The 143,523-nt window shown below is 42.9% G+C and overlaps 6 protein-coding genes across 12 annotated transcripts; 3 read left to right on the forward strand and 3 right to left on the reverse strand.

Moving 5' to 3' along the window:
• The first annotated feature begins 10,500 nt into the window (after nt 1-10,500).
• ufm1 (ubiquitin-fold modifier 1) lies at nt 10,501-24,787 on the forward strand. The gene is made up of 6 exons (XM_084028086.1): nt 10,501-10,593; nt 10,696-10,752; nt 21,044-21,101; nt 22,193-22,232; nt 22,708-22,740; nt 24,236-24,787. Coding segments are annotated over exons 1-6 (264 nt in total). The 5' UTR covers nt 10,501-10,591; the 3' UTR covers nt 24,310-24,787.
• A 9,401-nt stretch (nt 24,788-34,188) lies between these two features.
• On the forward strand, nt 34,189-84,222 carry frem2a (FRAS1 related extracellular matrix 2a). Its single transcript, XM_084029056.1, is given in 25 exon segments — nt 34,189-36,733; nt 36,735-39,559; nt 42,234-42,323; nt 53,585-53,731; nt 60,837-61,067; nt 64,207-64,332; nt 65,328-65,579; nt 72,686-72,835; nt 72,917-73,126; nt 73,578-73,775; nt 74,068-74,232; nt 74,346-74,528; nt 75,428-75,558; nt 75,946-76,104; nt 76,836-77,139; nt 77,844-77,975; nt 78,367-78,698; nt 80,967-81,159; nt 81,275-81,400; nt 81,515-81,642; nt 81,739-81,873; nt 81,981-82,107; nt 82,450-82,637; nt 82,728-82,874; nt 83,232-84,222. Coding segments are annotated over 25 exon segments (9,396 nt in total). The 5' UTR covers nt 34,189-34,565; the 3' UTR covers nt 83,781-84,222.
• Nucleotides 84,223-86,521: 2,299 nt separating this feature from the next.
• trim47 (tripartite motif containing 47) lies at nt 86,522-92,472 on the forward strand. Its single transcript, XM_084029057.1, has 8 exons — nt 86,522-86,740; nt 87,113-87,324; nt 88,667-88,712; nt 88,896-88,991; nt 89,133-89,357; nt 89,588-89,610; nt 89,706-89,827; nt 90,261-92,472. Exons 1-8 carry the CDS (start codon nt 86,558-86,560, stop codon nt 90,788-90,790), a joined length of 1,437 nt encoding a protein of 478 aa, XP_083885183.1. The 5' UTR covers nt 86,522-86,557; the 3' UTR covers nt 90,791-92,472.
• Nucleotides 92,473-95,545: 3,073 nt separating this feature from the next.
• Nucleotides 95,546-104,418, reverse strand: trim3b (tripartite motif containing 3b). 2 transcript variants are annotated; one of them, XM_084029440.1, is made up of 16 exons: nt 104,243-104,418; nt 102,678-102,807; nt 102,137-102,247; nt 101,835-101,986; nt 101,564-101,744; nt 101,291-101,392; nt 101,109-101,207; nt 100,543-100,695; nt 99,963-100,341; nt 99,043-99,146; nt 98,778-98,945; nt 97,534-97,702; nt 97,093-97,134; nt 96,313-96,383; nt 96,061-96,201; nt 95,546-95,850 (listed from the first exon to the last, which is right to left on the reverse strand). In XM_084029440.1, exons 1-16 carry the CDS (start codon nt 104,374-104,376, stop codon nt 95,698-95,700), a joined length of 2,289 nt encoding a protein of 762 aa, XP_083885566.1. In that variant the 5' UTR covers nt 104,377-104,418; the 3' UTR covers nt 95,546-95,697. The 2 variants fall into 2 exon arrangements, with proteins under 2 accessions (XP_083885566.1, XP_083885567.1); XM_084029441.1 differs by lacking the exon at nt 97,093-97,134.
• A 15,038-nt stretch (nt 104,419-119,456) lies between these two features.
• Nucleotides 119,457-127,286, reverse strand: fhdc3 (FH2 domain containing 3). The gene is made up of 12 exons (XM_084028767.1): nt 127,217-127,286; nt 125,570-126,077; nt 125,190-125,251; nt 123,089-123,191; nt 122,207-122,292; nt 122,007-122,107; nt 121,834-121,904; nt 121,585-121,698; nt 121,394-121,464; nt 121,181-121,298; nt 120,924-121,088; nt 119,457-120,823 (listed from the first exon to the last, which is right to left on the reverse strand). Exons 2-12 carry the CDS (start codon nt 126,014-126,016, stop codon nt 119,771-119,773), a joined length of 2,391 nt encoding a protein of 796 aa, XP_083884893.1. The 5' UTR covers nt 126,017-126,077; nt 127,217-127,286; the 3' UTR covers nt 119,457-119,770.
• A 1,796-nt stretch (nt 127,287-129,082) lies between these two features.
• On the reverse strand, nt 129,083-142,574 carry arfip2b (ADP-ribosylation factor interacting protein 2b). 6 transcript variants are annotated; one of them, XM_084028081.1, is made up of 10 exons: nt 142,299-142,574; nt 140,065-140,175; nt 137,176-137,208; nt 135,575-135,683; nt 134,485-134,541; nt 132,999-133,114; nt 132,634-132,855; nt 132,327-132,484; nt 132,027-132,201; nt 129,083-131,945 (listed from the first exon to the last, which is right to left on the reverse strand). In XM_084028081.1, exons 2-10 carry the CDS (start codon nt 140,161-140,163, stop codon nt 131,790-131,792), a joined length of 1,125 nt encoding a protein of 374 aa, XP_083884207.1. In that variant the 5' UTR covers nt 140,164-140,175; nt 142,299-142,574; the 3' UTR covers nt 129,083-131,789. The 6 variants fall into 6 exon arrangements, with proteins under 6 accessions (XP_083884207.1, XP_083884206.1, XP_083884209.1 ...); XM_084028080.1 differs by having other exon boundaries at nt 137,152-137,208; XM_084028083.1 differs by lacking the exon at nt 137,176-137,208 and having other exon boundaries at nt 142,299-142,573.
• Between the last annotated feature and the right edge of the window lie 949 nt (nt 142,575-143,523).

Below are 143,523 nucleotides of genomic sequence, written 5' to 3' on the forward strand. Positions count from 1 at the left end.
TATGTAATACAATCGAACGTGTTTCCATATATATATATATATGGAAACATGTTCAAACAGGAAAGAGGAGAGGCACAAACATGATTTAAATAAACACTGAATAGCCTGTAAAAGTCAGTGGATTGAAATGATGGCATTACTGAATATTAACAGTCAAGTTGGTTGGGAAAACCCGCCGTAGCCCCGAGCATCATATACACCACCATATTGCTGAATATGCAGATGAAGACAAATTCATCAGCAACAGGCAGCTAGACTGGCAGGTATCTTGGCAGGTAGCCAGGTGTGTCGGACGGTAGCCACTTAGCCTAACAATCGGACAGTTGCAAACAATAGCCGTGACAGAAGCACACGGGTGGCTCTTTTATCTCTATGAACACACTATTGTGACTCATCGCTCCAGACAGACAGCTATAATCAGATCACAGGAATTTCCCATTGAGAATAAAACACCTCTTCTCTTTACTGTTTGATGATATAATTAAACTAATCCAATATTGATTCATTGTGAGACGTTTAGTACACCCTGTCTGTATATGACTAGGAACGCAAAACAGGAGGGTCAGAGGGTCGGTTGGTTTGAAAAATTGGGTTATAATAAAAGCTGTAGCGACTTTGCAAGTTATGGAACAAACATTTATTTTTTCATAGAATTGATCAATTGGGCTCATTTTAATTGCGTAAGCTTTAATCTAATGCTTATGAAGAAAACATTGCAATCCATAATACCGTCAACAGATACTAATTAGTAATATATCCAGCTATAACCATGCTTAAAAAGGTCCTATGGGCTCTACTGTTGTGCATCATTGGAGAGACACATGGAATTTGGCACCGTCATAGAAGTATCATTATGAGGACCAACAAATTGCTTAATTTCCTTCACTAAGACGCATTACCAGGGAACTCCCAAGTGGAACCTCGAACCATTGTGCCGGGTGAGCAGAAACACCTCAAACTAATATAAAACTTCTAAAAATGAAATAGGTTGGGGGTACATTTGTTCACTGCTCATAGGAGAACAGTTGCCCAGAGTAAATAATGGTTCATATTAGAGCCAAACAGATGCCGCGGTGCACCGGGGTGACAGCTTTGCTACAGAATTGGCAACAACAAGGTGCTGGCAGCCTCACTATTGTCACTTCATGCCTCATATGCAACATTGGTTCATAACAACAGTTCTACAGTTGACGCATTCACACACAGCCACATCTGGTCAGAATGAGTCATTGTTGTCTCGCTTGGAGCTATGTGGATATCCAATTTAAAAGCACTAACATACAGTATCATCAACATCGAGAGCTGGCAAGATTCAGAATGGGATCTGGTTAGACGTGCGTTAAGCTTGAGTCGTGAAAATGGTTGTCAACAGAAACGTGTGTACAACCAACATGCCACTTTGGCTGAGACGAATGGCGTCATCCACAATGCACTGCACAAAACGAACGCCCAGGTGTCTCTGAAAGATCACGTTGCCCTCCGGGGACCAAAGTCGTGACATCCCTATACCCCTCTACCTCTTCACACAGTGTGCCGGTGTGTGTGTGCCGGTGTGTGTGTGTGAGCCAGGCACATCCCTGAGTCAGACCTGCATCACTTCAATATAGCCCCTGCAGTTTCCTCATGCAGTTTCCAGTCATCCATTAAGCCTCTGATAGCTGAAGGAGGCCCTGGGTACGATCCGTGCTGACAACCTGGGGCCAAAAAACAGCTTCACTGCTTGAACTGCTTCTCATCCTAACTTCATCTTATTAACATAAATAAGTTTAAGCATAAGGATCTTATTATTCTTCTCCTGCATATGAGCACGCCTCGGTATGCACAGAACAAATGCATGAAAACCGACTGATGTTAAACGTGTTTTCTTAGCGCCAATAACGCACACAAGCTGAATTAGAGGCGTGAAATATTTAATTAAGAAGACACTGTTTGAGGATCGGTATTGGGAAATGTTGTTTTGCGGAACGAACTACAACTTGGACACGTCTTCAGTTGGTTTATGTGGTTTGTGAATAAAATAAACAGGTAAATTAATCCAAGTGCTATATAAACAAATACACTACAATAGAGATATAAGCTGATATAAAGTCATATTTACAGTGTGTCATTAAAGAATATACACACATCTCATCCCCTTGAGGTTGCATTGATCTACGCTGAAATCATTAAAGCAGGGATATGCAATGACCGGTTTAATTGCTTACTTAAAATCCCTGCTCCAGGAGTTGCTCTTGCCATACAGTAGCCTGACCTTTATCTTCGTCGTTCACACAGAATAACCAGAACCTGAATCTCCAGCCCCCACATTCTCTCCTCTTCCTCCTCTGATACTGAAATCCTGGGTTGCAATTAACAATAAAGGACCCCAAAGTCCTAATAGCTTCCATAGAACTAGTAAGGAACCAATCAGGAAACAACTGTTAAGACATCGATAGCTAACAAGCCAACAGCTGATTGCGAATAAACACGTTTCCGATTAATTGTTTACCTACTGCAGTTCCACTCATCGTCTGAATGTGAGCGTCAGCTATCTGCTATGAATGGAAACTGCTTTTAATCAGTCGAGGTGCAACATGGAGCAGTTTCGAGTCCGATGGACTTCAGGTGCGTTTTTTGTCATTTTCAGTAACAATTTGCACCATAATGATTTGATGTGCACTTTGCCCTGCATGCTTGCGCTGCCTCTCATCTCTTCCCACCTCTGTGTTAGCTCGAACAGAGGAGCTCTGCTTTCACGCGTTTCTAATTGTGTGTATTATAGAAAATGAATTGTACACAACACAACAGCTGACGTTCACAATGCAGAATTGACAATAAAGCAATTAACCTGTTGGGAGACAGGGTCCTTCCCCCTCCTCCTTGGGCCACATCTATCTAGATTATTAAATTATCTCTGACAGGACCCCAATTCAAGCTTTTCCTAACCACAACATCTATGTTAACTGCCCAGTTTCCCATTCTATGACAGCCTCGGACAATTCGGTGCTCGGTGTCCTACGAGAACCACATTAGCTCGAAATGTCAAACATGATAAATATGCAGTTTTTTACCTCGGTTGCATTCGTGCAGAAACATATCACCCAACCGCGTGGCATCACAGCACAAATTAAAAGAGAGAGAGAGAGGGGAGGACAAAACACACAGCGATTAAAGTTTATAATGGACATAATGGCTGCACATTATTCAGCATTTAATTTCTATGTGCTTTCAAGCGCCATGGCCACGTAATTAGGCTGCAGCCAAAGAGTAACAGACGGACTGAACAGAGGAACATCCAGGAAATTCATTATGAGGAAGACAGCAACATGGAGACATTTATCAAGCTGAGTGGTAGAAAAGCACGTGCCTATATGGTTGTGAACATGTGTGTATGTGTGTGCAATGACAGTGGCTGAGGATGGACAGATGTTTTTTCTTTTGTGTGTAACCTGTTTTAGGCATGTCAATCCTATTTCTTTGCTATCTCAGAGTTATATTCCAAACTAATATTTACTATTTTTGTGTGCTTGTCTATTTATAGTTTCTATGAGTTTCTTTGTAGCTGGACTCTAAATGCTGAACTTTCATTCAATACCATTTCCCCTCACAGCTATAATGTTTCAACAATAACATGCATGTCTGGAATGTCTGAAATGTTGAAAAAGAAACATTCATTAAGCCGTTAATCAATCCAGATTTACTTTTAAATGCCACAGACATCCTGCAGAGGAGACTGCCCTTCTCTGTGACTTTTAAATGCAGTTGTGTAATTAAATGTTATTTCATAGGGCATATTTGGCAGGTCCACACGCTGGCCACTTAACCATGCAGAACACAGCTTTCAGTGATTAGACAGAGCCTTCTTCAACACAATACTTGCAGCATTACAAATGATACCTACTAAACAGGTTTGTATTGATTTCGCAAAGGCTACCCACTCCCAAATTAATCTGTCAGGGCAAAAACAACAACAAACTAAGGCAAGAAATCTCCGTTTGTATGTGTGGATGTCCTTCACAAATCAAGAGAACAGTCCGAACGGCCACGGCCTGATTGGCCAAAGCACTAGTTTCACATAAAGCGACTGATCGAATGATCATCTGTGTAGGTGGAACCATTACAGGTGCCTGAAAACCTTTTACAGCTTTGGCTCAGGCAAAGCTGTAAATAACCCAAAATAACCTGTTAGGGATGCCAATCATGCAAATCCTGGACTGATCGTTGTACTTGGTTTTCTGGCAGAAACACTGATTTTTTTTTTTTGTCTAAATATAGTTGGCTATGTCTGGAAATGTGTGACAAAAGAAGGGGATTGGGCGGTAATCATAGGCGCTCTAATTAGTGCTTTGGGCTTCATCTTCTGTCGTGTAGGCAGCTGAGGCACAAATAGATGCACTGGTTGCTTTGCACTCACAAATACATTATATGCACATCAGTTTTGGGGAATATGAGGAGTAGGCAGCTGCAGTCTGCGTCTGAGAGCTATCTGCCCCACATAAGGGTCTCAGTTATCTGCATTAATTCTTTCATTTTTGGTGCTTCAGGCTAACCTTCTGTGAGCTTGAGAATAAGGAAACCCGCAGGTAAAGCCACCTTAATGCTATTAAGCCCGACTGTGATGGGAGGCTGCTTTAACTGTCAGGATGTTTGATTCCAATCTTTGAGGGAGGACAAAGGTGACAGAAAGATGGTAGATGACATATTAGATGCAGAGTTGTGAGGAGGAGCAGAGACGGCGGAGGAGAGTGGCGCTAAATCTGGAAAGCCATGGCAGCGCATCGGTGACATAAATAGGGAGTAAAGCAGGGGAGGGAGGGGGATGAGAAGCAAAACTTTCCATGAGAGAATCATATTTTGTAACTTGTGTTATACAACACAACACAATACAAACAATCTTAAAAAAACGTTTGTTTCAGCCTCTTCCCACTATGTTTTTACACAATATGAACAAAGATTGCTGCTAATTGTGTGATATGCTGATAATTCACCCACAATCTCTCCACAGTTTCGCCGCATGAGCTTCGCATTGTTCTCCATCCATCTCATCACTTTTGGCTATTCACGCGTCTTTTACCCCAATCGGTCGTGAGATCTTCTTAGCAACATCCGACCCATTCAGAGTGAAGCATGTAATTAAAATGGATGCTTGTCTGCTCTTGGCGGTTGCCCTTTAACGCGCTTCTATCCGACATCACACTGACAACCGTTTTCCTCGCCTTCTAGGTGAGCCGCCGTCTCGTCAGTAGAAATGATACGCTGTCGACTGCGAGATTATAAATACGCGCTGTGCGTGAGAAGTCAGGGACATGCTGGTAGACGAGCTCTACTTTTGTCTTTTTACAGAAACGAATTTCCAGCAATAAAAAAAAGAAAAAAAAAAAGCATGTCGTTTTCATTTCCTAAACCCATGGTACATACCTGACTAAATGATTCTGTCATGCATTTTGGTAACTGTGCGTGTGTGAGTTTTAATGATACGCCGTATAAATATAATAAAATATATATAAATAAATCTGTCTGTGGGCTCAGTATGCCACCAGGATAATGACTTGTTTCCTGAAGAGTGTTTGGGGAACGAATCACCACCAGGAAGGTTAAATACATCAGATTGTGGAGCAGCGCCGTATATATATGGGAGTTATTCACCGCACACAAACAAAACGTAAAGGTGCCATTGGAACTTTGCTTATCATGCCCTCTCCGTTGTAGCACAACTTTTTCCATCAGCTCGAAATTTAATTACAACTCAGTATGCCTGGGGATTATGTAAAGTAAGTAAACATGAAGAGTGACACAATGGGAGGAGGGGGGGGGGGGGGTTGTCTCCTGAGGGCTCTTTGCAATAGTTTTCACAGATGATTATTTATCATCATGTTGGATAATAAATTAAGGAGGACCAAAAGGTACTTGTTCAGGATATGAGAATGTTTTATGCTCAATTATGATATATGAGTATCAAGCTATAGACTAACACAGACTCAACAAAACACAGACCTTGACCCAGAGACTCAAAAACAACATGGGTGTCAGATTTAGAGGACTGGATGTTATTTTTTACTGTTAAATACATCAGATAATACCAAACCATGAAAACATTAACAATGGGATAACGGCAACAATGATACGATGATCTGCATTGGGTATGGTGACATAACCCTATCGTGTATGACAATATGTGTTAATAGCTCTGAGGTGTAATGTAATCTTTTTATTCTCAGAAACTGACAAATTAATTGTGGGGAGATTTTAGAGAGTTGTCAGTTTAACCTCAACGACCAAGTCGGCACGAGGAACAGAATAAATCCAGTATATTATGTATGTTTTCAGTAACAGTATGCATATTTGAGTGACATTTTTATCACATTGGCCATTTTTTGTGGTTTTTGCAAACATAACTGGAAAATGCATTTCAAATCAACTCTACAGTAGTTGCAGTATCATTTCAAATATTTTAAATACTTATTTTAATTATATTACAAAGCATTGTGGACAATTCAACACTGTAGGAGTAATACTTAATGCGACAGCATGTTTGACATGCACGTCCTCTCAACGTCAGAATGTTGGAGGTTTGCCAAAAACTTCAGTTCCTCAAATGGCCACTAGTGTGTTCAAACTTTACAGCAGAAATATTAATTAATATATGTTTACAGCCTGGTACAAAAAACTGTTTAAGTCTCTTTAAGTCATTTTCCCATTCATGACAACTTTACAGGGGGTCAATTTTATCCATTTAAAATGAGTTAAGCCGTGTCGTCGGACAGAATCACCCATCAAGCTTTACAAAGTCTCTGCAGAAACCGTCGTCATGGAGACAACATCCATATCTTATACAATCTATGGTTTGGAGTCCGGTGCTCCACCCTCTTTAGACTTCCATTTGGGCATTCTTGACTTGATTTCAACTTGTATTTTCAATTTCAATTTAAATATTAATTAGTAATAATTCAATTAAAATAAATAAATTAGTATTTGGCTAGCAAAACAAACACCTGACAGAATATTTTCCACCTGTAATACACCGCCCACCTCTAGAAGGACACACACACACACACACACACACACACACACACACACACACACACACACACACACACACACACACACACACACACTTGGGTAATACAGCATGAGATGAAAATGCTAAGGGCCATTAGGAAAGCCACTGGAAAGAAGCAATGATTGAGTCGGCATTTGGTTAAATTAAACGATTTTCATCCTATAGATATTATTTCTAGATATTTGTGAAATGGTTTGCTCTTTTGATGACCCTCATCTCCACGGCATGTAGTGTTTGATAAGCCAAGCCATGGGCTTTGAATCTGGCCTTAACTCCCCTGCTAAGAGGTCAGGGGCTTCTTATAAAGACATTAATTATGAACTACCTCCCTGTCTGGAGCCGCAGACTTTCCTGCAGGTCTGTATTTCAACTGAAGGAAAATCGAGTGTAGAGATGTCATTACAAATCAATACCTGGAGGTCAGGAAATATATGAAAGGAAGTTGACACTTTTCAGATGTCAGTATTGATATACCTCCTATAGGTCAACTATTCAACTGTAAAAGCTATCAACATGAGCCATGCTGGCTGATTGTGTGGCCAGCCGACACAGAAACATAAAAGCGCTGAATCAAAAGTCTAGGAACACGGAACTGAAATGGATTGAGGGGGTGATGCGGAGTAGTTGTTGCAGAATGTCCAACATATAAATAGAGAATGATATAAGGCACATAGTTCTAAAACACTGGCTGTAGACACAGGATTTCATTTACACACTGTACTTACCACTGACATTTTGTGTTTTCCTCCTGGGTCACCATGATGTCTCTGCCCTTTTTCCTGAGGGTGAGAATATTAAATTCTATCAATATTTCTGTTGATCCAGTGAGAAATAATGCAGATGAATCAACATCAGTGACATTTCTGGCCAGTAAAACGATGGATGTTGCATGCACACGAGGACATGTACACTATGCATGAATTATGCACCTACTGCATACGTGCATGCTTTGTTAGCTTGTGCACATGCTTGCATGAATAAGCAGCAGTACTAGCATTGATTGGGGTTATACTTCTGCAGGTAATTGACATTTTTCTCTCTCGACCCTGCTTTTGGTGTGTTAATCAGCTCCGTCAGTGGAGGCTGCTCACTGCGCTGAATGCAGCCATTGTAGTCTCAAGCCCGCTCCCAGAGGATGATGGACACCTGTAGTATTTTTGCTTCAAAGCAAATATGTCTTATTAACCACAATGATGGATTCAGACAGTGTAAAAAAATGTGTTTCCGTGTGGAACCTCTTCCTTAGTAATTCCCTCTATGATGAAGGAGATAAGATCAGGCAAGAAACTTCAATCTGACTACTTCATTAAAATGTTCTACTGTGTCCCGAATATGCTAAACTAAGTCACTATTTTCATGCCAATTGTAAAACGTGAAATAAAAAAAAAGGAATGCCCAAGGGATCTCATTGTCTAGAACTAAATGTCATCTATAAATATAATGCACTCCTTACAAGATTCTGTGAGATATTTTTACTCGTTAGCCAATATGACACAGCCCTCCACATTCTTTTATCGTTTTTCTATGTAAAAGTTGTCTTCCTTTCTTCTTTTTTTACAACAACACATCTCCCCCTGCATTTTGTTCTTTTTTTCAGGGGAAGACCCACCACTGAATCCCAGAGGTGCCGCACTGTAACACTGAGTCATCATAACAAGTCTGATCCCATTCTCTTTGCCGTTTGTCATTCCACTGCATCATCCCCCCTCTCCCTCCCACCTCTCTCCTCTCTCCCCTCTCTCCCTCTCTCCCTCCCACCTCTCTCCCACCTCTCTCCATCTCTCAGTTGACGGTGCAGCACCATGAGTTTAACATGGATTTCTGAAACCAGCACCTGTACTGTACATTTAAGCATGTGTGATTTTGTCATATTTGTTTGTATTAGCAAATTTGACAACAATCTCAGCTAAACGGTCCACTTACTGTCTTTCAGAGGCTTTGAGTGAATCTCAAGGTCTTTTTCAGCGAATGCCGCTGGCTGGAGCTGTGGAACTTCAGTCACAGTGGCGTTCTGGAACCTTCTCTGCCCGTCCACCGACTTTAATGACCTTTGACTTCCTTGCAGTGTCATGTCCAGGGTCCCAATCATTCACTCCTTAAAACAAATAGTGCAACAATAATACAATATATCATATATAGTATGTGTTTCTTAAATGATCATTCCATATGGGTCAGAGAACAATACCATAACCGCCACACCTTTATTAGACCAGCACAGTCAGACATCAAGAGATACCATTCAGACCTGCAATCATTCAAAGCCAGAATATAACTGAACGAGTCTGGCTCGTGATTTCCCTTTGGATTGATGAGAGCAGTGAACAGCTTGACGTGGCTACTGAGTGATACTCAGGATTTCCACTGATAAAAACGTTGCCTCTGAAACGGACACTGCAAAATGCTGCCACTGTGGCCCGACTATGCAGCCATAATTTAATCTACACTCCCTGCATTTAGTTCAGCATCAAACAGGCTTGAATACTTGGTTGTGGATTTGTATTATCCGTATGAACTAATCGTAGAAGACAATGTTTTTGCTGTAATTACCAACACAGTATATGGATAGACGTAATTATTAATCCCTTAAGGGAAATTAAATTGTCATAGCAGTTGAAAATAGACTGTCAAAAAAAGCCAGGTGCATTCTTGTGCTTATTGTCTACCAGCCAGTAATAACTAAATAACTAAAATACAACTTATACAACTCATAAAATTCAATGTGTTCTCTAACATTAGAATAGAATTGTAAATCCTACCTACATGCAGTTTATTCTCCCCACCCGATTTTTTCCAGACTGTGTTGAGTAAGTTACTAATTAGAGGAGGTTATTTAAGAGAGTCTCTGTAGGTCTACCGTTTGACTCTGATAAAGACGCACTTGAAATTGAAACGTTAGTCCTCTACATTAATAAAGTTGTCTTAAATTCGTTGGCTCCGGCATCTTTAAAGTATTTCCCGCTACAACATTGCTCTATTCCGAGAGCACCGGACAGACATGCACGAGCTCACGAGCTGCTGAGGCGCGTTTAAAATCACTCTTTAATTCAACACATTCTCAATGATTGTCTTTCTCCAGCAAGTTTCAAAACTCTGCAAGCAGATTTTTCACACGTCGGTGTACAGATAGTGCATGCCGTTTTTAGGGATGCACATCGCGTCGAAAATAAAAGCATCTCCTCCTGCAGGAAATTCTAAAAGTGTTACTTAAATTTTACCTGAGAAAGGTGCAATGTAGCCATCTCAATTGAAATCCACACGCGCCCAATAAAATATCAGTGCGCTTTATGTTGTCATTTACGGCAATTATTAGTAGTTTGATGTAAATGCCTGACGGTAAAGAGCACAAATAATACCTTATTTTTTTAGACGCATACCTCGATTTTGGTGAAGATACTTACAGTTTTGAAAAAAATACCAAGATATTTTTTTAAAAGGTTAAATTACTCAAATAAGTGTCAAATATAGAACTAAATAGATGACGTGTATCTAAGGGTCCTTTAGACTTCCGGGAGTGTGTAAACAGATCGCAAACGGAGTCGCTTCGCCCACAAGATGTAAGTTTCTGCCCTTTCTGTGCATTTTATTCCACAGAATATATCATAATTCATTAGCCAACACCGTGGTGCTAATAACGCTGTTGTTGTCCTCTGCATTAGGGCTAAAGTAACGTTTAAAATCACCCTGACGTCGGATCCCCGGCTTCCATACAAAGTGTGAGTAGCTCACCTGTCACGGCTTTAACGAAACATTCATTTACATTTCTTTCTCTTTTTAATCTTTTAATACGTTTGACGCACATATTGGTATTTCACGCTGTTGTAGAAATCTGAGCTGGTTTGTTTTATCTACAATGGACGTTGCCATTGAGACAAACATCTGTTCGTGTAAAGCTGCGATTCACATTCTGATATGACTGAATAAAAAGGTACACCAGCTCCGTTTACTCCCGTTTTAGACGTTTGATATACAGTACTGTACTCGCATTGCAGCATTTTGTGAGTTCTATTATGAATTAAATAGGCTTTGTTAATACGGATGATGTAACTTGTCATTGAGCTCATTATTTTCTGACAACTTTGAGTCCCGTGAGGAAAAAAAACAAAAAAGAGATGCCAGAAAGGAGGAGCAGCAGCATAAACAATCACAGGCATGGCTCATTTAACAGTAGAGTTTGGAAGATACTTTAGTCAGACTACAGTAAACAGTACATGTATTCTGTAAGTAACACGTTATTCCTGTGACATTCACTTGGCAGCATCAGACTAGTGGTAAAAACACAGACAGCTATAGACTCAGTGTGGGGTCATCCTCCTTATTAGACCCATTATTTCCAGGTGTTCCATACATGTCTGCTTTTTTTTATCTCACACAATCTCAAGCAATAACAATCATCCTCAATAATAATTTGTGTTTTCCACAGAGAAAGAGAAATCATAAAATGACATCTTCTTTGTCATTTGTCATTCCAGAATCCATGGATATGCAAAAATCATTGTTAATTCTAAACATTTAACTAACTCCTATTTTACTGTGAATACAGCTCACAGTGTGTGTGTCATCACTAAATCTTGTAACGTACATACAGATCTTAAATCAGATTTGAGGTGAGCACAGAAAAGTCTTCCTCACTCAGTAGATTAAAAGTAAAAGTAAAACTTTGCATATGTCAAAGAAGACATTTTTGAATGGATGAAGGTTTTATGCAGTTAATTTAACATACAATTTCATTATTGATTGCTGGAATTCTATTGCTGTCGCTCATAATATTTGAGAAGTGCATAGAAAGAAGTACTTCAAAGTTTTGGATTCACTCCAATTTACCACTAGAGCAGTATGTACATGATCCTGGGACGGGGAGCTCCTATTAAGTGCTACGTTTTGTGCAGTATGAGGTAACTGTTGCACCATGTTTTGCAATAATCTGTCCGTTACTATTTTCCATTATGTTTTTTTGGTGGAGGATGATTGTGGTTATAACAAATGTAGTAATTTGTAGTTAAGTGTTATTCAAGAGGGATTTGAGTTGCAGTCAATGGGACGTACAATCTGTCATAGCCACTGTACAACTTCAGAGCGGTATGATTTTCTTTACAAAAACACCAAAACATTTTCACCATGATTTACGTAGCAAATGACATGACGCTATGTGGTACTTTAAAACCTAGTTATTTTTTATTTTGTTGGAACTTATATATTTGCAATTCCTATGTTGTCTTGCATGTTAAAGATGTGCTGAATGAGTTGCGTTGTTCCCGAAGACAACTGGTCAAACCGGCAAACATTAGCTCCTTTTTTTCATAATTACTTTTCTTGCTTGAGCATTTGCAAATAAGTAGTTGAATAAACTGGGTCCAGGCTAGGGCTGCACGATTCTGGAAAAAATGTGAATCACGATTTTTTTGCTTAGAATTGAGATCACAATTCTCTTGCACGATTTTTTTCAACAAAATGTTTATTGCACTGATGAACTTTAACAAAACAAAAAAACTTGTTGCTTTGGCAGAGGCATAGTAGTAGTTCTATCATTGGAAGATAAGTCATTTTTTTTTTTTCCTCCGCTTTAACTCTCACTCACTCTTTCCAAACACTCAACTGCAGGCGGCTTCCTCCACTGAATCACGTGTTGTAAAGACGCTTTACCATAGGTTGAGGGAGGAGGCAACCGCAGTGCTGCGTTTGGGGGCGCTTCAAAAAATCCGGAAGGAAATAGGAGCATTTGTGATGCAGCTCGAGATATGAAATGCTTCAGAATCGCTGTGTGTAGAAATGAGATCACGTGTATGTGTGAATCGAGATCGCGATTTTTTTACGATTTTTTGTGCAGCCCTAATATATATATACACACACACATATATATATATACACATATATATATACACACATATATATACACACATATATATATATATATATATATACACATATATATGTACACACATATATATATATATATACATATATATGTACACACATATATACACATATATATATACACACATATATATATATTAGGGCTGTCAAAGTTAACGCGTTAATAACGCGTTAACGCAACATCCTCTTAACGCCGTTAATTTTTTTAACGCGCGATTAACGCTCGGTATTTAAAAAAAAAAAAAACGCGCATTGTATGATTTATGGCCGTCGGTGGCACCTGTAGTCTTGATCCAGAGGGAAGGTGCGTGTCCACAGGCTGCGGAGTTTCCCCGCGTCCCAGTCATTGTGTATGTGAAAAGCCGTGCAATGCATTCTGGTGGCGTTGCGGCGAATGTCGAGAGACGGCGCGCGAGTTGGCCGCTCCTCATTTGCCTAAAGTATAAGTCGAATCTACTTTATGCTAATCAGAGGCGCCGGGCTCGACTCGCCGCCTCGGGAACGCTCGCGAACGCTCGCAAAAAGTTGTTGTTTAAATGAGAGCGCCTGTCAATCATCCTCTAGTGGCAGCCCACCAAGCGTGCAATACTGGGAAGCGGCGCGTCCACACGCGTTTAAAATCGATTTGTGAACGGCAAATTCACCTTCAAAAGACAGCCGGATGGTTCAGTCGATAAGACCAAAGTCATCTGCGCGTACTGTGGGTATGAAATGAGCTACCATAGAAGCACGTCCAGTCTGAGATATCACTTGCAAGCCAATGCACTTATATCCTAACTGTACTTATCTCCTGTTACACTATCTCCTGTGACATGTTCACTTTAATTGTTTGTGATATATTCTTATAACCCTGTTTTGATCCCATGTTTTGGTAAGGGGATATTTGAAGTGTTAAATAAACATTTTCATAAATCAAGTATATTTGCCCTTATGTTGTTAAAAGTATTAAGAATATGAAAAAAATACATTAAGGTACATTTAGAAGAAGAAAAAAAAAAGTGCCAAAAAATGCGATTAATTTGCGATTAATCGCGAGTTAACTATGGACAAAATGCGATTAATCGCGATTAAAAAAATCAATCTTTTGACAGCCCTAATATATATATATATATATATATGTATATATATATATATATATAGTAAAAAAAACACAAAAGTCTGACAAAAACAAACCCAAATACAAGTTCAAAATGTGAATGAATGACATCATTCCACCCCCCTTTTCAGTCATGTCCATTCTGATGACATCAGTGTGATGTCACGCTGTGATGTGCATTATTGAAATGTTTTCCTTCATAGTCCATTCTGATGACATCACAGAGTGACATCACAGAGTGACATTAAAGGATTGAGGCAGTGGCTTGGATTCCAGAATCTGAACTCAAGGGATCAAAGGCAGTGGCTTTGATCCATGAGTCTACAGATTGTATAAATAGCAGGCGAGCACATCATTCGGTGTGGTGTTCTTGAGATACGATCTAGTGCAGATACGATCTATTACAGATACAATCTATTACGGATACGGTTTCATACAGGACCATTTACTACTGTAGGATTTCAATCGACAGCGATGCAGTCTATGTCAGAATCCAGTGTGCCCCAATCTGCTACAGCCTGTGCCATGGACGGAAGAACCCAGCAAGCAGACCAGCAAATATCTGCTGGCGGTCCAGGGGGCCGTCCAGCACCTGAGTATGGTCACAAACCTTCTGTCACTACGGCGATGCAGAAAATCCACTGCAAGGACGGAGAGGTTCAGGGACTGAAGCAGTTTGAGCATGAATACTGGACAGAAAGGACAAACTTCTGTCACATGATTCACAAGCGCAAAGTGCGTGTGAACCATCTGGAGAGTCTTATGGAGATCCGAGAGAAGCAGTTCGGAGATGAAATCAAGAAAAGCTACGAAACTGCAAAAACGCAGGAGTCTGAGATCTACAAGCTGAAGAGAAAGCTTCAGGTGCAGGAGGAGAAGACCGAAGCTGCAAACCTCCTCAGTCAACAGAGATTTGACGAGATGGTTGCAAGGTACGAGGCAGAAATAAAAAAGCTCTCGCACCAAAGCAACACTGAAGACCAGGAGAAGGTGACCCTTTTGGAAGAGCGGGTCTGCCAGGGGGACACCCAAAACCTGCAACTCAGGAAAGATAAGGAGGTTCTCTCTCAGCAGCTAGCAGAGACCACAAACCAGCTGCTGAGCAGAGAGACTGAACTCCTGGAGAGCAGCCAAGCGTTGCAGACACGATGCGACGCTCTAGAAGCTGAGCTTCAGAAAGAGCTGGCTGCAAAAGAACGTAGCCAGGAGACTAACGTCCAACTGATGGAAGAGAGAAAGGAACTAGTAGCCAAGTTCCAAAAGGACCTAGCCATGTCACAGCAGCGCTTGGAGACAAGCATCATTCTGCTGGAGACAAACGTCAACCAGCTTGAGGCTGAAAAGAAGGAAATGGACGACCAGCTCACAAAGGTTCTGGTAGAGAAACAAAGCCATGTCGCCCAAGTGGAAGCTTTGCAGACAGCCCAAATGGTTCTGGATGCAAAGTTCAAAACGGAGCTGGCCAAGAACGACAACTTGGCGACAAAGCTACGAGAGGTGGAGGACAACAACAAAGATCTGGCTGAGAAGCAAAAGAGCTTGGAGAAAGACCTCCAACAGGAGTGTGCTCTCGTCAAATCCATGGAGGAAGACCTGGCAAATGAAGCATATCGCTCTCAGGCCAAAGTCATAGAGGTCCAGGACGACAACAAGGACCTGGAGAAGCTCTGTCTGAAACTGAAGAAGAGGAAAGCAGTCTTCTCTCCCTTCAAGAAGAAGATCCAGGACCCGCAGGCAGAGCTGCAAAGGATGAAGGACAAGATGCACGAGAAGGAGATGAAGAAGAAAGCCAAGCAGGAGAAGAAGGAGAAAGAGCGGGAGGAGAAGCAAAGGAAGAGGGGTATGTCCAGCCACCAGGAAAACCGGTGTGGCAGCGACAGCAAGGTGGAGGAGGCTGCCAGTTGTTCAGCGGAGGCTGGACAACAGTAACTCCCCCCTTCCCCTCTCCAGGCTTCCCACCTTGCCCTCTCCACCCTTCACCCCTTCGACTCTCCATCCTTCTTCCCTCCCTCCTCCTCTACCTCCGTCACCTCCATCTACCTCACCACTCCTTCCACCCACTCCTCCTCCCCCCTCCCCCTCATTCAGCAGCACGGTTGCTCAGTGTTCAGCACTGCAGCCTCACAGAGACGCCGCCACCCGTCCCTCTGTGTGGAGTTTGCATATACTCCCTGTGTCTGCGTGGGTCTCCTGGTTACCAGGTTTCCCACTAAATCACAAAAATATGCACTTTAGGGTTTTCTCCTGGCGCTCAGGTTTTCCCACAATGTATACATATAAAAAAAAATATGTATGTATTAAAAAAAAACGCAATTCCATTCCATCCAACAAAAATGGTCATGTGACATCATTCCATCCCCCCCCAAATCAAGAAAAGCTACAAAACCCTTTTGAAAGAGCGGGTCTGCCAGGGGGACACCCAAATCCTGCAACTCAGGAAAGATAAGGAGGCTCTCTCTCAGCAGCTAGCAGAGACCACAAACCAGCTGCTGAGCAGAGAGACTGAACTCCTGAAGAGCAGCCAAGCGTTGCAGACACGATGCAACGCTCTAGAAGCTGAGCTTCAGAAAGAGCTGGCTGCGAAAGAACGTAGTCAGGAGACTAACGTCCGTCTGACGGAAGAGAGAAAGGAACTAGTAACCAAGTTCCAAAAGGACCTAGCCATTTCACAGCAGCGCTTGGAGACAAGCATCATTCTGCTGGAGACAAACGTCAACCAGCTTGAGGCTGAAAAGAAGGAAATGGACGACCAGCTCACAAAGGTTCTGGCAGAGAAACAAAGCCATGTCACCCAAGTGGAAGCTTTGCAGACAGCCCAAAAGGTTCTGGATGCAAAGTTCAAAAGGGAGCTGGCCAAGAACGACAACTTGGCGACAAAGCTATGAGAGGTGGAGGACAACAACAAAGATCTGACTGAGAAGCAAAAGAGCTTGGAGAAAGACCTCCAACAGGAGTGTGCTCTCGTCAAATCGATGGAGGAAGACCTGGCAAATGAAGCATATCGCTCTCAGGCCAAAGTCATAGAGGTCCAGGACGACAACAAGGACCTGGAGAAGCTCTGTCTGAAACTGAAGAAGAGGAAAGCAGTCTTCTCTCTCTTCACGAAGAAGATCCAGGACCCGCAGGCAGAGCTGCAAAGGATGAAGGACAAGATTCACGAGAAGGAGATGAAGAAGAAAGCCAAGCAGGAGAAGGAGGAGAAAGAGCGGGAGGAGAAGCAAAGGAAGAGGGGTATGTTCAGCCACCAGGAAAACCGGTGTGGCAGCGACAGCAAGGTGGAGGAGGCTGCCAGTTGTTCAGCGGAGGCTGGACAACAGTAACTCCCCCCTTCCCCTCTCCAGGCTTCCCACCTTGCCCTCTCCACCCTTCACCCCTTCGACTCTCCATCCTTCTTCCCTCCCTCCTCCTCTACCTCCATCACCTCCATCTACCTCACCACTCCTTCCACCCACTCCTCCTCCCCCCTCCCCCTCATTCAGCAGCACGGTTGCTCAGTGTTCAGCACTGCAGCCTCACAGAGACGCCGCCACCCGTCCCTCTGTGTGGAGTTTGCATATACTCCCTGTGTCTGCGTGGGTCTCCTGGCTACCAGGTTTCCCACTAAATCACAAAAATATGCACTTTAGGGTTTTCTCCTGGCGCTCAGGTTTTCCCACAATGTATACATATATAAAAAAAATATGTATGTATTAAAAAAAACACAATTCCATTCCATCCAACAAAAATGGTCATGTGACATCATTCCATCCCCCCCCCCAAATCAAGAAAAGCTACAAAACCCTTTTGAAAGAGCGGGTCTGCCAGAGGGACACCCAAATCCTGCAACTCAGGAAAGATAAGGAGGCTCTCTCTCAGCAGCTAGCAGAGACCACAAACCAGCTGCTGAGCAGAGAGACTGAACTCCTGAAGAGCAGCCAAGCGTTGCAGACACGATGCAACGCTCTAGAAGCTGAGCTTCAGAAAGAGCTGGCTGCGAAAGAACGTAGCCAGGAGACTAACGTCCGTCTGACGGAAGAGAGAAAGGAACTAGTAACCAAGTTCCAAAAGGACCTAGCCATTTCACAGCAGCGCTTGGAGACAAGCATCATTCTGCTGGAGACAAACGTCAACCAGCTTGAGGCTGAAAAGAAGGAAATGGACGACCAGCTCACAAAGGTTCTGGCAGAGAAACAAAGCCATGTCACCCAAGTGGAAGCTTTGCAGACAGCCCAAAAGGTTCTGGATGCAAAGTTCAAAAGGGAGCTGGCCAAGAACGACAACTTGGCGACAAAGCTATGAGAGGTGGAGGACAACAACAAAGATCTGACTGAGAAGCAAAAGAGCTTGGAGAAAGACCTCCAACAGGAGTGTGCTCTCATCAAATCGATGGAGGAAGACCTGGCAAATGAAGCATATCGCTCTCAGGCCAAAGTCATAGAGGTCCAGGACGACAACAAGGACCTGGAGAAGCTCTGTCTGAAACTGAAGAAGAGGAAAGCAGTCTTCTCTCTCTTCACGAAGAAGATCCAGGACCCGCAGGCAGAGCTGCAAAGGATGAAGGACAAGATGCACGAGAAGGAGATGAAGAAGAAAGCCAAGCAGGAGAAGGAGGATAAAGAGCGGGAGGAGAAGCAAAAGAAGAGGGGGTATGTTCAGCCACCAGGAAAACCGGTGTGGCAGCGACAGCAAGGTGGAGGAGGCTGCCGGTTGTTCAGCGGAGGCTGGACAACAGTAACTCCCCCCTTCCCCTCTCCAGGCTTCCCACCTTGCCCTCTCCACCCTTCACCCCTTCGACTCTCCATCCTTCCTCCCTCCCTCCTCCTCTACCTCCGTCACCTCCATCTACCTCACCACTCCTTCCACCCACTCCTCCTCCCCCCTCCCCCTCATTCAGCAGCACGGTTGCTCAGTGTTCAGCACTGCAGCCTCACAGAGACGCCGCCACCCGTCCCTCTGTGTGGAGTTTGCATATACTCCCTGTGTCTGCGTGGGTCTCCAGGTTACCAGGTTTCCCACTAAATCACAAAAATATGCACTTTCGGGTTTTCTCCTGTCACATGACAAAAATGGTCATGTGACATCATTCCATCCCCCCCCAAATCAAGAAAAGCTACAAAACCCTTTTGAAAGAGCGGGTCTGCCAGGGGGACACCCAAATCCTGCAACTCAGGAAAGATAAGGAGGCTCTCTTTCAGCAGCTAGCAGAGACCACAAACCAGCTGCTGAGCAGAGAGACTGAACTCCTGAAGAGCAGCCAAGCGTTGCAGACACGATGCAACGCTCTAGAAGCTGATCTTCAGAAAGAGCTTCTGCTCTGGTATGAGCGTAAAGAGCAATTTACAGGCACAAACATGAAGCTGTTTTGTTCATAGTGTGTGTGTGTGTGTGTGAGTGAGTGTGTGTGTGTGTGTGTGTGTGTGTGAGTGAGAGTGTGTGTGTGTGTGTGTGTGTGTGTGTGTGTGTGTGTGTGTGTCGGACACACAGGGTGCGTGTGAAGCGTCAGTGCAGTAGTACTGTGGTAGTAGTGCTTGTAGGTAGTGCATGTTGCATGTCGCTTCTACTTGCTTCTTTCTGCTTTCAGCTACGGCCACCGGCTAGCCTCCTTTGGGGGTGAAAAGAGGAGCAGAATTTGTCTCCTCCTGCCGGTACATAGCCTCTCCATCACCAAGACTCCTACAGTGCCTCCTCGCGGCCACACACGGTTAACTGGGTACCTCACAGTCCCAGGCTAAACTTTAGGAGATCGGCTGTAGATTGAAACCCACATTTGTATTTATTTTTGACGCATTTATTTCAATTTAAAACTTTGTGTATATAAATGATTATTTACAAACCTTGAAAACAAATTGGGTACAAAATGTGAAGTATGTCTTCTTAACGAAGGTAACAATTGTCATGTCCGTGATAAAAACGCCCTATCAGAATGTTCAGGGGTATTATGGGTAGGGCGGAGGAAGTGGTATTCTATTAAATTTGCATTCGGTAAACAACAGACATGTCTGTGTGTGGTCCATATTATTCGGATCAGGGCTGTTACAGTGTAATGGCCGTTAAACCAGAAACTTTTCATATATTTATAATAAAACATCATCATGTTTCATGTTCACCATCTACCTCACCACTCCTTCCATCCAATCCACCCTCCCCCTCATTCAGCAGCACGGTTGCTCAGTGTTCAGCACTGTGTATACTATATATATACTGTATATATATATATATATATATATATATATATATATATATATATATATGAAATGCTTCAGAATCGCTGTGTGTAGAAATGAGATCACGTGTATGTGTGAATCGAGATCGCGATTTTTTAACGATTTTTTGTGCAGCCCTAGTCCAGGCAGACTATTCTCTCCTTAAAATGTTGACAGGAATCCTCTAATTGAACAGAGAGGTCAGACTTTACCGGCTGCAGAGGTCAGACAAGGTCTCTCTGCAGCCGGTAAAGTCTTTCATGAATAGAGGGATATTAATAATAGGAAATGAGGCATCATATTAATTATGGCAGAGGACTGAACTTGAACACATCATCAACTTATCTTAATAATCACCAGTCACATTCAAAGTCACCGCTCACTCTCTGTTAAGGCAACATGGGGGTCTTAATAATATGACAAGCTTTCACTCTCCCTCACAATGCCGAGGCTGCTGCTTGTATTTTGCTCCTCTCTCGGCTACTTGCTGCTGTACAGACTTTGTCAAATGATTTGCCCTCCACCACCTCAGCTCCTTCTGTATTTTTCTTTACTTGGTGAATGCAATCTAGCGATTTTGGTTTGCTAGTTTTATCCCACATTTCAGAAAATATGTCTGTTGATTTCTGTTTCGTATCGCCTTCGGACATTGCAAAAGCAACCAACTGAAAGTGTATAGCTATTTATGACATAAATGCTCTTAAAAATCTCTGAAAGAAATTACTCTGTCGATCGAAACTCATGTCAATAGGTTGCAAGGTGATGTGTCTTCATGCTATTCAAATTAAATGGTGAAACAAGGCTGTATTTTATGGTCTTTTTTAAAATCCTGTTTACTGCATTGTTTTCTTACAGACTAAGTGTCCCAGACAGCACACCGTTCACAGCAGTTTTGAAGTTTGCAGCTGAGGAGGTAAGCTTACAGTTTCTGCTATACTACAAATATGTATTCCCTAACTGGGACTCGAGAGTGGTAAACTAGCCAGAGAAGGAAAACTTATGACAGTCATTTTCATGTGGGACTGCATTGCACTGCACAAGTTGCAGTAGTTAAATGTTGATGAAATCTTAGAAGGAAAAGGCAGGAAAAATACAATTGCTGACAAGGTAAAGAAAAACAACATATGTCCTAGTGGGCATCCTCTAAAGATAGAAGTACTTCCTCCTGCAGGAACTATCATACATAGAAAGATGCTAACATATTACCGGACTGTAATCTCTATATGGCCTACCAAGTTTACTTCTTGGGCAGATTTGGTATCAGAAATTATAAAAGACATTTACAAACTAAAACAAAGTCTTGGTATCTTTTGGCTGTCTGGTAAAACAGAATTTGCTTATGTATAGGTTAAAAACTGTATTTTTTTTCTCCAATTTCATGCTCCATGAGACAAAGCTCAACCTATTAATACCTGGTCACGTGTGATACTTGTGTTACCTGGCATGTAGTATGGTGGGCAGCACTTAGATAACCTTATCTCCCCAGTGACAGCCTGCCCCCTCCATCCTTTCACTGCAAATCTCACCAGCCCACATCTTCTTCTGTCCAACGCTGAAGTAGGACATGTTTTGTGACCATGCTGAGTGATTTTCTTCCAGAAATTTAAGCGTGGCTGTCTTCCCCCCCAGGCTCTCTCCTAACTGTTTGTCTGAGTGTCTGTGTGTGTGTGAAAATGCAAACACACATGCCTGTCAGGCGTAAAAGTTGGTAGACAAAAGACTGAAACACCCCCCCACACACACACACACTTCACACTTGTTTCTGAAGACATCTTAACAGCGTCATGTTGAAGTTGTCACCAAACAAAGTCAGTGAATCTCTGCCTCGGTGGATGAAGCTTTCCTTTTTGATGATTTATTCACTCTATGTCTTCAGGCCAAGTGGAATTAGACTACAACATGTCTCTGGTTATTTAACCAAAATGCATTTGTGCTGCTGAAATGTCTGAAATGTCAATGTTGTGAATTTCACTAATGGGGACTTTTCTCTGCATTCTTTTGTAGTTCAAAGTGCCATCAGCAACCAGTGCTATAATAACAAATGGTGAGTTTGGGGGGGAAAGTGACAGCTTGTCAGTAATTAGGGTCTTTCTTTCTTCTCACTCTATAGAAACTTTGTGTTTGGAAACTCAGATGAGTTTCCAAATTGGAGAATTTTCAGAGCAGTGTGATACTAGTGAATGAAACGCTGGTCAAATCAGATCTGTTTCAATGGGGAATATTGCTTCTGTTGTTTCAATCTAAACTCTCACAGGGACAAGCTACAAGTGACAGTGGGATGAATTTGACAGATGACTGTTGCCAAATAAGACCGAGATGAGATTTGTGTTCGAATGGCTTTGCCAAGTCAACGTTTTAGTTTTATCAGTGCACGATTAATGGTTGGTCTAATTGGCTGCTGCTAAGGCATAGGCAACATCATTATGGATAAACCTACAAATGATCTGCTTTTTCTTCATTTATTTGACTGACAATTTTTGGGGTTTACATTGTTTTTTTCTGTTATGGTCGCCTTGCAGATGGAATAGGAATCAACCCTGCCCAGACAGCAGGTGAGTGGTTGCATCTTTATTTCACAGAGAATATGAATAAACAAAAACCACACTTGATGTTGTTTTCACCTCCATTTAAATGTGTAAACGTGCTTGGAAGCATCATCAACCAGGGGTGCCACTCGTCAATGTGCTTTCATTAAAGCAGAACTTGAACGTTAAACATGATGAACGACAAAAACATGATATCAGCATTATATATCGGCCATCGGCCGCCCTGCTCTCTAAATATCGGCATCAGCCATTGAAAAACCCACATCGGTCGACCACTAGCTCTTAATGCATGTAAAAGCCAGTAATGTCTAAGTTCTGAGTATTTACCCAATGTGTCCCTAAACCAGAGGCAATATATTGAATGAAAACGCAAGGTTACATCCCTGCACTAAAACATCAAACAACATTTATTTTTGTGTGAATTAAGGTGGAGTTACTGAGATAATCCTAACTTAACTGACATGTTGGAACAGGCCTCATGCTTGTTTGCATGTGTTTACTCATGAATATAGATGCACCGCCTCCAGATGCAGTATTTAATGTTAAATTAAATTAAAAAAAAAAGGTGATCTCCTACTGGAGGCAAACTGGGTGCACTAAGCTGTTAGTCAGAATTTACTTGACTAGATTCCCACATTATTGCCAAGCCCTGGTGAATCACTTTTTCTTTTTCACTTTTTCTGTGTCAGCCTCCTTGGTTTTTTTTCCCTGAGGTTCATACTTACCATGTATAGCCACGTAATGGATGACTGGCTTTTCTGCATCGAGCAGAAAAAGCCAGTGTCTGCTTTGACCGAAGGCAACACTGGGTCTTTTCTGCTAAGAAAGGAAAGAGTGGTGGGCATTCACATCAGCTTTTCATCTGTGAAACGTTACTGCTGTCGAGAAAAGCCTCCGTTCAAACACTGACCAGATGGGCTTTTTTTTTTTCCCCCATCCACTGCAGCCAATCTGCCTCTTGTTCACATTGAGTTCACGGGGATGTGATGTTAATTTACAATCCCTTTTTTCTTCACGTGTCACGATAAGGCCAATGTCATACATATACTGCGTCATAGCAGGAATGAATTATACATATATGATCTCAGCGTGATAGCCGGTTGAATGAACACATTAGCAAATAAAATTGCTATCGGTGGTTCCGTCATGCAGGATTATAAATTACTCTAATGCGTGCTCGCTTGAATCCGCCTGGTTTGCGTATAGCTTTAAGTCCAAATGTCTGTGTAGCAACATACGTGAACTAATCTATGAATTTTAATTAAATTTTTCACTGCATTTCATTTTTTATTCATAAAGCCAGATACAGTTATACTAACCAAGTGAAATTGTGTTTTTTTTCATCAATATTGTAACAAACATAATTGCAGATTTTAGAAAAAGTCAGTTTTTCTCTCAGCGTGTGATTTGATATTTAATTTTGCAGTGTATCATATTCAGTGATGGTTACGCCCCGTATTACAGAGCGCAGATTATAAACCGTGATCTTTATGTGTTGCAGGAAATGTTTTTCTTAAACACGGCTCCGAGCTTCGCATCATTCCCCGAGACAGAGTGGGAGGACAAGAAGACTGATGCTGCTCTTCCTTGTCGACGGCATAATGACTCATCTGGCAGAATCCTAACACTTGAGACCAGGAAACACCTCGGTGTGTGTGTCATATTTATTTTTTGGCCCACGACTGACAGTGACTCACGAGAGAATATAAATACATTTGATGATGACATGCACACACACTTGCATGCTCCCTGCTTCTTTATTCCTTGTCATTTTCTTCTTCTTTTTTTCTGTTGGTGAAGCTGCATCAAAAAATTGAAGTGACATCAAGAGTCCTTAAAACACAAAAACACAGCAGCTTAATGCTTAAACAGTTCTTGCTTTTTACTTTTGTAAATGACCATAAACATGCAACAACATGTTTTCAAGGATCATTGTCGTTATATTAAAGTTGGCTGGCGATGCGCAGGTATAATTGTCTGGTCACATTAGATATTTTTTTGTCAGACTATTGTCAGTAATCCACAAATAAGATTAATAAACTTGCATCATGGATCTGTACTGTATCGTGGACTCTTTCCATACCTAGAGGGAAGTTAATGAAATAGATTAAAGCTGGTCTAAGGACATGTTCATCTGTCGGTGCAGGCACGTGGATCTTTGCTGCCCTCTGTCAGGTTACGTTTTAACATCAGTTTGTACTCACCGCTCTGTATTTCAAGTCCTGTCTTATCCCCCATCTTCGCACAATAAATATACATAGACTACATTGTGTAATACGAAATATGAGAGTGACTGGAGTCTCTGGTCCTGTGTTTTTTCTTATGGAAGGAACAGCTGGCAATGAAAATATCCCTTCATATTTAGCCTCCAGATTGTTCTCATCCGAGACAAAATCATGAGTAACGAGTGGACCAGTAGTTTGTTCTGAATTGTGCCTTATTGTTTCTCTGATTAATGAGGGAAAGAGGCTTAACAAACGCTTCACATTAATCACTTTAATCGGAGAAGGTTTGAGTCGGTTTTTTTCTGAATTTGTTCCTTTTTTGCATCCCGGACAAAAAAAACAAAACAGAAAGGCATACTTGGTAAAGAAAAATAGGCTAGAGAATAATGGAGCGTGCATGCCGTAATGCACCAGAGGAAGCACACCGTTGTGTCTCACCATCCATTAAGATGCAGACTCCAATGAGGGAGGGGAGGGGGGGGCGGCTGGAGTGCCATCACAAATGGATTTTCTCATTTATTTTAATCAAAGTCGCTGCTGGGCACATTCACCAGAAATGTACTTCTAAATGGGAAAAAACCCACAGAGTGCCCTGGATGCAGCAGATGTTATACTCTAGTGCTGTGTTGGCCTACACATGCTTAATTGTTGCTGTTTGTAAAAAGAAGAATACATATAAAAGATTGTCTTCAGGCCAGCAACGTTTGACATGTTTTACACACTGACTGAGTACAAAGAAAAAAAAAGATAACATTGATTCATTAAATTCATTTCATCACATCCTCGGATTCTGCGCTCTTTTAGGCATGAAATTAAAATGTCACACTTAAATCGGCTGCTGCAGTTTTAATCTTCATGGGCAGCGAGATAGAGAGATGCATTATAATCACATTTCAGGTTGAGCTGTCGGTACTGAGCCAAATTTAGGATGAACTGCTCTGCAGAGCTGGCTCCCAGTGTGTCCCCTGGATGAAGTCCTAACTGGGACTCGCACAGGAGGAGAATTTCTTTTGATCCGCCACCACATCGGCAGCACAACCGTTGCAGGCATGGCTCACGGGGAAACGTGTCTTCAGGCGCCCTCTAGACAGACGAATGATAAAAAGCAGTCTATCGCCTGCGCTGTGGAACAGATCCCGCAGGCGAAGGTCACATTATGGTCTGGCTGAGAGTGTCTGCAACATCTGGGGGAGTCCTTTAGTTGTGATGAGGCAATGAAAGTGAGGAGGGGACGTGTGTGTGGCCGTGGGTTGATTGAATATTTGTGGTTTGTTCGATGAAAACGGGTGTGACTGTGTTGCATTTAATGGAGCGTGGGCAGGTATGTCCTCCACCACTCTCTTCGAATGTGTCTCCATACTCAAAAAAACACTTTCTCCTTAATCTCCGTTGCAGCTTTCAAGCCATTCCATTTTGAACCGTTCCTCTCCGTTTGCTGTGTAAATCACCCGTCGGAACACTGGTTCATTTTTGAGCAAACTTGTGACACTGATCGATTAGACGGGTTTGAATTGTCAGGTATTGTTATTTTTTTAAGAGTTTGAAGAGGGCAGAGGAACAGGATGTTGACGCAGAGATGAGAGAAGTATTTACTGATTGCAGTGGCTGTGCATGAAGCTGTGTGTGTGTGTGTGTGTGTGTGTGTGTGTGTGTGTGAGAGAGAGAGACACAGGAAGAGATAGAGGATTCAAGACCCCCTTGCTCCAAAAACGGGTTTTCCCATTGACTCGCACGGCTTTATAAACGGCATGTTGAGCGTGCTTCTTGGCCTCCCATTAAAGGCAGCCAATCTAAAATGAGATCTGGTGGTCCTCGATAGACCCGGAGCAGATAAAAGCAGCTCCGTGACCACGGGTCAGTGAACCAGACAAGGAAATGGGGAACCAGGGAATAGAAACAGCCCCCGTCTCACAGCCCATTTTCAATTAATTCCCAAACACCTGTCACTCAAACACATGCAGTGTGTGTGTGTGTGTGTGTGTGTGTGTGTGTGTGTGTGTGTGTGGATCACATCCATCCATCCATCGTCTACTGCTTTATGTAGAGACAGACAACCATTCACACTCACATTCACACCTACAGGACATTTAAAGTCAATGAACCTATCCCCATCCTGCATGTCTTTGGACTGTGGGAGGAAGCCGGAGAACCCGGAGAGAACCCACGCTCACATGGGGAGAACATGCAAACTCCACACAGAAGGAAGCCGAACCTGACCCAGGAATCAAACCCTCGCTGTGAGGCGACAGTGCTACCCGCTACACCACCGTGCAGCCCTGTGGATCCCAAACAAGCTAAATCACCACATGAGGCCATGTGAAGATTATTTAATTATATGAATGACCTAATTCTGCCCCCTTCTGTCTTGAAATTAGTATGGCAGCTGGAGGGAAATCCCACGGAGGAGCACTACACTGTTATACCTCTCTGGTTCACGTTGGATCTCTTCCTCTCCAGAACATCAGTGAATTCGTCTCGATATGCTTTAGAGATATTTCGGCATCCAGCATATTTAGATATGCTGCAATTTTCTGTAACTCGGCAACGAGAGGTAAACAAACACATATCTCGCACATATCTCTGCCAAGAGGAAGATTCTTCTTTATCGAAGATCAGAGCCTCTGATATCCTTCAAGCTAAAGTGAGATGCGGCTTTAGGGCAGCATTTTAGAGGATCTCTTGATCTCAAAATACACCTAAACCTGGGTTTGTATCTTCCTCAGTGGTACATAACTGTATACAGATGCTGTACGTTGTTTCCCTTTGCTTGTGTCTTGAAATTCAAGATAATCCACTGAGACATATTATGCTATACTTTGCTCTCTCTCTGTTTTGACCAAGCTTCGTGGAAACAGCAAGAACAAACTAAAGTCGGCCTGTGGCTGTTGTGTCCTCAGACTACACTCTCCACGTGGTTTATTAATACTCCCACAAGCCCTTTAAACACATTGGTAGAGAAAGTTGGTGCGGAGAGAGAGAGAGAGAGACGAGATACAAAGAACGAGGGGATTATAAAAGATTAGCCCTAGGACTGCTCCAACAGATTTAGGAGACCACTTAACTCAGAGCAGAAAAACAGTTTAGTGAGGCGAATTTTCAAATAGTTTTACAACTTGTAAAGTTTCTCCTTTGCAACTATAGTATCGAGTCCTTGTAGCCCACACTTACAGAAATTAGAAGATGAAATAATGTTATGTAAAAAAAACTGTGACATTCAGCGTTTCAGACAAACAGCGATGAATGAAGGAGAGAGATGAGTCATCCTTTGGAGCAAATATGAGCATCCGAGGAGCATGTTTGTGAGCCCTGGTTTCACGAGGTGTGTGTTTTCCACGACTCCCTGGAAGAAGAGATCTTGTATCTCCGTGGGATCTTGCTTAAATAAAGGATAAATTAAGAATCAAACCAATCAAATAGTAATGAAGGCTTGATAAGTCTTTAAAAATGCTTTCCTCAGCATCATGATGGGGTCTTAATTGATGGTCTTAATTTAAATCCTAAACTCTGTAACAGTTTAAAGACTAGATATTTTGGGATTGGCATCAAACAGGCAGCATTAACATGAAATCATTAGAATGCCGATGAAATTAACTAATGAAGCAAATGATCCTCTTAAAGCACATTATCGCTTAATAAATAAAGACGACTGAAGTTATGTTTACTTGCAAATGAAGAGTTTAATACAGCCTCTGAACACAGTTGTATTATATTTTTTTCTGGATTCTGGAGGGAGTTCTCTTCACCCAAGGGTGTCATCGGGGTTATCTGGGCTTGGGCTTTAGAGTTGCATTTATAACAGGACGCTGCATTACAAATTGGAGCATAGGGTTTGAAATAAATGGGTTTTTAGGAGGCAGGGGGGGTCCTAATGAAAGATATAATTGCATTTTCACTATTAAATCTCTCTTGCAAGTCCAACTTTCTGTGAGTGTAGATTTCCTACACCACCATCCACCATTAGATGAGCCCCTCTGTGGGAGGCTTACTTTCCTGTCAGTGACTTTGAGGTTAAGTTAATGGTGCAATAGCTTTGTTTCTGCAGGATTGGCCATCTTGAGTCTTGAACCTTATTTGCAAGTGAAGAAAAGTTGATCCACAGAGTCGACCACATCGACTTAATGTATTTTCATCATCATCAATACATCTTAGAGCAGCTTAGCATTTCTATGATGTATTGACTGATGATCTTTGTGAATGTTTGTTTTCCTTCCTCAGCTCTTCTCACACTGCGGTTAAACTCATCCCAGTGCATCTCGACTGTAAAGCTACTTTCACAGAGTCTGTTTCTCACAGCCAACTCTAATGTTACCGCTGATAAGATAAAAGCATTGAAGTTCCTCCTTAGTAACTCACTGGTGCACTGATGCTAAATGTGTGTTTGTGTGTGTTTATGTGTGTGTGTGTGTGTGTGTGTGTGTGTGTGTGTGTGTGTGTGTGTGTGTGTGTGTGTGTGTGTGTACACTAGGTGTTAGTGGACAAGGAAGAGCTCATTCAACAGAGTTGGAGTAAAGGAAAAAAAAAGAGTGTAGGCTGTTAACCTTCAAAGTAGCCGCACTCTCTATTCAGACCGAGTTCAGCTGTGACGGCTGGGGATTTATTAGGCACTGAGACGCGCTCACTTTTGCTTTAGAGTCTTTAACGGTGCATCTTTCACACAGTTTCCCTGTCGTCCCTCCGCCTCTGTGGGACGGTCCAAAGCTCAGGGAGCAGATAGACACGCGTCAAGTCGGATGTCAGGGTGTATATATCCTCACCGGAGATTGAAATTCTTTTTTTTCGTGTCCTTCTGCAGTATATTTTTATTCACCCCTTGCATGCACAATGTGGTAACCCCTCTGATTCTGTTTACAGCGCTCAGCCTTGAGCCAGCAAGCTGTGTTATGATCTGTTGGGAATAAATCACAGGGGGACACACTAGCAGAGCAAATTCTGATGCTGAACAGGTTCTCATTTAGCCGTCAAAGCAACTTCACGTATGCCAAGGTGTCGACACCCGATGACCCCTTCGCACTTGACTCGTGAGCCGGTTCCTGGGGTGCTGCTGCTGCTCTTCGCCACCAGAGAGCAGTAGCCTGTTACTGTTAATAATAGCACCGTTTCTGTCCCTCACCGTGGAGATGGGAAATCGTGACTGCCGCCTTATTCAAATTCAGAGAAATGGAGGTGTTCCTTTTCTTTTTCTCACTTCTTGTTGTTATGCTGTCAAGACTGAACCATCTGCAAGATATCCTGTGAGCGTTGATACAGCCTTTAGTTGCATCTACTGCTACTAAAGGCTGGGTGGGTCTTTCCTCTTTTTCCCCTCCTTCTGTACTATTTGGTCTCAGGACAATGAACAGCTTAATTTGTTCTTCACTGGATGCCTTCTATTGTTATCTGCACTTATGCTCTTAAAGGTTTATATAAAACTAGAAAAAAAAACAATTAAAATGGAAGTCTTGAAAATATGCTTGGCCGTGTTTCATCGGTTTTGAACATTCTTCTCTTCTTCGTCACAGTAAAAGGAAAAAAGGACTGTACCAAATGTTCTCCTCCAACAAGCCACAAGAGCTGACAATGAGCTGCAAATTGACGCCGCCTGCAGGGCTGAGGGCTTTGTCTGATGTGTGATGGAGTGAGACAGACTTGTTCCTTATTACACTCATCACCTCTGTGAAATCACACAAAATAGAGAGAATACGCTCCGCGGGCGGCACGTCACAAAGCCAACCGGCCGGGAAAAAAGCAGTCATTAATGCCAACAGTTCAACATTTTAAGGTAAAAGTCCCACCAGTGAACGTCAACCTGGGAGGGCCAGGGGTTTCACAAATAACACAGTATCTGCTATATGGATGGTGCTTTTAAGGGGACAAAGTGGCCCATTGAAAACAGGTATTTTCTCACAACTTACAGTGCAATTAATGCCGAAAAAGATTCAGAAACAACAGCCACTTACCTAATTCCCCTCTAATTCATAATAATGACCTTGTGCCTCTAACTGAAAGGCAAAAGAGTTCAGCAGCACTGTCATCTGTGATGGAAATGAGTGTTTGAGACGCAGGAACAAACTGGCAGTAAATATAGCAGAATGGCACTTTGTGTAAACTCACACGGTCATTGTGTAGATGATTACAGAGCGGCGGCGGCGGCGGCGAAGATGTTTGGAGGAAAGCGTTCCCGATGCGTCCTCTGAATGCCTACTTTTTCACGACTGTAATAAGGGAACAAAGACGCACCAGATGTGAATCTTAAGGATTTGTTTGTCCTTGTGAATGTGCGATGGTGTAGGAGGAGGAGGAGGAGAAGGGGGGGGGGGGGGGGGGGGGGGGGGGCTTCCCATTACACTTTCAGCTGACCCAGGCAAAAACGTAATTGCAGGTTGGTTCTGCTGTGAAGTACAACCAGTGGTTTTGCATGTCGCACGGTTGGGCTTTCTCAAGAAGCAACAGGTTTCCGTGTGGTGATGGAGATAGCAGAGGTGCTGGACAGGTGGTGTTGAAAGCATGAGAGGAACAGCTGTGTGATGTGTATGCAGGAGGAAGTGCTGCAACATTTGAACCAAAATTGTGTTACTTTTACAACAGCAAAGGTACATCCGTTATGCGGAATAGCCCTTTTCAGAGTGTAATGTTTTAGCTAGTCAGGTAGAGGCTTATTTCAACCAGTGATTCCTTAAAAACGAATGCATTTGATCTTTGATCTATTGCATGTAAATTATTAATGTGCAAAATGACTATAGCTGTTAAAATATGCTGAGTAAAAATGTGATGTTTGAAAAAAAATCCTTAAATAATAAAATAATATCCTGTATACTGTCACGCTTTGACACAGCATCACAGATTAAAGCTCCTACTTGGTGATTCTGTTGGGACGGAGGCGTGTGGGCGGTGTGTGTGTGTCTACAAACAAAGCAAATTTTCTCAGCGGAGCGAAGTCACATTTTAGGGGACTCGTTCTTGCAGCAGGAATCGGCATTAAGTTTGCAGTTATTTCGGGACGTTTTTTTGAGGGGAGGGCTTGGTAACCAGACACAAACATTCACAGCAAAACAAGAATGACACAAATATATTGTAGCATTGATTTGGATGAATCTGCTCTGGTTTATGATGGAGCCGAATATTCATTCGCCTTTAAATGATGAATGTGGTCCTGCTCATCACACAAAAAAAAAGTATATTCAAATAACATAGCTTTCATGATAAGGGAGTGGTTTCCGTCGGTTGAGGCTTGCACGCCAAGATGTTATGCAAATGCAACAATTTGATGGGTGGCTAACCCTCATGCTGCCTCATTACCTGACGGTTTTGAATTTTTCCCATTCCCATGTAGGCTCAAACCCCAGAATCTCCATGTGTGGCCTTATCACAGCGGAGCAGCTGCTGGGTTGAAGGAACCCCACATCCGCCGCTGTATGAATATGTCATAAATCTGAAGCCGGACTTTTCCAAAAGTTTCAGCGTGCTTGGCGGGCGATGGAGATTGGGGCTGCAGGGGTGAGCCAAAGATTCAGTGATAATTAGTCAGATGGGAGCAGAAACAGGGAGTTTAAAATAATAAAGAGGTGCTCATCATATCATACGGTCTCCTTTATACGTTTTCCCATAGAAAATCATTTTGTGGGAAAAGAAAACGTTGTAGCTTCACGTTCCAGGTGAAAAAGTTCACTAGTCTCTAATTTTGTTGACTTAATAATGATCTTTACATCCCTGCTTTGTTCCCCATCACCCCCCGTCTGTCTCTCATCAGACTTCCAGTATAATCTGTCCAAATGCGCTCACTTCTCACAGCGAACATCTAACATCTGCTCGTCTGGATGGTTTCTCTAATGTAAAGTCACAAGAAGAATGTTTCTGGTACATATATATATATAAAAAAGTAAGACAGCTGGAAAAGCTGGGGGTACCGCATACTTTGAAATAACAAGGCACTAGAAACCCTCTAATCACCTGGAATTTTAAACGTGGGTGGTGTTGAGTCAAGAACAAAATGCAGTCACAAGCAGCACTTCTGAGGTTCAAGGCTTATGTGTGGGGATTTTGAAAAAGCTCAAGGCTGTCAGTCTGTGAGAACAGCGTGGAACTTTTCAAATATTCATGTTTAAAAAATTTTCTGAACCAGTTTCGTGGCGATAGAAATTTGAGCATCTTTTACGAATTTCCCTCATAATAGCAGGAGTGTGAATTGAATGCAATGTTGTACGTTACGCATCATACACGCTGCTGGTTCCCCGTCCCTACAGCTCATATAAGTACCTGAAAGGTACCATATTTCTCAGTAATCATCCAAATCTTTGCTCAAACTCCTGTGATTATTGGCAGCCATGCGTTTAATTGACTGCAACAGTTGCCAAAGCCGCGGCAGATCGCTCTCCATGTAAATGCGATCAAATCAGTAAACAATTTTTTTTTAAATGTCAGAGAATTGATCACCATAAAAGCCAGTTGACGGAGCAGAGGGAGAGAAATTGGTTTATTCTGTCATGATTTACAGTAGCCTTGACAGATAATCCAACTCGCAGTACAAATTTGCCCCTAGGACCAAACCACATAGATTTTTCCCAGTCTTAAGAAACTATTTTGCAGCAATTTTCGGACAGTGTCAGCCAAAGGTACATTTCGCATCAGGAAGCTGCTGCTTATGGCAGTATTTTTCTTTTTGACTGACAAGGACAGAGTCATTCTCGCTCCAGCCTACTGATGAAGAGGTACACAGTGTCTTTTTACTGCTTAAGGGAAGGTCAACATGTTTCAGAGGCCCCACTTTCAACTGCTTATTCTCCACAATTTAAACAGCAAAACAAAAAGAATGGATGCACGAATAACTAAACAACCTGGTCGTTAGCTTCTATCACCTTATTGACACATAAACTTTCTGCAGAAAGTGTCTGGTTAGATTATGAGTCCCTTTATTTAGGGAATAAAACCCAAATTGTCACATTTTAACTGTATTTTAGCCATGAATCGATCCATGATCACACTGGAAAGAGGGATGTTGCAGTAGCAATATTAGATGAGATTTATTTTCTGTAGATGTAAAACATAATAATGATAATATGAATGGACATTGTGATGGGCTAACCTGCTTGTACTTACATTATTAATGTACAATAAATACATCGTCTCAACCCTTTTTATTTCATATTAAATCTGCTTGACTTTCCCTTTCACACAGCATGGACATCATTGATCATAAGTGCATGCTCACAGTCTGGATGTCCACAGGTAACATTACCTCTAAACGCAATTGTTAGTGTATATCTGGCAGGAGAAACTCAGTAATTGCACAGTGTAATCCAGCTCATCTCCTCGTCCCCGCCTCCCTGTGAGTGACAGCTGCACTGCCCGTTGGAGACGCGGCTGAGGCATCAAGCCCTGCAAACCCTCCAATGCGCGCGGAGGTGGGCGGCGGCGCTCGTTCGCAGGCTCCCAAGTGTCTCAAGTTAAAACTCCTGCGCGCTATTCTCGCGGAGCATGTCGAGGGTCCGGACGGCCAGCTGCACGGGAGTCACCACCGCGGAGGCATCCAGCGGGCTCCGAACACTTTGAGGATTTTTTTTTTTTTACCTTTTCGAGTGAAACATTTTTTTTAAACATCACCTTTGCACAGCGACTGTTTCCCCCCCCTGGATGAGCTGGATGACATCCGTCGCCGCGATGTTTCCTCACAGACTTCTCCTGTGGTTTTCAGTAACAGGTATTGTCGTCGCGCAGCCCGACAGCTCTGGACTATTTTACGCGCTGAGGTCCGAACTGTCGGAGGACGCGATCGTGGTGGCCAACAACGGAGTGCGCGTGCCTTTCGGGAGATCCGTCTTCATCGATCCCATCAACGACTTGGTGATCCAGACGCAGCCGGGCGACCGGTGCAGCATCACCGTCCTGGACAACGACCCGCTCTCGCAGAGGCCGGGCCACCTCTCCCCCAAAAAGTTTCCGTGCGATTTCGGTCCCAACGACGTGTCGTACTCCCACTACGGCGCGAGGAGTCCGGCGAAGGACAGAGTGAGGCTGCAGCTCAGGTATGACGCGCAAACCGAGACCGTTATCATCCCGTTCATGATGGAGGTGGAGGTGGTGTTTACGCAGCTGGAATTACTCACCAAAAACATGCCTCTCACTGTCGACATCCTCAAAGCGACCAGCAACCCCATCGATAAGAAGATTCTAGAGTTCACTTATGACAGAGACTCGCACAAATGTGAGGTGACGTCCCTGTCGAGTGGCAGCACGCTGCCGAGATACGGGAGGCTCGTCGATGGGGGGAAACTTTCCACAATGATGAGCTGCGATGAATTCACGCAGGCTGACATCCGCTATGAGCACACGTTCGACCACAAGTCCCCCAACAGGGACTACGTCCCCATGGTGGTGGAGCTGCATGACAAGGAGGGCAACCTGGTGAAACAGGAGTATTTCCATCTCATGATTCGCATCAAAGAGGGGGAGGAAAACACTCCGCCCAAGCCCAGTTTCGTGTCCATGATGATGATGGAGATCAGCCAGTTTGTCATGACGGCCCTCACGCCCGACATGCTCGCCGCCGAGGACGCCGAGTCGGACCCGGACGAGCTCATCTTCAACATCACCTCCCCCTTATCTTATGAGGAGGGCTACATAGTCAGCACAGACGACAGAAACCTCCCCATCACCTCTTTCTACCAGAGAGACCTGCGTGATCTGAAAATAGCTTACAAGCCCCCCTCCCTGGACTCAGACACCGAGAGGATCTTCCAGCTGGAGTTCGAGGTGGTGGACACGGACGGGGCCGTCTCAGACCCCTTCGCCTTTATGATCGTCGTGAAGCCGATGAACTCTCTGGCCCCCGTCGTGACGCGCAACACGGGTCAGCTGCTCTACGAGGGCCAGTCCCGGCCTCTCTTCAGCGCCCAGAACTTGGAGATCAGCGACGAAGACAACCTGGACGTGGTCACGGTCACGGTGGTGGACGGGCTGCGCCACGGGGACCTCATGGTGCTGGGCTCCCACGGGAAACTCTTCACACCCGCTGACCTCACAACGGGGGCCGTCGTGTACCAGCACGACGGCAGCGACACGTACAGCGACAACATCGTCTTCAAGATGTCGGATGGGAAAAACGAAGTGGAGTTCCTTTTCCCCATCACGATTGTTCCCACTGATGACGAGCCACCCATTATCAACGCCAACACCGGCCTGGTGCTGTTTAAAAACCAGATGATGCCCGTATCGCCGCTCATGCTCAGTGCTGCCGATATCGACTCCGAGGACTCCACTATTAAATTCACCATTGTCCCCCCCTTTTCTACCATCGGCGCAGTGCTCTTGAGGCAGTCGGACGCCCCAGAGGACCCCTCCTCTTGGAAATTCAACGCCGAGGATGAAGTGTATGAGAAGGAGGTGACAGAGTGGCTGCAGAAAGACATCACTGACGGGAAGCTGTTTTACAAGCACACAGGCCCTCACAATACAGACACCGTCATGGATCAGTTCGTGTTCACGGTCCAGGATGACAACGACCCCCCTAACGAGTCAGGAGAGAGCACCTTCATAATCCGGGTGTTACCCATAGACGACGTGCCCCCCGAGCTGTTCCCCGGCACCACCCTGCAGATGACCGTCCAGGAGTACAAGCTCACTCACTTCAGCAAAGAGGTTCTGCGCTACACCGATTTGGATTCTGAGGACCGTGACCTCAAATACACGATAGTCCAGCCGCCGATGGACACTGATGAAAATAACGCAGTTGGGTTTGGGTCTTTGGTCGTGACGGACAGCCCCGACACTGAAGTCACAGAGTTCACACAAGCTAAAATCAACGATCTCCTACGGCCCCCCGGATATCGAGCTCGGCATCACAGCCCACGTTGTGCAGTTTCGTTACACCGTGGAGGACACGGCCGGGAACAGCGTAGAAGGAGCCTTCACTGTCTACCTCCAGCCGGTCAACAACAAACCGCCTCAAATTACAAACACGGGCTTCACCGTGTTTGAACGCGGCATGCACATCATCAGCATCGCAGAGCTGGACGCCGCAGACCTGGACACCGAGAGCAAGCATATCACCTTCGCCCTGAGCCAACCCGCCAAACACGGCCAGGTCCAGGTCGCGTTCGCCGATCTGGAGAAAAAAGGACTTTTCAGACTTGAGGATATCGCTGAGGGGAAGATATCATACACTCACGGTGGGGAGGAGACGGTGAGCGATGCGTTTCAGCTGGACGTCAGTGATGGGATTCACGTCGTAACCGTGACGGTCAAAGTTAACGTGAAGCCCGTCGACGATGAAACCCCGACCGTCAGCCTGGCTCCGGGAACAATCGGCTCTCATATTGACGTGCTGGAAAACGGAGCCACGGAAATCACAACTAATGTCATTCAGGGCCATGACGACGACACGGATGACCTCCTGCTGACCTTTATCGTGGAAGACCCTCCAGCTATGGGTGAGATATTGGTTAAGGGACTGCCTGCCACGAGGTTTACACAGGCGGACATTATTAATGGAGTAGTTGTGTACGCACACACCGGAGGTGAAATAGGTGTCAACTCTCAGCAGGATGGCTACAATTTGACGCTCTCAGACATGTCAGATGATTGGACAGTGGGTGGCAATAAGGTCAACGGGGTCCACGTCCGGGTCACCATCCTTCCTGTTGACAGCCAGGCCCCCGAGGTCGGAGTCGGGATTCAATTCAGTGTCATTGAAGGAGAGAAATATGCCATCGGCCCTCAGCACTTGGACGCTGATGATAATGACACTCCAACGGATGATATCCTTTGCACCATCATTGTGCAGCCCACTGCCGGCTATGTGGAAAATGTATCACCCGCCCCAGGCTCAGAAAAGTCCAGGTCAGGAACAGCTATCAGTGCTTTTACCATCAGAGACATCAGGGAGGGGAATATCTACTATGTGCAGAGCATTCACAAAGGGGTAGAGCCGTTGGAAGACAGGTTCGCGTTTAGGTGCTCTGATGGGATCAATTTCTCTGAGAATCATTTCTTCCCCATTGTCATCATCCCAGCAAACGATGAAAAGCCAGAGATTTATTTGAGGGAGATTGTGGTCATGGAGGGGATGAACATCGTCATCGACACGCCGATCCTGAATGGGGCCGATGCCGATATCCCACCTGAAGAGCTCGTGTTCATCATTTCCAAACCCCCCAAACACGGCGCCATTTTAAACCAGCTGTCCACGGGCTCGGTTTTGGTGACTAATTTCACTTTGGAGCAGATTAGGGAGGCTTCAAGTATTATTTATGAGCACGATGACTCAGAGACAACAGAGGACAGCTTTGATGTCACTCTGACTGATGGGAAGTACTCTGTGCAGAAAACGGCCACGGTCATGATCATGGCCGTTGACGACGAGACCCCCAGAATGCTCATCAACGACGGCCTGGAGGTGGATATCGGAGAGACCAAATTGATCGACAGCAAAGTGCTCAAAGCGAGCGATTTAGATTCCGATGACAGCACGCTCACATTTATCATCCGGTTTGGGCCTGGTCAGGGCCTCCTGCAGAGGAAAATCCCAGCCGGGCCTCTGGAGAACATCACGCTGGGCATGAATTTCACACAAGCTGAAATCGATGCAGGGCTTATACTTTACACGCACAGCGGTCAGGAGGGCATCCGAGACTTGGTTAAATTCGACGTCACGGATGGAATGAACCCGCTAATTGATCGTTACTTCTACATCACCGTGGGCGGTATTGACATGGTGTTCCCTGATGTGGTCAGTAAAGGCGTGTCTCTGAGGGAAGGCGGCAGAGTGACTTTGACCACAGATCTTCTTAGCACCACTGACCTCAACAGCCCTGATGAGAATCTAGTCTTCACCATCACACGGGCCCCTGTCCGAGGCCACTTGGAGTGTACGGATACCCCCGGGATGCCTATTGTGGCTTTCACTCAGCTGCAGCTGGCTGGCAGTAAGATTTACTACATCCACACCTCGGACGACGAGGTGAAAATGGACAGTTTTGAGTTTGAAGTTACCGACGGCTACAATCCCATTTTCAGAACATTCAGAGTTTCTATTGTGGACGTGGATAATAAGAAACCTGTCGTCACCGTTAATAGTTTAGTCGTCACAGAAGGGCAGATTAAGCTGATCACGCCTTTTGAGCTCACCGTAGAGGACCAGGACACTGAGGAGAAGCGGCTGAAATTCATCGTTACCCAGCTGCCTCTTCACGGCAAACTCCTCTACAACCGGTCCACGCCCGTCACCAGCTTCACCAAACACGACCTCAACGAAAACCTCATCAGCTACAAACACGACGGAACCGAGTCCTCGGAGGATTCCTTCTCCTTTACGGTGACGGACGGCTCGCACACTGACTTTTACGTTTTCCCCGACACCGTGTTCGAGACCCGGCGCCCCCAAACCATGAAGATCACCATCCTTGCGATTGACAACGGCGTCCCCCAGATCGTGGTGAATAAAGGCGCTCCCACCTTGAAGATCTTGTCCACGGGTCACCTGGGGTTCCCCATCAGCTCTAAAGCGCTGAGGGCAGAGGACAGAGACAGCAGCCCGGCCTCCCTGGTGTTCCACGTCACCACGCAGCCCGAACACGGCTACATCGTTAACCTGGCACAAGGGAACAACTCCATCAGCACATTCAGCCAAGGTAAACAAACGCCCACCGGTATTATGATGCATGACCTTTGTGTGAATATTGCATGTGGATGGCAAAATCAAATTTTGTTAAGTACTGTTCAGTGATTGAGTGATGTCTGAAAATGATTTGTGCTGGTAAATTAAATTTGCTTAAAGGTTATTCCGCTCTAATATACTAATATTGCAAATTATCATTTTAAAATTTGTTGAATATCATCGTGGTGCTTGTTTGGCAAATGGGAGCCGTTTTAAACATTTTGTAATTCAATAATTACAGTCCCTTGATATTATACTCATGTGATATTTAACTTAAGAGAAAAACATGTTAATGTAAAAAAAAATCCCTGCAAATCAAAAGTTTTGATTAATGTTTCACAAGATTTTAATTTATGGAGCAATAATTATTCATATGTGTGACAAATGCAGACTTGGGAATTTCAATAGTTAAATTTTTAAGGCCTGATTTAGATGTGCCTTCCTCATCAAATCATAATTAGCCGACCAAAGTTAGAGGCTGATGTTTGGCACAAATGTCTTGTAGACGGTTAGAGATGAATAATTTATTATTCCTGCATCTCCGGGGAAATGTTCACATCTGATGTTCTCTACAGTGGTTTGTTAAATGAAGCGGGGCAGAAGTAGAGGATCATGTGAAAAGGTCAGAGCAGATCTTTTAGTGAAAGGATGGCATTTGAGTTGCGGCACAATTTCCACGGTTTGACCGACTCGCTCGGTTCAAACCTGAAATCATTTATGGCAATTTGCGCGTCTTAAATATTCATATAGAAGCCCCCGAAACCTTCCAACAAATAACGCATCTCCGTACAGGGCGAGATGTGCCTCCTTGGTTGAATTGACTAAACATTCCTGCATGTGTGTTTATTGATACCATGCACAGAATCAAGGCAACAATGGCGCTGATTGGGGTTTAAAGCGATGCAATCAATGTGGTATTTCGAGTCGTGCTGAGGCAATTATGCGAACAAGTAAGAAAAATGCACCTGCTTGTGCCACAGCTCTTGGAAAAGCACAGACGGGCAAAACAGAGTGAAAAGAAGCTCCTCGGTCGACAGCAGACGGACACTTCTGACAACCGCTGTGTTCCTGCAGTCTTTGAAAAAGAGGAAAAGGGGAACAGATGAGAAGAGAGTGTGGCGAGAGCGAGAAAGTGGCAAAGGGGCAGGAGAGGGGGCAGAGGGAGCAAGTAAAGTGGAAGAGAGTGCAATGAAGGGGGGAGGTGTGGGTGGCATGAGAGAAATAAAGAATGAGGTAAGGGGTGTGAGAGAGAGCAAACAGGCTCGTCAGAGGAGTCAGTCAGGTGAAAGAGACAATCCTTCGCTCTTTATTTACTCCGACTATTTCCAGGGCACGTCCCGCGAGGCGTTCGTTTTAAATATTTGATGAACGATGTGCCCCCGCGGCTCACCGCGTTGACTTTACATTCACAAGGTCCTCGGGTTCAAGGCTTGCGCCGCAGCGCTCCGGAGAAGATGGCTTTGTCGTCGCCTCTCCCGTGCGGCCGGATCGATGCGCGCTGATCTGAAATCGGATGCACTCTCACTAAAAACTCAGGGTCATTTAACGGTCCGCGTTAGGAAGGAAGAAGGTAGAGGCGGCGATGACAGGAAGGAGGTTTAAGATGCATCCCAGCCGGGAGTCAGGGGTTTATACTTTTATGAACCTCCTTCCTCTGACATCTATTATTGAGGAGGTGGTTCGCAGAGGCCAAGCCCTTTCACAGTCCTGATGATTTTTTCTGCAATGTAATAGACGTTTCTGGAGAACAGTGGTGAAAAAAACAGGCAGAAACCCTGTAATTCAAGACGCTTGAAAAAAAAAAAACAGCTGTGTGGATGTTAACCGTTGGTGTCCGCCGCAATCCTGCTTTTAACATTCTTACCCTCGTCTGTCATTAAAAGATCCATTGTCACCTGTTTCTTTTTGGTTGTGTTGACACAGAGCGCTGGCAGGTTCAGGATTTAAACGTTTTCTGTTGGTTTAAGCTCAAGCTGTCTCGGATGCGAGGTTGCGGCCTTATCATCCTGGATTACGGATGCATGACTTTCAGAATGCTTTCTCCGGTCCAAAATTGCTCGTGCTGAGTGCTGATAAGGAGCCGAATCAGTGTGATACTAGAGACCTGCTGTTACTGTAGCTGATACGGCGCCGGAGCAGGACAGTTTCCATCTTTGAACAATTATCCGACAGAGAGGGGTGTTTGAACGAGCCAGAAAGCCGTAATGCAACTTCAAAGTGCGTTTGAGGCTATTTCTGTGTCGCCAGCGTGAAACTCCACATGAAGGTTTTTTAATTTTGTGTCTCAACATGCTAATTGTTTCATAAATACATATTTTTCATCGCGGCAAGGGTAAATCTCGTCTATATGCGATTTATAATTTGGCCATCACCTCGGTTTAAGTCAAGGTTAAAACTTTTTTATCGTGTTTCATCAACGTGACAGCGTGATCCCTCATTTAAAATGCACAACGCCGCTGTTCATTTGCATGCCGTTAATTACTTTTAAAACATTGGTTGCTGTCTGCTTGTCATTTTGATTTGTTGTTTGTCTTCCTTTGTTAGTTTCGAGGATGATATTTTTGTCTTGTGCTTCTTGCAGCCCTGATTTTTTATTTTTTTTTATCACCTGACACTCCTAACTCCCTAACTTTACTTTCCCATTCCAGCTGATATCGAAGACCTGAACATCTGCTATGTGTTACGAAATGATGAAAATGCGACTTCCGATCTCTTCCATTTCTCCGTAGAGGATAACGGTAAGATTTCACCTTTTTTATCTCTGTATTTGCATGTTTTAATTTTAGCCACTTCTTTCTGCACAGAGACTTTCCGCTGTATGAGCAGAAAGGTCCTGCATGTGTTGTCAAATGTCATTTCAACAAAAACGTTGACGGGCTCAGCTGAAGATCAAACCTGTCACATTTGGGGGCATGGTATGGTCTCTCTCACCTTTATACTCATCAGTAACTCTCCCAGTTTCTACTCAAGTTGTCAAGGTTACGAGGAATCACACTTGCATCACATTCCTCCTCACATCCAGTTTAATTTTGTAAATTGTACCTGGCACATTATTGCCAGTTCAGTAAAGAAAATGTTTGATATTTTCCGTCGTAATTACCGCTTCAGAAGCCTTCCCTCTATCTGCTTCATGATGCATGAGGCGACTGCTATTTGCAATGTCTTCATTGGATTCAGGATTTGCCTATAAAGCGATCTGCCACTCAAGAGCAGCGGTGCATCCGGGGGTCGGAATATCAATCTGAGACAAACCTGTGTTGGCCCTTTCTCTGTCCGTTGTCTTAACTGTACGATCGTATTAATTTATTGTTGAGCTGATGAGGCTCCCAGGCTCATCAAAGACAGGAAAGCAATTTTTGAGGTGTCGAAATGAACGCATATCACTTCAGAGTTTGGTGATTTAATGCGACGGCCTGTGTGATTTGTGAATATAGCTGCAGGATATGTCATTTAGTATGACTGTGTATTCTGTCTTGATCCGACGCTGATTAATTAGGGCTTCTTCTTTTTTTGTCAGCAAAGACAATCTTCAACAACAAGCTACCCGATACATATTGTGGATCAAATTGCTTGTGTCAATATTTCAACTGTTTGACTTGTATGAGAGGATTAGACGATTCTCATACATAAAGCAAAGAGCACGTTCACTCTGCACAACGCGCTTCCGTTCTTTTTACGTGTAAAATCGTCCTGTGACTAATTTGAGACGTTCACCTCCTCGTTCACGCAGGAAGTGATTGCCTCTTTAAATTCTGTACATTTCGTCGCATGTGTTCAAATGGCATTGAAATTAGACTCCGTTTACTCAGGGCAAGCAGCTAAGTTGCTGATTGCGAATAAAGATGCAATCAGCAACCGGGAGTTTCCTGTAGGATATTTCTGCAAGTGAAGTAGAGTTTAGGAGGCAGTTTTCATTTGTCTGAGATTGGCAATGGGCCCTAAGTGGGCCCTAACAACGAAACATATACATGAGGCAACGCATAAACATCAAGGGGAACGCACTCCAAAGGAAGAAATGCTGCACACAGGCACATGTATAGGTTGTTCAACAAACGGAATGACATAAAAAGTAATGCAAATGTCTAGATTTCACATTAAAGACCACCCACACTTTCATAAAAACGTCACTTTCTGGTTTAGCTTTACGTATCAAGATAACTCCCAGTCCACACTTATTTGTTTTTTTAAGGATTCTGTTGTTATTGGCTTCTCGTTTTCCTTTCTTATTTTTTACTCCCCGCGACCCTGAAAACAGGATAAGCGTTAGACGATGGATGGATGAGTCGCGCTCATACTTAATTACATTTTCTCATCTCCACCACAACCCTATGTGTGCAAACGTGCACCTTCTAACGTGTGAAAATTGCTTATTTCCACATACAGTATGCCACCTATTCGCTGTGCGGTCCTCCTGAACTTGAAAAAGAAGAGAGGTGTACATATGTACATATTTAATAATAGCACACATGTATTTAGGTACAGAATGCATTTGGAACAAGTTCTTTCAAGTCAGTCAATTTCCCACCTTTATGTTTGGATATGATGGTTCAGGCTTCTCGTTCACAGGACTCCCAGACTGTGTAACATAATGTCGAGATCATGGATGTGTGTTCTTCAGCTACAATGGCATATAGCAGTCCTGTTTCGATAGTGATTCTCTACTCAAGCTCAAAACTACTCCACTTAACATCCTTATTGGAGAAGAAGAAAACCACACATTGCACACTTTTTGTTTAAACTAATGGAAAGTGCTAATGTGTAGGGGAATAACAGTTCCTTTATGCACATGAAAGGAGAAACATTGACTAATTGATTGTCCATGCTCCTGTAAAGTTCTTTTCTTTCTTTTTTTCTCTTCTTGGCGACAGACTGGCTTAAACAGAATGGCTTTTAAAAGGAACTCTGTAAATGAGCTACAAGAGTTCGTATTATCCATCCACTTGGAGTTGGTGTGTCTTATCCTTTGTTAATACACTGTAAACACACTGTGTAATTGCAGCACTATAGTGGTTAAAAGCAGCAGGTACAACAAAGTGCAAAACATCTTTTTGATTGTCTTCCTTACCCAAAAACCCCCCAAATCTACAAGCCTGTGTTTTACAGGAAGTGAGCTTTATGAGTCACATTCATGGAAGCGGGTACACCCATCCAGATGTGCACCGGTAGACACTCACGCAAGTAATCCCACATATGCATGCGCAGCACAGAGAGGTAGCCGGAGGCTAAGAGGCCGTCGGGCCTCCAGCACAAAGAGGTGTTTGATATTTAAGAGCCCAGGCAGCATTGTGGGTAATGAGAGCCCTGGGCGTCTGAGCCGGGCAGAGCTCCGAGGCAGCTACTGGTAATTACGTGGCCCTATTACAGGCTCATCTACAGGGGAAGAGTGGCAGGAAGCACCTTCTGTCACAGGTTAACACCCGCTGGGAGAACTATAGTTAACAGTAATGGGCTGCAACATGGCCGCTTTCCCAGGCTTCTCTTTCACCCCGAGACGTTCGGATGACAGTTAGAACAGAGCAACACAAATGACAATGAAGCAAATTGGATCATCATGAAAAACAAAATGCTTACAAAATACTCACAATAGGAAAATTAGGTCTGCAACTGATGATGATTTTTACTACTGATTGGGCTGAAAATGTCAAAAATATCTTTACTGTATAATCAAACAAGCTGAGACTGGAGAATGTTAGATGTTTTTGCTTGAACGTCACCTACACAATCAATGATTTGAGGTGATTGACTGATTAATTAACTGAAGGTTTAGTTGCGTTTAAAGACCAATTCACTGAAATTACAAAAAACACACAGATTCAAACTTATCTCTAGTAGATAGTTTCTGTTTTATTTTTCCATGTGAGATATAGCAATGATTATGAAATCTTTTACAATGCAACAGAGAAACGCTTTTCTGAGACGGCTGAATAAGACCAGCCAGTCTTTTCTTTGTGTGCGTGTTTCTCCTCCCACTGCAACCGACGTTGATCGTTACAATAGAACCCTTTCATCTCATCCTCTCATCCTCCACATAACAATTCTTTTTTTTCTCCAAAGTTACCATATATACCCTTAAAACACACCCTGCAGCCTTCACACCCCACACTTGACCCCCCGTTTCACTGCACACAATACAACATTGCATTTTTTTTTTTTTGCTCTTCACAAATATCTCTCGAAGATGACAAAATACTATGTTTGTGTGGCTTTACCCTTCAAAAGGCCTTTCTGTTTCCCACTTCTCTGTTGAATGACCCGCGTAGCAAATTATTTATAAGTATTCCGCAGTCCATTATAAACTGTGTCTGTAATGTCTTTTAAACTCTCCAACTCGATCGTTAGAATGATAAAGTCTGATGATGTCTTCGCTCAGAACTTTGGAGTCATCGGGCGAACGCGCTGAATGGAAGTGGAAAGCGTGTCATCCGCTTTTAGACCGCCCGTCGTTCATTTGGAATTTCTGGAATTGGGGAAAAAGCTTTTGAAACTCATTGTGCTGCAACTTTTTTTTTTTTTTTTCGATGCTCTTTATTGAGACACCTGAACCGTTTTTGGAGGTCGATGTGAAACAACACACAAACAAACAATTACAGGCTTAAAGTGACTGTCGCCATGGTCACAAATGGAGATTAATGCTTTGACTTTCCTTATGGGGTTGTCAAGCTGTCCAGCTAAGTGTAGTGTTCAGGGTAAAATTGCAAGGTTTACAGTAGATCAGACACACACACACACACACACACACACACACACACACACACACACACACACACACACACACACACACACACACACACACACGTCGTCTGGTTTGAGGATAAATTTGCTTTATGTGTCTCCAGTCACTCTCTTCTCCAAGGACCAGACTCTCCTATCTTTATCCTCTTCATCTCTCCCACACTGTCAGTGTTCCACCTGGTCGGATGTGTTTTTATTCCGTCTTTTTACTCTGCAGCTCAGCACCCGTGTTCATGATATATTTTTTTGTTCTCTTCAGTGTTATTTCTGTCTGTCTCGCAGCCTATCAACGTCCTGTTTCCCTCCCGAGGTACGGCCTTAATGTTTTGCCCTCCTGTCTCGCCGAGCTTAATCTCCGAGTACGCGGCGGTTTTGTTGTGCAGAGTGACGACTCCATCTCATCAGGATTTTTGGTTTCCGCCTGTCACACCCTCGCCGTCTCTGGCTGCCGCCGCGGCGGTGTGTGTACCCGCCCGCCGTGTTTGTCTGTCAGCGTCGTTGCTGATGGATCTCTCTGTTGTAGGATTACAGCACATTCTGCCGCTTGTGAACGTCGCTCGCGATGATCTGCATCTCATTAGAGCGTCGGAGATGAGAGTGTGAGACTTGTTGGGGGGGGGGGGGAGATTTTTCATCACGTTAATCATCTTTGATTCTGCATCCCTCTACGCTTGACAGCCGACGCCCGACGTGTAAACACACAAGCGTGACCAAACACCCTAATCTCGAGAGTAAACATAAAGCTGGATCTTTTCAGCGTTTATTTTGCCACCGAAATGTTTCTGATTTACATTTTTGACTATGCGAATACATCCAAATGATTTCTTATCTTGACAGTTTGTTTTTTCCCCTCCCTGTGTAATTTTCACCCTGTCCTTCCCCCTTCTTGAATGATGCATGAGTTTCTCTATACAAAAATATAAACGTGGAAAGCTCACATAAAATCTCTTTACTCGTTTTACTGCCTTTAAACATTTTTACCATCATTGTTTCGTGCTGTTTTAATGGATCTCAACATTTATTTCATATTTAAATCACGAGACCATAACAATGTAAAGCGAGACTTTATTTGCATTTTTTCTGTTCACTTTGTAATATAAAAATACACAGCGCTGGGAAGCTGCTGTGTGCTCTGCTTTATTGTTTTTTTTTATTATTTTGACGCATTCTAATAAAAACCAAATATCTAAAAGGAAAGGGTTCAAGTAGAAAAATAAAATAGTTTAAAAAAGGAAGTAAGTGAGAAAAAAAAAAGTGGGAAGGAGAAAGCAGAGCTTTCCATAACTAGTTTATCATCTCTGTGCATAGACGCAGTTTGCTCTCAGGAGTGTCAGTAACCACCGTGAGATACATTAAACTCATCCCTCTGTTAAATATTATATTGGTGGCATGGGGAGACTTGTGCTGAAGCTGGAGTGATAGGCGTGCTGGATGTCTCTGTGATGAGCACAAAAAAAAAAAAATCCTGCCGGAGACATTCATCTGACACTCAGTATGCACGCATCCGTTTACACGCTGACGCGGCACATCGGCGCACACATGCACAATCGCCGACGCACGCGTTCGCCTCGCGGTTCCACCGTTTCTTTGTCCCCGAGCCGTCTTTCTTCAAGCGATGCCCAGGGTCGTGTACGGCTGTCTTTGTAGACATCAGTGGAGGAAAAAAAAGCTCACGGTTATTAAGTGTACCACAAGTACTTCAAAGGAGTGAGGATTCTCTGCCCCAGATGTCAGGTTCTTACGGTTTCATGTGCAAGGTCGCTCCAGGTGTTTCTGCACCGCAATCGTGCCTGATGGCTATTGAATGTAAGGGAGGAAACATTACTCTGTTGCATGCAACTTTTTCATCTCTTTTGACGGAGGGGGGGGGTGATGTATGTTCCCTTCACTTCCTGTTGCCCAGAGGCCCCACGCAGACACAATCACATGTGCCCCACATGCAATACAGATTCAGTTCCCTCTGTTTGGTTTGATGTCCTGTGAAGCTATCGATCAAACGCGGCGACTAATGGAGATAATGACCTACACGCATCTAAAGCAGCAGTCCGACAGTCAAAATGTACTTGATCCCGGTGCGTTGACAACAAAGAAAGCTCACAACGCACCGGCTTCGTCTTCGCCCTCCAGTTGAGCAGCATTTCAAATGCTGGTGTTTGCCCAGGGCCATGACTTCTGGGTCAGTTTACTGATATCTCACCGCTCCTCAGGAAACTTCCACCATCAGGCCGGTTGCCTTAGGCACAGTGTAAATAGAGTGGGGTACGCCGACAACACACACGGACACACACTGTGAATTGTAATCACCTGCTCTCAGTCTGATTAATTCATGGCCAAAATCTTCTATTGCGATGTAAGTCGGCATATCTCGGAAACAATTTACGTCCCGATATAGCATATTTTTTGGTAATTAATAATTGTCTAATAGTGTTGCACTAACAACTAATAATATATGGCCAACAGAAATTACATTTAAACCCCCAAAAACACGGTAGAAAAACACGTCAAATGTCGCCCAGGCAGATCAATAATCACACATAAATACATAAGCATTATAAAACAGGGGCGAATCTAAAAGTCATAGACAGAATATATGAAACCAAAATACAACATTGGCTCAAAAACAAGGATTGTCCTATTTTTTTATTGAGTAGTGTTATAGATTTTGGGGGAAAGAACGAGTTGGAATGTATGCTTGTTATTATCAATTTACACAATGTAATTGTATATCATGATTATCATATTGAACACACACACACACACACACACACACACACACACACACACACTTACATGCACACACTTGGTGTAGAAGAAAGAAACAAGAAACAGCTGAGAGCTGAACCAATCACAATCTCTGTGATTCTTACTCGTTACACACTCGCCAAAGCCCCCCGACGTTTTTACGGCGACTGCCACACATCCGTCAGGAAAAAATCACAGGCATTAAAACATCCCGAGGTGGAGAGAGATATTTGTATTTTGTCCACCGTCACAGTTTATCTAGAGAGATCCTCCTGTCAGGTGGATGGTGTGTGGGCCTCCTACTACCACCAAAAATATTACTGCCGGTCTATTTTAGCAGGAGTGCCGCAGCGCTTCACACGCTACGCGCTTTGTAGAAGGGGAACTCGCTGCCAACTGTATAAATAGCAGATTTAGCGATTCTTTCCTAGTCCAACGCTGCTCGAAAAAGTTTTCGCATGGTGAGAGAGATCATCGGGTTTGTTGGTTGCCAGTTGCAGTGGGAGATGGGGGACTCTTGTACAAAAGGAGTACAGATGGAGAAGTAACAGGGAGGGAAGGGCCGCACCACCAGCAGCAGAATAAATGTACTGAGCAGCAGACGGCATCGTCTCGCTGTGAGAAATGTCCTTTGATTTTTGGATGTGAAGTCTCAGACACACACACATAGAAAATTGAGACAGCCCTGATACTTTGAGACCGAAGCTTAATCTCACATTAGTTTGTAATAAAAAATAAAGCCCGGGAACAAAATCTACATTTATTCTTCTGGATTCGAAACTAAATGTCATTTGATAAGCACTGGCTGGGACTGTAGATGCTCCAGCAGCACTAAGAAAGGTGACCCCATACAGGATAGCACCCCCCTCCACACTTCACTACCAAACTCACACACTCATTTAACACTTGCGTCACACTTCGCCAAAACCAAACGAACGAAACCTCCACCTTCATCTGTGCGTGCCGCACATAAATGTGAGTTATGTTTATTGGATAATCGTGAGTCCGTGCTACAAAAAAAAGTCTGAAAAAGGTATCTCATCTGAAGATTTAATGTGGCAATTTTGAAAATTGCAGTCGCTGTCAGGTTGTGGAATAAATGCTCTTTCCATATTTGCCGAGCAAAGCGGCGGCCGTTGACTGTAAAATGTGCCGGTCTGATTACTTTCTCATACCAAGAAGGGATTTAATTGTGCGGCTGTGCTGCATGTAAAACATCAAGGTGACACTCTTCCCTTTGTGGCGTACGTCACCCAACCCGGGCTACAAATATGTGGTTGGTGTATTAACGGTGGTGCTTCGGTTCAGGAATTTGATTGACGAATTCTGTTTTAGAAAACTCTAAATTAACTTTCAACGTCAGTTTGACCCTTGACTTTGCTTAGCCTCGTTTCAGGACATGAATCATTTCCCTAAGCCTGAAGTTATTTTGATGTGCTTTTGAATGGCTGTAATTTTTATGGAAGTTCTCTTTTTGGGGGTCAATGATCTACATGTCTTTAGAAAGAGAAGGTCGAGGAGAAAATGTGTGGATTCCCTTCGGTGGAGAGCTTGCACTGGTAATCTTTGAATGAAAAGATTATTTATCAGGAAGTAGAAGAGGTACTTCCTCTGTTTTGCTTTTAAAACATTGAAGTTGATCCGCTATTTGCATGGCAGTGTTTCATTTTAGTTGCATACCAAAGCGTCCCTGTCAAAGCTAACGTCGTTGCAAACAACCTCCGAGCAGGCCAGCGCTAACATTAGCATTCACTTAGAGTTTCTGGCCACCTGAGGAATAATCCAATCCTCACTTTCCTCTTGGCTCCGGTCAGATCTCCACTAACTGATAGATTGGATGTTTAGTTCGCTCTTTGCTCAATTTGCACACCAGCCAACTGGTACACTGCCTGCTCAGCACGGTTTGGTGTTGGGCAGGTCGTATAAAGTGGTGCGCTCTTCTGGACAGATATTGTGGATGTTGTTCCTGGAGCCACTGTCCTGGTTAGGTTGGGGTTACAGCCCAGAGTACTGCATTACCACTCTTTACCCTTTACTTCCACATCTTTTCTAGCTCCTCTTTCAGCCCTAGGTATGTTTTGAGCTTCTCATGTTCCGTCTTCCTGATGTTGCTGTCTCTTGGGCTAGCTACATCTATCACTACTGCTGTCCTCTGTTGTTTGTCCACCACAACAATGTCTGGTTGGTTAGCCATCACCAGTGTATCAGTCTGGATCTGGAAGTCCCAGAGGATCTTAGCTTGGTCATTCTCAACCACCTTTGGAGGGGTCTTCCATTTTTACCCCGGGACTTCCAGGCCATAATACTCAGTATAGGTGTTCCTGATGCTTGACACCATCCATGCAGTCATCCATGTAGAGGAGGTGGCTGATGGTTACTCACTTTGGAACCAGTGTCCTTACCGATGAGGTTCAGGCCTATGCAGAACAGCAGCAGAGACAAAGCATCTTCTTGGTATCTGGTTCACTTGATAACGTATGCAGTTGGCTTTGATTTGTTAAATGCAGTCTTTTCAACCGCATTCACACATATGTATATACATAGTTTTCAGATATATGCTATAGAGTAGATGCTACTATAACTTAGATGTAAAATCAGCATCAAAACTGTAGCATCAAAGTTTTTCTCTGCAGATTTCTTATTATCCTCGTCTTTGAAATGTTCTGTGCGGAAACGGTGATCCCTAAAAAACAAACAAATGTGTTGAGTTTTTTGTGAGGAAAGCCTTTGAAAGAAGGTGCAAAATGTATGAAGCTTTATTGAGGCTGCTTTTTTGTATGGTCAGCACATGTGAGGGGACTTTTATCCTTCTGAAAAGGGCTGGAGGAATGAGCCAGTCTGAAGCTCTCTGACTCAGATCCTTATTGTCTGCCCCTTCGGTGGGAGGTCATACAGAAGGACTGGTGCACTCTCTATCACTCTCTCTCTCTCTCTGTCACACACACACACACACACACACACACACACACACACACACACACACACACACACACACACACACACAGATATCAGGCAGCTTATGCTGCATTTACTATCAGGGAGTTGGCATGAAAGCGAAGGTTGCAGTGAATTTGGAATTGAATGGTTTTGTGTGTGTGTGTGCGTGTGTGCGTGTGAGTGTGTGTGTGTGTGTGTGTGTGTGTGTGTGTGTGCGTGCGAGTTTGTATTCATACCTGCTGAAGTAAAGTCTGAACTAGGCCTACAGGCTTTTCGGAGTATACATGATCCCTGATTATATTAGCTGTCTCCTCACCTCAGCACCTCGTTGCTACGTCTGCCAAGCCGTAAAAGTGTTGAACTTTTCACCTTTGCTGCATTTCAGCACCACGTCGGCATACCGTGTTAGAGCTTTATTCTAACAGAGAGCTGAACCCCAACGTGCACTGTGTGGAGGTGGAGCATATCATCACCACTCTTTACAATGCTATTAATGATATCTTATTGATCGGGAAGGCAATCGGTGGAGGATTAGTAAGAGAGTAGCATCACAACAACTACGCTGCCCTGCTGCCTTTTTGTGACCTCCACAATGATGGAGGGTGAAGTGCTGTGTGTTTGTGCTTTTGACAGCCTCACTGCGCCAGCATTTAAGAGACACAAATGACTTGAAAGAACAAACAGCTTTGAAATGGTCCTCAATAGAACTAAATGAGATTCCCCTTCTGACAGCCTGCACATTCCGTTCACGCCAACCGTCCTCCACCTCGTTGCGTTTCCTCCTGCCAGTAAAAAAAAAACACACACAGACGTTTAGTTTAGCACTCGCAGGAATTCCACGCATATTTTGGCATTGTTTTCCATTACACAAAAGCAGTAAAAAAACATAAAGAAAAAGAGCCATCCTTTATTTCTGTTATTCAAGTTTTACAACACTATCTCATTATTTGCTTTTCGTCACTGCAGAAGTAAACACTTTACATCTGCAGGTGGGTAAATTAGCCGCATAAAGCAGCATCCTTCCTGTCTGCTTGTTCAAGTGGCAGCTATTGAGTAGTTCTATTAGCCTAGCACTAACATGGCCATTTACACGTGCACGAGCGAGGAGAAAATACCATTAAGCAAAGGGACATTTGAATTCAATTGTAAAGTGCATGAAATTATTGACTTGTAGATATGGAATGGTATAATGTTGTGTGGTTCTTTTTTTTCTTTTTTTTTTATGAATCTGCACAGATTCTGCAGCAGATGCGTTGGGAACACTCGGACCGCACTTTGAAAATAATTAAAACATTTCTTCTTCATTACAGTTTTACAGTAATTGCCCCCTTCGGTCACAGAATTTCCCCCCATTGTTTCCTTACGAGTTTGAACGGAATATTGAACTCAGCGCTTGGTAGTTAAAGAGGCACAGACCCAGCACAGTATTTCCATGGAGAGAGTAAGTTCTCACTCCCAAAGGTTTAGGGTTAGAAGATAAGACCAAAAAGCAACACATTCTGTCATTTCAGGGTGAGAAAGAAAAAAAGACAGAATGAAAAAGCATTTAAAATCAGGAGTAAAAGAACAAAAATATTTTCTTTTCCAGGTGGGAACAAGCTGAAGGGACAGCAGTTCCGTCTGGACTGGTCCTGGATCTCTCTGGGGAAAGAGTACTACGTGGTGGACGAGGAGGACACCTTCCTGGAGGTGACGCTCAGGCGGAGAGGCTACCTTGGAGAGACGTCTTTCATTGGTGAGTCTCTTTCTGTCTCTCTGATCCACGAGGGCGGGCTCTGTGTTATTAGCCAGGCTGGAGGGTCGACTCAGGGTCAATCTGTCAATATGTCCACCACATTGGTCTGAAATATCACAAATATCAACAACTTCTGGATGGTACAGACATTCGTTGCCTCCAGATGATACATCCTAAATGCTTTGGTAATCCTCCTCATCTCTTTTTAGTTTTAGGTGTAATGTCTCATTAACTATTTTATGGATCACCATTAAATATGATAAACGTAGTGATGTAAAGTGATTTAAAGCTCTATCATAGGCTTGCATTATGTTACTCTAAGCATAAGACCATTTTTTTGAGTTATTTTTTCCTATTTCTGTTTGTAACAAGTTTAAAAGAAAATGATCTCAAAATACTACCGACTTCAGGAAGTAACCCACCTCAACCTTATTTTTCTACTCATGATGGTTCCTATTCTGCTCAATTTTGTCATTTCCTTCGGTCGTATTACGAACCTCACCTCATCATTCACTCGGCGTTCTGCCTTCCAATACACACACACAGAACGAATATAATCCCTGACAGTTGAAGCCAAAAAGCAATTGCAACGCTTCCTTTCAACACACGCTGTAACCAGATTCATCCTCTAAGCCAAAATCATTTTGTGTGGCCTTGAGCCACTTTAGAGTTTGTGTAATGACTTTGAGGAGGCTAGATGAGGTCAACGTGTTGCCCGGTAATTTTTCTTTTTTTACCGGCCAATACGTGAAAACACAAGTTGCTATGTGACTGTTTGTGAAGCAGCACACCATCTCCCTTGACCTTCAAAGTTCAGCTTCACTTGCCTCAGTTGGGCAAGAAGTTTGGCCCAAATAATGGCGGGATATTGGAGGTCAGATCAAGTCACTGATGAAATCACATCACTGACACCAGAAGCATCACAATTTACGCAGCTGTCATTGCCTCGTCTGCATGTAAAGAAAGGCTGTATATATGAATGCATCTTGATCTACTACATTTCATTCTCACTCAAGCACACCAGCTAGTAGTTGGTCTTCGTTGGTCGTTGCGTGCTACGTTTAGGCCAATTTATGATAATAGACCGGAGGCAAAGCGAGCCAATGCCTCTGTCGACCTTTGTCAAGCTGCTTTATGTAGGTGGGTTTGATGCGTCACCGGCCCTGAACCGCAGTCTTAAAGAAGGAGTGGGAAAGAGATTGAGATGATGTTATGATCAGACCAAATACAAAAAGCCACTCTCACAATTTGACTTAGAAAACTGCCGTTTGCTGCATGTCCTCTGCGTGGTTTTACACGACTCTGCTTGACTCGTTCTCTTCGGCCGAGGTTCCAAGCCAAGAAGGTGGAGAAAGAAAATGAAAATGAAGCTACATTTTATTCCAAATTAGACCCGCCATGCTCTTACCAATCAGCTTATCATCGATCTACTGTTATCCATCTGCTGTAGGTGGCATCCTCTTGAACTTTGAGCTGTATTTTCTCCGATTGATTCCCGATTCAAAGTGAATCATCAGCACACTTAAAAGCAAATGAAGCGAAATGAGCATTATGCCGTCTGCAGCACTCATCGCCGCCATTCAAACCACAGAGTGGGCAGAGAACACGCCGCTGGCTCAAGTGCTGCTCCGATCTCCAAGCACAGCGACACATCAATGCCAAGTGTTCCGAATAAGCTTTCTCCACCGGCAGATGGAGGTGATTTGATGTCGGAAACAACAGCCCAGCATTGCTTTTGTGCTTGTGTCTGAGTTTTTTTGTGTGGATTGGAAGGTTAAAAAGATGATGGTGGTTTTGTCCCTGAACGCCCCTCTCATCCCAGACTCTGTCGTGCTGTAGCTCGGTCGCTCTGGGAGAAGCAGCAGCAGTAAGCAGCTTTTTACTGTCTCCCACCTCTCATCATCACTCTGATCCCTTTTAATCGTGGGGTCAGGTGTTAGCATCACAGCCTGGTGGTTTATGTAAGCTTTAATACTTACCCACCTGTATGTATGCGTGTGTGCACGTGTGTGTACACGACATGATTCCTCTCGGGAGGGTTTTTGAACGCATCTCTTTGGCACACATGAAAACTCGCGTCCTGACTCATCTCCTCGCGCTGTTGGTGCGCGAGCAGCTGGTTATCTCCGGCCGCACACACAGCACGCGCACGTTCATTCCACTTTTGAATGACTAAGCGCTAAAATGCATCAATGAGAAAAGTGCTCTCCTTCCAGGCCGACGTAGTTGAGACATTTTCATGCGTGGCTTGAAGGCAGATTAGAAAAGAGGGGATGTTTGAAAGTGCATCTTACCCCACGGCACATACAAAGTCACCCACCAGCACTTCAAATACAAAGTGCATGTATCTCTACGTGTTTTTTTCCGTGTGCCCGGCGTGGCTTTGTCCGTACACTGATGGTGAAATACGATCTCGTTTAGGGGCGACGCGGAATGAAAAACAGAAAGTGATCGAAGTCTAATAACTTTCATAGATTTCAATTTGCTGCCCTGGTGAACAGAAGAATGAAGCGAATGAACCGTTAACGGGGTGGAGACATACACTGGTGGACAAAATAGCGGGAACACCATGCAATCCTGCCACAGTGACGGTACGGTCTATGTTTCATTTAACGCCATTATAAGGCTACATAGTGTGTTGCTGTTTGGTAGATATCTCATCAATGGTCAGTGTTGTTGAGGCTCTACTTGGGTTCCTCGTTGCTCATTTAGTTTCATGTGTTTGGCTCGAGTCTTAATGATCTTTGCGTTTTCTCGCCGTGGTACATATGTTTCCTGGCATTCAGGAAGGTTACGCTTGACTGGCCTCATTTTGCCTTGATGTTCCTGTTGTTGATGGTACCCAAGTTGTAATGGGATTCACTGCCTTTGTATAATTTGGATATACAGGTAATTGTATGATATTAACTTTTTCCAGAATCAAAGCTATAAAATAGCAACTTCAAAAATTGTATCGCAAACACATGAATACCTGGTTATATTTATTTTATGTACCTTCATGGTTTATATTAATTTGCATTCATTGTCACGAGACACTTTAGAATCAGGTGAATTATTAAGCCAGTTAAAACAGTTTTATTATACAACTTCACTTTTAGGATGCTGTTACATTGTCCAAGAATTTGTCCCAAAAGAATTTTGCCCAAGATGACATAACTCAGACCGGCTGAAAGCAGGACTTGAGGCAGGCAGGTTGTCAGAGAGACCAAGACAGGAAGTAAAACCAAGTAATAGTAATTTAAAATACAAAACAGGAATAAACCAGGAAAAAACAATCCTTTAAACGCCACCATCCTGGCAAACTCTTCCGGAAGATGGCAAGGACCTCAGGGAAACAGGAAACCTGGGTCGTGACTGAAAAACACCTCCTTTGAGACTCCAAAATCAGCCGAAGAAAAGGGATGGGATGGTGTGAGTCAGAGCCCTTTGGGGACATATTTGGTCAGGTCGTGCTGTTACAGGTGTCAGTTCAAAGGAGGACCCACATGCAGGACTCGGGAAGGAAGGTTGAATTGAACACGAGGTGAGCTTTTATAATATATAAAAAAAAAAAGGAATTCCTGGTACGATGTCAAAGTATCCATATCTACAGATAACATCCGATTAGACGGGCTGTGTGTCAGGGATTGAACAGAGGGGAGGAACACGATGGGGAGAAGCTTGCTAGGTTTAAAGAGAGAGATAAGAGATATGAGAGATCTAGGTTCAAGCAAAGCAGAGCTCAGGCAGAGCAGGGTCGGACAGGAGCAAGGGGATCAGATCGGATTCTTTTCAAGCTTCTCACTTTCTCACTTCTTATGAAAAAAAACAAACAAAAATGCTAAGAAATCAGCTTATTTCTTCATGGTTGCTTGCTCTCCTCCTCACCTCCTGTGTCTAAATGAGTCCGGTCATCTTTCCCTGCCTCCCGTGACTCTGACGTGTCCACCCACTTAACCCGTCTCTTCTTTTCATCCCTAATCTCTCCTCACCTCATCTCACCGCGGAGAGCGTTTGGTCCTTTTTTCTTGCTTCTAACCTGTTTTTTTCTCATCAAAGACACCGTGTCTCCTTTCCCTCTCCCCCTTACTGCCTATAGCCCTGGGTCTTTGCCATAGGCTGTCTTATATTCTTCCACCCACTCCCCCCCTTTGTCATTCATCTTGTATCTACCTTCTTCTCTCTCACTCCAGCGCAGCTCTGTCTTCTATTTTCCCTCATCCTTCTGTGGTTGTTACCCATTGTGTACTCCGCTGGTTCTTCTCCATCTTCGTCTTTTTTTTTTTTTTGCTCTGTTTCCTTCGTGGAAAAAAAAGAATCATCATCCTCTCCACATCTTTCCTCTCTCTTTTTTCCCCTGCTTTCCGGTCTCTCCTTCTCTGGCCTGTCCTTTCTCTGAAAGATAAATGGAGGCTTGTTAACAAGGTGTTCATTTCCCAGGTTAATCATCTCCTGTGGGGTATATTCCAGCCTCATTATTGTAGGCAAGCGGGGTGGATGGAGAAATAATTTAATTTCACTCGGAGAGAATCGAAAGTATTGCTCTCCTGAACCTCTGTTCCACAGATCCCCACCTCAGTTGCATTGATGTGAAACTGACCTTTATTGTATAATGAGGATGGAGTTACCTGCAATCATACGGTTTTTGCAGTCGTTGCTTTCAGTGAAACAAACCGTAATGCAATACAAAAGAAAGGTTTGTAGCTATACACAGATCGTGTGTGTTTGTGAGCAACTCCGTGTGTGTGTGTTACTGAGAGACAACACATGGAGCAACAGCATCATAGGGATCAAAAGCCCTCGGGTGCGTATAACTCCACCTGCTGAGAAGGAACCCCAGTGCGACCTCAAGGCAACCTGTCTCTCCCCCCCAGGGAGTCCAGCCAAGGTGCCTCAATAAGGCTCATCCCTTTTAAGATCAACACTACCTCTCTCTTGGATGCAGGTTTGTGTGTGTGTGTGTGTGTGTGTGTGTGTGTGTGTGTGTGTTTTGATGGGCTGATCTCCAGGACAGAAAGATGAGAAAGACAAGATCGATAGAAATCAACCGTTACGTGGACACTTTGTCGAGTCATCTGTAATTGCCTCTCTGTGTTGTAGTCTTCATTGTTCGTGGTGGAGTCCATCATTAGAGGCCACATCTCTCAGCCCCACGGTTCGTTGTGTGCTGTAAAAAGACACACTTGTTGAATTTCTGACAAGAGCGGCTGCACAAGATGAGTTTTACGGCCACGGACGGTCGACACACCCTTCACATCGGATGTCATTTTAGGTTCTGTGTTATTAAAATGAATGCCTGAATTTCCAAATAGGTTGAGCATTTAAATGATTTAGTTATTGGACAGTCCAGACCCCTCAGAGGTGTTTCTTTCCCTTAGCCTAAAGATGGAAATGATTCTTGGTTATAATATCCAAGCAGAACTATCGTCCAAAGCCAGATATCGAAACAATTTCTCCACAAATTGCCATGAAATTTTGCTCTCGACGGTTCTGGTATTGATCCGTCTCTCGGTTACTCTGCTGACCTGTTCTCCAGCACCCCGGGTAAGCTGAGGATTATCTCTTTGAAAGAGAAATCCGAGAACTCGTGTATGTTTCTCAGAGGATAGATTTCTGGGAATCAGAACTTGGATGGTGTGGTTCATCATAAAAGAGTCTTGGTGTCCATTTATTTGGATAAAAATCCACATAAACAGCTTGACCCAGGTTAACCTGATACAGTAAGGGGCACTCAGCGAGTGAACTGAGTTGTTGATTGATTGAACGTCCATTAGTCATGTCTTAGAGCTCCCAGGAACATTTCCGACAGCCCCCAGAGAAGTGGATGTGTTGTGTTGAGTTAGTGCCGCCGCGGTGAGCAATAGAACATTTCCATTGCAAAACATGACCTTCTCCCGTTGAGAAAAAGCAGAGAGAAGAAAAAAAAAAAAAGAAAGTTGAGCGATAACAATGCCTTGCTGAATATGATACATATGTAATTTATTTTTTTATGATTGTGCTGTGGTAACCATCAAAGGAAAATCGTGATTTCTCTGCACTTGAACAATGAGAGACGTATATGCTGTATCAGCGGTAATTTGGTGTATGCGATGCACAAACGCACTCATGTACTCCACATACTTTGCAGTACAGTCGGTCAGTCAAACCAAATGCATGCAACCAGAAAAGCAACCCTCGAACACCACAAGCCTTTGTCATAATCCGAGGCTTTGGTTTTCCACATCGGGGGCTTGTAAACGAATGTAATCACCGACGGTCCTCACAGGTACGGCAACTGTGTCAAAGTGTGTATCCCCGCGCGTGCGATTGTTCTCGGATTTAACATATTTTGCATACAATACTCGGATCTCACCGCGTGTCCCATCTAATGTATCCCGTCTCATCTGCATGCGTTTGTCACCTCCTTTCTCCTCTCTGTGTCTGCGAAAGGGGGAAAAACAAATCCCTTTTATGTGCAGGCACATGCGCCGGCCCGCCACGGCTCCGCTCACCTTGTTCTCGCGAGCCACTTTGAATGTAGATAAAGGACTGCGAACGCCGTCTTTCCAAAATGTAATACCGTATCGCGTGGCTTATGCCACCTGGATTTCCTTGATGTGCATTTGATGCAAAAACCCAGTGGCACCAATAAGCTGCGTTGGTTTGAAGAAGGACGTAGTGATGAGTGCGAAACGTCAGATGGATCGTGTAGTGGGTTCACATGAAAGCCCTATTATACATGAAATAAGACACATTTGAAGAGAAAAGGAGACGCACACACACACATATACACACACACTTGCATGCGTACCTAACCCTTGGGAAATGATCGCGGTAGCTAATCCATTTCAGCGAGGAAGATGCTTATTTAAACGCTTCAGTCACAAATTCATTTCACACATTCCCGAGGCTCTGTAAGTGATCGGTGGAGAAAAATAGCCGCAACACACTTTTTTTTCACACCGCTCTCCGAACAACATTAAAGGGTGCGAATGTCTAATCTGTTTTTCATCTGTTTCCCTCTCTCCCCGCCTGTCACCCTTTAATGGTCGCTTCCCTTTGTTTTGGATTCTCGTGTCGCTCCTCTGACCTGCTCTCTCCTTTTTTTTTCTCTCCTTTCTCACGTCGGACCACGTCTGTCTTTCAGGCATCGGCACCCAGGACGGCAGCGCAAAGAAGGACGAGGATTTCAAGGGCAAGTCACAGAGGCAGGTCCAGTTCAACCCGGGACAGACCAGGGCCACGTGGCGGGTTCGGATACTCACCGATGGGAGGTACGAGCAGGCGGAGACCTTCCAGATCTTGCTCTCGGAGCCGGTGATGGGGGTGATGGAGTTCCCCGCCACAGCCACGGTGGAGATCCTGGATCCCAGCGACGGTCAGTCCTTTGTGTCATCATTTAGGGATAGACAATTGGATATTCTTTGGCGGCGATGATGTCGAATCTGTCCAGAGGGAAGGAGGAGATACATAACAGCCAGTGGGGGTTTATTGTAGGGATGGTGATTGTGTTGTGTTTGTGTATTTATCGGAAAAATACAAAAAAGCAGTATGATTACAGCTACTTTTGTATTCATTTGCTATTACCATCAGGCCAAATCAACAGTTGCCAGCCAAATGTGATATTGCCGTTCAGCGATTGGTAAAAGTGTTTCCCGTATACAACTTCAGTCTTTTCACTCTCTCCCTCCTAAAGTTTGTAATCTGCCACTTTCACTTTGTGTGGCTTTGCCTGCAGAGTGAAATGATAATGAAGTGTTAGTGGTAGTGCGACTAACTGGCTTCCCAGCTCCATCAAGGTCAGACTTACTCTTCTGCAGCTTTTACAGTCGGGTTTATCCTATGCCTCTCTGTTCGGCGCAACTTTTAAGTAATTATAGATGTGCAACAAAGATGGAAACACTGAAGCTTCCATTACAGTGTCACCCAACAGCTGCACTCATCACTCCCTCTCCCTCTCTCGTTTGCCTTCTCGTTCGCTCTCTTTCACTGTGTCGTTATCTCCCTCCCCAATCTATCCTCCCCTGTGGGTTAATTATGTTGTGTGTGGAGGGCAGGGGCTGGTTGGTTTTCTGGCATCTCCGGGGATTGTCTAATGTGACAGAGATGTGCCACTCTGTACACTAATGGGCCAGTGAAGCTCTAGCTGTGCCTGTGGCGTTAGCTCGTCTCCGGCTTCTCTCTCTAATGATGAAAACTAGCTTTGTCTGGTCTTCTGGTTAGTTGGCGACCCCCCCGAGGATATATCAGCTAGGCTAATGGCTTTTAGAGGAGGAGAGAGGATCGCTACGCTTTAACCAAAAGTGTTTCAAAATTAAGGAAATCTTAACGATCTGGTTTTCGTTCCAACAGCACGGACAGTCTCGGCTCTTCATCGTTTTTCATCTTTGTTTTAGTTGTTAAAACCCTTCTGTATCAGCCTGTTGCCCCTTTGATTAATAACGAGGAGTGGGCTCGGCCTGTACCGCGGTTGCTTTCCCCGTGCTGCGGCAGACGGCAACCCTGTGTAATTACAGGCTATGATAGCGTAGCTTTCCTCCTGCAAATCCTTGGGACTTTTCTTCATATATAATCCATGCACACTGCCGAGTGAAGATGAAGGTGGCAGCAGGCTGTTTGACTGTTTGCTGCAAGCAGCACCGGCATCCAGCCACACATTTCTCTTGCTATAGCGGGATGCTATATATCAGCTGTTATACCAACGCTGCATCTCGCACCAAGGTCATTCCACTAAATGATGAACGGTTTCCTGCTTTGCAGTTTGTTTGTGTTTTTCCGTCCGAGATGGCGAGGCCAGCTGCAGTCAAGCACGCCCTTGTAATTATGAGAGCTTTGTCTCAGTTAGGATGCTAAATCTCTTCGCTACTGTCAAACATCAAACCGCGGATTGCATTTTTTGTGAGTTTGCTGCTGCTTTTGAACGGTGCCAGTTACGGAGCGCTCTCAACTCGGTCCCCTGAGGGCTGTTTTGCTTTACATTAACACTGAGAGTTTAGGCATTTAGCGTATGAGCATGAACAGTTTTGCAAACCGGTGAAGAGTATAATGCAACAACTATCACACACGAAACAAAGAAAATATCCCTGCATCCATAGAATATTCATGAAATTATTAATTCATGGAGAAGTTCGAGGCATAGAAATAAAACACAAACAGATTTTTTTTTTAAGCAAGATCAGGTGTGAGTGTTCACTATTTTTATACCCTCTATGAAAGCATGTGTCCCCCCCCCCCACCAATGAATGTTTTAAAATGACTGTGGGTTTTCCCCCAGGAGGTGAACTTGACCCACTTGGCTGAAAATTAGCTTTTTCTAATTCTTTGGTGGATTTAGAGAAGAGCAAAGTGTGACTTGAAACAATGTGAAACAACTGCGAGGAGAGGAGATGCGCAGTGTGTGTGTGTGTGTGTGTGGCGAGAGAGAGAAGAAGAAGAAAAACAGTGTAGCCGTGTGTGTGTGTGTGTGTGATAGGTAAGCAGTGGACCTTAATCCCCTGCTAGGCGTCCCACGACCCCCCTGGGGAGTGACAGATTGTGGGCAGCAACAGAAAGGAGAAACAGAGGAGAGCGGAGACGATTGAGAGGAGAGAGAGAACGATTTAGGGAGCGTTACGGCGAGAGGAGATAGATGTTTGACTCCCCTGCGGTGCGTGAGATTGTCTTATGTTGATGACTTTGTCCCGAAGAGTCGTCTCAGGTCTCGATCTCTTACGCTGGCCGTCGAAACAAACAAATCCGTTTTTACCGCTGATTTTCTCCAGACATTTTTAATGCGAGTCTTCGTTTTACAAGCAATACCCCAAGTGTCTCGAAGCCATCATTCATTCACTCATTCATTCACACACTCATCGAGGGAGGGGGGGAGTCGCAAGAAGATCTGGGACGAAGCTCCGTCCACTCTGCTCGCATTTTTATTGGTCCCCGTGCGTCCGTGGAAAGTAGCTCCAACATTTATTGTTTCTGTAATGCTAGTAAGTCCTTTGCTTTGATAGATGATGCTTTCACTGGCTCTAAGTCTCTCCCTCCATCACAAGCTCCTCTCCGAGACGGGGAGAGGAGTCGGAGAACGGGAGAGAAAGGAATGAAACAGATGCTGACCCCTCGGTGTGTCGAGGAGTTGATGTGTCAAAACTCCCGGCTGATTCCCCCTCTGTGGGATGAATTGAGAAGCTTGCATGTGTAATTGTCTGTGACACGCCAGGCAGTAAGAAAAACTTCCCGAGGGGTCTCTTTGAAGAGCACCTCTGGTTGCATCAAACCGAAAACCTGTGATGGAGAGTTATTTTTGAATATGAATAAGCACACCGCAGGACCCCCACTTCAATAGATCTGAATAAAAAAAAATGTCAGCTGCGGCTCACTAATGCAGAGCCAGAACAAAAGCCTGTACCGGTCCTTGATGGCCCTAATGTACTGTAGATCTTTGCAGATAGTTATACATATCATTACCTTTCTTCCTTTTATTTTTTCTCTCTCTTCTGACTCCGTCCACCCGTTCTCATTTCTCCTCCAAACAGAGTCGACGGTGTTCTTCCCTGAACAGATTCACTCGGTGGAGGAAGGTGTTGGAGAGCTTTTCATCCCGGTGCACCGCAGTGGAGACATCAGCCAGGAGCTCATGGTGGTCTGCTACACACAGCAGGGTATAGACTAGCCTTTTTTCATCTCATCCAACCCGTTTCCCCTCAGTGTACCTCGCCTGCCTGCCTGCCTGCCTGCCTGCAGGCTCGCTGGTCAGACTGGTCATTTAAGATGGTGAATGTTATTATATAAGGCTCAATACATATTTTATGTATACACATCCTGCGTTAAAATTCAAGGTATAACCTAATAACTCAAATTTAATTGGGATACTGGACACATTTAACAATAACAGTTTCAGAATGATAGTTGTAGTTTCAATCTTGTTTACAGCTTCATCACAGATCGTGCCTTTAAATGGTAAACGAAATGGTAAATGTGGCATCCAAATGGTTTTAACGTGATGGTAATGTCCCCGTGTGCACAGGCAAAGTGTGCACCTGTCGCTCCTTTCCCATTTGACGGAGCCAATGAAATGTGTTGAAAACACAGCCAACTGGCAGAGTTGCAGTTCACACAACACATTTGCATTCTCACAAATAGAAAGTAGCAGCATAAGCACAGCAGTGCTGCAAGACGGTGCCTTTTTCCAAGTTTTACAGCAGTTTATTCAAATAACAGGCTTCGGTATAACGTAATTGTAATCATTCTAAAGACGTTCAGGTCACTATTATCAAATATTTATTTTACGAAAAGGTAAATCTTGTAGCCTGTGTGTTCTCCCCATGCGTCAAATCTCATGAAATACATTTAGACAAATAACGCATACCTAATGAAGACGTTAATGTCAAATATCGAAAGGTTACACCACAGGCTTGATTTAGAGAAACCTTCCTATTGTGTTCTGGCATTAAAGCAAATACACTCAGTGACACGATGGGCTTGCTGTTGTTAATTCCATTCTATTAAAGCAGGAAGAATGAACCTGGATGCTCAGCATTACTAAGATAAGAGGTCTCCTCTGCAGTTTGTACCAGGGGCTCAAGATATCTGATGTTTTTTACAAAACCATAAAATCCTGTCACTGATAACTCTCCTTTCGCTGGTCCCTCGGAAGGTTCCGCCACAGGGACGATCCCCACCACCGTCTTGTCCTACTCGGACTACATCTCCCGTCCGGAGGAGCACGCCAGCGTCCTGCGCTTCGACAAGGGTGAGCGGGAGAAGCAGTGTCGCGTGGTGATTATCGACGACTCCCTGTACGAGGGAGAAGAGAGCTTCAACGCCACTCTGTCGCTGCCGGTCGGGGGGCGTCTCGGGAAGCACTACCCCACCACCAAAGTCAACATCTTGGAAGACATGGACGACGGTAAGGCTGCGTAAATGATCATAACTCTGAGAACTCCGGTGAGAGACTGTGGTGAACTTTGCAAAAAGACGTTTGTATCAAAAGAAAAATAATTACATGTCTTTCCGCCTGGTGTGTGTGGGAAGGGTTTAAGGTTAAAGAACACATGCAGATGGGACACATTGATACGCGTTAATTTGACACATACAGGCGTTTGTAATAACAGTGCGTGGGTAGCCGCAGTCCTAGACGTTCTGATGAATTGTCATCTGAGCCACACAATGACAGAAGTTCACTTAATTAGGCTTGTTTACAGACTCGCGAGCTGTCGAGGCATGTTGGAAACACCCCGGCAGAGACTCTTCACCCGCAGCCGACACATGGAATCAAACACCTGTCTGTCATTCAGACGATTTTTTTAATTAAAGTCGAGACTCATACAGGAGTCCACTGGGACTGCATTATGAAGACTCGTCCGTGGTCTGCTTTCATCCTGCTGCAACATTGTATGGACAAAGTAGATTAGATTTTCTGACAGGCAGAGAAATGTGAGCCGGATTTATCTGGGGAGGGACGAGCCTGCTGGGAAATACTTATTCCAATCGACAGGCGTTCTCACTGTTCTGCATTGATTTACTTGAGAGACTTGGAAAGATTGAATGTCTGTTTTTTTTTTGTTAAATGCCATGGTATAGATTGTCATACTTCTTTTTCCTAGACGGGGGAGTGCTGGTGTAATAAATGTGAGTAAAATCCTAGTAAGCCAATATTTAAAGATCAGTTTTGAGGAAAACGGATCAACAAAGGAATACGATCTAAATGACCTACATCTCGTCAAACTGAGTGTAAATACCTTGTTTGGCAACAGTTATCTACAAACATGGCCGTGCCCTGAATTCATTTTTTACCATCTTTCCTATATTTGAGTCCTCTGCTACCTTGTTATGTAGACACTGTACTTAAATTGTGTCATTCTGTTGGGGGAAATGAGTGTCTACATTTAGCTGCAGGCCAAAATAACAAGACGGGAAATAAGAGAAAAACCTTTCCTTGAACTACTTTAGCCCTCGCACCGTTATCACTTCTACTGCAGTGCCCATCCCTGGACAGCAGTGCTGATTAGACTGAGCTATTAATAAGCCCAAGTTCAAATAATTTGAGTATACAGCTATTAAAACAACTAGAGAGTGAGACTTAAATGTTCACAAAGCATCTTAATTATGTCATAAACTTGGCTCTAGGTTATGCCAAAACAAAAAAAGACACAAAGAAAATCAATCGAAAATGATTATGACAATAAAAACAGTTCATATTAAATGGGCATAGCCTAGCATGCCCATGTCAATCATGAACCCTTCAAAGGTGGTTAATTCCAAATTCAGAGCATATGAATAAGGGATTACCTCCACACAGCTCTCACAACTCGGATTACAACACACACAGGCTTCATCCTCAGCTCAGGACACCATTACTCAACTACAGTTACACTGCAAATACGTTGATTTATTTATTTTGTATTGCTCTGAATTTCAGCAAAATGAGAAATGGGCAAACATTTCCAAAAACCAACACCAAGAAATTGGTTCATGCCGTTAGTTCAGCCGGTGCATGAATCACAGACATGGTAAACATCCTGCATTGCGCATTCGTAAGTTGGCAGAGATACTTTTACTTCCGTTAAAGGCGTATTAAAAGCGTATTTAGAATTTTAGAAGAACAAATGTAGGCTAAGGCTGAGCTTAATATTAGAGGCTAGGTCCCTCGGGAACTGCATGCCACAAACAGCTGTTTCAACTCCGCCTCCAATGCTTTTTTAAATGATCTTCCTGAGCGCTCTAATAAAAAATAATCTTTAAATAGCCTTATGTTGTTATTTAGTCTTTCTGAGGACATTGCACATTCATCCTGGTGCTGGGTCTGTATTTATCAGGACTGTGCACCACGGGAGAGCCATACAGGGAGCTATTCAGCACAGAGGGTGCACGAGTAAAGCCCTTCCCTCTGTTATATGGAATGCCATTCTTTAGCAGTTCCATGTGATGTAAATGTACCGAAATTGGTTCAAGTGGGTTTTTATTTTCTCTATCTCATGTCACATTAATGGGCTTCTATCCTGTCGTTAGGGGGTGATGTCACACCCACCACACCCCCCGCTCCCAACGTCTCTGAATGCATCACATAACAAGGTAACAGATAATAGAGGATCTGGTTGTCATCAATTCAAGATTCTCAAGTCTTCCTTTTAGTTCGTCCTAAATTGTTTGTATCAGAAATAATAGCATCGGAGGGGGCTTGTCATGCCTCCGACTGTGAAAACGACTTACAACCGAGAACTTATTTAGGGATACAAACAGCCAAATTGAATGTGTGTGTGTGCGTGTGCACGGAGGCTAGTTAACAAGAAACATGACACACCGTCTGATTGTTGGTATATTGTCAGAAGACTTCAGTCGTGGCGCCGAGTTCAAAGGAATGGGAGATGTGTTTGTGAAAGCCCAACTCCAGTGAGAGATGATGTGTCATTTTTAGCCTCCCAGAGGATAATACACTGTCTGACAATGCTCTAATACCTGCACCCAGGCAGTCAAACTGCACCCTGCTTCACGTTAACACAACCTAAACTCACCAAGAAGACAAAAAACAAACTGCTAAGAACGCTCTGTTTAATTGCATGTGTCGGCTGTGCATGCATGTGTGTGTGTGTGTGTGTGTGTGTGTTAGAGCTCGAGTTCTGCATCAAAGGCAAGTGGTGAGAAAAGCACTTGTAAAACTCCAAGTGTGACTGTCGGTGCTCACTCCAGCCACATTTTTCCTCCCCCCAGGTCAAAGTCAAGTTCGGTCCTTCCATCTTTTTCCCAGCTACAACCACACACTCAGTGGGACCAGGGGGTGTCTGCTAGATTTAGAGCTTTATCAGATTAAACTCTACAGTTACCTGCCTCCCTGAGTGTGGCTCGCTCCACATGGCTGCACACTCTCACTCAAAAGTGAGTGTTGTCATTTCCTCGCACCCCGCCGAGGAGAGAGGAACCTCAAACTCCCTCAGTCGGGTTCATGTGGCCGCGGCTGAAGTTTGTAGAATTGTAGATTAGCTCAGAGTATTTCCTTGGAAACCCTGTCCTTCATTTCAATATTAGGACAGCCTCGCTGTTGGTCACAGTCACCAAGCAGCGGAATTGCTCACTCATTGGTCGTTTGTACATTTTGCCCGTACTGCGGATAAGAAGTGTGTGTGGGAGGAGGGAATTAGACCTGGGGGGATTTTGTTTCACTGGTTGTCATTATATGGCAACACATTCCGTTCTTGAAGCAAATTATTTTAATTATAAATGTTTTAATCGTACATATTTAAGGAAACAAACACACACACACACACACACACACACACACACACACACACACACACACACACACACACACACACACACACATCTAGTAGAATTAAAATGAGATAGATCTGCACACCAAGAAGCTCCCATGAGGAGGATGTTTAATGCTATGTTACATCATGAGCACCAGTGGTATGTCAGCTGTGCTTGTATATGCATTATGGGTATTTAAGAGCTATCTGTTTTCATTTTGCTAGTTAAACATATTTGCCATCTGCCACCACAAATCAATTAACATACAAGCAGCAAATTGTGATAAGAAAGTCTTTCAATCTTTCTTCAATTTCATTGACAAAATAGTCAACAATTTGCACATTAGCGTCGAGTGAAGTGCATTTTTTTACAGCCTTTTTTGAAACCTGAGAACAAGAAACATCCAGACAAACAGCAAAACTGAAGGAACTGCACTAAACCATAAAAAAGAATCTACAAGAGTCATAAAGTTAGCCTCCAAGGAGATTGTAAGTCTTTAGTTTGAGGACAGTTTACAGTTCATTCCATGTAAAAAAAAGTATAGTACCTAAAACCAGTTCTGCCAACCTTACATGATGGCAGGTGTGTTTAGGACCCGAATGCAACACACAATACGACCAATAAAGCCGATGATGATTGAGAAATTCAGCAAAAACCGGTGAGAGCATATTTATCAAATAAACAGTTTAGTTCCAGAAAACCGAGCAGAGCCTCTCGAGGCTTTAACCAGGCCCAGAACCCCCAGAATCCCCCCTCGTGAGCTGAACAGAAGAAATGAGTTCTATTATCCTCATCCAAGGGTGGCACCTCTTCATCCGTGCTCTCAGGCAGATTATGGCCGACGACCCTGGAGGGAGCCGAAGCTGAAGCCCGATCACGGAGAAGAAGGCACAGAGATGGAGCTTCTGGTCGGTGGCTGAACGTTGAGACAGAACGACCTCCAACCCAACATCAGATGCGTCTCCCTCCGCTACAAATTGGCGATCCGGATCAGGCATGTGGAGGATTGCTGCAGATGTGAATTGGGACTTGGAAGTTTTACCAAAGAAAGGAAGCATTGCTGATGAAGCCAAAGAAGGAAACACGTGTGACATGGAATTTGCACTTCTCGGCTTTGACAAACAGAATTTTCAAAGAGGTGTTGCAGAACAGTGTGGGTGTGATGCTCCTCCTGGGATTAGGAGAAGATCACAATCTCATCAAGATATAAAAGAAAAAACACAAACCGACACAGCATGTCCCCGAGCACATCGTTAACTAGGGTCTAGAAAACTGCTGGGGCCATTAGTCAGAGCGAAGGGCATCACAAGATATTTGAAACGGCCCATAGCGGTGTTGAAGGCAGTCTTCCATTCGTCACCGTCTCAGACCCGGACCAGATGGTAAGCAAGGGACAGTCCTTTGAGCCACTCTGGCCAAGGAAGGCAGATGGTTGGAGAAAGGTGGTTAAAGAAGACATTTTTGTCAACCTGGAATGATCGTCTCTCAACAGAGGAGGTGGTATAAGACATAACCTGCCCTCAGATGTCTCCCCAGACAATCAACAAGCACACTCATGTGACCCTAACGACTCACATGGTGGCAGGATGGGTCAACGACTCTCAGGTTACCCATTCACACCCATCAGAACCCACTTGCCCCCACCAAAGTGCTTATCACTCAAGTTTCCGTGCGATAACCCAGAAAACTCAAAGATGAACTCTATCAAATGCTTTTGAGATGTCTTGTTGTTCCCAAACTTTTTGGCCTGTGACTCAAGTTAAGCACTATCTACTGACAAACTCCTAGTGACAGGTTGCATGCAGAAATCAGTCAAGCATATGAGTGATGTTGAATGTTTTTAAAGGCCTGAAGCAGTAAAACTGTCCAATATTTCACAATAAAAACCACAAATTTGAGAAAAGTTAGATAGAAAGTAAACCTAATGTCTGTAGCAGAACATTAATTATGATATTTATGCATTTGATGGTTATAACATAAAGAAGAGCACCTAATTGCTCCAGGGAAATATAATGGCGTAAGAGCTTATTTGTCACCTCCTTCTAATAGCAGGGGCCCTTTTTTTTTTTAAGAGGACAGCTGAGAATGCTCTGTAAACTGTATTTAAAGGCGCAGTGACACACAAATGGAAGCGGACTCCCACACGTAATAATTATCGCAATTTGCCTTTACACCTTCCCCAGCCCTCACACACACTTCAGAGTGCTAAACCGCAGGCGTGGCCCCAGAGGACGGGGGGGGGGGGATGCAGCTCTCACTCATCAGTCGTCGCTCGACTCCCTCTTGTGATGTCAAGAATCTGTCGTCTCCGGGAGCAGTCGAGACATGTACCAACGCAGACATGTATATTAGCGCTCCAGCAGAAGTTTCCTCTCTGGGCATAAAAGGAATGTGTGACAGATTTTCGAACACGGTGTTTACAGACATGCTACATGCTTCCGCTGCTAAGATTGAGACGTGCGTTAACAATAATAATCATGGGGAGAAAATTAACACTTACCACCCCCTGCACCTGCACCACTTACCGGTGTTTAGTTAGTTCGTTTTTTCATCCATGTGTCCTCCCCACCTACACCATTTGTAATGTTCTTTTTAGTCATCCATTGTGCAAATAAACAAATTAAATTTGCGTTACGAAAAAAAGCGCCACAGCTTTTAGGTGAAACCAGGTGTGTAGGAGGAAAAGGTGTGAGAGAATTACAGATGCACCAAATGTCTGGATGGTGAGAGAGGACTCCTAATAGCGTTTTCCCATTCCCTTAGTTACTGTATGTACACTATGCTTAGCGATTGTTATCTGGCCCAGTTAAGAGTATATAAATAAAATATGAACATTCATATATCACTAAAGTAATGTTCAGGGGGTAAAAACATCTCTCTGGACTACTGAAGTGTTTTTTGATCATGACACCCACAACACAATGATAACTCAGGAACTATTTTTGGATTATATGCCAGAATATAAGAAAGGAGCCAAGTGAGCGCGAGTGGCAGCTTGAAACAGAGAAGGAACTTTCCTTCTGTACGTTATTTTTTTTTTGGACTTGACAGAAAGGGGGGGGGGGGGGGGGGGGGTGGTTGTGAGAGATGAAGCTGTCAAATACACATTGGACTGCTTCCACTTTGCTGCCTCAGGAAACAATGCCAGTTCAAACAAGCCTTTGAGCAGTCTAGGGGGCCGCTTTCTCTCTGTCTCACCATCTCACAATACCACATTCAGAGAAAGTAGACACACCACACACACACACACACAAACAAACATAGAGAGGCCTCGCCTTTCAGTGCTAACTGCATCTTTTTTGTTGTTGTTGAATGTACTCAACGGTTTCACGTCAGAAGAATGGTATACAATGAGGTGGGATGAGAGGCCAGGAAAGGTCGAAAGGTCAGCCTCCCTGCAGTTTTACTTCAGACTAATGGGCTGTCCCTGTTTGACCTCCGTGTCCGATGTCTGGCTTCACAAATGAATCATGTCAGACTGCGGGTGGCTGCTGAAAGGTCTAATGTCACCACAGGTGTATGCGCAGGGAGAGGAACACTAACACTAAAAAAAAGAAAAAAAAATGCAAATAATGCACCCTGCTGCAAAAGGAGGTCAGGTGAGGTTGAAGGCCATTTAAACGTCCATCCACAGTCTGATGTTTGGTTTGAATAAAGGTTTTAAACAACATGAGACAACTAGCAGAACACTGTTAACAATATTCTAAAAGAATACATGAATACTGCTGATATTATGATGCCTCTTTTGCTTTCTGTGTTCTCCAGCTCCAGTGTTCTACTTTGGAGAGGTGGAGTATCACGTGGATGAGAGCGCTGGACACGTAGAGGTCAAGGTGTGGAGGACCGGGACCGATCTGTCCAACACCGGCACCGTCACCATCCGCTCTCGCAAGTCCGAGCCCGTCTCTGCAGAAGGTATTTACCAACAAGATTATTCTGAACAACGTATCATTATTTGTTTCTGACCTTCCATCCCGCTCTCTATCCTTCCTCTAGCTGGCATTGACTACGTGGGCATCAGTCGTAACCTGGACTTTGCCCCGGGCGTCAGCATGCAGACGTTCAGGGTCACCATTCTGGATGACCTCGGACAGCCAGAGCTGGAGGGGGCCGAGAGCTTTGAGCTCGTCCTGCGTATGCCGGTGAACGGCATCCTGGGAGAACCCGGGAAGGCTACAGTCTTTATTAATGATTCGGTGTCTGACTGTGAGTGACTTGATTTACCTCAAATATTTTACTGTATCTTCTCCCTCCTTCAGTATTTATTTATTTTTAGCCATGCAGGCAGTGTGAGTCTGGGGACGGCGGTGCTGGCCCGTCAGTCTGTCTGACGCTGGATTCTGAAGGCTTGTACAGACTTTTACGGGCCCCAAAGGATGAATCCTACTAAATGCATTTGGCGCACAGCGCCGCGGTGCCAAAGTACAAAAAGAACCCAGACATGAAAGCTTTTAAAAGTGGCCTTCTAATGTCTTAGGAACGTGTTTTTCCCAAGCTTGTCAGGAAAACTTCTTTACACCTCAGTTTAGCTGCTTAGTTTAGACAATTTTTGTCCAAGAAAGCTTGTTGTGGCGGCTGTGTCAGTCCAGGCAGTTCAATTGAGACTTGCTCTTTCATATATGAAGATTGAACTTGTCTGTTTTTTTTGATCCGACAGTGCCAAAGGTCCAGTTCCGCGAGCCCGTGTACACCGGAGAGGAGAGTGACGGTCACATCACGGCAACAGTGTACCGCAGCGGCGACATCAGACACGCGTCCACCGTCCGCTGCTACACCCGTCAGGGCTCTGCGCAGGTGGCGTCCGACTTCGACGAGCGACCCAACACAGAAACATCCGTCGTCACTTTCTCACCAGGTATTTCACTAATCACACATCACACGTGTTTTCTCTCGCTTGTTTTAATTTGTCGCGTGTCTCGAGAGATCGCACCCTTTACGATGAAATAAGAAACAGTGACAACAATCAACATGTTACATACTGTGCAGTCATTCTCAGTCTTTCTTCCAAAAACACTAGAGGAGCTGTAAGATGCCATATGGTGTAAAAAAAGAAAAAAAAATAGTGTATTGCAAAATTTATTCCATCGTTTCTTCCACCTCAAATTCTTTGACACGTCGCATCGTCACCTCCTCGCTGTGCACTCTAGGCGAGGCGGAAAAGCCGTGTATTCTGTCACTCGTGGATGACACGCTGTACGAGGAAGGAGAAGAGCTGCGGTTGGTCTTAGGGAACCCGAAGAGCGACTCACAGTTCGGTGCGTCAGTGGGAGCTCTGAACGAGAGCCTGGTGAAAATAAAGGACACGGCTGACAGTAAGTGAGATGAAGAGGGGAGGGGAATTAAATACGCGGTGAAATAAAAGCCAGTAAATCTTGTTATTTTCTATCTGAATAGTTGTGTAACATGCCTTCTCTGTGCACCTCAGAACCCATCATTCGTTTTCTGGAAACCAAGTTCAGCGTGAGTGAACCGAAGGAAGCCGGGACTGTGGCGACCGTGAGGATCCCCGTGGTACGAGTGGGTGACACGTCGAAAATGTCCGTGGTCCGCGTTCACACCAAAGATGGGTCGGCCGTCTCAGGAGAGGACTACTACCCGGTGTCTCAAGGTCAGCCTGGCACACATCTTCTTATGTCCCTATAGCTATATTGCAAATAAACAGCATTGCAAGAGTAGAAACCAGTGGATGCATCCAAAAGTCTAAAACACCACTGCACAAAATATGGTAAAACCACCACCTTCAGAGCACCACCAGTGATCAAACACCTCACATGATACATTACCTTTGTTCTTATGGTCGAGCAGAGATGCTCTGATATATGTCTGCATTAGCAGCAGCTGCAGTGGTTAGAGAAGTTCCCTGTGGCAGTTAAATGAATGGAAAGTGGACATAAGGATTTATTTGAGCGAGGGGTCATGATTTCTGTTTTCATCCCTGGTGGGGAAAGGTAATTTCTGCAGTGGAGGGTCATGTCTTTTTTTCTTTTTTTTAAATTGAATTTCACTATGCGTCATGCTTTGTCAGCGGGGTAAAATCTTCTTCCTTTCTATCCACTCAGCTTTAAGTGCAGTCAACCTTTTACAGCTTAATAAAGGCTTCAAATATTTATATGAATACATTCAATCTATTCAAATCATACCTGCCCACCACCGTTCACATTTCCCAGCAGTTTTGAATCAGGCAGAGTTGGATTTCTCATTTTACACAATATTTTCTCAGTGCAGCACATTTCTAATGCAAAGCCCTTTTTACTTACCGCCGTAGAAATGGACCACTTTCAGCCCTATGCAAATAACAAACCCTGCAATGCTTTTTAGTTAAGTGATATAGTCCACTGAAGTAAAACATTTAGTTTTTCTTTTTTTTTTAAAAAGAGGAAAACTTTTTATCGCCACAAAAAAAAATCACCAACAACAAAAACTCAAATTGCCAGAACCATGGAAGCGTTATTGTTGTTCTAATGATGATTTTCTTCTTTTCCTGTGTGTGTTTTTGTTTGTGCCCAGACATTGAATTCAAACAAGGGGATAAGGAACATGTGGTGGAGGTGGAGGTGCTATTTGATGGCATCCGAGAGATGAGGGAAGCCTTCACCCTCCACCTGAAGCCTGATGAAAACATGGTGGCTGAGACTCAGGTTGGTAATGCATTCCTGCCAGCCAGATAACACAAAAATCTTTTCAAACTCTTCATTTTTTTTCTGATTTGACCCATATTTATGCAGGTCGGACCCAGTAAGACTAGGGATCCCTTTTACAAGGGTGTCCTGGCCCAGACAACTTTAGTCGCAGCCAAAAGGGGGATGAAAACATTTCCCAATAAATAATAGATTATCCGCAGAAGAAAATGAGGCGGAGGGAGAGAAATGAGAGAGAAAAATAGAAAGCGAGGCCAAGAATCCGTCGTGATTGTGAGATTGTGAACGCATCCAGCTCTGTGATGACGCTAATCATTTCATTGAAAGTGATGACTTGATTCACAAACAGCATCATATCAGCAGTTCTCATTCGTCTTTCTGTAACAGGTGACTAAGGTGATAGTTTACATCGAAGAGACCAACAGCATGGCTGATGTCACCTTCCCCTCTCTGCCTCACGTGGTGTCGCTGCTCCATTACGACGACGTCGCAAGGACGCCGGATAACCTCCATCCGCCGGCCGGCTACGCCGTCATCTGTGTCACGGTGAGGCAAAAAATAAATCCACGTTCAGGGACGCAAGTGGCTTTGAAAAAATAACTCAAATTTTATTGCTCACTCTCAAAAACACGTTCACCCGAGCAACTCCTGGGAAACGGTTACTTGACACACCGCCGTTCATTTTGTAGGCTTGTTTCCGTAGCGAGGTAGCAGGACCTAAACAGAACCCACAACATCTGGGAGCAGAAGGTAAAAATGGTGTTCCTCAGGGCGTGTGCTTTCCTTCAGCAGGAGTCATGCTGTTCTGGAGTCGGCCATCCTTAAAAGACACATTCTGACTTTGTACCTTCAGACACAGGAGGATCACTTCCACTTCTTGAATATAGGCTCCAGTGAGACACATGCATTGATTTTTGTGATGTGTTAAGTCAGTTTGTCTGTGTGTGTGTGTGTGTGTGAGATTAAATGAAATAATCTTGCCCAAACTGAAATGTTGAGTCCTGCACCAGGAGGCACGGTGCCAACAGGTTCACAGAAACACTTCAAAGCTGCTACAAACTGCTGTCTCAATTATTGTAAATGAAAAAAAAATCAAAAGCTTCAAGAACACACTGAAACATCTGGATTTCGGCGGCAACAGTTGTTTACTCATTTGTATTCCACACCTCTTTTTTTCCCTTTTTGTCCTCTGGCATCTGACGTATCTTTCCCATCTCTCTGCTGTCCCTGCCCGCCCGCCCGCCCACTCCTGCTTTTATTCCCCATCCGTCCTCCAGGCCTGCAACACAAAATACCCAGACTATGACAAGACGGGCTCTATCTGTGTCAGCGAGCACATCAACAACACCCTGACCCGCTACCGCTGGCTCATCAGCGCCCCAGCTGGCCCCGATGGCGTCACCAGTCCCATGAGGGAGGTGGACTTTGACACCTTCTTTACGTCCTCCAAGATGATCACACTGGACTCAGTCTACTTCCAGGCAGGCTCCAGGGTCCAGTGTGCTGCCAGAGCCGTTAATTCTAACGGGGATGAGGGTTTAGAGCTCAGCAGCCCCATCATCACTATCAGCCAGGGGGAAGGTGAGGACAGAACAATGAACAGCCGCCTCTATGTCTCTTATGTTGCCAGTTTTTTTTTTTTTTTTTCCCGGAGAAGGAACTGAACAGGGATTTGGCCCAATGTTGCAATGAGAACCCAAAAGGGCTTTGTTCTCCACGAATCACGAATACTCAGGAATAGTGCTTTTCAAGGTACAGCACTGTAGTGTGCAGTACGACTGCATAATTCAAAATGTTAACGATTAAAATACGTATGTATCATAAGCAAAAAGTACTTAATGCCAAAAAAGTGAAATGACTCACCCCTTTGAATGTCAAAGTATTATTGTATTGTAGTATTATAACTGTTGCATTAATGTGTACGTAGAGTGTTCCTTGTTATAGTTGTAACAATCTTAAATCTATAAATGTCAGATATATTTAGTGGAGTAAAAAACACATGAAGTGCAAAGGAAATCCTCAAGGATCCGAGCCCTCACTCCTCCTACACATCCTGAATGCAACCAGTTCAGGCATACTGTCGGGGTGGTCGCAAGGTATTCTTAGACATGTGGAAATACTTCAGGCAGCTTATGAAAGAAAATGTATTTATCTGTTTAATGTATAATACAATATACACAGTATAACATTGTAAACATACAGCTGATTCTTCCTATACGGGACACAGTCGCAGCCATTCAGTTTGTCTTCCCCTGTGTTCACAATCTCTCCTCTGTCATGTCAAGGTATGTGTCAACCACGTAAGATGGGGACCGTCGGCGCCGAGCCTTTCTCTGCCAAGCTACGCTACACCGGAGCGGACGACCCCAAACACCCTAACCTCATCAAAGTGACTGTCACCATGCCTCACATAGATGGTAGGTCGGAGCTGGAGGCAGGTCTTGCGCCGCAGATGAAGGGCGGTCTAATGTAGTGTGTGTAATGTTCACGTCCGAGGATCCTCGGGAGCGTGACAGCCAGAATGTAGATCTTTGCCGGGGTTTGTATCGAAGCCCGCTGCAGAAACCCTCCAGCACACCCGCTACTTAACATTCCCTCCTTGATTTTTAATCAGTTTCCTTCTGCCTCGTCTCCTCCAGGTTTCCTTCTTCCTTTTTTTCCCCCTGTTGCTCCCCTGCATTTCTTTTCATCACTTTTTCCCGTTAAACTATTTCTTCCCACTAAGTTTTAAAAAAAATAGTAATTCCTCTCTCAGCACCGGCCTCAAAGATCGTCCAGAATCACGCCGTCTCCCCTTCGCGTTCGCAGGCATGCTTCCGGTGATCTCCACCCGCCCCCTCATGAACTTCGAGCTGACTCTCAGTCCGGACGGGACCCGCGTCGGCAACCACCGCTGCTCCAACCTGCTGGACTACGACGAGGTCACCACGGGTCACAGCTTCATCACCGCCTCGACGCGGAGCCCCGAGAGCACGGGGGACGCGGCGCCCTATCAGTTCAGCGGCTCCCTGCGGGGGAACAGCACGTTGCGCTTCTACCGGAACCTCAACCTGGAGGCCTGCCTCTGGGAGTTCACCAGCTACTACCACATGTCTGAGCTGCTCACGGACTGCGGAGGCACCATCGGGACTGATGGACAGGTGTGTGCGTTTCTATGTACATTTGTCTACAACCTATACATTCCAATCTCGGGTTTGTATGTACATCTGTTTGACTGTTAGCCCTCTGTGTGTGTGTGTGTTTCTGTCTGTATGTTCAGTCTATTTACAGCCTCCTGAAAAAGAGGGCCGCGCAGACAGAACGGCACCGTCTCTGTTTGCCCACATTTTACATCTCATTCTCTGCATGTTTGTGTGTGTGTGTGTGTGTGTGTGTGTGTGTGTGTGTGTGTGTGTTTGCCAGCGTGCAAACATGTGCACACTGAAAACATACGCACCCCAAACAAAGAGTTTCCAGCTTGTCATCAGTCATTCCCCTGACGCTCACCCCGCCGCTAGTCGTATCTACACGGATGTTTAGAGCTTCTTCTCGCAGGGAATCTGTGAAGTCGTGAAAGGGAACTCACATTTAGGAGTCAGCTTTAGCCCAGTTTTTTCCCTTTTAGTGTCTCGGTGGCCCGACGGCTGAACTCGCCAGAGAAGTCGTCCGTTGCAGACTGTCGATTGGACGCTAACAAAAGTCCAGTAGCTGTTTGCTGCCGTTGCATCATCGCAGCAGATGTTGCAATTGTTGTTTGTGTTGATCTGCGGCGTTGTCATGGGTTCTTGTTGTTGTTGTGGATTAGGAGACAGACCCTTGCTCCCTCGCTCATGTCCTGCTGCTCTTTTGTGCTCCTCCAACCTTTGATCTGTGAGCTTCTTGTTGCTGATCAGACTGCTGAGTGTGTGTGTGTGTGTTTTTTTCTCTTTTCGTGTGAGATGGAGGAGATGGAGAAGAAATTACATTTTTTTTTTTTTGTCGTCCCCAGTCACAGCAAGAAGCGCTTGCACACATAGTTACAGATGACGCCCGTCATCCTCCAAGACCTCAAGTCCACTTCGTTAAGAGAGCTCACTGTCACACTGTCACTGGGGTTGTGTTTTTCCAGCCAAAAGACAAAAAAGAAGCAGTCAGAACCTTGCCGCCTCTGCCAGGGTGCATGAATCAAAGCACGCGGAAAGAATTAAATAATTCAGCTTCCTCTCAAAAGACCAAATTAATGTTAAAAAAACATTACATTTTGACTCTAATAATCTTGATCAATGCTTTTATTCTTGGTTTTTCGTGACAGCTTTGTATTTTGATCTCCATAACTGCTGAGTGATTTTTTTTTTCTTCTTTTGTCTGGGGAGAACAGGCACTAATTGAAAGGTTGAACTTATAAGAAAAGCAAAGTTCGTGATAAATCGAGACAACTCGCTGTGAGCATATGCAAACTTTATTGTGTTCAATGCAGTATACATTTATTTTAGGAGCTTGTGTGGCGATAACATATTTTTCTCTGTAGAACCATACCACTGAAGTAGTTTGTCTCTCAGCTCGCAGTTATTTAATTTCTCACTTGGATTCAGCCGTTGCACATCTCTGCTCAGAGACACTGAGGTGGATTATGTAGGTTTCGGCTGTGTGTGCACTGAATTTCAGCTCGCTGGTGGAGATTCTCTCTGTTTGCAAAGCTTAATGTGGTGTTTTGTGACCGAATGTTACTTTAGAAATGAGATGAGATGTTACAATACGCATGTATGTGCTCAAGTTATGAAGGATGGTTGATCAGATATGTACCAAACATATCTTCTTAAATTATTTTCTTAGTTTCTCCTGTCCTGCCTCGGCATTCGGTAATTGATGCAAACTGGCACATTTTCACTCAAAGTTAAACAAAGATTTTTGGATCTGTTTCTAAGACTTGTGTGGGCACAGAACACAACATAGTTGATATAATGTTGGAGAGCAGAGACACCTAGTGGTCGCCTTTGTGTCATTACATCTAAGAATGCATGTTAACGTTTCAAGTTCAAATATTATCCAGAACAAAAAGAAGAGGTTTTCTTTCATTTAAAAAATCAAATTAAATGTAATCAGGTTTTTAAATACTTGCAAAACATGAAAAATGGAAACCAAGATAGAAAAAGAAAATGCAAGCCCACATGGCTGCCCACTGTGGTTTCTTGTGTAGGCCTACAACAAAGGAAGAGTGAGTAGGAGTGAAAGGGTTCACACACCTCATGGAGGAGAACAATGTGTTCATCTTTGAATCTGCTCCGCACTTAATATAGCCTTTCGACATGCCGTCACCCCTTAATCCAAAAGGATACTACAGAGGATTTCATGCTCATAACTTCAACCATAATATCAATAAACAGAGCAGTAGTACATTCTGAACACATTTTATATCGTGGCCCTTAAATTGTAACTGTTTGCGGTTACAGGTGCTGAATCTGGTCCAGTCCTACGTGACCCTCCGCGTGCCTCTTTACGTGTCCTACGTGTTCCACTCCCCTGTGGGAAGCGGCGGCTGGCAGCACTTTGACCTGCAGTCGGAGCTGCGGCTCACTTTCGTGTACGACACGGCCATTCTCTGGAAGGACGGCATCGGCAGCCCCCCCCAGGCTGAGTTACAAGGTGAGCTCCCGAGACTGTGATTGGGGGGGGGGGGGGGGGGGTCTGGATTCAATGTCATCCACATAAATAAAAGGCAGGTTTGTCAAATCCTGTGTGTTTGACTGCATTTTGCCAGGTGCGTTGTATCCGACCAGCATGCGCATCAATGAACAGGGACGTTTGGTGGTAAACTTCCGCACCAAGGCTCGTTTCAGGGGTCTGTTTGTGGAGTCTCATTCTGGAGGCAGAATAAAAAGAGCTGGTGAGACAGATTATTGTAACCATATCATTATTTTCTAGTCCTCAGTCGTGTAACTGAAAATACAAATAACTGCAGCACATTTTGAGTGTAACTTATGAACTTCTCCCCACCAAGCGACCTCCATGTCCTCCATGGTGATGAGTGTGGACCACCCCGGCCTGACCTTTAACCTCACCTTAGTGAGGAGTGAGCCCACCTACAACCAGCCGGTTCAGCAGTGGACCTTCACCTCTGACTTTGCTGTAAATATGACCACCAGAAAATGGATTTGTGCTCTGGAGCACGACCTGAAATAATAGACGGACGGATTCAGCGTCTCTCCTCTTTTATCTGAACAGGTGAGAGACTACTCTGGGACCTACACAGTGAAGCTGATCCCCTGCACAACAGCTCAGAATATGGAATACACTCTTCCACCCGTCTGCAGTCCGAGAGAACCAATCACCTTTGATCTAGACATCAGATTCCAGCAAGTAAGCCAGTTTTTCTTTGACCCTTAAGCTCCAAATGTGGCACGTTTCTTTGTTCAAGGAATATTCTCTTCTTCTTCTTCTTCTTCTGCTTCTTCTTCCTGCTTTAGGTGAGTGACCCGGTTGCAGTGGAATTCAGTCTGAACACTCAGATGATCTTGCTGTCCAAGAGGAACTTGTGGCTCTCTGATGGCTCCATGGGCTTCGGTCAGGAGACCGACGTAGCCTTTTCCGAGGGTAAGTGCCCTCTTATGATGTCTTAAGACTTTTCAGTGCAATGAAGATTTAAAATACCTGTGGATGTAGATGGTTTTATCCCATTGTCTGCTCGTGCGACTTAGTTTTCTACCTTTCAAGCACACATTGCTTTGAGTTCATGTCAACACAATATGAAAATGTACTTGGCTAAACCAGCACAGTAAACATAACATCAGCTTGAATGACATGTTGACAGTAAAGTACATGGATTTGGACTTCATTGGCCAACACGTAAAAAATCAAAAAAATCACTTAGACCCTTAATATGTAATAATAGCTTGGTGTGGGCTTTGGATTTCACAGCTTCTTCTTTTACTTCAGGTGATACGATCTACGGCCGTGTGATGGTGGACCCCGTGCAGAACCTGGGAGACTCGTTCTTCTGTAGCATAGAGAAGGTGTTCCTCTGCACTGGTGCTGACGGTTATGTACCAAAGTACAACCCGACCAAGTTTGAATTTGGCTGCCTGGCTGATTCCCCGTCATTGCTCTACAGATTCAAGATTCTTGTGAGTTTACCCAGGTTGTTTATGTTGCAATTTCAGTATGCGGAGGGACAACATCATTTCCTTACTTTGTTTTTTCCCACACGTCACCAGGACAAGGCTCAGCCGGAGACTCAGGCACGCGTGTTTGGTGACGTCAGCTTTAATGCCTTGCTAGCGATCGATGATCCATCAGCCTTGTCCCTCGTCAGACAGCCTGGGTCCGATGGCTTTAGGGTGGACTCTACAGCCATGTTCCAGGTATCCTTCCACTTACTGCTCCCAGTGATAGATTTATAATGTGAACCAGCAGCCACAGTAAGTAATGTTGATATTAAATGTATAAAACTTCAGAAAGCTTTACTGTGCAAGTGCTTTTGTGAGATACAGTGTTTTACGGTTTGCCTCGGCTGGTGTTTTATGTTGTATTGTGTCCACCGAAATGCATATGAGACGTGAGGTTTTGTTGTGTGATTTAATCCTTGCTGGTACTTTTAAAACTGAATTTAGATCATCATTTTGCATAATGTGCTCATTTGGGAGTACTCTTCACCAATTCTATTCGACTGATTTGAAAACATAATTCTAAGATGTGCATATTGTTGGTGTTTTCCTCAGGTCGCTGCAGGCCGCGAGTGGTACATTCACACCATTTACACAGTCCGCTCCAAAGCGAACGCTCACAGAGGCATCGGAAAGCGCAGCCTGGAATACCACTCTTTGGTTTCCACCAGCGATGATGTCGCCCTGACCCCGTGGAGCGACAGGGGTCAACGCTCCAGGAGGTCAGCCGGCGAGGACGTCGCAAAGATCACCGAGGACATCGGAGCAGACAACAACCGCGGCACCAACATCATGCACATCGCTCTGGACCGCGCCAAGCGGCAGGCGGGGGGGTCGAACGAGCCGTTTCCCAACGGGCTGGAGCCCAGCGAGCTGAACGCGGAGGAGGAGGAGGAGGGTCTGGTGACGGTGGTGGGGGCGCTGGTGGGGCTGCTGCTGACCATCCTCATCGTCGTCACCATCGTGCTGGTGCTGAGATCCAGACGGAAGGACGGGAAGGAGGGGTGGAGGGAGGGGGTGCAGGAGGTGGTGAAAGGGTCCGTCAGCACGGAGCCCATGTTGGTGGTGAGGATGCAAGACTGCCACAACAGCTCGGAGGTCTGAGGAGCGGACGGGAAGATGGACAAAGGGATGGGGGAGTATGTGAGGGGTTTTATACAATTTTGGATTTTATTTTATTTTTTAAAAACTGGTATTAAATTACTTTCACAACACCAAAAATCTGCGATTGATCATATGTGTTTTGTGTGAGTGTGTGAGTGTCTGTAGGGGGGATTTCTACAGCATCGGATCCATCACACACCTTAATCACCGGTAAACAGCACAGAAGACAGTCCTTTATGCTGTCTTCACTTAACATTCTGACTTGTTCTGCTAGTAGCATGGTGTTTCCTCTCCTCCCTTACTGGCTTTATGGTGATCGAGTGCCTGAAGCAGCTAAATCCCTTCAGGAGAGTCATGAAGCTAGAGTCACACAGGCCAAGTCGAAGATTTAGTGCTGCAGGTTTACCTCGGGTAAAGGGGGACTAGACGATGTCAACGTTCATACTGGAAGGAACGGTTCACCTCACCTCACAAAGATCACTCGGATGTTATCGACCCCGCTCCTGTGTCATAGTCAACGTGTTTGTGTGCTCCAGTAGTTCTCCGTGTCCACCAAAATATGAACGGTTACATCTTTTCTATATAACAGATTTCTGCACAAGCACATTCCACTTGTTTAGTATTTTGACTATTGTGTTATGATGCAAAAGTTCAATGTTGACACTGTAATCTCATTTCCTGTCCTCGAAGTTAAAGTCCATCAATTGCCAGAGGATAGATATATTTTGTGAAACAAGTTGGGGATTAAAAGTTAGCTGTAGAGCCCATAGTTTAAGGCCTTTAGTTTTGTCATTATGGACTACACAATTTATAAATCAAACATTAAAACACATAAACACAAGATGCCACCACCTTTTTTATTATCTGTGAACTAAATCTGCAGAAATCTCTTATCACACTACAGCAGATTAAATCCACTGCAGTCATATGTTATGTTTATTCACTGTTTTTTGTATTTTGTTTACCATATGATGAGGAATGTTAGCTGTATTGAGCATTTCTGATGCTGCTGAGTTGGATTGTTCTTCTTGTAAACTCAGTTTTTTTTTTTTTACTTTGTAATGTGTTTACAGTTCCTTACTGCTGGTACCACGGTGTTTACTGCTATTCATCCTATTGATCCACTTTGTGTTTCTGTGACATTGTCATATTTATTCAAGAATGTTTTGGGCATAATGTTTCATGATTGTTTTTACACTGGTTAAGGTATGTGTGTGTAAAAACACTCATCTCAGGAGTTATTTCTGTTACAGACAATGAGCCGTGTGTTGTAACACAATTTTCTACAGTTGACTGAAGAATATCTCCTCAGAGCCACTTTCTACATCTGTGTTACACTGCTAATACATTTGGTGCTGTGAACATGCAAGTTTGTTATCCACATCCAATGACTTGAACACTACTCTTCTCATATTATGTTCCTGTATGCAGGCTTTATTTGTCACTAGTGCTGTGTGGGATTTCAGTGTTCTGAGTCATGTTTTTGAACCAAGGATGCAAACAAAATAGCTGCTTACAAGTTGGTGTTACACATTTGAAACGGTTACGTTTGAGGCATTTGATATAATCTGCTGTCTCATTGTTTTGTTGATATCACTGGTGAAGATTCTTGTTTACATTGTGTTGTCTTACTCTGCTATGGATATACAACAGTGTTCCTGAATATTTGTCTTATTATGATACTGTCTTCATTGTATAATTATTTCCAGTATTTATCAGGGCTAGCCAATGTGAGGAGGATGTGAAATCAGCTGAGGTGTGAATCAGTGAGGGATGTGATGGTTTAGAAAAGTAATAGTCGTTAGTTTTATCTTATTTTAATTTTTTTATTTTTTATTTTTTGGCCCTGATGAATTCGGAAATAACACCATATCTGACATCAAATGCACTTTTTGAGTCACATCCCTCACATGCCAATCCAAGCTATGCAATGCAATGTATATTCCACGGTCAGTTATCCCCATGCATATGACAATTTCAGCACAAACTTGACATTCAGTTTGTGTGTTTCTATGAATGGGTTTTTATGTATATGTATTTAAGAATAAATATTGTTGCTTATTTGCTGTTGATTTATTCAGTATTGATGCAGAACTGTAGACTTGAGACTAAGAGTTGATTGATTTTTGAGACTGCATACTTAGACCTAAAGAAGCAAAAATCATACAAATCCAATGTTGTGGCCTCAGACCAATGGAAAATATATAAGGCACAAACAGGCAATAGCCAAGCGTTGCAGAGCATTGCAAACACGTTGCATATTTTTTGTTTTTGTTTTTTTATATATATAAAATAATTGGGTCTCGGCTATGTGGAAAACTGTATTTACATTTGACCAGACACCTGGGAAACTTGCTATTGATTTGCTACATGCCCTCATTGACTTGACACAAAACTTAGACTCAATTAATAAAAAAAAAAGCACACCCATTTCTAAATTAAATTCATGGCCATATAATAATCCGTTGTGGTTATTATGAGAGAAATGGTGAAAGAAAAAGACAAATGTAACTGATCTAATGTCACAAAATAAAAGTGTGATTTCATTAAGTGTTATTTTGCTATCTTCCCATTGTGACAGAACTCTTTTCGCCAGATTACATAGGAACGTCACTAGAGAGATAGAGAGACAACGACAGAGAGATAGAGGGAGAGAACGAAGAAGCTGATTGGTTAAGATGGAAATGACGCACCACAAATGTGCCCCCTTTCCCTCCCGCCCTCCTCTCCCTTCACTTCCTGCACTGGCGCTGTTGTGCTCGTGTTAGCTTGTAAACATGGCTACCGCTGGAGCAGCTGGAGACGACCTGAGGAAAGAGCTCACGTGTGCAATTTGTTTGGACTTCTTCAAAGACCCCGTTATACTGAAGTGTGGCCATAATTTCTGTCGCTTTTGCATCTGCATGCACTGGGATGAAAATGGCGGAGACTACGGTTATCAGTGTCCTCAATGCCGAACGGTAAGTTAATACAAGTTTATATTTCCCCACCGTCCTGTTTTCCTCCTCTCAACCAGTTATGTTTGATACTCTCGTGACAAACATAATTAACTCACTTTCAAGTGTTTTAAGATGATTCGGAGTATCCGGTTGACAGTTGGTCCTTTTGGAATAAATATTAGCTACGCAGTGCCGTTGCTATGGTGGCTTGGCTAGCTGGCTAACGTTAGCTACCGTTAACGCCAAATTATCCGTTGGTTCAAGATGACCTAACCATGCGTTTTATATAAAACACATCTGCTTTAATGCTGAATACATACTTTCTCACTGACTCTGGTCTTGGTTGTAAACAGATATCTGCGTCTGTCTCAATTGCTTTCTTTGTTCTCTCAGGTGTTCAACAAGAGGACTTTCACTAAAAACTACCTTGTGCAGAACTTGGTGGCCAAACTGGACGACCTGGAGTGTCTGGGATCGTGTCCTGCACCCTCCAAGCCCGTTAAAGTGGACGGGAAGTGTGACCAACATGGAGAGGAGCTGAAATTATACTGCCAGACTGATAAAAGGCCCATCTGTGTTGTCTGCAGAGAATCTAGAGCACACAGGTTGGTCATGGTCGCATCTTTATAGCAAAATTATAGACGCAATTAGGTTAGTCATTGCTCTGGAAAAAGATATTCCTCTTTTGTGAAATTCATCACTGTCAATGCCTTGTTAGGAACGAGGAAAGAAAGGAAGATTGGTTAATTAGTCACTCAGACTGCACAGGTCAGGTTACCATAGTAGACCTTGTCGGTTAAATAAATCTGTACAAATACCCACACAGAATAGTTCATTGCATTATGAACTACAGATATCCCTTGTGTTTGACAGTAAGCAGGCTTCTGAAACCTAAAAGTTTATTTTAAAAGGTTTAAGAATGAATCTGTTGAAAACCGGGACTTCGTCGTTACAAGGTTTCTGAACCTTTCAACAAAGGTGCCATTGAAATATTTTAATGGAAAAATACAACTCGCTCATGGAAAATAAAATGTTGCTCTTTGCCTACTGTATTATGACTAGCAGCTCTGAATTCTACACTTATCATCCTGTTATTGGTAAGTCTCACCACGGAGGACATTGGGTTCCCAACCTTGTGTCCCTGTTCTCACGGCCATCAACAAATACCTTTTTAGCCAGCATCCGGTCTATAAAGGCACTCTATTTGTCTGACTGCCTTATCAGTCAGCCTGCACTGAACATTTTGCAAAAGTATATTATATTAAACCGGACAAAAGCAAAGTTGTCCTATTTTCAGTTTCCGCCGCAATTCATTAAGAAAACCCAATGATGTGACCAAGGGGAATTTAAAATAACAGGCCCGTCTCCCTGGTTCTACGAAGACGGGATGTTAAAGGAGACACTGTTGCGGTTCTTTATGAACGGTGTGAGTTGGTATATTTTTGACTCTCCTTTCTGTGTTAACGGCAGAATCTTCTGTATAAAAACTCCTCAAGTTTCTCCTTGAGAGCCTTCTGTATACATCATGGCCTAACGGTAGAATTATGATGGGTTTATAGTCAGAAAATAAGTTATTTTTGGTCCAAAACAGGGAAAGCGTGAGCTGACTGCACTGTGGGTGCAGGCTGTGGAGGATGGCAGCCAAAAGAAACAGATTTTTATCTTTTTTATATCGAGACTAAAACTGTGTTTCTTTGAGTCTGAAAATGTTCTAAAGACATGGATGGCTGAAAGATCATCCAGATGTTTACATTTGTGTGGAAGACATCAAGGTTGGTTGCACTCCATGGTGTGTTAGGTACTTTCATAGCCTTCAACTGACCATATGGTGAAGAGGGACTGCAGGTATATCCTGCTTTGGTTTTTGAGCAGGGTCTCTTTTAAAGGGTCTATCTTTTTAATATTCAGAGCACTGAACACCCGGGCATTTGTTTTATGTTGTTTCAGACACCACGAGGTAGCACCTGTGCCAGAAGTTGTGAATGACATGAAGGTAAGTCTTAATGAAATAGGGCACATTCTCTTGTGTTAGTCTCCTGCTGTTTTTTTTGGCCAATACATCATAGATTGTAGGACTTTATTCACTACATCTAGAATATAAGCATTTCTTTAGTCTGTGATATCATGATTCATTGTGTCTGCTGTCCCGTGAACTTGACGTACGTCTTTCTTACAGATGGAGCTGAAATTGAGGCTAATGGAGCTCAACTGGCAGAAGTCTCAATGTGTCAAAGTTATAACAGCCGATGAGCGTACCAGAAGTGAAGTGAGGGTATGACATGGACCTCTTTTTTTGTTGTTGACATTTACATATGTTGGGTTTAAGTAGTCTCTCATAATTACAGCCATCTCTAACTTCCCACACTGCACTGAAAGGTTGCACTTCTTCACACACTTCACTTCTGTCTTCCAGTTAAAAAAGAAGAGACTGAAAGAAAAGATTGAGTCAGATGTCGGTGCTTTAGTCCAATTCTTGCTCGATGAGCGAGACTCCCTGCTTGAGAGCCTGGATGCTGAGGAGGTGGCGACGATGGCTGTCATAGATGAGAACTTGAAGATTGTGGAGACGGAGGTGGCAGCTGTGGACAAAGCTATAGCCGATATCCACACCCACATCAGTGGGAAAACTAGCTTCGAGGTCAGTCTAATATATTGGCTGCATGATTCACAGAGGTGATTTAACTATTGCCTAATAATACCTTTGCTAGAGCTTTACTCTAGAGATGGATTTCACAGTTAATTTAAGTGTTATAAGGAACCAAAGCTTGGGAAATATGCTATGAAAAATAGTTGGACTTGAATGTTAAAAACATTACTGACTGCACATGGGTAATTGAGATAGACTAAACCTTTTTGTTCTTCCAACAGAGCCTTGCTGAGACTTTCAACGAGTAAGTAGCTTACAGTTGTTTATTTGATATGAACCCATAAAAAAAATTTTTTTTTTAAATTGAACTTTCTGCACAATTGTGTTTTTCTTTCACAGGGCCATCCATTGCAAGCCTTTTGAATCTCTCGACACAGTGAATTGTCTGAATGAATTTGCAGACTTCTCAGGGCCCATCCAGCTCATTATGTGGAAGAAGATGATGCACGTGCTGCATACCAGTGAGTTTACTCCACAAACGTACTTCAAGTTGCAACACTTTTTGCCCGCGTTCAGTGCATGACTGGCATTTATTTTGGGTGCCATGTTGGTGCAGAGGGTAGCTCTATTGCATGCATGTTTTTCCTTCAGATCTTAAAGCTAAAAGACAACCACATCTCCAGATTATGACTGCTTGTTTGTTGCCATACAGAGGGGAAAAAAGTGAACTCCAATTGGCATTTTGTGCGTGTAGAAAGTTAATATTTGTTCTGTGCATACTTTACACCTCTTTAACCCAATACAGCTTTTGGCATCATTCCATATCATTGCAATAAAAACAGCCCAATGTTGGCTTGTGTAGCGATAAAAGCCAAATTATTTGTTTTTCTCCAGATATACTGCCCAACCTCCAGAGCAAGGTGAACTAACTTCTCCCCGTTTCTTTCTGCGTAGTGCCTCAGAACCTCACCTTAGACCCGGACACGGCTCACGTAAACCTGCTCATCTCAGACTTCGACACCAAAGTGGAGGAGGGCCGTGTTCGTAACCAGGAACCAGACCTGCCAGCCCGCTTCACCCGGTTCTGTGGTGTCCTTGCCACAGCCCAGTACTCCAGTGGCCAGCATTACTGGGAAGTGGACGTGAAGGACAAAGGTGTGTGGTACCTAGGAGTCACCACCGAGGGCAGCAACAGGAAGGGCTATGTCATCCTCACTCCCTCCGCAGGATACTGGAGCTTGTGTCTGCAGGACCGGCTCTATGCCAATGGGGAGGACGGGCGCATCCCCGTCGCTGACTACTGGAACTCTCCACGGGTCGGTGTGTTCCTGGACTACGACAACGGGCGCCTTAGTTTCTATGACGCCGTCACTATGAAAAGATTGTACATGTTTGACACCTGCTTTGATGAGCCTGTCTATCCTTTCTTCAGTCCAGGGAAGAATGATCCATGCAGCAGGCTGCAGATATGCCACTATTACTGAGAGACCGGCATTGAAAATAGTTGTCGGAGGGTAAACTCATGTATGCCAGTGTTTTCAGATTCCGTGTTGGCCGGTCTGGAGTTACAGGGTGATGTTGGCCCTTTTGAGCCATGTGCTGTATGCAAATAAGCTGTTACATTTAGGTCTCCCTGGTGATAGAAAGTCAGAGTTACACTGAGTAAGAGGTACCAGATGTCTCATCACACTTTGGTTGTCACCAAAAGCTTAATTTCTCATTTTGAGTTTTGAAAATGTGAAATTTGCTATCTGTCAACCTAGACACACACTGGAGGCTTCTACCACTGACTGCTGTGACTGGGGGTACGGAGTGGTGCTTTGTTGTCTGTATAACTGTCTACTGGGATGCAGATGCTCTCTTTGATTAGAGCAGGTCTTATCCCATTTGCAACCACTATGGCGTATACTACTGTACATTTAACTCTTTGGCAATTTGTTTGCCAGGCAGGGCAGTGCCGTTGCCGAGTTGGGTAGAACTTGAAGGCAATCTGTTGTCGTTATCACATTAGTTGTTGACGGTTAAGATCCATTAATTTTAGATTGAAGAACAGTCTGTTAAGTGCTGATATCAAAATGATTTGGCTGGCTTGTACTAGGATTTCAGCTCCCAAACCATAATCAGACTTTCAAGAAGGAATGGCTTGGGTTGGTTTTTGTGAACGTACAAATTATTTTATCATTAGACTTTTAAAATCACCTTTTTGTTTTTTGTTTTATTTATTTTTTATTATTATTATTATTACTCTCATTTCTGGACTTCCAAATTGCTCTATAAATTGCTCTAAGACACATTTTGCAGTTTACATTCTGTCGCACTAATTCTGAAGAGATGATGTTTTGCCATTTTGCTTTGTTAGACGTATTAACGTAAACATTTTATTAATCTGCTTGAAAATGAGCGGGGCCAAGCAAACACTCTTTAGATATTCCAATGGTAAACAATTTCACATTAACAGCCATGTCCTCAAATATGTTGTCGCTTAACAGGTGAACATGTAGACATGTTTACTTTTAATAGGCGTTCCATCAACAAAAGCCAAGAGCCTGGTGAACTTGACTTAAATGTAAACCTATGGGATGCCGAGAAATGTCATGTTTTTCCCTTCCTTTTTACAAATGAATAGCAGAATTTTCTTAATTCCTTTTAAATAGTCCTGCTTTAGATTGTTAATTGCTGATCTAATCTATTGTCCAACTTGGTCCAGTGTGATTTCTATTGTTCATTGTTGATGATAAATGTGAAAATACATGTATCTGGACAATTATATATATATTTTTTATTCCTTCGTAATTCCCTCATTTTGATTTAAACATTGTTTTATTTGAGATGATCGACGTACAAGTGTAATGTTTCCATCTCACATGTTCGTACGATCCCCATGTGATTTTATTAAGGCGCACAGTAGAAACAAAAGCATGACCACTGATGATAATTGGGAATCCTTACAGCCAGGCTCAATGATTCCTTTTTTGTGTCCTCCCACAGAAGTCTATCGTGTTCACGTTAGGACTGCAAATCTCCGTGCTCTTTATTTGTGAATATTTGTTGATGAATGTTTTGTCTAAGATGGTATACCTCATTTGATACCTAATACATTTCGTTCATCTATTCAACAGTGTTTGGGCGTTGTCTTTTATAGGTTTAAAATGTACTAATCTTGGTCGCCCCTGTTTGTGGCCCTTTCATCAGCTATGAATGTGCTTCGGGCTTCTCAGAGATTAAAAGAGGAAAGATTATTTATTGTCTTTAAAGCCTTTATTATCCACTTGCTGTACCCACTTTACTGTTACTACCCTTCTTTTCACAAGTCAGCCGTTATATGTGGGTGATTATAAAACAAAGCAAATATATTAGTGTATCTGATTTGTTTGCCCACATTGGCTTTTGCAAATTCAAGTCGGTTATTTCTGTATTCTCCCAGTTACATGACATTCAGCGCTTTGAATTCTAGAAATTCGACCCTCAAGAATCTCGATGGTGTCTTTCGGATGTCGATTCTTCTGTATTTTGCCACCTCACTGCATCAAAATATTGAACTTGTTTCATAATTTCCTTCGAAGTTAGATAATCAGAATTTTACGCCCAAATAACCTTGGAGGTTCCCATTAGCTTTTTTTTTTGTTTGTTTACATTCCAAATCACACTTTGAATAAAAACTGAAGTAATGGACACTTTGTGGTGATCGAGCTACTGCTCAGAGTAAGAGGCTTCCTCTAGAGAGCTTCTGCTCCCTGTTTGCTATTCTGGTCCAACATTCACATCTAACCTTTTGAGACAGTTTGATGTTTCAGTTGATGGGATTCAGTTTTTGTACTGCCAGAACATTTGAGGAGGAGGTGAGAAAACAAGAGTTCTGTCCTCCCCCTGCTCTGGTAATGACTCAGTAGAGCCTTTATGTTATCTCTTTGCTGGAGATGTGCTTTTTAATGAAAGGCTATTTAAACAGTTGACCATAGACTGTCCTACATATTCATAAACATAACCGTCTCTCCTCAGAAGACCATTGGCACAGTTGAGACGTGTATCCATGGCAATGCCTCGTGCCTTCCAACAGAACACAACCTAGTTAAGTATTATAAAGAGCACAAATTGGAATGGCTGCTTGCGTGACCTAACAGATTCAGACAGTGTTTTATAAAGAAAATTAAGAAGAAATACACTGTAAAAATGCTTTTTTTTTTTATTTTTTTTGCACAAGATGAAATTTCCACTCCCCCTCAACGAACTGATTCAGTTCCCAACTTTTTACATTTTTTTTGTCATGTTTGTTCGTCTTGGAAAGAAAAGATGCCGAACAAATTCTTGAGTTGTGGCCAAACCAGACAGCCGGAAACATGAAAAGTAATCATAAATCATAAAGTATGTCACAAAAATGTCAGTGTACTTTAATATAAAAAACAAAGTCAAAGTATGCCATGAAAATTGATCATCAGAAAAGTGAAATGTCAGACTATAGTATATCACACAAATTGCCGTAGTATACTACATCATAAAGAAGTAATTGTATATTTTGCCATCATAAAAGAAGTCAAAGTATGCCATAAAACTATTTCATAGTATAGTGTGTCATAAAAAGTACAGAATTTAGAGTGTGGTGTGAAAGAATGGGTCTATTTCATATAAAAGTCATAATATATGACAAATGGCAATAATAGATTAACTTGTAAACATCTACCAACCAGTCAAGTTGTAGTCTACATCCATGTCCGTCCAAAAGTTTATCACTTCATTATTCCATCTTATTGAAGTGTTGTTACACAAAAGTGAGCATCCACACAGCAGTTCGTAGTGTAACTTTTTAATATTTACAATCATACCTTCGCCATGATTACATAAATGAAGTAATGACTTCTTGTAAGACTGGCCTCTTGCAGTATACAGTAGGCTACACAAGATGATTGATGCACCGTCCCATTATATGTGCTTCCTTTATTTCACACGGACATGAGTATGTCAGTGACAGTTACAGGTGAGATGGACATAATCTAATTGAAATAAAAACCATAAGAACACAGGGGTCTGATGATCTATGGGGCAGAGTTTTACATTAAATGGGAGATGCTGATGGAGAACGGGTCACATATGGATTAACAGGGACTATTTATTCATAAAAGCGTTCTGGTTTAAGCTGGTCTGTGTTCCTTTAAAACACAGAGCAACTGTCCAAATGAATGCAAATACTGTGGAAATAAAAGGTGCTTGTCAACTACAACAAGAATGCGATTGTAATATACAGTAAACGTTCTGATTATGTTAAATGATAACTATACACAGAGGCATATATTACTCTTGCAAACGATATAACTCTTATAGTATTTGTAGTCTGTGCACTGTTCGACTAAAAAAAAAACTCACAACGTTACGTTTCGGCAGCGGGGGGGAACGTTACTGTTCAACTGGACGTGAGCTCTGGGAAGAGGCAAAAGAAAGAACGGCTTTCAGTGCTACAGCTCACAACGGCCTACGTACGAAGACAGTTCAAATGCACCGATTAGAAAAATAATTTGTAGAACAAATTATGTAGAAAAGAAAAGAGAAAAAAATAAATTAAGTCCTTTGGGGGGGAATACATCAAATAATGTGTATACAACTGTGTTCCATTGATGTTTGCGGCTACTACTTGGCATGACCTACTGTGTTCCAGTGTTGATTCTTTAAGTGCTGCAATAAGTGGGCTATATAGCGAAATAACATCTGTACACCTCGATATGCATACTGTATGTACAACTAAATCAGCTCGTAGGTCAGATATAAGAAATGTGTTTTGGTTAATAGACGACCAGCTGGACGTCCCGTTCAAAATACCGTGTTGTTGTATGAACCGTTTGTGCTTCTTGTTTGTCTTTGGGTACCAAAACAAGACATGTGCATATAGAAACCAGAATGTCCGTGTGCAGGGATCTTGTCAGGGTGACGATAAGGTGCAAAAAGGAGAATGAGCAGCATTTCCTTTTAAACAACACATTCCTGAGTCTGCACGTTCAGCGATGAGAAGTCGAAGGCAGTGACGACGGGGCGGTTCGTTGGAGCACACTGACATGCAACGGTGTTCGAGGGAAACGAGGAGTACACTTCTGCGTCCGTGTCTCACTTTGTTTGCTGGTTTGCTTGGAGTGTTGCCCGTCTGCGTTGCCCCCCCCAAAAAAAATGCAATTACAGCTGTTCCAGAAGTTCATTTCCCGGGGATTTGGTTAAAACTATTTATAGCAGTTGCTTAGTTACATGTGAAATTTCAATTAAAGCGTTACTTCACCAGGATAGTCTCTTGAACGTACACAAATGAAAACATTTTTTTGAAGGTGGAACCTTGGGGGGCCACTGCGTGTTGCAGCTCTACGTGGATAAGCAGCGATGTGTCGCTGCTGTGTCGGTCATGTCTTCCCTCAGTCTACTGCAGATATCTGTAAACCTTAAAGCAGTGGTTTCCAGAGTCGGCAACAGCCACGTGTCCGTCCGAGGTGAGGGCGAGGCCCTGGGGGCCGTACAGTGGGTCTGCTGAGGTGTTGATGTAAGATAAGAAAGAGCCTGTGCTGTCAAACACCTGAAAGAGGAAAACACAGTGTTTGAAGGAGAGAATACTGAAGAGCTGCTGTGACTTGATCTTAATGTGCTCTTTATTATAAAAGTAATCCTATTCCGTGGCATTTCATCGCTTAATGTAACTTTTTCTTTGGAATTTACATTTTTTTTTTACCATCTGAAAACAAATCTATGTGGAAGTTGATAGCAGAGTGGATATAGGCAGTCTCACCTGTATTCTGCTATTACCCCAGTCAGCTACGATGATGTTTCCGTTGGCGTCCGCAGCTACACCCGTGGGTGCATTGAACTGGCCGTTGCCTTCACCATGAGAGCCAAATTTGAACAAGAACTCTCCGTCGGCATTGTACACCTGGGAGGCAGAAAGAACAAGACATTTTCCATGTGCGTCTGAGTTTACAAGCATCTAAATGAGATCATTTATCTTTTGAGTGCAACACGCTTGAGACAAAGCATGTCTCACCTTTACGGAGTGATTGTGAAAATCCGTCACAATGATTTCGTTCTTGTTGTTCACTGCGACAAAGTGCGGACCTGGATGAGGAGAGAGAGAGAGAGAGAGAGAGGCAGATTAATGTTTAATCTGCTGTACCTGGAACAGATTCCTGTAGTTTGCACCATTCCCTTTACTGTTAGTAGGCTGTCTAAACACAGCGTTCAGCTCGTTGTGCCTGAAGCTGCAATTACAATACCCGGTTTTAATAAAAATGTTTAGCTGTTATTTGCCTGGAGAGGTTTGATGGCATGCATTAGATGCTTTAACGTGAGTTAAATCTTTTTTTTCACATCGTCAAAACAGCATTAAGACTCTTAATTAGATAAAAACTCAAGGCTCTGAGATCCACCATCAACAATGATGGTTTACAAAAAAAATGTATTGTGGGTAGCTATTTATGTGAAGTGAAGCTCATTGGCTGAGTTACCCACAAATCAGCTCTGTGGCTTCCAGCACTGATTGTTTTTATAGTAAACAGGGAGCATCGGTTAGTTTCACTGCAGTGATAATCATTCACACTCATCTTTTAACAGCCATTGAATTCACACAAAAACATGTTAATTCTTGTAAATCATTCTTATAACATAGCATTGTATTTCTGATCATTACACAGTTACAGTACAAGCACAGCTTGGATCAACAATCTGAGTTGTCGGGGAGGGCAGACACATGATCAGGAAGTCGGGTTAGACAGAGGGCACCGCACTGTGGGATTAAGGTTGCAGCAAGGCCACACTTAGTACTTACTGAACACTGAGCCAGATTTATTAAAGTTTGGGCCAAGTTTTTCTGGATTGAAAAACAGGAGGAAGAGCAGAAAGAAAAGGAACATAGATAGTCAGAGATAAAGGATAAGCAAAGAAGAAAATAGGGTAGGGTGTGTGTGTAGGGGGGAAGCATGGGCCACTGCATCGCCCGGGGCTTTGCCTACAAGCATATACAAACTTCCATTTTTAAATAGAATGGACCATGTGATGCAATGCATTGGTCTATGTTCAGACATAAATGAGAGCATTATTGTACAGGTGTCAACAAAGTTTTTTTAATCCTCACTAGTATTATTGACAGTATTTATCGCTTTCAAAATCCAAAATAATATAGAGAGTATCCACAGGATATTTTGTGGTAATATATACTACGCTAAATAACTTTTTGAGGAGCTCGCCATCACCTTCTCCTACTTCTCACCTGCAAACTGTCTGTCAGACGTCCCCCTGCCTCCAAACTTAGTCACCAGCTTCCCATTGGATTGAAAGATGAAGACACAGCAGGCCTTGTTGTCCACGGTGATGATGTGTCCGTTCTTGTCCACAGCCACACCCTTAGGACCCATGAGCCGTCCAGCGCCGATCTTGTTCTTCCAGGGAGGAAGACAAAGAGGACACAGATTTAAGAACATCGGCCAAAACGGCTTCTAAAATATCAAAATGTATAGTATGATATTAACATGTCATAAAAAGTCATAGTATAATGTCAACAACAAAAAAATCATAGTATAGTATGCTATAAAAATATCATAAAAATCATAGTATGTTATGCCATACATTTTTAAGTATAGTATACCATAAAATACTGTCAACCCTCAAAGTATAGTATACCATAAAAAGCCATAAACAGGTCATAGCATAGTATGTCATAAGAGTCTTACAGGAGTATGGGATAAAAATATCAAAGTATAGTATGTCATAAAATGTTATAAAAGTCAAAGCGCAATATATCATAAAAATGCATATGTATCATAAAACAATAATACAAGTGTATGTTCTAAAAATGTTCTAAAAAGTCATCATATGGTATGATAAAAAAAAATGTATTGTCATAGTCTCAAAAATGTCACAAAAAGTCATAATATAGTATACCATAACAAAAAGTCCCAGTACTGCATGCAATACAAATGTGTAAAAAAAATGTATAGTTTGTTTGACATTTTAGTTATTTGTTTATTTCTGGCATGTCAATTAAATCGTCATCACCACACTTCATCTTTGTTCAAATAATACAATACACATGGCCGAAAGGGAAAGCGGGAGAAGCCAAAGCTTATCTAGTCCCGCCCCCATTTTGTAAATAGCATGTAAAAAAATATAGCATTTCATAAAAAAGTCATGGCATAGTATGCTATAAAAAAAAATCATTAAAAATCACAATATGTTATGCCATACATTTTTATATAGAGTCATAGTATAGTATAAAATTATATAAAACCTCAAAGTAAGTATGTCATAAAATGTCATAAAGATTGAGAGTACAGTCAGCCATAAAAAGTCATAAACCGGTATTTCGGACATAAAAGTCAGAGTATAATTATATCATAAAAATGCATAGTTTGGCATGTGATTAAAAAAAGTCATTGTATACTACGATATAAAATGTCTTAGAAATTCATACGTTTTAGCATAGAATGTCATAGTATCATAAGTCAGAGATCTCACCTTAAATTTGCCGTCGGAGGAGAAGATGCTGACCCATCGATTGTCATAGTCGGCCACCACGATGTCACCGTTCATGTCCACGGTGACGCCCGTCGGTCTCTGCAGTTGCCCCGGAGACCGACCTCTGACACCAAAGCGTAACTTAAACTGTCCGTCGTTGGAGAACACCTAAGAATCAGTGCCAAGTGTGTCACAATCACAGCACTGCGACCTTATTTTCCCTTTTCTACGTGAACACAAATGAGTGGTGTTTTTCGTGTCTCACCTGTATACACTGGTTGTTGCTGTCAGCCACCACCACTCGGCCGTTACAAGACGCTGAGATTCCCTGCAGGTTTGTGAACTCCCCTTTTTCTCTTCCCCGGGAACCTGACCCACAAACAGTAACACACTCAGTCAATGTGCTCTTTCATGTTTTCACCTTTGTCTCAAGTGATTTAAATTTTGCATTCAAGTTGTTTTGGACAAACATGTCTGATACACTGATCATTTTTTTAAGTGTTTGAATTAATTTTCATGTCACGTTATCTTGGCACAGACACTTACATCCAAAACCATAAAAAATATACATTTTAAGTATGCAACCTGCAAATTCTCCCTTTTACCCTTTTCACTACATCCATATTTATTTGCTAAAATCTCCTGACAACATAATGTAGCTTGTGAAAACGTTTTTTTTTTCTGGATTGTCACCTCCTTATTATCTATAAAACCCTCAATGGCCGTGGACCAACATTCAGACTAACTCGTCTACTACAAACCTAACAGGTCACTTAGTTCTACTGACGCTGGTCAGCTGGTTGTACCAGGAACAGGTCTAAGCAGGGTGAAATGGCATTTAGCCACTTTGGAACCAACTACCAACAGAAATTAAATCTGCCCCCCCTTCTGTAGCTTCCTTCAAAAAGAAATGGAAAACCCACTTATTTCCTATTGATTTTAATTAATCTTGTCCTTTTTTAGTTTTGTATTATTGCTATTTCTGCTTTATTATTGTCTTTGAATGACAACAGATATAAATAAATTTGACTTTGACCTTTGACTTTGACTCTTCTCTCAAGTCACAGCAAGTTTTTCATTCTGTGGTCTACTGGTGAAACCACAAAGCTGCCTGGAGGGAAGGATGTCAATCTAAAAACATGGGTTAGAAACGAGGAAAAGGAAGTCTAATGTCATCTGCCTTACCCACTCGGTAGATGAGCTCATCCTCAATGGGGTTCTCCTTTTTCTTGGTGGTGCTGTACATGCTGGAGGGCCGACGCACCGCTTTCTGCCGTATGTGGCCCCCTGTTCCGCTGGGAGACTTGACCCTCCTCTTCACGTCATCTGGAGACTGCGGCACGTCTGAGGGCTTGATCGCCCGCAGGCGGAAGGGGCTGCCGCGTATCGGCTGGCCGTACAGCAACAGGGCGAAGGAGTACTCTCCCTCGGAGCGTAACGTGTAGCCCACCTCATATGTCCCATTCTTATTGTCCACTATATCCGCCTCAGCAACGCGGCTCCCGTCAACGGACGTTATCTCTGCTTTCAAAACAGCATTTCCTGTCCGGACCAACTCCCCATCCTGCAGAGAGAGAGGTCATTCATCAGGTGGCTCAAGCAATATGCACATGGTTGCATCATAATAATCTGTTTATTGTTTTGATGACAATAGCTAAATAAAATAATGGGTTTTTTTGCAGGAGAACAAGAGGAAGATTTTGATGAAAAAAATAAACAGAAGAAAGCCAGGATTCATTTTTCCACATCTAGAAAATGGCAGTACTTTGTCTTTTGTTGTCACGGTAATGGTGTGGTGCTGCCCGGTGGTGGCGTGGCGGAGGCCCTCTCCGGTGGCGACGGAGGTGTGAGCCACCGCGGCCGTGGTGAGGAGAACTCCCAGGTTCTGGATCGAGCGCCGCAGGCCTTCAGTCTCCACCTAAAGCAGACCGTCTCAATGTTATGCACACGGAAGGACTCACAAAGGTATTTTGTGATTTACATATAAATTAATCTCTCCACAAAGATATGTTTTCAATGCACATAAAAATAGTTATCAATATATATGAATGTAAACAAAATCCTCATACAAAAAATCACACAATTAATTAAATTAATGTAATAAAATAAATAAATAAATAAAAAATACATGTTTGTGTGAGCATCAGAAATATAATTGAGAACCTGATTTTTTTATATTTATAAACTTATGGAAGAACAAACCTTATATTTCACCTTAAGATTATTAGTAACACCAATAGAAAACGTCCACAACCAAAAAAAGCCTCATGCTGTGACCGTGTGGGAATATCAATCAGAAATCCAGAGCAGAGAATGATCACCAGGTCATACCTGACAGTCCAGATGTGCATTCTGATGTGGTCTCTCTGGGAAGTCGTGTCTGGCCAGTGCCGTTACCCGCTCACTCATCTGCTTCTGAACTAGCAGCACCTAGAATTGCAAGAGACACGGATTTAAACACATGTGATCACATGTGTTGTATAACCTGCTTGAAAAAAAAAGTACAATCCCACCTCAGTAGCACTCCCATGGCTGAGCGCCTGCTCAGTAAAGCTGCAACTGCTCTGGATGTGTTCCTTCCCCTGGAGGAGGGATGAAAGCTGGGCCTGCAGGACCTGCAAGAGTGATCAAAAAAGGGACACAAAAGAACAAGAGGAGGAGAGAGGAAGAGTGGAAAAGTCAGCAGGTCCAAGTACGTTGACAGGAATGTAAGGCGGGTCATGTCTCAATGCAAAAAAAATGTGTGAATGCATGGATCGGATACATGAATCCACGTGAAACACAACCTTCTGCTTAGTGCTGCAGATGCTCTCCAGGTCTGTGATGAGGGCCGACTTGCGTTGATGCTGCGCCCGTTCCAGCTCTTCAAACGTGCTGGTAATCTCCGCCACCGCCTCGTTCTTCCTCTCGTTCAGCTGGTGAGAGATATCAGTCACCAGCTCGATGGACGCTGTGAGCTGAGGGAGCCTGCAAGTCGACACAGTGGCAATATTTCTTCCAAAAATCATTGAAAAAAAAAAAAATCTGATGAAGAGCGAATGTTTTTAAAGTCCCCACCTGCTCAGTATGGCATCCAGCTGTGTCTTCAGCGCAGCCTTGTGCTGCTCCACCACGTCCCGCAGAGGGACGGTCACATGCTCCCGGTGCTCGCCCTCCGTGCAGTCCAGACACATGGCTGTCTCACACGACTCGCAGTAGAACTCCATCACCTGCAGGGGGAGACAAACTCATTTAAAAAAAATGGACTCTTTGTATTTGCAGGTAAGAAAGAGATTTGAAGAAAGAGTTTATTTTACATAATTATTGATAAAAAAGGGCAGTTTTTTTGTGAGGTCATTTCATAAAAAGGGGCTTCCCACCTTTCCCTCGTGGTTCGGGCAGCAGAGGGGCTTCCCTGCAGCTGCAGCGCTGACCGACTCCAGGACGCTGCAGGCCTCCGGCCGCGAACACTCCGGGTCTCGTTGAAGGACCTGCTTGAAAACATTCTGCTTTTAAACAGTTTTATCAGACTTGTAGGATAATAATCACATGTATCATGTATTTGGTTTGTTTCTTTTGTTTTGTAATGATATATCTTTGGGGGCGTTTTTCCTTTATTTGACTGTGGACATGAACAAAGGGAGACACTGGAGCTCTAAAAAAGAGCCCCTTGACAAAAAAAAAGAGAAAGATTTCCAGAATGACATCAGCCTGCAAAAATGTCCTCACCCTGTTTAACATAGAGTTTCTCACAATAACAGCAGCGCAGGCACACAGACTCCCCTTACCTTGAGTACTGTCTCAGCTACTAATTATTTTAAATAACCTAGCTGTGTCACTAATCACATAATTCATTTCATCTGTGTTTCGACGTTTTGTTTGGGTCACACATTTGTCACAAAACGAGATGAAGAGTCAAACCTCCATGAGATTAGTGATGAAGAAGTTGTTCTGTAGAGCACAAACTCCTTTCTCTGGCAGGATGGACGTCTGCCGACACACTGGGCAGGAGAGCGTCAGAGACTCTGGGGGAATGTAGTTCTGGAGACAACTGGGAGGGAGGGAGTCGACAAATGGAGAAAAGCAATGATTAATGTTAAAAAATCCATTCTTTCGTGTCATTCTGTGTATACTCAGAATATCAAATGTACCGATTTTCCAGCAGAGAGACAAAGAGGGGAAGACGCTAGACTGAGAGCTGTCACCTTATCACAGTAATTGAGAGTCAGTGCTTAAATAGTGCTGCTGTCACAACAAATAGGGGGGAAAGTGTGAATCCGAGTCAATCCACAGAACCTGAAGCCTCAGGAGCAGAAACGCACACTTCCTCTTTGAGTTCTCAGGCAAATCAATCTGCCTAACAGAAACACGAAGACACAAGAGACTTTAGAATGGAGAATAGACGCGTTTGTTGTGAGCATGTTATGAAGGTTGGATTGGCCTTAGGGGGCAATCTATTCAACACCAGACAACCTTCAAGCCAAAAACAAAGCCACAGTCAGCAAAGTTCAGCTGCAATACGCAGACCAGCAGACCGCAGTCCTGGCCTGCAGCCCGGCTGCCATGCAGCATGAGACGTGCGGTTGGTTTTCCTTTTTAGCTTCTGTTATCAATAAATTGGCGGTTGGTGCTGTAAGGAACTCGAGGAACCTGTCCTGAAGTCTCTGTTGATTTGAAGGTTTCTGGCAGCTGCATGCTAAGATATTTCTGTTGAATTTATGTTGCACAACCCACGGGAAACTCCTGATTGCCGCATAATGAGCACACAACTATAATAACAGAAAGAGTAAGAGGGGAGCAGAATTAAAAGCGATACCGTACCAAATAGACGAGGCAAACTACATCAGCCCATTCAGTATTAAAACATCTGTCTTTCAGCATCCTGTATGGCTCCACACAAAAATCTGTTCACCTCAGCAGGGCTCCAGATCACATGCCATCCAGTTAAACCGGGGATTAAATGCCCCTAACGCTGCCTGGAAAAAGGATTTATCCTGTAGTCTTTGGGGCTATTCAGAACTATTCCATTCATTTTTTGTTTGATGATACATTTAGAAGTAAACCAGAACCCCAGTTATCCTCTGTGCCTAACAACATATACCCCCCCCCCCCCCCCTTCTTCATGAATCACACACAAGCTTTCCAAAAGCCTCCTCTGCTTTGCTCGGCACCAAAAGGCCCCGGTAAGTATCGCCCGCGGGGTGTCATCTTTACATCCAGGAATTGTAATTGTGTCCTCCAACAAAAAGCCCTTTTTTTTCTCAGACGTTGGCGGTCTGAGGAATGCACTTACTGTATCCCAGTGGAGCTGGTAAGGAGAAGTGCTGCGAGCTGTTTAATCGTGGCCAGGGATTCGCAATGGATGAGGTTCCTCTATTAGGAGACGTGTAAACATGCCAATAATAATTCTTAATTCTTAAGTAAGGGGAAGTAGTAAGGACCCTTTTCTGGCTGCCTTTAAAACAGAGAGCACAGATGTGAGTTACCTTTCACAGAAGGTGTGCAGACAGGGCAGCACCTTGGGGTTGTGGTAGTGATCCAGACAGATGCTACACACCAGAAACTGCTTGTCTATCTGACGCACCACTGGGCTGGTGCTCCCAGCCTCACGCTTCGCCATGGCAGAGGACACTTAATGCCACGGACGATGACGGCGGTCAACCTGCAGGTAGACAAAAGATTTAAAAAAAACATGAACATTTGCCTATATTTGTCCAGCAAGTGTTACTTTTTTGGGGCTGCCAATGCTTAATAAACTTAGGTCAGGATGTACCAGGAACCAAAGTGAACAAAGCTGCTTAATTACAGGATTACAGTGGTAGAAAAATGTGTCTATTGTTGCGGTGTTATTTCTAGGTTAATGCCAAACAAAAGCCTGCAAATAGAAAACAGTGTAAAATAGAAGAATGCACAGGACAGCAGCAGATGTGTGGCTATGTGCCATACATCTCAAATAACACCAAAGCAGGAAAATAATGCAAACAATAAGGAATCTGCAACCTTTCTGAATTAAAAATACACACTGCTGACCTGTTGTCAGCAGTGTGCACACAAACACACACAAACTGTTGTGATATGGGTGTAAAACAGAACTCTAATGTGCTTCACACACTTTAAAAAATGATATTAAATGACAATTTTAAAGAACACACTGAATAAAATAGGGAACATACATGTCAGTGGCAATATGAAGTAGAAGCGAACCTCTTTGAGGTGACCAGAACAGAGCAGCCCCATGCCTTCCACGCTCTCATCCATTATAGAAATCCACTTGCAAGGTTGGGATATTCTGCCTAGCAACACAAAACCGGTGCTCAAACTTGGCCCACTTTCACATTCATCCGTTCAAGCCTGAACACATATGGCACAATAAATACAGTGGTTTGGTAAAGATGCTACTGCAGCGTGTTCTCATCGATATATGTGTGCAATTTTTTTTTTTTTTTAATCTCTGTGTTGCTAACTAGCTCCAGCAATGTAGTCCAACCACATTTTGTCAGTGGCTCACCACAACATTTATGGCCTTGAGGTATATAGTAGTTATGAACATCACACACTCAATGGTGAGGAAACTCAAGAAAAACACAAACACACTGATAATACATACTGACCCCCCCTCCCCCCCGACTCCCCCCTCTGTGCACATCTGTCACTACTGGATCTAATACAGCACTCAATCCCCCCTGTACCATCTAGCTCATGTCCTATTGTTAGCTGGTGCCCACAGCACACATACAGAAACACACACACAGAGGGTCAGACATACAGTCTGTAGACTGGGAGGTTAAAGGTCACTACTTAAGCTGTCAGCCAGGAGAACATTCACACTCGGGCTCTAAATATGTTCTTTAAACTGGCACTTCAAGACAATCCAGTTGTCTCTGCCTCTGAAGCTTGAACTTCTCTGGATAGACAGTAGAATTAAAGGAGGGTAAAGTATTACTAGAACACACGGATATGAATATCATCTAAATTTAAACATGTATTAGTGGGGAGGCGAGCAGTGACGGTGAAACTAAAATAAGCCTGCAGGTTTTAGGACTGCTGCATCTAGTGAAGTCTCTTTGTTGGTTATTTATATATATATATTTATATAGGTTTATTGGGTTCAAAAGCAAAAGAAGAATCTAATGCTGTAAATCCCAAGTAAGATTTGTGTCTCAAAACATCGGGCTGAAAAATAAAAAATGCAGCAGAAATGCTAAAACCATCTGTTTGGAGTCTGAGAATGTAAAAACGCAGTGAATCTACAGTTCATCTGATGCATTAAAGGTTCAGGCCTTTAGAAAAGCTCTTGTATATTCCAGCTTTGTGACGATGCGTGTGTTTATGGCTACATGCAGCAGGCCATTTAAACTAAGTAGGGCACCGTGTTTAGATGCGACGCTCCAAAGTAACCACGACCAGTTAGCTGGTGGAAACCTGCAGACACAAGGCTCTGCAGTTACAGGCGGCAGCGTGGGATAAAGTCAAGCCCGGGCAGGACTGCAGGAAGCTTCTAACAAATCAAGCAGAGCTGTCAGCTAATACCATCAAACTGATGTGTGTTATAATTCTCCTGGCCATAATATGCGCAGTAATAACAGCAGTAATGTTGCCGGAAACCTGAGCCTGACTAAATCCCCAAAGTCTCAGGATTACAGCTTTTCAATGTGTAACTAATTGTTTGTGTGTGTGTGTGTGTGTGTGTGTGTGTGTGTGTGTGTGTGTGTGTGCAGCATGTTTGTGTGTGACAACAAGCTAACACCCACAGAGGTAACACACAATGAGCCTATTCACTGTTGGCTTTGCCGAATACAAGAGTAACAGTTTTCTTTGTCTCGTTCGGCACAGAAACGTCTGCTGTTGCTTTTACTGTACAATGGGATCGTCAGAGCACGTGTGTGTCTCTTATAACACACACACACACACACACACACACACACGTGTAAGTTAATTAGGGGGGGGCAAGGTGGGAAATATGACGTCTTCTTCCCAGTTCATCAAGAGGACAGAATAACAGTAAAACAGCCCTTCTGATCGCCGTCACACACCTGCGCTGCCATGGATACGTGCTGACAGCTTGGACAAACACACACTCCTCTCTGGTAACAGCTGAGCAGCTCATGGAAACACATAGACGAGGACCAGAAACACACAAAAAAAGCCCACCTACTGTCAGTGTGGAGTGCATCGGTGTAGAATGCTCCATGGCAGCTCTTTGTTCCCGGACTCACACACGCCCACTTCCTCCCTCGTATCTCCCCATGGCCCTGATGACCAGTCTTCCTTTTCCCTTTTCCCTCTGTTGCTTTTTCCCTTTTCCACTTCCACGATCCCCACACACACACACACACACACACACACACACTGAAAAAAAGGCTGAACACGGCTGACAACAGAGGGTGGGACGGTAAATTGAAAGTCCCTCCTACTGTCAGTGCTGTTTACAAGCATGAGCTGACTGGATACCGTCCAACTGCTGCACTCTGATTGGCTGGGGAAACTTCAACTAGCAGGCGATTGCATCATGGGCCAAGAATTTGTGCTGGCCAGGGGGAGAGAAGAACAAGAAGAAACAACGATCGCGACTGGAGAGACAATCTTGAATCCGGGAACACGTCGAAGGTGGGATTATTTCATTTGTGAATGTGCGCCGACTGAAAGCTGTGATTAGGAGGAGAGAAAGCAGGGTTGGCTCTTGAATGCAGCTTGCTCCCTAATAGAGAACAGGAACAGCAGCTGAAGGTGACGATCAGCTAAACATTTGGATCATATGGCCTCCAGTTACAGCTATGAAGCGTCATTGCTTAGCCAGCCGAGCACACGCACGCTGGACAGCCAAGCAAAAAATAGTTACATAATTCATGATGTCACGTTTAAAAAAAAAAACCCACTTAGAATAAGAATTTGAAACATATGTCTCCCCACCTTATGGTATCATATGCAGGGATTAAGAAAATACCTTCAACACAGAAAAGGGGATTTTCACTTTGAATTTCAAGTGAAATATCTTCGTCAGAGGATTATTTTTTTTGCAGCCAATCCCTTAAACGCCCTGGCCTTGTGAAGTCAGAGTTTAATCTGGTGCAAGAGGTGACGATTCTCTGACAAAAAACATCAATGGACAGATAATCTGTTGCGGATTGAGTCCAGTCGTCTCTCCTCCCTCGCTTCCTCCACGCCCACGCACACACCTTTCCAAAATCCCATATCCTGAACTCACAGGCCAGACCGCTGCTGTGGGAGGTCTTTCCAAACCAAAGCACTGAGAGAACATCTAATCTAATCTAATGGGACGTTTTGTTTTGCCCTGATATTTTCCAGTCTTCATTGTCAGATGTTGGTTTCATGGCTTGAAAACACATATTTTCTCAATAGAAATAATTTAACGCTTTTGGGCACACACCAATATGAACTGCCTCAAATATTTCTGGCCAGCTAGCTATGGCTAATGAGCCAAGCTAAGGAACAGTTCTATTATTCATTTGTCTACTATTAACAGATTGACATCAAGGTCAGCGTGGGTGGGAGTAACAGACACAATGTGTTTTGTTTCAACGATACAGTACCATTTTTATAATTCATAGCATTACTCCCTAGCACTTTGGCTTTGAGTGTGATAGAATTCAGCTGCAAGGCTCCGACTAAATACTTCATGTTGCTTTGAGAGGAACTTTAGTGTCAGATAAAAAGATCAGAAAAAACCCTGCACACCCACTGCAGCACTTAACTCATTTGATGTGAACCAAAACAGGCTGTTTTGCCCCAGGGTCAGTAAGAGAAACCACACCCACTTCAGGCAGCAAACAAAGAATACTATTCCCCTAGAATCACCTCTCTTTCATTAGAACTGTGACTCCCGTGTTACATTTCATAATATGCACCTCTTGGAAGTCACGCAACAAATAATGTGACAGTTTTGGTTTGCCGCCGACATCAGTGTTACACCTGATGCCTTGTTGTTTTTTTGCTTAATGTTGGGTTTTCTGTGCTCCCCATACACAATGTACTGTACATCCTCCTGACTCTGCCTGCTGCACGCTGAAACCTCGGAGCTGGTAGATGTGGAGGAGCAGGAAGGGGGAAAGGGGAGAGGGACTCGAGAACAAGATGAGAAGGGAAAGAGATGACGAAGAGGAGGAAGAAGGGACTCAGAGTTACTGTATATACAGTACATTTTCACAAACACACTGCATAGCGAGAAGGCTCTTGTGTAACAGAGGACAATCCTGATATCTCGGGGCAACCATTATGGTATTGGAGTCTAAAAGCTCCGGGCCTGACAGCATCCCTCACACGCACACGCACACGCACACGCACACGCACACAGTCAGCTGTTTCAATCTGCAAACCCCTTCATTTGGTCCTCACAAAGATAGAAGCCCAAGAATGCACGCCCCTAGATAATAGATGGCGTGCATGGACCAGCCCGCGTAAACCCTCGCTAGTATGCTGGACAAGCCTCCATTCTCCCGCACGGTTCCATCTTAAGCCTCCACATACATATACGTCTATATATAGAGCCATCACTTCTTATCCCCCCTCACACCACTGACGGGCACGTGCTCTGCGCAGCATACACGCTGTGAAAAAAAAAAGGCGCAGGGATCCTCAGATGACCAGTAATGACTCAGAACCACTCGAGAAGGATGCACATGCTAAACATTTACATGAGCTTTGTTCCATGAGGGTCCAACACATGTGATACACATACAACTGATCTGAGACGATTTAGAAACTCAATTATGGATGATAACTGTAGTATTAACATCACAAAGCATTCATATCCTAAAGATTAGTGTGTTTTTAATTACCAACATGTTATTATATGCAAAGTTAAGACACATAATACATATGCAAAAACCTCACAAATGCTTCATACATTGGAGACTGTGTGCACACACCGTTGCAAAAAAGAGGCTTCATATCGGCGGCTGTTAATAATGCAGGTCTACTGTGCGTGAAAATCAATGATTGATTGATGGGTTGAAAAGAAAATAGTGACTCTTCCTTTCAGCTACCCAGCTGTCTTTACACCACAGCTGGTCTCAGTGTGTGTGAGTGCAAATGATATCCTTTCATTTGCATCCATATGAGAAGAAAATCACTAATATGATGATCAACACAAATTATCATTATTATTTTAGCGAGGCAAAAAGTAAAGTGTCTAACGATGCAGAAATACATGAGTCGTGTATTTTATTACAGTTCCTTGCACCTCTGGAATAAACCACCATCTGTGACTGCTGAACCCCCCCTCCTCATTCATTCTATTGAAACAGAACTTCATCAAGACATTCTTAACAAGACTAACATCAAGGCAGAAATCAGAACATCAGAACAGCAGCTCGACTCCGCCGAGCCTTTAGAAACAGATACACGATAGGAAAATACAGGTTCCTTCACATCTATGAGATAAGGTAAGACAAAGATAAGACTTTATTGAACAAAATATCTTAAAAACAACACTCGCATATCAAAATAAACGTCTGCTGGGTCACCCTGCAGCGTCCATCAGAAGATACGACACAATGTAGCGGCATCCGAACACAACCGTTCCCCGTCACGCTCACATCCCACATCCAAAAACGTTACATAATTCCAAGCAGAGAGCAGAAAGAGCCGGGCCCTTGTGCGAGGACAATGTATGGCGGTCACATGCATGTCCACGACGACGGTCTCTGCTGTGTGGGGTTCACTCTCTCTGTGTGAGTGAATGAAGGCTTCTGTTACAGGCTCTTGATATGGGATTACATTAAAGACAATATTGCCTGGCACACGTGGCGGACTCTACTGCATGTGTTTTACAGTGAACACCAACATCATTTCCAAAGCCTTTAATACCTTACACTGCATTATAAAAAGTGTATATTCGTGATTTTGTTGTTAAATACATTAATATTACATGACGCACAGATTCTTCACCGTCTTACTTATCTTAGAAAACCCTCTCCAAGCGGAGAGCTTCTTTTTTTGTGCAGTGAAATAGGAGCATGTGCCACAGGGTAGAGGCACTGATCCCGAAATAATTTGTTTCTTTAAATAACTGAGGGAATAGAAGCCCTGAGCTAAACATATATTAACATAAACAGCCAGACCCGTGTCATGGGGACAAAAAAAGAAGCACACCACGATGATGTTTCAAGTAGTTTTACAAGCCCTTCCATGTCTTTGTTTGGATCTATCCAGGTGTGTAGTTTGTCATCTGGGTGCTAGAAAACAAAAGAAAAGGTCAAAAACGTGGTTTATGTAAGAGACAAATATCCAGCACACCGATCACAACAGAAGAATGAAGCCATGGGTGCTTTGCTCACGTGCCCTTCACATCACAGACATGCACCAACATCAAGCATGAAAGATGTCAAAGACGAGAAAAAGGTCAAATGTAGGCGATGCAACATGACCTGAAGTCTTTTTATACGTCTCATTATAAACAAACATAATGGAAAAACCCTGTCACTGAATCATGAATGTGCATTACGGCTTTGATTTCTAACAGCGTGGAAATTCATTTCCTTAAGGGGATTGGAGATTCCATCGTTTGTTCGTCACGTCTGTCAGCATCCGTCAGCGTCTGCACATGAAGGACTAGCAGTGTGGTGTAAACCACACTCCTGGTGGACAAATGAACAGACGCCCCTTCCAATTTCAGGCCATCCGGCCTTAAAACGACCACAGAGTTGAAAATCAGAGACTAACACACGCATTCGTCACGTGTAGGCCTCTGGCGAGGATGATGTAGTGGATGGGAAATGTCGAGGAGTGGTACCTACTCGTCGCTGTCCACACACAGCGGGACTGACTGACATGAGCGCTGCTAAAATTATCAGCTTGGCTGATCTGAGCCAAGCTGGACAGGAATGTGTCACAGGAACAGCCTGTATCAGCATATTAACACACGGCTCACACTCCAGCACGCAAGCACATGTGAACACACACACACACACACACACTCAAGCTACATACATCATTACCACAGCATAATGTTAATAGACTAGAAATCATGATTCTTTCTTTTGCCTAACTGTTCTCACAGCCTAGTGACAGGATTTATTTTTATTCGTATTCACAGAGGTATGACCACCATCACCGAGCTCATTTCTTCTCTTTTTTTTTTTTTTTTTACAATCACAGACATCATAAGAGCCGTGATTCTTTCATTTCTATTCTTAGGAACGAATGCTACGTTGGCCCACTCCGTTTTATGGTTATCGCTCATACGGACAGAAATAGAAACATTTAGTGAAAATGCTGATATCTGTGTGTGTCCTTCAAAAAGTAATGAACCAACACATGAATGATTCAAGGATTACTACCAAGACAGTGAACACAGGGACATCAATAGTACATCATTTGAACAGATCAGCGAGTTTAACTAATCATTTAGTCGTATCTAATAGCTTTACTTCTTCACTGTCAGACAGGGAAATGCTAGTGCTACATAATACAGTCAATATGCTGAATATATTCCTCGTAGGACCTTTACATCATAGCTCAAATGAATGATGTAACTACTCTGCATTACTATTGAGGTCAGGATTTCAAACATACAGTAGATGGAGAACAGGCAAGGAATATCCAGTTTCCAAATGACCAAAAAAGGCCTTCTTTTTTCTTGCACGTTACAAATTCTGCGAAACACTGATGTGAAAATGACATGAGAGGTGCCAAAAACGATTCAAATGAGAAAGAAAAGCCTATGCATGTAACCTTTTTAATGTATTGCAATCGTTTTGAAATCAGTAAACTCTCAGCAAGTTCTCTCATAAAATGTTCGACTGGATTGAGAAAAGGGCAACACTCAGAAAAGCGATTTTAGTCCCGATGTTGAATGAATTGCTGAAGAAATGGCAGAGTATGGCCAGTGCTATTACTGAGCCTCCCTGAGGGATCTCTCTAAATATATCCAACATGACTTCTCTTAGCTCAGTCAGTGCTTTGGAAAACAGGAATGGCCAAAGCACAAACATGCACTCACATAGTAATCTCACACATACACGCCATGTGCACACAACCTAAGCGTGATCAGACACTCTTGTTACAGGTCGCTTTACCTATCCAGCCTGTCTATAGCATCTGGATGAACCAAACAAACAAAGTCATGTGATGGCTGAGTCCATGCAGTTTAGAAAAATCAATAAAAACTTGAAAGAAAAAAAACAGTATTAGCCAAAACAGCTGTTAGAGCAGAGGGTAATAATAATTAAACTTGACAAGCTGAGAATTCCCGACAGACGCTGTTACATCTCTCAGAGGAACTCCACCAGCTTTTAGACTTTCCTCACATTCGCAAAGTTAAAACTCAGAATTAATAAGCCTGAGCTGGACTTGTTTGATACGGGTTGCCTTCTCTCTGATGGGCTCATATCAAAGCAGCATGAAATATATATATATAATTGCAATTGCATAAATGTACATACATCGGTTTGATTATGTAGAGTGGAGAAGGGATTCTGTTGCTGTTGCCCATGGCAACGCAATCACCTTAGAGCTTAGCACACCTTCAAACACACACACACACACACACACACACACACACACACACACACACACACAGACACACACACACACACACACACACACAGACACACACACACACACATTACTGCAGGTGTCACATCATTTGTCAAAGTGCTCTTGATGCCGCTGTAAGGTTGTCTCTTAGATCTCTCGTCAGTGTGTGTGTGTGTGTGTGTGTGTGTGTGTGTGTGTGTGTGTGTGTGTGTGCGTGTGTGTCTCAAGTGTCACAACAAGAAAAGCCATTTGGGTGTGAGAGTACACATAAATCCACAAAGGCATTATTAGAACACAACATTGGCTCCACCCCTCTCCTTTTATTGATTGCTGCACCGGTTGTTGTTGACGTTCACTAAGAGAGCTCATAATAATGCACAAGTGTAGACAGCTCTCTGACAACGACGACACCGACATCTGTGGCAGTTTATGACACCAATAGGGGAGAAAAACCCAGCAGTTACAGTGGCGACCATTCAGTTCACCATTCAGTTTCATTTACATGTCTCCTCATCTGACTCTCACCCCTCCAGCTCTGGTGACATTCCTCCCATACCAGCTGGACCAGAGGTTCCCCCCGGATCACTATTTTAAAAACGAGTCATGTTCTGAGTCCCCCTGCTGTCGTGTCATGTTGGAGTGTAAGGATCTGCAAACAACATCATCAACTCTACTTTAGATAACAGCACGAGACCAAAGTTTGGAGCCGATGAAAGATTACATTTAAATCTCCTGAAAACAATTTTACTGACTGAGTATAAATAAACTGTACCAAGCAAAAACAAGAAAGAAAATAAACAACACAGGGAGTTCTGTTCTGTTTTTTTCTGGACCCGACATGTTGTGGAAAAAGCATTGTTTATAATATAAAGGGAATCTTTTCAAATTGCACAAAACAATCACGCGCTCTGAAAGAAACACTGCTTTTTGTTGTGCCTTTACATTTCCTCAATAAAAGAAGCTCTCATTACACACTCAGTGCAAACAGTACAGCAAACGCACAGCATGAAGCCATAAATCATCACTCAGCGTGCCCCCTAGTCTGCAATCACATCACCAAACCACACAACCAGCAGATCACCGTCTCACTCATCTATAACCACAGGTAAGCCTCAGAGAGAATCATTACTCTCATACACAAACAAGAAATATGTTCAGGTTGGGCTGCACAGCACCCATCACAGGCTAGCGAATGGCCTGCGGCATTAGTTTGCATACAGACAACACAGTGTATGTGTCCACCCTTGGGAGGGAGGGAGGAGGGGAGGGAGGGGAAGCAGGACGAGAGACGAGGACAAGGCTGCCAAAGGGAGAAGGGTGTGAGGTGGAAACGGTGGAGGATGAAGGGACGAGCGCTGGCACACAGTGGGGATGACTTGTAAGAGTGACAGAGAGGTTTACTTACAGCAGGTTCCTGACAGATGAAGGAGGGGCACGAGGAAGTTTCAGCACGCTCTCCTCCAAAGGGAGCCATATCCTTCCACAAAAGCTGACATTGCACAAAAAAAACCCCCCACCTCACGTAGAGAGTTTAGGCGTGGAGGCAGGAACGGGGTTAGTGTGATCAGGGTCTGGCTTTAATGCATGTGTGTTGTAGCGAGAGGGAAACGACTGAAAGAGAGAGAGAGTGAGAGAGAGAGAGGCGCGCTGAGGCAGGAGATGCTGAGAGATTGTACGAGCTGACTGGCTGGTGTGGAAATGGGAGGGGGTTGGATCGACCAATAGTGTAAGAGATGAGCAGAGTGAAGGAGAGATAGCAACAAAGAGACAGAGATTTTTCTTTTTTTTTAATTCCTGTCCTCACTCTCCTTTACCTCTCCTGACTCTCCTCCTTTCTTCTCCATGTTTTTTTTTTATTACATGTGTATAGGGAATGAGAAAAGCCCAAACTATCAAACAGAACATGTGGCGATGCTGTATATAGAGGGATTTTACCATTTCTATAAGTAGGGACGACCGAGATAAATTACTGAATCCTGTTAAGATAAATGTGGAGCTCAGCTTAAAAGGCAGATGATTGATGGAGTTGTAAAAAAAAAATAATAAAAAAAGGGAGAGAGAGGGTGGGAGGTGGGGCGGAAATGAGTGAATGAATTAAGTGAATTGATGCACACAGGGTTCAGTTTCTTCTCAAGGATAACTAACAATGTTTTTAATTCTAGAGTCTATCATTTAGAGCTGGGGGCAGAGCAGAAACACAAAGGTGAAGAGAGGAGAGGGAAACTGTGATGATGGATTTTTAATATCTGTGTGCGTATGGACAGCAGAGGCATGAGCACCTTCCTCCTCGTTACTGGGCCTGTGTGCATGCGCAAGGGGGTGGGGACCACAGCATCTTCCCAGGATTTTACTGCGGGAGCACCAGGTTGCCATGGAGACTGCATCCATTGCAGCAGAACACGCAGATGACTTCTCTCTCTCTCTCTCTCTCTCTCTCTCTCTCTCTCTCTCTCTCTCTCTCTCTCTCTCTCTCTCTCTCTCTCCCTCCCTCCCTCCCTCCCTCCCTGACCAGCAAATCATAAAACCTGGTCTCTGAGCAGGTTTTGAACCCCCACCCTCAGGTATAGACAAGGTTTTGACTTCCATGAGCCCATGTTAAGTGTACGATGGTCTCTCTATACTATGGGTGAGATATTAGTTTTTAGTCATGCCAGGATAAATGAAAATGGGAATTCTTTTAATGTTAATGTTCATTGTGTGAGATATTGTGTGAAAAAGCCCCTCATCAGCCCTTCCATTGGATTCTCTCAGCTTGTCGATACATGATATTTAAGTTCTGCCGCTATGAATAAAACATGTTCAGACATGCTCCAGGTGGAAGGAATCCATCTTGGTGAGTGTTTAGTGTTTTGAAAACATTCAGGCCCGGGAGTTGAATCTATGACATTGCATTTATTGATCTAAATTGTAAACATTTTTGAAAAATGGTTATTAAAAAGACTTTACAACAAAGGCTCCATATGTTGTATATTCGAAGCTGGGTAATTCATATAAAATGTATGGCTTTGGGAAAATAGTCAGCACTAATGTACAAAACTGGCTAAAATATGCAAAACCACTTTCAGAAACAAGAACTTAAGTCATGAAGCGTAACCTAAAATGATTTAACATTATGCTCAGATATAGTGGCAGTAACAGTACGCCTTCCGTCCCAAAACCTCCACTGAAAAAATCCCTCCAGACTTTCCGTTAAGTGGTAGATCATGTCTTAGATGGATGTTAAAATCCAGCTAAACCATTGTGAATGTGGTCAGATGGGTATTAGTCGTGGGAGATGGGGCAGGAACGGAGCTTTGACTGCTGCAGCAGTGAGGTGTGTGGGGGAGGCTGTGAGCTGGACGGATTTGACTTCTTATTCTGTTTCCAGATAGCAAGAGTGAGAATTGTTGCTCGTTTTAAATTAAGCTTTTAAGTAGATGCTGAATACACACAGATTGTGGTCACAAACGCAATAAAAACTGTGACATTTTCTTATAACTGTCTTTCAGACGTTCAGCAACAAGACAAATGCACAAATGTGGATGCATACATTGCAATCTGACCACTGTAAACCCAAGACTCATGTATATAAATCTGTCTTTTGGTGTCATAATAAAGACAGTGATATAAAACAAAAGACATATAAATTGACAGCATCGCGCTCCGTTTGCCTTGCTGGCCATAATGTGACATTTACCCAGCTAATCAATGTAGCCTACGCTGCTCCACCTCCCTGACATTTAAACCCATCTCATCAGCGTCAGACAGAAAGCAGCATGCATCCTAATCAGAGCAGCTGCAGCTGGGACAGCGAGGACACTAACAGCAGCACTGAGCAAACCCACTCAAGGTGACTGATGAATATAATTACTGTTTCACTGATGACAACACAAAAGTTATGAAAGGCACTCAGTTTCAGCTCGGTAATGTCTATTTCAAACAAAAGTCAATGCAAAATATGTGTAAAAAAATAACAAAAAGTGTATCTTTTGTGCACACTCACCCGTCCATTCTGCAAAGAACAAGGCTGGTCACTAATGAAGGTTCACTGGTAAGTGTCCTAGATTCTCCAGATGCTCCTCTTCCTTTCTATGCAGAGAACAGCTGGGATTAACACAGTTTTACCATAAAACCACAAATTATTTTACATGAGGTTCTACTCAGATTGAGTAAGGTTGGACTATAAACATGGACAACTATGTACATTTCTTCAAAGCGAATTGAATAATAATCCGTTGCTCCGCGTACTTGGTGGATGGATGTGGAGACACCAACTAACCTTTGTTGAATTGCACCATCTAGTGACTGACTGGGGGTTTCATCATCGACAGGGTCTTGACATCGTCCTGGAGGGAACTACAGGGCCGTGTGCACTTTATCTGGGACGCACACCGAGACGTGTCTTCTCTTATAAGCTACTATAAACACAGGCATAATGTGATGACGTCTCTGAGTTAATTAAGTTAGGTGGTGAAATGTTGGACGTGACCTCGTGGCGCAACGGTAGCGCGTCTGACTCCAGATCAGAAGGTTGCGTGTTCAAATCACGTCGGGGTCATCATTTACCCAATTTGTCAGAGAAAGGGTTCTTATCGAAGAAACCAATTACACAGAAGTACCGGTATTATGACAGGTCGGTTTCATGCTCGAGATTTTTAAAAATTAACGTTAATAGTAATAATACCCGGACACTTTACACTAAAGTCCATGTAAGTTCTTATCAGGTAATTTGAAAAAAAATTCTCTGAATTCTGAGAAAAGAAATCTTACTTTAAAAGACTTTGAATTTAGACCAAAAACTAATTCACATATTGCCCTAAACCTCTTCTGTATACCACATAGCAGTGCACAGGTTCAAGTTGTGCACTTAAATAGTGTCATCTTTGACCTCAAAATGTGATTTAAGATGCAAATCGGTAAACCCAACACTTGTGAACAGTCTAATAACTATAGCTGCCTCTACAGATTAAGTTTCCACACAGTGTGTGATCTTCTGTCATGTTACCAAAGAGCAGAAACACTTCAGTACAGTGATAACGCTTGGGGTTTACACGGGATTAAACATATTGCTTTGACTTGACAACATACCTCATAGCAGATGATGCATCCTCAAAACAAGTTGAGCAACCTTTAAGGTCCAGCTGCCGGTTCCCATGTCAAAAACAAACAAAACAACATGTGGGTTTGTCACTAAACTTGCTTTTTCCTTCTCGGCTCCTGCTCCTCTCTGCTCAAATGCTTCCTTCTCAACCCAACCTACAAGTCTCCCTCCCTCCCTGATTTGGTCCAAGTTCCCCCCCCGACCCCACCTCCTTCCTCTCCTCTAGTCATGCCCGTTTCTCATCTTTCACCGTGACACACACACATTCTCTGAACACGGGTGAGAGACGGGTCACCTCGTGTCCTCGGGAGTCGACTCACATGAGATGGTCCCAAACATTTGATCACAATGGCCCACTTGTCCTCTGGAGCTCTACTTTTACACAAAAAAAGGGTCAGTTGCTGCTGACGTATCGCTCAGCTCCGACGTGCAGACTGTTATCTCTGTTTGTGTACAAGGACAAGCTTTTATTAGACTATCTTCAACCTTGAAGGAAGGACAGTTTGCTTGGTTATAGCCAAGACAAAAATTCTTCAAAGAGAAAAATACTTCAATTTTAATGTCACGCAATAGTTAAATTACACAAAACTTTCTGTTTTACTCTATTCATTGTGCCCCCTTTATTTGAAATGCCAGGCGACTGGAAAATGTCCCGTTGAGTGCTCGCCAGTGGGAGGGAGATGTGGGAGGACAACAGAACAGTGAGAAAGGAGCCAGTATCGAGCAGTTTGTTCAAGAGTGTATTATTACATCGAGGGCTCGGATGAAATGGCTGTAAACAAACCCTGTTGCCTGAGTAACACAGCTGAATGTCTCCTTCTGTCTGAGACACCGGCGTGGCATGGCGGAGGTAGCAGACATCATCTGGATACCAGCGTGGTTCAACAGCAACAACGTGCCCAGATTATTATTTTTTTACGGTCCGAATTTCAGATCTTGTAGCTTTTATATTTGGGGTTGTCTCAGTGTTCATATCTATACAAGTGTTAGTGCTCCCTTTGCTACATGAACAACAGCCAGCCAGCCAGCCAGCCAGAAGAAATAATAGATGATGTGAGAGGAAAGTGCTGGACGCTGAGCAGGCGTCACTAAGGAGACAGTACCAGTCAGACTTTCAAGGATTTTATGCAAAGGGTTGAGGAGGAGACATTTTAACCTATACTTTATATATTATATATACAAGTAAAAATAAAATAGGTAGAATTACACCCTTTATTGCACACAAAAAAAAACCAAAAAGAAAAACAAAAAGATCTTTGAATAGGGTTTGGTTACCACAAAATCAAAACCTTCAAAAGTTCAAAGCAAGTGCTCATTTGCCTTGGCGCCGCTGAAGGGTAAACCATAACGATAAAAAAGACAAAAACATTTCAACAATCAAAAACACACAAACACAAACAGACAAGCTTGTCCTCTGTCTCTTAACTAAAATTTGAAATCAAGATCCTTTGATGCGCTGTTCTTCCACATCATCCGGCTTACTTCTGCCTCCAATGCGTCTGAAGAAGGATATGAACCCAAAGGGGCTCACTTGACCCTCTGCCGGACTCCCTGCCTTCCTATCAAGCAATGAAGAGACTCCTGCTCCATCATCTCTCATGTTTTCTGTCCTTGATCCAGAGGAGTACGACCTCTGAGACACGCTTTTCTGGAACAAGTCTTCCAGCCGGAAGCCAGGTGCTGGAGGGTGACTGGTCTCATCCATGGAAACGGACCTGAGGATCGGACCTTTCGACAAAGCTTTCTGACCCGGGCACTCGGGGAGAGAAGCCGAACCCCCAGGCGAAGATGTTGGACTTTCCCGACTGCAGGAGTCGGGGTGATTAATGCCTTTGCCACTCTCCCAGATTCCATCATCGAGGTCATCTCCAGCTGGCATTGAGGATAGTCTCCGTAGGTGTGATCGTCTGTCGTTTTGGGCATTTCTTTGGGAGCAAGCAAAAGGGCTCAGTATAGTCCATGGGGAGCCCACACCTTCGTTGCTGGAAAAGAAGAAGTCTCTGGTTCTAGGTCGAGGGGTACTCGGAGTGTCTGGCGTGTCTTGTGCTCTATCCGACCGGCGAGGAGTGCCTGAAAGTCGTTCCCCATCGAGACTGCTTTTGTTGTTTTGGTAGCAAAGCACCTTCCGAGTTATCTCGCGCATCTTCTCAGCTTCCTCTTTGTTTTCTAGTTCTTTCTGCACCTGAGGTTGCTCGTTCTCGGGTCTCTCTTGTCTGGTATGTGGCGTGGCCTCATTTCTTTCTACTGGTGGAACCGACTGAGAGCTGCGCTCAGAGGGGGATCCCTTGATAGTGGGCAGTATGTTCTTCCTGCATCTGACTAATCCCTCTGGAGCGGTAGAGAGAAAGCTGTGTAAGGCCGACTCCAAGCTCGAGGAGTCCGGCTCAGGCCCGGGTCCGCGGCAGGACACTGTGGAGTGGCGTTTGGCTGTAACACGCATGCTCTCCTTCCGCTTGCGCCTCTGCTCTGCTGCCTCCCTCTCTCGGTTCTCCTACGGGCGCGTCGAGGGAGAATGTATTCAAATCAGATACAGCACAGTGCAAACTAACGCGACACAGTTTATTCCATAGCTGCTTTAGGTACAGTCTTACCTTCACCGCCGTGTCAAAGCGTTTGCAAAACGAGTGAAAGATGGAGCAGCACTCCTCCAGTTTGAAGGCAGCTGGGTCTTCACAGAAGTACTCGGCGACGGCATTGCTCACGGCCTTTAGCTCCTGAAGGGAGGACTCCAGATCTGCCACCTTGGCGTCGGCCCTCTGTAATGAAGACATTAAACAAAAGGGTATAAAACAGAGCGAAGTATTCACAAGCACATAGGGTCCTTTCCCGTTACGGGGGAAAACCTTACCATGAGAAATGTCTCCATTTGTTCCAAGAGAACAGGTTGTCTGCTGCTGTACAATTTCACTTCCTTGACCTTCTTGACTTCCCTCTCAAAGTCTGCGATGACCTCCTCTTTACAGATTCTGTGTGATTTAACGACACGTTGCAGGTAATTGTTCAACATACCAACCAGACACAACATCCGATTGAAATTGATCCGTGTCGTAATGATAGCCACCTCGATCCCTTCCCAATGTGTTCAAGCTGGGTATGAAACGTAAGCAGCTCCGGATCGATGTCCTCTGCTTGCTGCGGGTGGAAGATGAAGGAGGTGGAGCCGTCGTGATACATAGATGGAGCAGGAGAATCCATTAGTTACCCGACTGTTTAGAGACAAAGCATGACAGTGTGTTTTTTTCTCCTCCTCACCTGTGCCACATAGTGCATTAGGTTCATGCCAGGCTTGTTGGCTTTAGTGTCTGCCAGCTTGAGCAGTGAGGCCATCCTGAAGCCAATGGCATTGGAACTGGCACTGCAACCACCCTGAATAACACATTATTTGAATGGTCATCAGTATAATAAATGCTCAGTAAAAAGCACAAAAGGGTGGCTTAAAATGCATCAGATACATCAAACAATAAGTCATAAAAATGGGATTCTTAAAAGAAAAATACCAACAGCGTTCATGTAATTCCCAGCCTTTAATACCAGCCGAATGACCGAGTGGAGGTCATCACACTCCAACAGCTCTAAGGGGAGGAGAGACAAAGAACCTCAACAAAACAAACTGGCGTAAAACACATATGGAAGGTTGGGATGGTTAGCAGCTTTGGGGATGTGTGTGATGTTACCATTAGCTGCTTTAGTCATGACAGCAAACGAGTTCTTCACCTCCTCCATGAGAGGAAAGAATTCCTCCCTCAGCACCATCGTTTTCAGGCGTTCCTCGTAGCTAAAGTGCAAAAGTGCAAGGTCAATTTCTTTTGACTACCATGCAATCAAACATTTCATAAATGTTTGGATTTTTATCCCAAAAAGCCTCCAGACTCACCCCGGCACTTTGACCAGCTGCACCATGAAGCGGTCTGCCTCCGGTAACACAGAGAGGTTTCCACTGAACGCCAGCAGCTGCTTCACCTGTACAGTTAATAATTGGAGAAAACAAAAGTGATAAGAAAAATGGTTGTTTACTTGTCATGAATTATGAGTCGTGATGTTAAACACATTAGTAGTTGTTAGTCATTAGTGTAATAAAGAGTAGAAACAGAACATTTCTTGAGTTAGAAACATATTTATTACAATTACTGTAATTAATCTTGAAGTAGCTGACATTTTTTGGTAGTTTATACTTCTCCATCTCAGAGGACAATATTGTACTTGCTACTGAACTACATTATATATTTACTTAACCCATTCAGATTAATAAAACAAAACATAATCAACTAATACGTTATGTATTACTATAGATAAACTATTTAACAGTTAATAACCTAATTCAATTAATGCTTTACCAGCTGCAACAATAAAGTGAACACATGAGTACATCAATAATTATAATATACATTATTCTACATAAAGAGCATTACTTTTGAGTACATTTTGATGACAATACTTTTGTATTTTACTTACTGATGATACATTATTTTTTTAATTGTTATATTTTTATAATCTGCAATGTAACCAGTCACTCTGTCAGGTAACAGTAGTAAAACAATGTTTTCCTCTGAAGTACAAGTACACAATAAGACGATATTTTTTGCAACAAAAGGCCTTTTTGTAAGTTGTGTCAGGGTAAAATGAGTTAAATAGTAACATATGTCAAACCCTGGATACCTGGTCCAAGTGTAGCTTTTTAGTCCAAGACTCTTACATGTTCATTGGTCTTATTTGATGAAAACAGAGCCAAATGGGAAACATGAGGAGCTGTTATTACCTCATTTGCTTCTGGCAGCAGTTTACAAAGGTCTTTTAGTTTGCCCGACCCGAACTTCAGCCAGTTCCCTTGACAAATGTCCTGCACCATTTCTGTCACCGGCCTGCAGGGGAAGACAAAAGACAACAGTAACAAAAAGGCACTTGTCCTGCCTTTAAGTCCTCCCATAAACAACTTATCAATCCTGCTCATCAAACAAATTAGAGACATTAATATTGAGTCAGGTTATTCATCACATGAACATCACGCTTAGCGGTTTGTTTTCAATTTTTTTGCTGTTAGGTGACATTGCTGTTGCCGACCACTCATGTGTGTCAGCACTGAAGGTGGAAAACCTCGACACTGTATCTAAGACTAGAGACGTGGCTGTTATAGCACTCTGATCATAGCACTGTTGCTCTTGAAGTACTACTTTACTCAGATGAGGACCTAACACTTGTTCTATTTTTAGCTCTTACATTATCGGCAATGATACGTTGTGGTTTCTTTGTTTCCTTCTTTTGACAAATGTACTTATTGTAAGTCGCTTTGGACAAAAGCGTCTGCTAAATGACCTAAATGTAAATGTTATACACACAGCAGAGCAGTCACAGAGTCAAACCCAGAAGACAAACAATTACCAAACATGGCTGTCATGACAATAATAATTTTAATTTAGTAGCCCATTGCAATTAAAAAGTTGTCAGTCGCCAGTTGGCTTTATAGATATTGGATGTTGCAGCTTCCCGGGTGACCTCTGCTGCCACAAAGATATAAACCAGATGCCAACATGACGACAAAATCACCCATAACTCTACTAGCACTTAAATTAAATCAAGTTAAGTTAGCACTATTTTTTTATTTCTGATGTCCAGGAAAGTCTGAATCATCGAGTCCCTTTCTGGTCACTACCACACGGAAGCAGATGCCATTTGAATTTGACTGACAGTTCATTCCAGGTCTTTGCCTTCGACACACATAGAGAGTGCATTTGGTATTCAAAGTGAGGGCTGAGTGAAACTTTTACTGGGATAAACTTCTTTGAAGGTTCAGACACAGAAACTGGCACCGGTGACTACATGTTTAGGCAAATTAATCTAACTTTGTAGAATCATAATTCGGATGTAAAAAAAAAAAAATTAATTCAAGTTGTTTTTGTTAATATTTTAAAATAAATTTATAAAAAATGTAAAAACTAAATTACAAATAAATATTTTTAAATTAATTAAAAATTAATATTTGTAAAGCGTTTTTTAAGTAGCAAATATCAAGGGAGGTGAATATGATTTAAGGCTTTGTGTATTAATAAAACAGCATTTCATTTTTTTCAGTATTCTACCATCATCATGACAAGCATGATAAACACGTTATTGTAAAATTATTATTTGCTATATTATTTATTATAGACATACATATAAATACAAATAAAGGCTAATTTTTCCCCTTCTTTTTAACACTTATTCTAGGAGCGTCTGACTATTTTTCTGAAACTTATCCTACATACTCGTATACAATACATAATGCATGCAATGGTCATGCTCGTCCAAGTCAAAACAAGCATTTGAGTCCCCATAGTTACACTAGAAACTGTATTTTATATATATAGACAACTAAAGAGAGCATTACATATGCAGCTACATTACACTGGTCATCCAACATGGCTGCTGGATGTCGGTGTTGTCTTTAAATGTGCTGTATAAATAAAAGTGGATTGGATTGGATCTCCACTCAGCCTCACCCACTGTGTCGGTGCTGTGTTTCCCCATCATTTAAGTGTTCATAAAGTGAGTCATAAAATGTTCTCCATGTCGATACTGAACATTCTCAAACGATATTTAAAAATGCATTTACATTAATTTGAATATGGTCCGCTGAGATAAAGAGTCTGCTGGTTGGGTAATGATTAACTCTCTGGACTAGCGTGTCAAGAGTCGCTTTCTTGATTCTGTGTCCGACATGAAAGCACCCTGCTCTGACCATGGCTTGCTGCTGCAGTTCTCCCACTCCAAGTTCCTTTGCATTCACTTGGGTTTGCATTTCGCGGGTTCATTCATGAAATTGTGAAATGTCCTTTTTTTAAAGACACTCATTCTCTTTTAGATCGAAATTCAGCAATCCTTACCTCTTGAAATGCCTCAGGAAGATCCCAATATTCATACTCTTTTTAGAATCAAGGATTGTGACCTAATGAGAGAAATATTCAAAATCTTACTTAAAACCAAGGTTTCACCTCTGTACAACCATATTAAGATGAGAAGACGCATCAATACTCAACAGGTCATGTGATCTTTGAGGAAGCACAAACTATCCCAAACATGATTTCACTGTAGCAGTTCCCCATGATGATTGACTTTTCAAATTCAGTTCCTTTTAATGTGTTCATTACTTCCCTAGTTATGGGCCAATAAAACATAGGGAAGTCTTCATCAGTTACTAAAATAAACCTCTGTTATGTCTAACAAGATTTCAAAAATGACCCCGAGGGCAACCCTAGCTATTTACCTGAGGCTCTGGTGGAAAGAGGTCTATGCCATTGTCTGTCTTCAGACCCATGACCCTTGAGAGGCGCAGCGAGGCCCGTTTTTCTACGTGACTGAACAACTCCTCCATGCTCGGGATATTCAGCACGAGGTCCCTCTGAGGCCGCTTAGACGTCCAGACGTTCAATTTGCCCAGGACACGCTGGCTGGGGATGGTGTCCCAGTTCAGCTTTTTCATGGATCGTCGAGTGACATTACGAGAGCCAAAAGGAGGAGGAGGAGGAGGAGGGGGAGGGGGAGGAGGAGGAGGTGGTGGTGGTACAGCAGGAGCACACATGGGTGGAAGCACAGCAGAAGATGTTTGGAGATCGGAATCTGTCCGAGCATCCAGTGGTTGAGGAGGAGGAGGAGAGATTTGAGAGGAACACTTGGGAGGAGACGCAGATTTTAAAATCAGCACTCCCTCCATCTGGATCTCTCAAGTCCAAGGTGATGGAAGGAGGAAGTATCCTGCTGTCAGTGACTCAGATCTGAGGAGATACAGAAATACAGGATTTAAATTTAGACGTGGATTATAGTTTGCAACACGAGACTATGTATCAACAAAATATCACACAGATGTTCCATTTCTGGAACAGCTGATTTGCTGACAGGCTGCTGAAAGGCCTTCATTTCTTGGTTAACATTTCCTGATTAATTAAAGAGTAACCAGTGAAATTTCTATATCCATTGTTTGTCAACAAAGTGATCACTGAAATATATTGTCATGTATTGATTTATCTTCTAATGCTAACCTTAATTCATACAATGTAGCATAACATTCTAATGTATCTTCTAATGCTAACCTTAATTCATACAATGTAGCATAACATTCTAATGTATCTTCTAATGCTAACCTTAATTCATACAATGTAGCATAACATTCTAATTTATCTTCTAATGCTAACCTTAATTCATACAATGTAGCATAACATTCTAATGTATCTTTTAATGCTAACCTTAATTCATACAATGTAGCATAACATTCTAATGTATCTTTTAATGCTAACCTTAATTCATACAATGTAGCATAACATTCTAATGTATCTTTTAATGCTAACCTTAACTCATACAATGTAGCATAACATTCTAATTTATCTTCTAATGCTAACCTTAATTCATACATTGTAGCATACCATTCTAATGTATCTTTTAATGCTAACCTTAATTCATACAATGTAGCATAACATTTGCTCCATAAATATAATGTCCTCCTCTAATTATGCTTCTTCCGTCAAGCATTACGGAACATAAAAATTCTACTTCAAAGTTTGCTAGTCCATAAACGCTGCTCATCCCCGAGGAGGGAAGCTGCTGAAGATAACTTGAATTTAATTAATTTAGAGAGAAACACATCCTAGTTGGTGAGATAACTGTTAGCCGAATAAAAACATTGACACAAGCGACTTTAAAACTTTCGTTGAAACACGTCTGCGCGTTTTCAACAAACAAGGATTCATAAATTTGACATTTTTTAAACGGAGTTTCGCTGTGAGTTCTTCAACTAGGGTTCGCATCCTTAAAGAACATGTTCCTCACGTGACGCGTCATCCACCATACACTATAAAAACGTACGGTGGCTCTTTAACGGACTTTGAACTAAATGAACGAAGAGTTTTCTTTCACTCACCGTGCGTTTGAAACCGTAGCTTAGCTTTCATATAAATCCGCACGGTTCGTTGTCGCCTCGTGCTCACGCAGAGTGCAGACTGCAGCCGGTCTGTCTCACAAACAGCAGTCACAGGTGCAGGCCGCGCCTCCGCCAATCACGTTCAAGTTCGTTCCCAGGTAGGGAACGCCCCTTTAGGGAGACGTCAAACGTAAAATGAGGATCAAAAGGTCAAGTAACAGAACATAATTCTAAAAATACAAATGTATCCTAAAATGCTCTACTTTACATTCATAACCGAGGGGAGGGCTCTGCTTTATTACAAAGTGAAACAATAAGGTTCAGCCTCCTCAATGTGGCCATTCCTTTTTATATGGTTCCTGATATTAGACACAGGTAATAAGAACAAATTGGCCTGCAACCAATAGAAATTTTTCACAAAATGTTGTCCAAGTTCCCGTCCACATTTCCTCCATGTTGAAAAGGACAACAGTCGCTGAGTGCAAAGGAAAGGTTACTACAAATTCAAGGATAACAAAAAAACCTAACCCTACCCTCATTGATGGTAAATGAGATGAACCTCTAAGCAAAACACCATACGAATATTGTACCACAAACAACAACCAAAAATGTCCAGTCAACGTACCATTAGGTCAGGTATGATCTGCTTGTAAATACATAAATACATTTTAAAAATGTGTGATGATGTTTGCCAACAGAAGAAATGATTGACCTTTAAGTATTCATTGTGGTTTCTCCAGTAATATTGTCAGACAGTGATTTTTGTGGATCTTGTTGTAAACAATGAAGGTATGAAGCATTGATTGCTTTTCAAGCTGTATCAATCTTTTGATTTTTTTAAATGTTTAGTTTGTATGCACAGACAGTGGTTCTGTTTATGTGACTATATGGTGTATTGTAAGGTCACGGAGGCTGCCACAGTTGTACTGTAGGCATAGCACAATACTGAACAATTATATCTGATGTGATGTCACTAATTTAACAACATGACGAAACAAAGTAAACTAAAAGAACAAAAACTTAAAGTGTAAACATTTAAATCAAAATGTACCTTTTTTAAAGTGTTTAGTGACTGGCATGAGTTGTAAGCTCAATCAGAGATTGATTTCCCCTTTTCAGACTTTTCCTGTTGAGTAGTAAGGGAGCCTCTAGAGGCCTCAAGTGGTAAAACATATAATAGTTAAAGGAATACTTCACCCATTTGCATTAAGCTTTGTATAGTTAGAAACCCGGTAGTATTTTTGAATGGTCGTGCATCATTTCAATATTTATATATTATTAATATTTGCAAACCGGCAGGGGACTGGCGAGGGGGGACAGATCAGTAGGTGTGGCCTGTGGAGCTGTGCATTCTGGGAATTGTTGTCTTCCATCCACATGCGCCAAAAAGTCTGTTTGCCTTTTTTTGGTCAAGAAGGCACCAAATTCTGAATTTATTTTACATTTCGACTTCATGTATGACCAACTTTCAATACAGATTCCTGTTTCCACCGGGGAAGTATTCCTTTAACTGAAAGAAAGCAAAACTTGGCAAAATAATAGACTAATAGACATTAATGTGTCGCAGAGCTCTGTATACTCCTGTATCTCCAGCATCCTAAACCTAATTTATTAAATCTTACTAACATATTCTGCACTTTTATTTTTCAGTTTCTATAATTGGTAGTAGTCGATGTTGTCATTGTTCATAGATGTAAACTCTAACAACCCATCTGCATTGTGAATTAAACAAAAACAAATGCTATTAAAAATGATAATACAGTAAGAAGCAAACAACGTGCGAAAACATGTGAACTGCTGATCCTTGACACCGGGCCATAGTGCAATATAAAGAGGGATGAAAGAGCAAACATAAAATACAGCGAGAGCATTCGAAAATGTGTACTTTTAATTTTGTTCCCTTGGGGTGGGGTGGGACTTTTCAGGTCTAAGTGAGGAATGAAGGCAGAGTATCACATCAATCCATGAAACAATTTCATTTATCATCTTAAATATCATTATGTGCAATCACTCATAAAGTACAATACGCCAACTCAACTTAGAAAATATTGATTGTACACAAATAAAATATCTCATTTTTATAAATCTTGTTTCTCTCTCGGCAACAATCTAAAGACTCCTATTCAAATGCCTGTCACACTTTTTTTTCTCCAATTGACTTCAGGTGTCACAAACTACGGAACAAGGACGTCCTATCGCCATCCGTTTTGGTGTCGGGGTTAGGAATCTCAAAGGGGAAGGTTTTGGAAAAGAGGAGTCACATTTTGTTAATATTGCTGTGTGATGGTCAAACAGACCAGGAGCTGATAAGTGAAGCTGCAATTTTTAGCCGCAAAGTGAGGCCGAGGTCGCACTGAACGACGCCGCCAGAATAAAATACACCCATTTGACACACCGACACCGACAAGCTCAGTAAACACAAGCCGAACAAATCACAGAATCCAATTTCCATATTTCTTCTTCATCAAAAAACGAATCCACTCCCCTTTCGTAATTGTCCTCAGGAGTGCAGCATCAGAAGGAACCCCACATTTTGTGTTTGGCTTCAGCCAGTTTCAAGAACTAAATGAACCACCATAAGCATGATGTTCTGCAGAAGACCGAGAGTAGAGCATCAGTGCATTCACGCCTGGATCGCTGCCTGCCATGCAAATACAGAGGAGACCAGGAAGGTGGAGGACTAACCCATTAGGTGATCATGATTTCAATTCAGCATGGTGGAACTTTCATTATCCCGGATTATCTTCATTTGACTACAAGAGGTTTGACACTGGAAAACTGCTTTCCTTCAGTTAGTTTAGACACAGCTTTTGGAGTATATCATTTACAGATTTGGTTAGCCTGAGACATGTTTCCACGTAGAAATTTGGGGTACAATTATGTTGATTCCAACAGATTAACGCACACAATGAACAGAATAAATACAGTGATGCATCAAAATTCAACATTACATAATGTAGTACCGTGCCAATATTTTGTGGTAATACCTTCTCCTAATTGTCAACAATTTATGATTGTTTACTACCATTTACGAAAACGACATTTCAGTTAAAGATGAAAAAAAAAAAAGATGAATCATTAGTGTTTTCCCATTCCCCAACTATTAACTCACAAGATTTAATGTTGAAATATTAGGATTAGTAATAATAGACAGCTACAGTAATCTTCAGTGTGAAGAAAGGTAACCATAGACAAATATGATTATATATTCTGCTCTGGGGACAGTGAAAGATGTCAATGACACGTCCTCGTTCTTAAAAAAAAAAATTAAGACAAAAACAATGTGAGAACAAACAAAATAAAACATAATGAATGCTGTTCAAATAGTCTGTTAAACAAGTTTGTTGGACCTTAACTGTCTTGACATACCCATTTTACGCCTACAGTGAGACTGAACCAAATCAACGTTGCTTTGACAACCCATGAAAACAAAGCAAGGGTCCAGTTAACATCTCTTTCAATCATCTTTGGGTGAATAACATACAATTAGTAAAGATGTCAACCAATGTAACTTTGGGCAGCTGTGGCAGTGTGTTCCTTATGTGATCGTTGCATATACCAGCTGAACTTTAAAATAAAAAAAAACATCAATTCAATTTACAATTGGAATCTGTAGTGTTTCTGATTATTACAGACTAGCACTACAGTACTTGCAGTGTAAAGCACCGGCACACATTGCCCAAACAGTACACTCTCCTTCACTCTGAAGCGTAGGACATACAAGCCGACTAGAATGACAATAATTACAAAATTAAAAAAAAGATTACAGTCAAATAAAGCAAAAACTAAACAAAACACAGCAGTGTTTTTTTTTAATAAGCTACAAACAATTGTATACTATTCCTTTCAAAAGTAAATCAGTACTTCATTTGAAATGTACATTGAAATGATTCCTTTCCAGTGTACCATACAAATCCCCTTCATGTGGAGTCTGAAATATTTTTTTTTTTAAACTTTCTTCCTGCAGGGCACGTGGTCATTAAGTAGGTTATTGACAAAGAGGCACACGAGGATGCGGATATGGTCTGGAAGAGTTTTGATGTAGTGTTTGGGTACAGCCGAGTGTGTTTGATGTGGGGTATTTTTTATTTTATTTAAATATTTTTTTTTCCTTTCGTCATTGGTCTCCATTACCAAGATGGTGTGGGGTTAACTCAGAGCACTGGGAGCACTTGATGAGTACAACAATGACCATGAACATGACTAACACGAGCTCACACAGCAAAAATAGTGTCGAGATAGTACGGGGGGTTAAGAGAGAGATGAACAGTTCCTCTGGGAACAAAGCACAAAGACGAGGTTAGAGTGGAGGAAAGAAAAGGAAGTTGGGAAGAGGCACTAAAAGCCCCCAGACTGTTCATGAAACTGGCCACTTGGTTTCCTGCTGCATTTCGCCCACTCATCAATAATACCCTGCATTCCATCTGTCCGGTCATCCAGCCACACGCTCGTCTCATATCTTAATCCAAGTCATTTGAATCGGTTCCCTCTGTAGTGTTCCTCTGTAAGTCGGGGGTTTCAACATGTAACAGGTGGAGGTGGTCAAGAAGGAGGCTGCAGGAGGTCCAGCAGCTCACTGCTCCTCTAACCAGGAGGGCTTGTCGGCCCCCGGAGGCCTCAACTTTATGTTGAATTGCTTCAGCGTCTGCTCCAGCTGCTGCTGGTTGCCAGCAAAATATGCCGAGATGGCATTATGGAAGAGAAGGAGCTGCTTATGCATCACCTTCACCTGAAAGAGGGAAACAAATGGTGGATGAGTTTTTTATTCTTTGATGGTTGATGATGCTGCAGACCTACGTCGCCCACTAACCTTGTTCTCCTCCAGAAACTTGAGTTTAATGATGACGTCTGAGCGGAGGCGTTCATACTTGTCCTTCTGGACTTGGTACAGTTGCTGAGCGGCATCTATGCGGGCCACGGCTACAGCGTCCCTCGGACCCAGACTCAGTTCCTCCAGGTCTGACCGGTAGGCATCAAACTCCAGTCTGTTCACAGAAGAAGTGGAGAAAATTGAGTTTTGGGCCCTAAAAACTTGCTTTTTACAGTAGGAGATTGAATCCTATTGTACATCACGTGATAGATTACAGTATTTGCGTTTGTGTGTCCTTACCTGGCACTTTCATACATCTTGATTGTCATCAGGGTGTCCTCCATGGTTTTGTTGACCAATGTGTTGATGCTGGACACAAAGAAGTTAACGGCACCAAGAAGAGTCTCCCCATTTTTACACAGCAACTTCTGAGTCTCAGCATTGTAGCCGAACTCATCCTATAAAGGCAAACAAGGCATTAATGCAAACAACAGAACATGAATGCCATAAAAGCTTTAGAATCTTGTCTTCGTGAACCCAAAATATTGCAAATCAACATCTAAGAAATACACCATGAAAGCTACATGAACAGATTTTGAGGGCTCACCCGCAGCTCTGGAGATTTCTGACTGAGGTCAGCAAAGGTGTCGCCCAGCGCATGCTGCGTCTGCACCATGTTGTAGAAGTGGTTGGTCAGCGCTCTGGCCAATCGCAGCACATTCTCATATTTCCTTTTAGTGTCTCTCAGCACCTCAATCTGAGCCTCGAGCTCCAGGTCCACAGTCCGGGAACCCCGACCGAAACGCTCCGAGATCATTTGCTTTGTACACTGAAACAATATAAGGATGACACACACAGACATTAGTAACACAATGCATTTCCTATCTGTGATGGTATCATAGTGCATATGGGCATGGGGGGGAGGGGTTCTTGATTTCGTCGTGAAGCTCAACGCTACACAACCTCAGCTACCTTGTAAGTGTTGAGACCCCACTTCTTCATCGTCTCTAGTTTCTCCACAGCCACACCGCGGTTCGCTTCTTCCGCCGTCATTGACGAGCTGCTGCTGCTGTGGTGCATGTTGGAACCTGAGAGGAAATGTAGAAACAAAGGAAAACATGAGCAGACAACCACAAACATCGGTAGACAACAACATTAAGCCCAGAAAAAGAGTAGAGTATAAAGAACCCCAAATCACTTAAAGTACATGAAAAGTTCGCCGCATTCAATAAAGACAAAATTGAGGATAGTTTCTGAAATCTGTTGTCCTTCTCACCCGTGTCCATCACCCCTTAAATCACTGCATGCATAGCTGGAGTTAATGAGGGAGTAAATAGCAGGAAAATGCAGAAAATTGAACGGAGAGGAAATACTGGACTAAAGAAAACAACATTAATAGTGTAGACCCCAGATTCTTTTTATTGCACTGTGATAGAAAGATAAACTGATTGGGGGAACGCTACTTCGCGTGGCCTTCATACGCAGGTCTGTGACCGTGGGTGGTCGGGTATGGATGAAGGAATGGGAGTGGGATTTGCCAAAAGCATGTCAAAATGCAATAATGTAGGAGGAAGATTGTGGGGAGGAGCAGGGAGATGCAGAGAGAAAAGTAAGATGACAAAAGGGAAGAGGAGGATGAGGAACATGAAGGAAGGGATGTTGAAAAGGAGAACAAAGACAGACAAGTACAAAGATGAAGAGACAACATTTAGTGCATGACAGTAAAGATAGATGAGTGATGATAAAGTCGTGGGCAGTTTAAATAACAGCAGAACTAAATAGTGTGATACGACACAAACTGGATTTGCCTTTTATTTCAGAATGATAACTTGAAAAGATAAGCATGAGACCAATGAAGGCCTCTTAAAAACTAAAAGTTTACTGAGGTTCTCACGAGAGCTTCTGACTTTAGCCATCAATATTTAAAGTGTGAATACAAATTGTATAATGATATTGTGATAGACGTGAAAATGGTTTCTTTTTTGCTGCAAAGAAGTTCAGAGAGTTTAGTGATCTATTCTGGAAAGAATAAAAAAGCACAGACCCCTTAAGGATGACTGTATAACTACAGGAGAAACCAACCAGAATGCAGTGAAGGCCACAATTTAAAAAAGAGGAACGTGAAGAAATACATTTACTACCCTCCTCTCCAGTGAAAAAGAGTAATTTAATGAAGATAAAAAGAAGAGTAAAACTGGTTCCCAGCTATATAAAAAAGACCCACAAAGTATAAAAAGCATATTTCCAAAATGAGATAGCCATCGTGTGAGAAATATCTATTAATATCAAAATGATGTACTACAGTTAATTAAAACAGTTATTGCTAACCAAGTACTGTACAGTCACAGACTGGAGGTTTCAGATCCTATAAACATGCCCCATCTCCAGAAATGGTTCTATCACATTTTGGAAATAAGCTCTCCATTATTATTAATAATAATTAGGTCTAAGAAGCCACCTAATCCTGTAACTGGGATCCTTTTGTTAAATTCTGCATTGTAGCGTACAGCAGGGCCTGAGAGAGAGTAGGACAAGATGCAGAAATATTAGTTTCAAATAAATAGTAAAGAAAGGGTAATTTCTCTTTGCTGAAGAAAATTACATGAATTCCTCAGTGTAGCTTCAGTATCACACATGTGGAGAAACTCCAAGACATGAAGGTATTGGATCCATTTATCATTCAGTATGAAGGTATTGTTGTAAGCTAATTTAATGAGTACTGGGCTGGCATAGGGTACCTTGACATGGTATGGCTTCAAACCATTGACTGACATTTAGACACACTGACATGTTTGATAACAAACTTGTCTTTCAGTAGCATTATAGTACAGCTACAGTATATCTGAAAACTTAAGATGAGTTTTGATAGATTTCTGTTAGACTGTTAAAACAATGCAATGGGCTGTGTTGGTGGGCGAGAGCTGTCCAGGTATCGCCAGCGATCCTGGGTGACATTTACGTCTTTTAAGGGGTTATTTGCTCAAAGATATACAATTAAAAATATTAGGAAATAAATTATTATATTTTTAAATTAAAAGGAGCAGTGCGTAGTTTTAAGTGTAATCTACCTGAAACCTGAAAAAAATTAAACGCAATTTGAAAGTAGATCTAGTAAGTGCATTACTATCAGTAATGCATTGCTGATAATAATACATTACTGTCAGTAACCACATGTGGTTTTTGAAATCAATATAGCTCATCATTCACTTGGCCACCCTGCTATCTCCCATATCTGTAAGGAGAACCATTAGAGCATAAAGAACCATAAAGTAACCACAAAGCCACATTTCCAGACGCAGCGGAGGCAAAAGAGAAGCTAGGGATGAATCAGTGCAAAGTTACCACCAATTAATTGCAGCATGATCTCAAGGGAAGAATGGTTAGAGGCCCCATACATCAACACACTCCTTTGTAATTATAAACACTGAATAACTCCGGAGTCAGAGGAGCAGAACAGTGTCAGCAGAAGAAGTCAAAATACAACAGCAACAGGATATCTGCTGGGATGAGACTGAAAGGACATCAGAAATGAGTGAAAGTGACTCTACCTTTGATTGAGCTGGTGGAAATGATCCCCTCTGCTGTTCCTCCATAACCCCCAGATACAATGCTAGTCTCATTGAGATTCGGACCCGATACCATCACCTGCTGTAGATCCTGCAAAGTTTAAGTAGGGAGGTAATAAAAAAAAGAAGAAAAAAAGAGAGCAAGAACAAGGGAAGGATAGGGATGGGGTTTTGGGTTGGGATATGTAGACAGGAGGTTATGACTTGAGTGTTAAATTCAGAGAGTGTAGACACCGTTTGGTAGAGTATTGTTATTACCGTTTGTTATTCACTAGAGGGGGACAAACACTACTATGTTAGAAAGGTTAGTACGTACACACAACCTTCAGGCAGTGTTTAACTTCAACCACTCAACTGGAAGCCAACAGGAAAAACTATAAAGTGTGTGGAAGACAGCAAACACACCGCTCAAGTATTCAGTCAATAATCAACCTATAACTGATGACTCGAACAGAGTCTCCTTTCGAGATGGAAAAAATACAATATCACAGCTATGCTAGACCTCAAGTGTAACCCAAGCAGTGACTTCAACGATCTATGCAGCAGGAAATGCTCACGCAAACTATTTTCTCGTTCCAAAAATCATCACGTTTTAATGACGCTCTGGATCGTGAGGGTAACTGTGCTAAAATCCATCTTGGGTGTTTTCCTTAATTTAACTTACTGGTTTTCTTTTGCTCGTCTTTCTGCTCAATTATCAGCTAGTTAAGAACAAAAAAAACAGGAATTTGTGGAAAGGGAACATCCGAAGAGATTTCTCACTTTCTGGCAAACAATATATGAGCCTTGATTCCTAGAATCAACAGGTTTAAATTTAACTCTTGCCTCTTATTTAATTTGCGACCGACACTTCACTGAACCACTTCCTGAAACTTGGGGCTACGACTCCTACGACTGTGATAAGGAAACTCTTAAGCTCTAGGGAGGTGAGGGTTTCCTTGTTGTAAGCAAACAAGAAGAGCATGTTTGATACCACCAAAAGGAAGAAAAGTACAACCGCTGTGATTTGTGCTGTGAAATGGAGAATCATCAGCATTCACTCCCTGAATTTCTTGCCAGAACACAACTAAACTTCTCAGTGTGACTGAAACATCTAAACAGAACCAGCACAGCCAATTAAAATCAATATTACAGCAGTAGTATGACATTATGGTTATTAGTACGACAGTTTTATTAACCAACACCCACTAACATTAAAGAATCACACTTAAACACCACCCAAGTGCACACAGACGCTAGGCTATATTAGCTCAACACACACTAGATTAGTGTTAATAATCAAATGTAAACAGATTGAAATGTTGGGTCCTAAATGTTAGATGTCAGCTATTTTGTTAATACTACTTAATGTGAGGGACGGCTCTCAACACAGAGAGGTTCCTTCTATAGAGTTAGTGGGAGCCAAGTTAACAGGCAGCACAGTGGTTTGCCATTAAAATGAAGTATTTGACATTTTGTGAAATAACCCAACGTGATGATGCAAGGCAATTTATTGGCAAGTCAAACCACTGAGCAGAAGTACACACCAAAACACACAAATGCACAAATGGCCTGCTCACCCTGGTGCCTCTGGAGCTCCCTACCTTCTCATCTAAGCTCCACTGCAGTTGTGCAGCCTGCACAGAGATGAAGGGGGGATCGACAAACACAACAACGACGACGACGACGACAACAACAAAAAAGAAACAAAAAGAAAGGAGACAAAAAGAAGAATCCATGACTGAAATCATGAAGCATGATAGAATGATACAAAATAAATACCAGAAGAAAAAAAAACCACATCATAATGTCCAGACAACAGGGATGTATATGATGGAGAGCAGTGATGACTGATATCACAGCAGCTGAGGTCAGGGTTCATCATTTAGCAAGTTTCAAGTGGATCATCAAGCTCACAGAACAGGTTTTGCTTGGTCATTTCCATATATCATGTCTTCCAACAGCCTTGCCATGATATTATTCCATCACTGTCAGAAAAGAAAATACAGATAATAAAAGGTTCCCACGTAATGTTTTATTTACGTGCATGGTTGGGCTAGTGGGTATGAAATCTACTTGCCCAAAGTCAATATTTGCTTGCCCGTATACAAACGGTTTTATTTGTTAGAGGATATCTAATAACAACAAAGTCTAAATCAAGTCCCCGGGCAATCAGGAAATCTTTACTGTTGAGCCCTGCACTTAACAAACGAAGACATTTATTGACAAGACATTTACAGACATTAAAAAGAGGAAAACAATTGTGAAACACCTTGATTGCTAGAAGAGGTTGACATTAACATGTAACCTTTCAGCTTAATGCTCCGTGTTATAGCAACAGTGTCATTTATGTAACCTAAAATAACAATTTTCACAACTTGAGGTCTTGAAAGATGAATATTTTAACCACAATTCACTCAAGTTTCCAGTAAAAAGAAGGTCAGAGTTTTTAAACTACATCTTCTCTTTCTGTATGTGTGTGTCTCCTCCTTTAGAGATCTGCCTTGTGTGGTGGCATCTGTTCAATGTGGGCGAAAGCAGACACTGATGCCTCCCTGGACACTCTGTTGACATAGTGCCTGTTCCTTGAGATGAAAAAACTACAGAACCATTGAGTCGTCATAAAATCTTACGGTTGTCATGTCTCAACAGTGAGGTTTGGAAGACTTAAGAGGACGTCTTGCCTGGTTCTGTACAAAGATGGAACTGAAGCAGAATGCTATGGCATGAGATATACAGGCTGGAAAGCAGAGGCTCTGATTAAAAATGCCACCTACCGCGTTTCCAAAATAAGTGGCTAAGCAATTCTTACAGCACAACTGGGATATACGCAAATTAATAGCACAAGTTCCTATTAAAATTGTGTAGCAACAGCATGCATCTCATAATGTTGTTTTTTTGTTAAGTAGACACCAGTGAGCCACTGTGATGCATCTGATGCGTTTGCCAGGATGCTGCTGGCAGTCAGTCTTATCTCAGTCACTGTCAAGCTGCCATTCACCATCCCTGCTCTGACAAAAGTGCAACGCTACAACATTCGAAAACCAAGATTTGCGCTTCTCTTTAACCTGCCAATCTTCTTCTTTATGTGCGAGAGCACAACAGAATGCTGCAGCGTTTCACAGCAGATATCAATCTGACTTCGGAGGGCTTTCACCCAAGGACAAAGCAGAGCCAGTTTCAGATTAATTGCAGGAGTTGCTATGACAACTGGTTAATATTCAGCAGCAAACAGTGCAGCTAAACACTTCTCAGACGTGAACACAGTAAACTGGGTTAGCCGCACAATATAGTTGAATGCTTGCTTCACCGTGTAAGACTGGTGAGAAGGTAGGATTTTCCTTTTACCGCTTGCGTGGCGCCCCGGTGGAGCTGCACGGACATTTGGTGATCAAATAACAGGATCCTCCAGGATCTTAAGTCTGTTTGCTCAACAAGGTGTGCCGTGAGACGCAGGAAATGCACAACCTGTTCCTCCTAACTCCACATCTCATCTGTTATTTTATTCTAACTGACACTAACTAACCCTGAAAATGATGGAAACAAACTGAGCTAGAGGGCAGCTTTTGCTTTACAACGGCTTGTTCGTCCCATAAATGAACAGTCTCGACCTACGTCTGACAGCTTCACATTTCAGTTCTTCAAGGACTTCTGGTTGTGTATAACAGGCAACACACAACACAATAAACGCAGGTGGAGAATAATACAGTATTTAAGACACAGCTTCTGAATGGTCATTCTGCTCTGAACGTGACCGGCCACATTCATACAGCCAGTATTCAAGACTGACAACTGTATTTACTCATAAGATACGTTGCAAAATTGCACTGTACATATTATCACAGGGTTGTACTGTGGTGGAGTGAATGGTATGAAAAGAGCCAGTTCACTTAGCTGATCTCGTGATAGCTGAGAACAATGCCCACAACCACAATGTCAACTTCAAACAACTGAAGGCATTTATCCGTCACACTGTGTTAAACCAACTGGAATACCACGTGACGACATCAGGCCTTAATGCGGGGTTTTATATTCTTCATGTACTATCATGTGAATAATATAACCCTTAGGCATGTTACTGAATCCTCGAATACATCATCAACTTAAGGCTATTGTTAGAATTCCATCGCCTTAGGACAAAAGCGAAGTAAAAAAAGAAGAAATATCTGGGTGCCTAATAAAAGAACTGAAAGTAACTGTGATCTCATAATAAAGTACAACTTGATACAAAAATGCAAGCGTGCACTTAAGCTTACATGAACACTGATAAAAAATGTGCATTTAATAGCTTAACAGAACCAACTGCAAACTGATATTATGGCCAACGATGGTTTATCAGTATGAGAGCTTTAGATATATATAGTAAAAAATAAATTAGAAAATAAACAAATCTGTATTTGCTTTTGAGTATGCAAATTATCTTGGGTAAAAGATTGGTCTTAAAATGTTACACACACAGTAATCTGTCAACTGATTCGGTAGCTCTGACCCACCTGTTCAAGGCTGTCATCTTCCGGTAGTGTCCCTGTGTCTCCGTTACTGTTGATAGGAATCTCCATTGTGGCAGCTTTGCTCATAATGCTGTCTGTCATAATGCACTGTGTCTGTGTGGGGGAAAGGAGAGGGGGGTGAGAAATCGTGGGTACAGTAACCTATTCTATGGAAATGAAATGGAAAAAGGCAGAGATGGAAAAACAGCAAGGCCTAACGCTGCTTTGAAGAGGAGAGACCAAAGAGTGCAGGCAAAACAGCCCAATTATTAGGCAGACGAGAATATGATTGCCACAGATAAGCGAGAAGGCGGTTTATAAAGAGCAAGGCTGCAGCTCAACATAAAAACATTACACCTATGAAAGCCGTCACCGTCACTACAATGAGCTGTCTTGCTGAAGCAGCCACTCTACTCTCATTACAGGACCAGACGATAGCAGCACCCACTCAATAAAAACCCAGACCAGTGGGGAGAAAATGTTCACATCAACAATGTCTAGTCACTCTAATAGGTAAAACCTATTTAGCAAATTTAATGTGCAATCACTAGTGCATTAATGACATAAAAAAAAATGCTGGACAAGCAGTAATATAGCTCCTATTTTTGGCTTGGAAGGGAATAATAAATGAATTCACTCGCACTAAAAAACACTAATGAGAGCTGTGTGTGTGTGTGTGTGTGTGTGTGACAAGGCCACAGATGATGGTGCAAAATTCAGGCTGACAGATGTAGCAGATGCGTAACATGGTTCACATTGGATGTCGGCAGGATGTTGGGTAGAAACAAAACGGCATGCGATTCACGTGTTGTGTGGCTTATTGTTCTTTGAGCCCAGAGAAAGTCAGGGTAACGTGTGCCATGCTTGCACACTTATGAAAGTGGGCCAATCTGTTAGAAGCCAATGTGTGACAGGAGAGAACAACTGCACGGCATGGAAGTTAAACATCAGTTCAATCCACTATTTGGGGGAAACAGAATAGAGGGGTAGGGACTCCAACAGATAACAGAATTAAATGCATCCATCACTTTTAAACCTATTGGATGTGTAACCTCACATGCCTTTGAATTACTTTACAGCATCGCTAAAAAGCAGGAAACCCGGCAGGACATACAGGATAACTTGCTGCAGCATAAGTATTGACTAACTTGAATATATAACCCGTATGTTAGGTTTATGACAGTTGGATCAGTTGCTGGCACAAACATCACAGATGTTTAAACGGAGCTAGCGCGTGTTTACATTTGGCTGACCTCGCCTATTGTAAGTGGGCTTGTGTGGGGCCATGCCCAGGCCATTTCCTGATGGATGACACATCTCTGTTGACTTTTAGACAAGAAGCTTTTGGTTCTCTTGCCCTCGGCAGAAAAAAACCCTCCAAAACATCTCAATGCACCGGTGTCAGATAAAAAAAAAAAAAACCTGCTCTGCCATCTTCTCTATGAATAGTTCCTATTAAGACAAGCTGATTTAACATGTACTGTCATATGCTGGATTCTCTATAGAAGAGCAAAACGAGACACTAATCAGGGACAAAGATCTTCATAGACTGAGCAACCAAATACTGATTTGCATAACATCTGAAAGAGGCCCTGATCTAGCTACAGTCTAACAAAACCTTTGAAAAAAAAAAAAACAATTCACTATATTAGTGTAGTCTGGAGGTAAACCAAGCTAGCTGACTCAACGTGAAATGCCAACAGGAACATTATCTAATATATTAAACATCAAATGTCTCATTATTATAAACAGGCAGCTTCGCAAATAACTTAAAAACGTGTGTTATACAACAGAGGCAATGTATCGTTACGAGCAGGATAAGATAACGTGGGTAATAGTTTGCTAGTACAGTGAGAGGGCTGGGACTCATATCAACCCTGGGAGCCATGACAGGTGCACAGCACAGGTGTACAGTTGTTCTCTCTCCAGCAGGTAACGCTAGATGCAGGCCTCCCCCTCGGCGGATTCAACCTGCCCCGACACAGCGGGGCTTTACTCACGCAGTAAAACATAAAAAGAGATTTTCAGTTGAGAGCACCATATTGAAGCAGAATATGCTTTCTCAAAAAAAAGGCCTGCTTCTATTTCCAACAGCTGTTAACCGGCTGGTTAAAAAAAACAACCCAGGCTGTTCACGGCGCAACGCTCTTTCAGTTAACAGTAGTGGGATTGTAAAAATGACATCCTGAGACTACGCGTATCGGTTAATATCATCGTTTTCAAACACTTTCACTTACGGTCTGCTTGGTCCCGTCGTAAAAACGGTGCTGTTCGGGAAGCTAGCGAGCAAGCTAACAGCAGGCTAACGGCGCCGCATCCCAGTTCACGCGCGGCTTAGAGGAGACTGCTGTCTTTTGTCAGTCCAATGGAAAAAAAAAAAAGTGTCCTCAAAAAACAATGTAGTGCTCTTGTTTACGAGTATTTTAATAACATAGTCAGGTAAAACCTTGTTCTAGCTGCGTTTGTCTTCTGACTCTTCGTAAATAATCCTCTAGCTTCTTTCTTTTTTTTTAATGAAGCCAGGAGGAACGCTTTACGGAACTGACGACACAGTGGGATTCATTTTGCAGACGCGCTCCGAGCCAAAGAGCGTCTATTTACGAGAAGATGATTCACTCTTTACAAAGCAAAAAAAAAAAAAAAAGCGTTGACTGGCGCTAACCTTTATGCCACACAGCTTTTTTTTTGTATTTTTATACATTTATAAATGTATTTATACTGAGCATATTTAGAATACAGCTCAGTCACCTGACTATGTAACGGTGTAAGTGAAATACATTGTCAACATTTGACCAGTGATTTTAAACTAATAATTCCATGTAACGACAGTTTCCAAAACATCTTTAATATCGTTAATTATATATGTGTATACCAACGTGTTACCAATTGACATTGATGCATTGACAGCAGATCTTGAGCACATTTCATGTCCCCATCAAACTATTTTGAACCTGGAATTGTACCTGAAAATTGGAATGAAGTGGGAGTTCTTAACTTTTCCTATAAGTCTATAACCCATCTTTGGGAGCGTCTTGCAGGTGATGTGTGCATGTTTCAGCCAGCTACTGATGACTTTAACCCATATTAACACAGGGACGTGTGTGTTATGTGATCTTTTGATTTTTCACTGTGAATCCAAAGGTTGGATGCAAACTCTCTCTCTCATATAAGATCATATAATTGGAGCACATTAACATGTATGTGTAATATGAATAATTAATTATGTAAGAAACTACGCAATGCAAGTTTGACATGAGTGATAATAACAATACTAATAATTTCACAACACATGCAGGAGATCCTAATGTCACCCGTCCTTGTGCACGTGTGCAATTTTGCTGAAAGTCCGCTCCCCCTGGAAAGAATCCACTAGGATTTTAAACTGAGACAATCTCTGGCCAGGTCAGGCCTCAAATGTACCTCTATGTTTAGAATTTAACATATTTATGGCTCATTAACCTG

This window comes from Eutrigla gurnardus (genome assembly GCF_963514095.1).
Source record: "Eutrigla gurnardus genome assembly, chromosome: 15".
Classification (NCBI taxonomy): domain Eukaryota; kingdom Metazoa; phylum Chordata; class Actinopteri; order Perciformes; family Triglidae; genus Eutrigla; species Eutrigla gurnardus.

Coding starts and splice junctions, on each gene's coding strand:
- ufm1 (XM_084028086.1), top strand. Junction 22,233..22,707: donor CAGTGCTATAATAACAAATG/GTGAGTTTGGGG, acceptor GTCGCCTTGCAG/ATGGAATAGGAATCAACCCT. Junction 22,741..24,235: donor CAACCCTGCCCAGACAGCAG/GTGAGTGGTTGC, acceptor TATGTGTTGCAG/GAAATGTTTTTCTTAAACAC.
- trim47 (XM_084029057.1), top strand. CDS start 86,558: ATGGCTACCGCTGGAGCAGCTGGAGACGACCTGAGGAAAGAGCTCACG. Junction 88,992..89,132: donor GTACCAGAAGTGAAGTGAGG/GTATGACATGGA, acceptor TCTGTCTTCCAG/TTAAAAAAGAAGAGACTGAA. Junction 89,358..89,587: donor GTGGGAAAACTAGCTTCGAG/GTCAGTCTAATA, acceptor TTCTTCCAACAG/AGCCTTGCTGAGACTTTCAA.
- trim3b (XM_084029440.1), bottom strand. CDS start 104,376: ATGGCGAAGCGTGAGGCTGGGAGCACCAGCCCAGTGGTGCGTCAGATA. Junction 102,248..102,677: donor TCATCACTAATCTCATGGAG/GTTTGACTCTTC, acceptor GTTTTCAAGCAG/GTCCTTCAACGAGACCCGGA. Junction 96,384..97,092: donor TAAATCTGGCTCAGTGTTCA/GTAAGTACTAAG, acceptor CTCCTCATCCAG/GTCCGCACTTTGTCGCAGTG.
- fhdc3 (XM_084028767.1), bottom strand. CDS start 126,016: ATGGAGGGAGTGCTGATTTTAAAATCTGCGTCTCCTCCCAAGTGTTCC. Junction 122,293..123,088: donor TGCTGCCAGAAGCAAATGAG/GTAATAACAGCT, acceptor TTAACTGTACAG/GTGAAGCAGCTGCTGGCGTT. Junction 121,699..121,833: donor CTGGGAATTACATGAACGCT/GTTGGTATTTTT, acceptor TGTGTTATTCAG/GGTGGTTGCAGTGCCAGTTC.
- arfip2b (XM_084028080.1), bottom strand. CDS start 140,163: ATGACAGACAGCATTATGAGCAAAGCTGCCACAATGGAGATTCCTATC. Junction 137,209..140,064: donor AAGATGACAGCCTTGAACAG/GTGGGTCAGAGC, acceptor ATCTCTGTGCAG/GCTGCACAACTGCAGTGGAG. Junction 131,946..132,026: donor AGTTTCTGGAGGAGAACAAG/GTTAGTGGGCGA, acceptor TCCCTCTTTCAG/GTGAAGGTGATGCATAAGCA.